At 44.6% G+C, this 144,179-nt stretch overlaps 1 protein-coding gene across 5 annotated transcripts; it reads left to right on the plus strand.

The window, feature by feature from the left end:
* The first annotated feature begins 752 nt into the window (after positions 1–752).
* LOC112253250 (dynamin-like 120 kDa protein, mitochondrial) lies at positions 753–81,279 on the plus strand. 5 transcript variants are annotated; one of them, XM_042322956.1, is made up of 29 exons: positions 753–960; positions 1,670–1,988; positions 7,697–7,793; positions 8,464–8,580; positions 9,141–9,182; positions 10,590–10,678; positions 19,162–19,215; positions 19,461–19,571; positions 19,774–19,860; positions 20,116–20,229; positions 21,034–21,114; positions 21,267–21,341; positions 21,566–21,637; positions 21,832–21,931; positions 22,121–22,251; positions 22,538–22,610; positions 24,734–24,806; positions 25,582–25,697; positions 32,194–32,258; positions 32,379–32,455; positions 33,352–33,517; positions 35,042–35,194; positions 38,054–38,162; positions 38,431–38,651; positions 44,690–44,806; positions 45,297–45,390; positions 46,032–46,142; positions 78,997–79,069; positions 79,451–81,279. In XM_042322956.1, exons 1-28 carry the CDS (start codon positions 932–934, stop codon positions 79,059–79,061), a joined length of 2,958 nt encoding a protein of 985 aa, XP_042178890.1. In that variant the 5' UTR covers positions 753–931; the 3' UTR covers positions 79,062–79,069; positions 79,451–81,279. The 5 variants fall into 5 exon arrangements, 4 of the variants coding, with proteins under 4 accessions (XP_042178890.1, XP_042178893.1, XP_042178891.1 ...); XM_042322959.1 differs by having other exon boundaries at positions 38,458–38,651; XM_042322957.1 differs by having other exon boundaries at positions 19,461–19,565.
* Positions 81,280–144,179: the final 62,900 nt, after the last annotated feature.

Genomic DNA, 144,179 nt, shown 5'->3' on the forward strand with positions numbered 1-144,179 from the left:
TGCGAGGAGGAGGCAATTGAGATTCTCCCATGTTATCCACATGTTGGGGGTATTATTTAATGGTAAAAGCACAATTTTTTTTAAATTTAGCTTATTTAGTGTTCAACAGATCATTGTAAAAATCAGACGAATCAAATAAAATTATATTTGTCACATGCGCCAGGTGAAATGCTAACCCTTATTAACCAACAATGCAGTTTAAGAAAATATAGTTAAGAAAATATTTACAAAAAAATTAAATAATAATAATGAGGCTATATACAGGGTGTACCGGTACCGAGTCAATGTGCGGCGGTATAGGTTAGTCGAGGTAATTTGTACATGTAGGTAGGGGTAAAGTGACTATACATAGATACTAAACAGCGAGAAGCAGGAGTGTAGAGAGCAAAGCAGCAATGACTCATCATAATTGTACAACGTTGAATAGTTCATTTTGACATTGTGCATTATTAGACCATCCACACCACAGATAATGAGTAGTAGTGGATGTGTGCAGTTTGTTATGCCCTCAAGCATTTGAGTGGGTTAATTACACAGTTTTGTGAGGTCTACAGCGTCCATGGTAGAAAAATTAAGACAACATTGTATTTTTAGTCTGATTAGGCTACAGTGTGGAAATTCTTACTATATATTTTTTTCAATCATAATTTATCCATTTGATTTAGCTATATGTTGAGAAATTAGAGAACATTACTATTGACGTGACTGAGATACCGTGTAGGAACTTGAAGCACCATAGACTGTTTTGTCAGTGCTGATTTTGAGGTTGGACTCGTTTCCAGCAAGCAGACATGTCATTCCGATTTCATGCTGTGTCCTTTTTAGTTAGCAAGTTATTAACCAATGTGTACCCTCTGTAAAAATGATTTGAATTGTACGTGAGCGCGAATTTATAACACATTTTCATTTACCCGTTGTTGGTAATAGCATTATGTTACGAGTTGGAAGCGCAGTGGCCTGGTAAGTAGGGTAACAATATTTTCGGCTAACTAGATAAATAGATAGCTACTGTTAGATAGCGAGCTGGCTATCTGGGCATTGAGGACGGTGTTTCTCGCTGTGCTATATAGAGATAACTAGCTAGCAATGTTGACCACAATGCTAGCTAGATAATTTATGCATCATTCATTGATTGACTTAATAGCAATAGCTAGTTGATGACAATGCTGTACTTCTCCTAATTACATGACTGTCTTGCTAACGTTAGCTTAGTTAAGTTGCTTGTTGCCTAGAGGCTGGCTACGAAAAGGTTGTTATTACGCTTGATGTTCAAGAAGGTAACGATAACAGTTAGTTAGCTAGACATCAGCTTGGTGTTAAACAAATTGGAATCACTGATATCAAGTGGCCAGCTCGATTGTGTGTGTGTTAGGTAATTATCTGCGAAACAAAAGGTTGACATTGTAAGTTAACGTTGCATTTTAGCTATTAAAAAAAAGCAACGTTACTGTATTTAGCCAGGCAGATGTGCAGCTACTGTAGCTAACTAACGTTACTTGTACACCATTCAATCAACACTATCATGCCGTTGTTGTTCATCATGTTGTACTGTACAGTATACGATCAATCGTTCTACTCATCACACCTGATGTCTGCAGAAGGTACAGTGTTAATGTTACTTGTGGGTCTAAATTCCTGACACGTTTTCTCCATGTCTCTGTCCTCTCAGCATGGCCTGCAGAAACCTGGTCTCCCCCAACATGGGGGTGAGGTTCAGGATGCCCTTACAGAAGCTGCACCCTCTGTCTCGTGCCATCTACCACCGGTACAACGCCAGTGTCACCCCCCCGCACCGCTTGGCAGCCCGCCACTTCACCTCCATGTCCCGGCTGCCCATGCAGCCCCCCAAGCCTCCCCCGGGTGGTCACGGTGGCTGGCGCTACCAGCAACACCGCAACTTTTGGATGTTCCGCCTGGCCTCCAGGCTGCTGAAGCTCCGGTACATTTTGCTGGGCTCAGCAGTGGGAGGCGGGTATACCGCTAAGAAGGTACAGTACATTTGAGGTAGAGGAGAGAGAGTTGAATGGTAATGGCCAGTTTCCCAGACACGTATAGCCGGAGCCAGGTTACTGCCCCATAATGTTGTTCGAAAGAAGCTGTTTTACTTGTCTGTTAGACTTAAGACACATGATACAAGTGCATCTCTCATCTAAATACCAGTTGGCGCTCTGATCTCTAATTGGCTGGACCTGCTTGGTGAGCGTAACAAACACATAGGTGGTTTACTGCCGTTCACACTGTGCTTAAGCAATATTGGCTTTGAGTGCTGCTTTTCTAATCCTAATGTACGAGTCACCCTACTTACCTCCACTCCCAGTGGAACAGAGGTGACTTACTCTACATTTGATTGGCGCTCTGCTAGGGTATGTGTTTATGCCAGACTGCCAGCACAGATAAGATTCCCTTACGAGCTCTCAAAACCCTTTCACTATATGGACTATATTTACACATGATTGTGTTGAAGTTGATCTTGTATAAAGGCTAGATGTGTCTAGACTAGAGGTCGACGATTATGATTTTTTTCAATGCTGATTATTGGAGGACCAAAAAAGTTGATACCGATTTAACATATTTATTTTTTATTTTTTATAATAATTACAATTACAACAACACTGAATAAACACTTATTTTAACTTAATATAATACATCAATAAAATCCTTTTAGCCTCATATAAATAATGAAACATGTTCAATTTGGTTTAAATAATGCAAAAACAAAGTGTTGGAGATGAAAGTAAAAGTGCAATATGTGCCATGTAAGAAAGCTAACGTTTCAGTTCCTTGCTCAGAACATGAGAACATATGAAAGTTGGTGGTTCCTTTTAACATGAGTCTTCAATATTCCAAGGTAAGAGGTTTTAGGTTGTAGTTTATATAGTATTTATCGGACTATTTCCCTCTATACCATTTGTATTTCATATACCTTTGATTATTGGATGTTCTTATAGGCATTATAGTATTGCCAGTGTAACAGTATAGCTTCCGACCCTCTCCTCGCCCCTACCCGGGCTCGAACCAGGAACACATCGACAACAGCCACCCTCGAAGCATCGTTACTCCAAGTCTCAGAGCGAGTTACGTTTGAAACGCTATTAGCGCACACCCAGCTAACTAGCTAGCCATTTCACATCGGTTACACCAGCCATTAGGCTGATAAGCTTGAAGTCATATACAGTACTGTGCTTGCGAAGAGCTGCTGGCAAAACGCACAACAGTGCTGTTTCAATGAATGATTACGAGCCTGCTGCTGCTCAGTCAGACTGCTTTATCAAATCGGATTTAATTATAACATAATAACACACAGAAATACGAGCCTTTGGTCATTAATATGGTCGAATCCGGAAACTATCATTTCGAAAACAAAACGTTTATTATTTCAGTGAAATACGGAACCATTCGGTATTTTATCTAACAGGTGGCATCCATAAGTCTAAATATTCTTGTTACATTGCACAACCTTCAATGTTATGTCATAATTACGTAAAATTCTGGCAAATTAGTTCGCAATTAGCCAGGCAACCCTGACTCTGCGTGCAATGAACGCAAGAGAAGTGACACAATTTCACCTGGTTAATATTGCCCGCTAACCTGGATTAGTAGTTATAACTAGTGATTATGATTGATTGATTGTTTTTTATAAGATAAGTTTAATGCTAGCTAGCAACTTACCTTGGCTTCTACTGCATTCACGTAACAGGCAGGCACCTCGTGGAGTGCAATGGTTAGAACATTGGACTAGTTAACTGTAAGGTTGCAAGATTGGATCCCCCGAGCTGACAAGGTGAAAATCTGTCGTTCTGCCCCTGAACAAGGCAGTTAACCCACCCTTCCTAGGCCGCCATTGGAAATAAGAATGTGTTCTTAACTGACTTGCCTAGTCAAATAAAGGTATAAAATACAAAAAATGGAAATCGGCGCCCAAAAATACAGATTTCCGATTGTTACGAAAACTTGTAATCGGCCTTAATTAAATCGGCCATTCCGATTAATCAGCCGACCTCTAGTCTAGACTCCCCTCACACCTCTGTTTTTTAGCCCAGACTCATACAACATAGAGGAAAACACAAGGGTTGTTTTACCTAAGAGTTAAGCCTTTCATGTCACTTAGAATGGGAAATACAGTGCATTTGAAAAGTATTCAGACCTCTTGACTTTTTCCACATTTTGTTCCAGCTTTATTCTAAAATGGATTTTAAAAATGTTTTCCCTCAATCTACCCACTATACCCCATAGTGATAAAGCAAAAACAGGGTTTTATGCACACTTATAAAATAAAACAAATACCTTATTTACATAAGTATTCAGACCCTTTTCTATTAGACTCGAAATTGAACTTGAGCTCAGGTGCTTCCTGTTTCCATTGATAATCCTTGATGTTTCTACAACTTGATTGTATTCAGTATTCAGACCTTTTACTCAATACTTTGTTGAAGCACCTTTGGCAGCGATTACAGCATCTAGTCTTCTTGGGCATGATGTTACAAGTTTGGCACACCTGTATTTGGGGAGTTTCTCCCATTCTCTGTAGAGCCTTTCAATCTTGTCAGGTTAGATGGGGAGCATTGCTGCACAGCTATTGTCAGGTCTCTAGAGATGTTCCATCAGGTTCAAGACCGGGCTCTGGCTGGGCCTATCAAGGACATTCAGAGACTTGTCCCGAAGCCACTCCTGCATTGTCTTGGCTGTGTGCTTCGGGTTGTTCTGTTGGAAGGTGAACTTGATCCCCAGTTTGAGGTCCTGAGTTCTCTGGAGTAGGCTTTCATCAAGGATCTCTCCGTTCGTCTTTCCCTCTATCCTGACTAGTCTCCCAGTTCCTGCCGCTGAAAAACCTCCCCACAGCATGATGCTGCCACCACCGTGTTTCACCGTAGGGATGGTGCCAGGTTTCCTCCAGATCTGACGCTTGGCATTCAGGCAATAGAGTTCAATCTTGGTGTCATCAGACAAGATAATCTTGTTTCTCATGGTCTGAGAGTCCTTTAGGTGCCTTTTGGCAAACTCCAAGAGAGCTGTCATGTGCCCTTTACTGAGGAGTGATTTCCGCCTGGCCACTCTATAATGAAGGCCTGATTGGTTGAGTGCTGCAGAGATTGTGCTTCTGGAAGGTTCTCTGATCTCCACAGAGGAACTCTGGAGCTCTGTCGGAGTGACTAATGGGTTCTTGGTCACCTCCCTGACCAAGGTCCTTCTCCCCTGATTGCTCAGCTGGTCGGGCGGCCAAGTCTAGAAAGAGTCTTGGTGGTTCCAAACTTCTTCCATTTAAGATTGATGGAGGCCACTGTTCTTTGGAACCTTCAATGCTGCAGACATTTTTTGGTACCCTTCCCCAGATCTGTGCCTTAACACAATCCTGCCTCAGAGCTCTATGGACAATTCCTTCGACCTCATGGCTTGGTTTTTGCACAGAAATGCACTGTCAACTGTGGGACCTTATACAGACAGGTGTGTGCATTTCCAAATCATGTCCAGTCACTTGAATTTTGCACAGGTGCACTCAAATCAAGTTGTAGAAACATCTCAAGGATGATCAATGGAAACAGGATGCACCTGAGCTCAATTTCAAGTCTCATAGAAAAGGGTCTGAATACTTATGTAAATAAGGTATTTCTGTTTTATTTTATAAAAATGTTTAAAAACATGTTTTTACTTTGTCATTATGGGGTATTGTGTGTAGATTGATGATGTATTTAATCAATTTTAGAATAAGCCTGTAACGTAACAAAATGTGGGAAAAAGGATGGGGTCTGAATTAGAGGTCGACCGATTAATCGGAATGGCCTATTAATCAGGGCCGATTTCAAGTTTTCATAACAATCGGAAATCGGTATTTTTGGGTGCTGATTTTGCCGATTTAAAAAAAAAAGTATATATATTTTATACCTTTCTTTAACTAGGCAAGTCGGTTAAGAACACATTCTTATTTTCAATGACGGCCTAGGAACGGTGGGTTAACTGCCTTGTTCAGGGGCAGAACGACAGGGGCAGAACCTTGTCAGCTCGGGGGATGCAATCTTTCAACCTTACAGTTAACTAGTCCAACGCTCTAACCACCTGATTACATTGCACTCCACGAGGAGCCTGCCTGTTGAGCGAATACAGTAGAAGCCAAGGTAAGGTGCTAGCTAGCTTTAAACTTCACTTATAAAAAACAATCAATCAATCATAATCACTAGTTATAACTACACAGGGTTGATGATATTACTAGTTTATCTAGCGTGTCCTGCGTTGCATATTATCAATGCAACGCTGGGGGATGATTTTAACAAAAGCGCATTAGTGAAAAATGCACAATCGTTGGACGACTGTACCTAACCATAAACACCAATGACTTTTTAAAAATCAATACACAGAATGATATATTTTTAAACCTGCATATTTAGCTAAAAGAAATCCAGGTTAGCAGGCAATATTAAACTAGGGAAATTGTGTCACTTCTCTTGTGTTCATTGCACGCAGAGTCAGGGTATATGCAACAGTTTGGGCAGCCTGGCTCGTTGCGAACTTATTTGCCAGTATTTTACGTAATTATGACATAACATTGAAGGTTGTGCAATGTAACAGGAATATTTAGATTTAGGGATGCCCCCCGTGAGATGAAATACTGAACGATTCCATATTTCACTGAAATAATAAACTTTTTGTTTTTGAAATGATAGTTTCTGGATTCGACCATATTAATGACCCAAGGCTCGTATTTCTGTGTGTTATGTTATAATTAAGTCTATGATTTGATAGAGCAGTCTGACTGAGCGATGGTAGGCAGCAGCAGGCTCGTAAGCATTCATTCAAACAGCACTTTTGTGCATTTTTCCAGCAGCTCTTCGCAAGCACAGCGCTGTTTATGACTTCAAGCCTATCAGCCTAATGGCTGGTGTAACCGATGTGAAATGGCTAGCTAGTTAGCGGGGTGTGCGCTAATAGCGTTTCAAACGTCACTCGCTCTGAGACTTGGAGTAGTTGTTCCCCTTGCTCTGCAAGGGCCGCGGCTTTTGTGGAGCGATGGGTAACGATGCTTCGAAGGTGGCTGTTGTCGATGTGTTCCTGGTCGGGCCCAGGTAGGGGCGAGGAGAGGAACGGAAGCTATACTGTTACACTGGCAATACTATAGTGCCTATAAGAACATCCAATAGTCAAAGGTATATGAAATACAAATGGTATAGAGAGAAATAGTCCTATAAATACTATATTAACTACAACCTAAAACCTCTTACCTTGGAATATTGAAGTCTCATGTTAAAAGGAACCACCAACTTTCATATGTTCTCATGTTCTGAGCAAGGAACTCAATCGTTAGCTTTTTTACATGGCACATATTGCACTTTTACTTCTCTAACACTTTGTTTTTGCATTATTTAAACCAAATTGAACATGCTTCATTATTTATTTGAGGCTAAATATATGTTTGATGTATTAAGTAAAAATAAGTGTTCATTCAGTATTGTTGTAATTGTCATTATTACAAATAAATAAATAAAAATCGGTTGATTAATTGGTATTGGCTTTTTTTGGTCCTCCAATAATCGGTATCGGCGTTGAAAAATCATAATCGGTCGACCTCTAGTCTGAATACTTAACAAATGCACTCTATGTCCTATTATTGTACCCTAACCCATCCCTTGAAATATTGTTGTTGTTAATCTTTAACTGAGTTGACCATGTATGTGATTGAAATGCCACGTCTCTTCTGTTCTTCCAGACCTATGAGGAGTGGAAGGATATGCTGCCTGATATGGATGAATACAATTGGGTAATACCTGATTTCTTCTGGGAGATGAGTAAACAAATTGACCTAGGTGAGATTTGTTTCTGGATCAAATGGGGCTTAGGTGGCAGTAGGTGTGTCGGTCGACTGGAACATTTAGTGGCCCTCCTTTCTACTCATTTGTCCATGGCTTATGCCATGTTCTTATGCTGAGTGACTAAAACATAACTAAATCAGTGGGGGCCTCGTGCTATCACAGAAAAAACTCCTGAATGCATCATTTCTGGAGTTTTAGATTCTCCTTGACTGTCTAGCTTTATTTTGGTGATTGTTAACTCTCAAAGATGTTATTAAAAAATATATAGATCCATTGTCTTTTTTGGGGGGTACTTTCTGTCTGTTTCACTTTACACTTAAAATGTTTTTCAATGCCCCTGAAATATTTGGATTTGTTTTACTGTTTGGATTTAGGTGGGTCGAAGAAACACATATGCAAAAAAAACAAACATGAAATGACTCGTTAGAAGCCTGTGAACCTAAAATTCGTATATAGATTTACCACTGTTAAATAACTTGTCATGTTAGTTTAATTCCTGTTAATCAGTGTAGTGTGTGTGTGGTTAATCTGACGTGAATTGTATGTAGTATTTGGGCTGAGCCAGTGCTGTCTTTCTGTTAAGGCTGCTCAGTTTGTTTCATTTGATTCTCATGTTCAAAGGATAAACTCCACCTACCCTATCGCAATTCTCTTCTGCACACAGATAAACTAACCAAAATGCTGCCTGAGTTAGTGGAGATTGCCAAGTTTCTACCAGAGTTACCCGATTTAGATAAGATAGGAGAGAACTTCACCTTTCTCAAGAGCATCCTCTTCACCGGTGAGTACAGTCTTATCAGATTAAGAAATAGATAGCCGTTTTGGAGGCTGTGTCAGATAAAGCAGTTACTTAACTCTTTTTGGTCAGGATTGTATATATTTTTTTGAACAAGTGGCAAAAGTTATGAATAAACATCTTGAGCTTTGTGAACCTAGAATAGCAATTGCAGCTGCTTCAAGTGGTAGAAACATTTCTGTCATTGGTAATCTAAATTTGAAGTGGGCTTCTTTTGTCGATTCATACCTGCATTAGCTAGCAATCTACCTTCATACTTTCCAGCAAAAAAAACATTTAGATTTTCGCTAACGTACTGTCAGTTGCAATCACTTCTAACTTTCCTGATGAGCTATTCTGCATTATTAGTAGTATCACAATAACGTGCCCAGATTGCACACGTAGCCAATGGTATCTGACTCTGGACTTGCAGGATGCAGCCATGACATCAGGCTCACAGCAGGGCCTTGACCCTGCAGTGACCCTTGACCCTGCTCCCACCCCTTTGCTTCAGTCTTTTGATTTGTTTTGTGTTCTTTCCTTCTCCCCCTCTGCGTTCTTCACAGGTGTTGGTAGTAAAGGAGCTTCTGGTCAGCGTTTTTTGTTAGGTGTGTATCCTCTACACTCCGTCCTGGTGCTGTTTGAATACCCAACATTGGCGTGTGTGTGCGGCAGCACCCTGTTTAGTGCTTTGGAGCCACAGATGTTGTCCAGTGCTCTTAGATGGGGACCTCCAAACCCAACACGATTGGCTTCTAGACTACCAACTCGTTGTCTTTATCCGATGATGCTGCTGTTTCAGACACCCATGACAAATTATTGATGGGAGGATTTGTTTTTTTGGGTGGAGAGAATGCTTAGATTGACATAGTCTTTAATTGATGTACAGGATATATTCTTACATCATATTGTTCATATCAGATTGAAATTTTTTCACAGTCTTATATAATCAAATTCCTCTAAAAACACTTTCTCTGAACCAACGTTGACCACTGAATAGGATGTATTTGGAATGAATTGGATGTGATGCTGTCGATCTTGTGGTCCACAGTGGTTTCAACAACAGATCCACTGCATCCTCTCCTTCTCCTTTGGGTTTGGGTTTCATCTGACTGTGGCTTTTGTCTGTCCTACTTGTGTGTTATTTCCTCCTTTTGATTTCCAAGTTCCTCCTACTTTCTCCCTGGCTTGCCTGGCCTCTGGTCTCTCTCCCCCTCTACTTACATGATGGGAGGATAGTCCTCGTCTTGGAGGGCTCTCCTTGTCTGCTGGTAGCTGATGCTTCTCAAATATTTGGAAAATACATCTGTCTATGATAGATGGAAACATCTTGAAGTCCATCCATACCTCTTCTTTGACTTGCTAAAATAATAGGTGTATTCCTGGTTTGTGTCGCAAGTGGCGCCCTATTCCCTATGTAGTGCACTATTTTTGACCAAGGCCCCATATGGATCTGGTCAAAATTAGGGCACTATATAGGAAATGTAGGGAATAGGGTGCCATTTGGGACACAGTACTGTAGTTGTGAGGCTTGTTATTGACAGGTCTTTCATTGGCTGGATGAAGGATTGTTCCATGATGTTCTGAAGGGAAGTATATAAATATGTACCAAGTGAATGTTTGCTGCTGGTCCAGCTGGCTCTGTAGCACCTCGCAACTCCAAGCTGTGTTATACAGGAGAGAAACGTCTTTCATAACAGCACTGTGTAAGGGTTTGCCAATTAATGAATGATTTCATTGTCATTATTTTATAGTACCATATCAGACATAACTGGTCAGAGAGCCAATGAAAAGCACAAGCTCCCAAATGTTATTGTGAGCAATATTTTCCAAACCTTTGAGATTCCATCATGCGGGTTCTGACCTGGGGCATAGATGGTAGATAGAGTCCTCTCTAATGTTGGGCATGCCAATACTTTTCACTCATTACTGCTTTTTGCTAATATACTATTATCGATGGTGTGTGGTGTAACCTCGTGGTTTTTCTCATGCTTTGTGCTGTTTATGTCTCCTAGCCGAAGCCCCTGGGGATTCTCCAGTGAAATCTGCCACAGATGCCACAGTCACGGCCACACCAGAGGCCAGCGGCAAGCAGTTTAGGAAGGCAAGTATGCTCTGACTAGCTCAGCCTCACTCCCTGTGGCATATACAGTGGGGCAAAAAGTATTTAGTCAGCCAAGCAAGATTTAGTCAAACAAGCAAGATTTCTGGCTCTCACTTTTTCTTTAAGAGGCTCCTCTGTCCTCCACTCGTTACCTGTATTAATGGCACCTGTTTGAACTTGTTATCAGTATAAAAGACACCTGTCCACAACCTCAAACAGTCACACTCCAAATTCCACTATGGCCAAGACCAAAGAGCTGTCAAAGGACACCAGAAACAAAATTGTAGACCTGCACCAGGCTGGGAAGTGAGAATCTGCAATAGGTAAGCAGCTTGGTTTGAAGAAATCAACTGTGGGAGCAATTATTAGGAAATGGAAGACATACAAGACCACTGATAATCTCCCTCGATCTGGGGCTCCACACAAGATCTCACCCCGTGGGGTCAAAATGATCACAAGAACGGTGAGCAAAAATCCCAGAACCACACGGGGGACCTAGTGAATGACCTGCAGAGAGCTGGGACCAAAGTAACAAAGCCTACCATCAGTAACACACTACGCCGCCAGGGACTCAAATCCTGCAGTGCCAGACGTGTCCCCCTGCTTAAGCCAGTACATGTCCAGGCCCGTCTGAAGTTTGCTAGAGAGCATTTGGATGATCCAGAAGAAGATTGGGAGAATGTCATATGGTCAGATGAAACCAAAATATAATATTTTGGTAAAAACTCAACTCGTCGTGTTTGGAGGACAAAGAATGCTGAGTTGCATCCAAAGAACACCATACCTACTGTGAAGCATGGGGGTGGAAACATCATGCTTTGGGGCTGTTTTTCTGCAAAGGGACCAGGACGACTGATCCGTGTAAAGGAAAGAATGAATGGGGCCATGTATCGTGAGATTTTGAGTGAAAACCTCCTTCCATCAGCAAGGGCATTGAAGATGAAACGTGGCTGGGTCTTTCAGCATGACAATGATCCCAAACACACTGCCTGGGCAACGAAGGAGTGGCTTCGTAAGAAGCATTTCAAGGTCCTGGAGTGGCCTAGCCAGTCTCCAGATCTCAACCCCATAGAAAATCTTTGGAGGGAGTTGAAAGTCCGTGTTGCCCAGCAACAGCCCCAAAACATCACTGCTCTAGAGGAGATCTGCATGGAGGAATGGGCCAAAATACCAGCAACAGTGTGTGAAAACCTTGTGAAGACTTACAGAAAACATTTGACCTCTGTCATTGCCAACAAAGGGTATATAACAAAGTATTGAGAAACTTTTGTTATTGACCAAATACTTATTTTCCACCATAATTTGCAAATAAATTCATTAAAAAATCCTACAATGTGATTTTCTGGATTTTCTTTTCTCATTTTGTCTGTCATAGTTGAAGTGTACCTATGATGAAAATTACAGGCTTGTCTCATCTTTTTAAGTGGGAGAACTTGCACAATTGGTGGCTGACTAAATACTTTTTTGCCCCACTGTAGCTCACCCTCATCAGCAGACTACTGCTTTTTGAAGTTGGCAGTTTGGCTCAATGGAAATGCCATTTCAGTTCCAGTCAATTTGGAAAATTAAGTGAAATTCAGGTCTTGGATTCAAACTCCTTGAGGTAAAGGGTTATTTTTTAAATCATGAACTGAATTTCACATCATTTTGGGATTGACCACAGTCTTGGCTGATTGCCTATACAGTGCATTCGGAAAGTATTCAGACCCCTTGACTTTTTGTTATGTTACAGCCTTATTCTAAAATTGATTTTTTAAAAAATGTTTCCCTACACACTACCCCATAATGACAAAGCAAAAACAGTTTTTTAGGCATTTTTGCAAATGTATTAAATAAATAAAAAACACTCCTTATTTACTTAAGTATTCAGACCCTTTGCTACGAGACTTGAAATTGAATTCAGGTGAGTCTTCTTTTCATTGAGCAATCTTGATGTTTCTACAACTTGATTGGAGTTCACCTGTGGTAAATTCAATTGGTTGGATATGATTTGGCACACCTGTCTATATAAGGTGTCACAGTTGACATTGCATGTCAGAGCAAAAACCAATTGAATTGTCCTTAGAGATAGGATTGTGTCGAGGCACAGATCTGGGGAAGGGTACCAAAACATTTCTGCAGCATTGAAGGTTCCAAAGAAAACAGTGGCCTCCATCATTCTTAAATAGAAGAAGACACTTCCTAGAGCTGGCCGCCCAGCCAAACAGCAATCAGGGGAGAAGAGCCTTGGTCAGGGAAGTGACCAAGAACCCGGGAGGTGACAGAGCTCCAGAGTTCCTCTGTGGAGATGGGAGAACCTTCCAGAAGGACAGCCATCTCTGCAGCATTCCACCAATCAGGCCTTTATGGTAGAGTGGCCAGACGGAAGCCACTCCTCAGTAAAGGGCACATGACTGCCCGCTTGGGGTTTGCCAAAAGGAACCTAAAGGACTCTCAGACCATGAGAAACAAGGTACTCTGGTCTGATGAAACCAAGATTGAACTCTTTGGCCTCAATACCAAGTGTCACATCTGGAGGAAACCTGGCACCATCCTTACGGTGAAGCATGGTGGTGGCAGCATCATGCTGTGGGAATGTTTTTTTTATCTGCAGGGACCGGGAGAATAGTCAAGATCAAGGGAAAAGTGAACGGAGCAAAGTACAGAGAGATTCTTGATGAAAACCTGCTCTAGAGTGCTCAGGACCTCAGACTGGGGCTCAAGTTCAACTTCCAACAGGACAATGACCTGAAGCACACAGCCAAGACAACGCAGGAGTAGCTTCGGGACCAGTCTCCGAATGTCCTTGAGTGGCCCAGCCAGAGCCCGGACTTGAACCCAATCGAACATCTCTGGAGAGACCTGAACATAGCTGTGCAGCAACGCTCCCCATCCAACCTGACATGGCTTGAGAGTATCTGCAGAGAAGAATAGGAGAAACTCCCCAAATACAGGTGTGCCAAACTTGTAGCGTCATATCCAAGAAGACTTGATTCTGTAATCGCTGCCAAAGGTGCTTCAACAAAGTACTGGGTAAAGGATAATTATGGGGTATTGTGTGTAGATTGATGAGGGTGAAAAAACAATGTAATCCATTTTAGAATAAGGCTGTAGGTAATAATATAGAAAAAGTTAAGGGGTCGGAATACTTTCTGAATGCACTGTACGTAATGGTTTTTCATATATGCTATAGGGTGTCTACCCACTCTGCCAGAGTGGGTGAAAACGCACTTTGGTGATGATATTTTACTTCCTTGTGCTATAAAATAGATTTTACAAAGACACATAATTTGTGTTCTGAATCATTCAGTTGTATCTTTCTCTAACATTTGAATTAACAGTAGATCCAAAAAGTTGGATTTCGTAACTTAATACATCCGATAATAAATACCGAGCTCTGTTGAGTGGTTCAGCTTTCTTGCAGCTACTTTTGAGGATTTTACCTGTAGTTGTGGTCGTCTTCAAAGCTGTTTCTGCAGTTTGCAAAAAGCTCATTTGGCGTTTTTGTTTTAACTAGGCAAATCGGTTAAGAACTAATTCTTATTTACAATGGCGGCTTACAACGGCCAAACCCGGATGACGCTGGGCCAATTTTGCGCCGCCCTATGGCACTCCCAATCACGGCCAGTTGTGATACAGCGTGGATTCGAACCAGGGTGTCTGTAGTGACGCCTCTAGCACTGAGATGTCGTGCCTTAGACCGCTGTGCCACTCGGGTTCGTGCAACACGAGGTGAATTAAATGTAAAAGGAAAATGAAAAGCTTGTACATTCGATGCTCTGTTGACATTTCAGAGATACGCATGTTTTTGTGAGAAATCTTTGAAAAATAACAGGAATTTCACATTTTAATATGAAAAGTGTTTACTAAAATATGAAAATACTACATGTCATGTCTCAAAATCGATATCTATATTGTTTTATGACCTACGGATTCGAGAATAAAGATGACGAGTTCAACGGGAAAGTGAGCCTGTCAGGTAGCCTTTATTCTTGATCAGAATCCAGTTTAGCTGACTCAACACACTGCCATTTTCCTTCTGTTGACCACTTTTTCTCTCTGGTCTCCATTGATTTAGTCACCCTAATTCTGGCCATCCTAGAGGGGTAAAAACTCCAATAACTTAACAGATTATAATAGAGACATGAGGTTTGGACCATTTGGTTTTCATCGACATTTGTACTCTGTAGGACCGAGTTTCATTCTACTGTGCCAGTCTTTCTCTTGTGCATTTGTATGCTGTCGGTAATATTCTTCTTTCTTGTGTTAGAACGATCCATGTATAATTTTTTGAAAGTTCAGTGCTTGACCTTACATTCTGTAACTTCATCGGTAGAATATAGGCTACTGCTATACGTACATATGAGGATATTTGCCGTTGCTTTTTCATCTCATGCTTCTCCATGTGTTTGTTTTTTCCAGAAGCCTTGTGCTGCATTCATGACATAATGCTCTTTAGCTTCTGAACCATGACACTGTTTTGCATCCATTTCTGCTCTGTTCTCTTCTCAGTTCATCCATTTTGTGTTGTTCCTCTCCTCTCAAGGGCTCTTACACGGTTGTCTCCATGTTCAGTGGAGTAGTCCTGCTTTTTTAATGTTGTTTTACACTTTTCAACCTTTCACCTCACTGTTGAACTTTAAGAGGAACTTGTTTGTCTTAAGCAGTGGTCCCAAACATGGAAAAACATTATCATAGATCAACTTGATTCCTGAGTTGGGGTAAATGTTGTCTCAACTCAGCCAATGTTTATTTGTATTTTAAATGAATGAGTTTGATATAGAATTTATATTAATTACCTGAATGGACTGAGATAAAACATATGGACCCCAACCCTGCTTCAGACATGTTTGGAAAGTCTCTCAATATAAACAGTTGCCCCAGTTTTGGGATGTACTGTTCATTGGGCAGCTGAAACCAAGGGAGAGGGATGAGTTGAGGATCATTGGACTGTGGCTTTGCTCATCTTCCCCTGGGCTTCAGCAAGCTTCCTGCTCCATCCCCGACAGATCACTCATTCCCTGCTAGGGGTTGCAACATTCTGTTACTCTAACTTTTCCAATTTTCCCAGGTTTTCCCAGAAATGGTGGTTGGAAGATTCACAGATTTCCTGCTTATTCCCTTCTGGTTCCGTCAAATCTTCCAACTGGGATTTCTGAAAAACCTAGGGATGTTAATAATGTTGCTGGAATTTTAAAACCCTCCGCCCTGTGTAGCTAGCTTCGTTTATCATCAGGCTGATTTTAGCAGATCATTTAATTGTATGATACTGACCATCGTCCCACAATTTTTACGGTGATTATATTAATTTTTTTTAATATCAGCAATTATTTTAGTAGTTTATCCGAAATTCAATAATGTCTCCACATCTACATTATCCCAAAACCTGTTGAATATTAAGACCGTTTTCCAGAGTGTTCATGTGTCATATTTTCATTGCATCGAATAGCATGATCATTGTGTAAGTTGGTAGGCATCACTATTTTTTTTATTTTTTTATTTTACCTTTATTTAACTAGGCAGTTAAGTCAGTTAAGAACAAATTCTTATTTTCAATGACTGCCTAGGAACAGTGGGTTTAACTGCCTTGTTCAGGGGCAGAAAGACAGGGTGTGTACCCTGTCAGCTCGGGGGTTTGAACTTGCAACCTTCCGGTTACTAGTCCAACGCTCTAACCACTAGGCTACCCTGCCGCCCCATAAAAGCCATAGCAGTGGACACTATGGAAGACTGCTAAGAAACTGTACAGAATCTTACCCACTTGTGCCACTGGCTGCGAGACACTGGTTGTGGTATCTGTTGCCTCTTCCGCTTTCAGTCTCCTGACTGTTCTGGAGTCTGTGACAGAGAAAGCCTGACTGTTGGGTACTGCTGATGGTGGCAAGATATAGTCCTAGACATGGATTCAGTGACAGAATTTTGACCATAGAGGTCCTATGATGATGACCCTGTGGGCATAGCTTGGGCATAGACAACCCGAAGCCTGGTTGGTTGGGTAGGTGTGTTGCTTGAATGACGGGTACAGTACGTTGTGTTGACGGCTGTGTTGCTCCTGCCTCTCTCTCACTGTGACGTCCCTCAGGGTCTGCTCGACGAGCTCTTTCTCATACAGCAGCAGATCCAGCAGGCTGAGGAGGAGGTCAGGCAGGCCTCCACAGCCAATAACGCACAGCCAAGCCCAGAGCCCGCCCACAGCCCACCCCTGCGCCTGTCTCCACCGCCGCCTCCACCTCTGAGCCTGCCGCCGCGCCAGATACCCGAGCCAATCCCAGCCAGCTCCCCGAGCCCCAGCCCCCCTCGGCAGAAAGGCAAGGTGAAGGTCCTACCCCCCGCCCCACACCAACACCCAGCACTCACCTGTAGAAGCCCCCGTCTGAACGTAAATGGTAGAACCGCACCCAAAGCCACCCACCCTCCCCAAGAAGGACAAACCCCTGCCGTTCAAATTCAGACTAATGGAAATTTGCCCGGGTAATCCTATAAGTGTACTGTTTATGAAATTGGTGGATGGAATTGCTATGGTCATATGTCGTTTGGATTGGTAGCATTGAGCAAGCCTAGAACTCTTTTTTTTAGCTCACTTATGAAAAGTGGACAAGAAGGCACTGTCGTGTACTGTATTCAACCTCTGGTCGTTGTTGATTTCTCCCAGTCTTTTTATAGCCAAGGCTATATGCTACTAACAACAGATCGTATTGTGTAGTGCTAGTTTCCAGTCGCTGAATACAATGCAATGATAAGTAGCAATTATTTAATTAACCACATCTTTTGTGTCACTTTGCCCAAAATGTTCTTGTCAGTTTATTTGATTCTGGGCTAGCTGTTTTTGTATTATTAAGGTAGTCCACATATGCTAGTTAGCCTACATTGTGTTAGCTACATAGCACACATTGCCATCTCGCTTCATTCAGCCTGCCCAAACATAGTACCCTGCCATCTCCCTCAAACTTCCTCTTAGTTTGAACGAAGGATTGAAGGAATTATCATCCATCCTTATGGTATCCGTCAGGGCAGTGTGCCGTGACACACTATTTTGTGTTCCACTGGTGGAATGGCATGTCTGATGCATGGCAATCTCAGAATCCGCTCATGCCAGTTCAGTACCACAGTAACATAGCCCTGGCTCCCTCTCTCATGTAAACCGCTGGACCAAGACCAAACGCTCCTCCCGTAACACTCCACTAACCTACACTGCATGGAGTGGAGTGATACACAGCACACCATGCAGCAGGGAACTTATGGAATAACTCTGGATATCAGCTATACAGTGAAATCTAATTGAATTATAGTCCTAGATCAGGACTAGATCAGATCAGGGACGGGACTGGATCAGGATCGGGACTAGATCAGATCAGGGACGGGACTGGATCAGATCAGGGACGGGACTAAGGTCAGGGACGGGACTAGATCAGATTAGGACAGGACTAGATCAGGACTAGATCATGATATAGGAATCAATACTAGATCTTTCTTCTTAGTTCCGTAATCAGAATGCTGTTATCCCGGCATTGCAATTTGCAAGTAGTTAGCACAATCACCTTAGCTGCAGTCCCTGTCTTTCGTCTGTGTGTACAGTATGTACAGTACCAGTCAAAAGTTTGGACACACATACTCATTCCAGGGTTTTTCTTTATTTGTACTATTTTCTACATTGTAGAATAGTAGTGACGACGTCAAAACTATGAAATAACACATGGAATCATGTAGTAACCAAAAAAGTGTTAAACAAAATATATTTCCCTTTTGAGATTCTTCAAATAGCCACCCTTTGCCTTGATGACAGCTTTGCACAAAGGGTGGCTATTTGAAGAATACAGAATATGAAATATATATTTTGATTTAACACTTTTTGTTGGTTACTACATGATTCCATGTGTTATTTCATGATTTTGACGTCGTCACTACTATTCTACAATGTAGAACCCTTGAATGAGTAGGTGAGTAGCTGTTGACTTGTACTGTATGTGTGTGTACTGTATGTGTGTTTTGAATCTCCTGTCCCTCCTTGCCGTCCCTATCCATCCACTCATTGGTGCTCGGTCTCCCTCTGTCTGGTTTGTGATCTCTTTCTCTCAATAATGCAGTGCAGGTGTGGAACTGTTCATTATTGGAGGCTGCCGAAGCCATGTGAATCATCATGGAGTAATAACCTGGATAATGATCTCTTTGATTGATGATTGCAATAATTCAGCTGTCTTTTCCAGGGTTGGATTTGACTTGTGCCTGTGTGATTTTCTTTTTTTTTTGCACTGTGATTCACCTGTAATACAGATTAACACCAAACAAATGACTACAACCTGGAATGGAATCAGTTGTCCCCCTTTTGTTGCCTTGACTTGTCTTTCCTCCACTGTGGTGCCCGCTGATCTCTGTCATGTGCACGTTGGCTGTCTGTCATGATGCTAGTTGTCTCAGCGGGTTTGGACTGGATCACAATGTCCCAGACTTGTGAGAGCGAGGTTTAATAAACCTGCTCGCTCTGTGACTGATCTGTGTGTCTCTAGTCTTCAGACAAGGAGAAGGTGGACCAGCTTCAAGAGGAACTGCTCCGAACTCAGGTACAGCACAATATGGTCCGTATCCTTCCATGTCCAAGTGGAACACATTTACACAGTAAAAACCCATTTTAATTTGGTCAAGGGACCGAATGGTCCATCCCTTTCCTCCAGTAGATTCCTCATATTATACCACATTGACGTTGTAAAGTCAGGTTAGAAAATATCAGTTTTACTTTGATAAATCGACTGAATTAAAGAGAATTTGTTGTTAAAGATGAAGTCTTCTGTCTCTCTGTTGTCCTCAGGTGAAGTACCAGCGCATGCTGGAGAGACTGGAGAGGGAGAACAAGGACCTGAGGAAAGTGGTGCTGCAGAAAGATGAGAAGGGCATCCACCAGAGGAAAGTCAAGGTGAGTGTGAGTCACGCACACAGACACACGTACACACACAGACACACGTACACACACAGACACACGTACACACCAGGGTTGTGCATGCGAGTAAAGTTCATCAAGAAATTTGTTTTGAAACATTATTTTATAGTCTCTGCAGTAAAAATACTAATTCTCCCATCAGGCATTACTCTTAAGTGTTCTTCCATCTGTATTCCTTCTCCAGAAGTCTCTAATTGACATGTACTCTGAGGTCCTGGACATCCTCTCAGACTTCGACTCTAACTACAACACCCAGGACCATCTACCCAGGGTAAGGAACAACAAGTGGCTCATGGCTTTCTGGAAATGCAATCAAATTATGGAGACGTTATTGTGAGCCTTTTGTGTACTGTATACTGTACTGCCAGAAATACATTGTTTCCTGTTGGAAAGGCATTGTTGTAAAATGGTAGGTCTCTATCTATCACACCTATGTCATCTAATCCCTCCCCTCTACCACCTCATTAATCTGTCCCCTCAATCTCTCCTCTCTCTACTCTCTACTCTACTCTCTCCTCTACTCTAGGTGGTGGTGGTGGGAGACCAGAGTGCAGGGAAGACCAGTGTGTTGGAGATGATCGCCCAGGCTAGGATCTTCCCCCGGGGCTCTGGAGAAATGATGACCCGCTCTCCTGTCAAGGTATAGGAAGTCATTTACTAGACTACCTCAGCCCCTCAAGACACCTACCTTCCTCCGCTGTAGCTGTAAAGATATCAAAGATGTATAGAAGTCAGCGTTTTACCTTTGGTATTTGGTATTTTATTAGGATCCCCATTAGCTGTTGCAAAATCAGCAGCTACTCTTCCTGTGGTCCAACACAAAACATGACAATACAGAACATTAATAGACAAGAAAAGCTCAAGGACAGAACTACATACATTTGACGCAGAAGTGTTGATTTATATATATTTATATATTTTACAATTTAGTCATTTAGCAGACGCTCTTATCCAGAGCGACTTACTTGAGCAATTAGAGTGAAGTGCCTTGCTCAAGGGCATAGACAGATATTTCACCTAGTCGGCTCGGGGATTCGAACCAGTGACTTTTCGGGTTACTGACCCAACGCTCTTAACCGCTAGGCTACCTGCCGACCCAATTTATGTTCTTATTTTAAAGGGGCAATCTGGGATTTGGCACATCCATTTTTGGATTTGATATATAGCCATTATTCTTGAAGAAAATAGCTTATTAAGTGGCGGGATGACCGCTTTGTTTGTCCAGACTTGTCTTACTACTGTGGCTCTGCCTTGGTGGATTTCTTCTGTTGGTCTGCACTGTTTCATATGGGACGTTGTAGTCCACAGTTTGAGTGGTGGAATGAGGCCTGTGTGGTCTGGCTGGATGGGCAGCGTTACTAGCATTGTGCTTTTGGACTGGGGACTTTGAATGTTTAAAAAAAATATATATTGCATTTTGCCACCTGCTTCTCTCCTCTACTAGGTGACGCTGAGCGAGGGACCTCACCACGTGGCCATGTTCAAGGACAGCAGTCGAGAGTTTGACCTGGGAAAAGAGGAGGACGTAAGTTTAACCCAGCATAGAAGAGTGAGGCGTTCTCTCTCCCACCATGGAATCAGCCTTTCATCAGGGTTTTCATTGGGGTTCATTCACACCACTTCACTTGCTGATTGGTTCATTCATATCGTGAACCATTGATCCTCTCCTCCCTGCAGCTGGCTGCCCTGAGACATGAGATTGAGCTGAGGATGAGGAAGAGTGTCAAGGAGGGACAGACAGTCAGCCCTGAGGTGAGGACAGAACTCCCTATTCTCCACATCTTCTGCCTTCTGCCTGCATCCCCAATGTTGACTGGAGTGGTCAAAAGTAGTGCACTAGACTAGGGAATAGGGTGCTATTTGGGTGTCTACCAGCTATATAATGAAAGCTCACTAGTACTCAGCGTTGTACCAGCTCTGTGTCGATCCCTGACTGTTTGTAGTGCTAAATGTTTTTCCTTTCTCCTGTGTGACAGACGATCTCTCTGAGTGTCAAAGGACCAGGCATCCAGAGGATGGTGCTAGTAGACCTACCAGGAGTTATCAGTGTGAGTACTTCACTCACTCACTCACTCACTCACTCACTCACTCACTCACTCACTCACTCACTCACTCACTCACTCACTCACTCACTCACTCACTCACTCACTCACTCACGCACATGCAGAAACACACACACACGCGTGTATGAAAACAGTGACCATACAGTGGTAGGAGCAGTGATGGTGTGTGTTCCTCTCAGACTGTGACTGCAGGCATGGCAGCAGACACCAAGGAGACCATCTTCAGCATCAGTAAGAACTACATGCAGAACCCCAACGCCATCATCCTCTGTATCCAGGGTGAGTCAACACTGCAGTCACCTTCCTCTGACCAAACAGAACATCATGGAGCTCCTCTCCCTCTTTACTCCCTCGCCTCCACTTTGATCCTCTGTTCGCTTCGGTCTCCTGCTTCTGTGTCCTCTTGTCTCTTCTCCTTTCCTCTTCCTGACCTGCTGTTTTCTCACCCTTCATCTCTCTGATCCTCAGATGGGTCAGTGGATGCAGAGCGCAGCATTGTCACAGACCTGGTCAGTCAGATGGACCCGCAGGGGAAGAGGACCATCTTTGTCCTGACCAAAGTCGACCTAGCAGAGAAGAACCTGGCCAGCCCTAACCGGGTGAGATATAAACTCGCACACCCGCCATGACACATGCATCACACACGTTCAAGACGTTTTGCAACGGGAAGCTCAAATGACAACCGTGGTCAAGGTAATCCCAATGAGCATGGACGATATACATTTGACAAGTTAAAATGGTCTGAGAACTATTATATCCCTCCGGGGTAGCCTTTCATTAGTTGTAAAAGCTGAATGGTACACTCAAACAGTCACGAGCTACAGACTGAATGAAATCTAAAGCCTTCTCATCTGGGATTTTATTCATGTGTTTTTCTCCCTACAGATTCAACAGATTGTGGAAGGAAAGTTGTTCCCTATGAAAGCCTTGGGTTACTTTGCTGTGGTGACCGGGAAAGGTACGATGCATTCCCCTTTCAAGTCCTACCCATCAGATCTTATTTAAATCAAATTAGGCTACACATGTAACTCAAATCTATACGTTTCTAAGGAAGCATAAAACAACAGAACTATCTTAAACGCATCTAAAAAGACAGGACTGTTCACATCAACATGTTCTGTTGTTTTTATGCTTCCTTAGAAAAGTAAAGACTTGAGGTACGTGTGTAGCCTACGAGAGAACGCATGGCTGGCGTTGAGAATGTGTGTGTGTTGTGTATCGATGTCAAACATTTTAACAAAAAGGTTTGTAATTTGAGTATATACCGCTTCAAAAAAAATACTCTTCAACCAAAGCAACTGTTGAAGGTCAACATCGTTAACAACATGATTTAGAAATACGCAAGGAGTACCGGGAGGGAAGACCAGAAAGAATCTGAATCTGGCTTACAGCATGAGCCTAAGCTGATTAAACAACAAAATAGACCGTATATTGTTTAAGCTTCACGAAACAGCTGAATAGAGAAGTTGACTGTCTGCAAGTGACCCTAAAAAAATAATCTATGTAGACAGAGACGAACTTAAGCGAGAGATTGAAAGAAAAGCCAAACAATTCCAGGAGAACTTAGACTTGGATATAAGGCACCTAGTGAGAAGAGGCAATGTGGAAGCCAAAATGCCCAGCGCAAACCCACCCACTAAATTCAACCCTGAAGTGTCCATCATTCTAGCAGCCCGACCGTTTGAAGAGGGAGAGGATGTGATGGAGAGAGCGAGGGTACTTCTGATCCAGTGTGACCCCGGAGCTAGTAGTTGCAGAGTGGATGCGGGCAAGGGGCCAGGGCCAGGCTGGAACTACACTCTGTCCAGGACAAAGTGGCTGTCCTTTGGCAGAAACAAAAGCTGAAGAGTTACTTAAGGTTCAAGGATCACCAAAGTCTCAGACGGAACGACTCATTGATCTGAGATCCCAACCAGCAAGAACTTCTACATCACTGGGAGTTGTTGACCGATACAACAGCTTTTTATCTGGACCTGATGCTGGTAGTAGGGTCCGGGAGAACCGGAGGACTGAGACTCAACTGCCCAGCCATTAAGTGCAGACCAGTTTATTCTGGTTCAGTGGATCGTTAATGGTTACCAGTTTACTCTGGTTACTCTACTCTGAATCTAGTTGATGATTCCCTGCCTTCCTGTATAAAGCGAGGAGATGTACTCTGGCCCACTTTATCTGCACTATATATTAATGATTTAGCTGGTGGAGGTCTGGTGATGTAATTATGTGCACGAGCACAAAACACCACATCTGTCATTTTTGTCATGTCTGTGTCTGCCGTGTCAGTCATTTTTACATGGCAGGAGAGTAACAATTCCAGCCAGAATAACCAAAATAACTCCAAAGTCCTCTGACAATACGAGTCACGTGCGTAACAGGTGCTGCGCTGTTTGAGCAAGAAAACAAGAAGTGCTGTGCATATATAGTATTTCATATGAATGACCTACATTTATCAACTTTCACAGTGAATACTTTTGTTTAGAGGCTTTTGTTTTGTGCCGATGAATGGAAGTTGAAAAGGGCCAAAAGAGTTTAATTCCATGTGCAATCGTCCCTAGGCCTATTTTAATGAAACTCTGGCTGTAAATATAAGCAGTAGATCGCAGGGCATCCCTGATTTTTCCCTCTAAGCTAAACTTTTTGGAGATTGAAAAAGTTCACTTTCTCATCTATAAACACATCTCAAGTGCAGGTGCTCTGTCCAGCGGCTCAAAATAGCAGAACAGAGGGCATTTTCATAAGGACAGACAGTTTAAATATTACTGGGACACCTACACATGTGGCAGCCAAGCACGAGTTATCAGTGTTGCTTATTATTGTCTAGACTTGTTGAGGTATCTTCACGCCTAAAATAAAAACCTCCAGGCTTCCATTATAAGAAAAAAAAAATATATATATATATATATATATATAAATGAGAAAAGGAATTCCAGGGGCCAGTTTGGAAAGCCTCTTCCTGTGTGAATGGTTCTCTGGAATAACGGACATGCTGGGGTAATAATAACATAACCAAAGTTCTATAGTCATACTTGTCCCGTGGTCAGGCCTTAGACTCACATCGGTGATTCATTGTCCCCTCTTCTTTAGGCAGTGCCGGGGAAAGCATTGACTCCATCAAAGACTACGAAGAGGACTTCTTCCAGAACTCCAGACTACTCAGGTGGGTGTCCTGACTCCCTGCCATCTAGACTACTCAGGTGGGTGTCCTGACTCCCTGCCATCTAGACTACTCAGGTGGGTGTCCTGACTCCCTGCCATCTAGACTACTCAGGTGGGTGTCCTGACTCCCTGCCATCTAGACTACTCAGGTGGGTGTCCTGACTCCCTGCCATCTAGACTACTCAGGTGGGTGTCCTGACTCCCTGCCATCTAGACTACTCAGGTGGGTGTCCTGACTCCCTGCCATCTAGACTACTCAGGTGGGTGTCCTGACTCCCTGCCATCTAGACTACTCAGGTGGGTGTCCTGACTCCCTGCCATCTAGACTACTCAGGTGGGTGTCCTGACTCCCTGCCATCTAGACTACTCAGGTGGGTGTCCTGACTCCCTGCCATCTAGACTACTCAGGTGGGTGTCCTGACTCCCTGCCATCTAGACTACTCAGGTGGGTGTCCTGACTCCCTGCCAACTAGACTACTCAGGTGGGTGTCCTGACTCCCTGCCAACTAGACTACTCAGGTGGGTGTCCTCACTCCCTGCCAACTAGACTACTCAGGTGGGTGTCCTCACTCCCTGCCAACTAGACTACTCAGGTGGGTGTCCTCACTCCCTACCATCCACATTTCCATCTGATTTGGTTTAGAAAATGAATTGCCAGTCAATTCATTCATTTGGTGAAAGGCTATGGTTTTCAATTATATAATTTTTCTAATTGAATAGAAATGGAACTGCGGTGGAGCACGTTAACCTGACCGGTGTCCTTCTGTCCACCCCAGAGACGGCATGCTGAAGGCCCACCAGGTGACTACTAAGAACCTGAGTCTGGCCGTTTCCGACTGCTTCTGGAAGATGGTCAGGGAGTCAGTGGAGCAGCAGGCCGACGCCTTCAAAGGTAACCAGGCGGGTGAGGGCCCCAAAATAGTCCTCTGATGCGTGAACCCCAAAGGCTTATTGATTTAACCGACGTAGACACACAAGGGGCATCAAGAGTTAACCAACCCTGTGAGCCCGTTGGTGCATCATATTTCTCTACTTTAACAGGGAAGTGTGATATGTTGGAAGCTTGTGCAGCAGAGCGTTGTAAACAAAAAGGGAGAAATTAAGTGATCTACAGGAATTTAGAGGTCCAGTCGACCTTTTGACAATATTAAACCTGCCACTTCTGATAAAGAGAGGCCTGATAATTTATTTTATTTTACCTTTATTTAACTTGGCAGGTCAGTTAAGAACAAATTCTTATTTTCAATGACGGCCTAGAAACAGTGGGTTAACTGCCTGTTCAGGGGCAGAATGACAGATTTGTACCTTGCAACCTTCCGGTTACTAGTCCAACGCTCTAACCACTAGGCTACCCTGCCGCCCCATGAGACACTGCATCCAAGGGTCTTAGAGAAGTGGCTGCTGCATTCTGATCAATGTTGTCACCACAATGAAGAGCTGGCAGGAAGGTTGCCTGTACATCCTGTTTCCTGCTGTTTGTGGAGAGTCAGGAACTACTTCTATTTAAGAGGCCTACTTTAAATCTTAACAAGTTCATCTGTATGTTTAAAAAATAAAAATAAAAAAACGGTCACATTTTTGTCAATCCAAAATCCCAGATATTTATAGGTGGGAACCTGCTCGATGAGAGAACCATCCACTGCATAAATATGTAAACCATCTGAGATATTTCTAAGAGACTTAGAAAAGATACATTTCATTTTTCCCGCATTAAGTACCCATTTTAAATCAACTGCTTTCTACACAGCAACAAAATCAAGTTGGGGCTTTAACATGGCCTCGTCAGCAGCAGTAAGGGGCTCTAACATCGCCTCGTCAGCAGTAAGGGGTTCTAACATGGCCTCGTCAGCATTAAGGGGCTCTAACTTGGCCCCGTCAGCAGCAGTAAGGGGCTCTAACATGGCCTCATCAGCAGTAAGGGGCTCTAACATGTCCTCGTCAGCAGTAAGGGGCTCTAACATGGCCTCGTCAGCAGCAGTAAGGGGCTCTAACATGGCCTCGTCAGCAGCAGTAAGGGGCTCTAACATGGCCTCGTCAGCAGCAGTAAGGGGCTTTAACATGGCCTCGTCAGCAGTAAGGGGCTCTAACATGGCCTCGTCAGCAGCAGTAAGGGGCTCTAACATGGCCTCGTCAGCAGTAAGGGGCTCTAACATGGCCTCATCAGCAGTAAGGGGCTCTAACATGGCCTCGTCAGCAGCAGTAAGGGGATCTAACATGGCCTCGTCAGCAGCAGTAAGGTTGCTCTAACATGGCCTCGTCAGCAGTAAGGGGCTCTAACATGGCCTCGTCAGCAGTAAGGGGCTCTAACATGGCCTCGTCAGCAGCAGTAAGGGGCTCTAACATGGCCTCGTCAGCAGTAAGGGGCTCTAACATGGCCTCGTCAGCAGTAAGGGGCTCTAACATGGCCTCGTCAGCAGTAAGGGGCTCTAACATGGCCTCGTCAGCAGTAAGGGGCTCTAACATGGCCTCGTCAGCAGTAAGGGGCTCTAACATGGCCTCGTCAGCAGCAGTAAGGGGCTCTAACATGGCCTCGTCAGCAGCAGTAAGGGGCTCTAACATGGCCTCGTCAGCAGCAGTAAGGGGCTCTAACATGGCCTCATCAGCAGTAAGGGGCTCTAACATGGCCTCGTCAGCAGTAAGGGGCTCTAACATGGCCTCGTCAGCAGCAGTAAGGGGATCTAACATGGCCTCGTCAGCAGCAGTAAGGTTGCTCTAACATGGCCTCGTCAGCAGTAAGGGGCTCTAACATGGCCTCGTCAGCAGTAAGGGGCTCTAACATGGCCTCGTCAGCAGCAGTAAGGGGCTCTAACATGGCCTCGTCAGCAGTAAGGGGCTCTAACATGGCCTCGTCAGCAGTAAGGGGCTCTAACATGGCCTCGTCAGCAGCAGTAAGGGGCTCTAACATGGCCTCGTCAGCAGCAAGGGGCTCTAACATGGCCTCGTCAGCAGTAAGGGGCTCTAACATGGCCTCGTCAGCAGTAAGGGGCTCTAACATGGCCTCGTCAGCAGTAAGGGGCTCTAACATGGCCCGGTCAGCAGTAAGGGGCTCTAACATGGCCTCGTCAGCAGTAAGGGGCTCTAACATGGCCTCGTCAGCAGTAAGGGGCTCTAACATGGCCTCGTCAGCAGTAAGGGGCTCTAACATGGCCTCGTCAGCAGTAAGGGGCTCTAACATGGCCTCGTCAGCAGTAAGGGGCTCTAACATGGCCTCGTCAGCAGCAGTAAGGGGCTCTAACATGGCCTCGTCAGCAGCAGTAAGGGGTTCTAACATGGCCTCGTCAGCAGTAAGGGGCTCTAACATGGCCTCGTCAGCAGTAAGGGGCTCTAACATGGCCTCGTCAGCAGTAAGGGGCTCTAACATGGCCTCGTCAGCAGCAGTAAGGGGCTCTAACATGGCCTCGTCAGCAGCAGTAAGGGGTTCTAACGTGGCCCGGTCAGCGGCTGTAAGGGGTTCTAACATGGCCTCGTCAGCAGTAAGGGGCTCTAACATGGCCTCGTCAGCAGTAAGGGGTCCTAACATGGCCTCGTCAGCAGCAGTAAGGGGTCCTAACATGGCCTCGTCGTCAGCAGCAGTAATTGGCTCTAACATGGCCTCGTCAGCAGCAGTAAGGGGTTCTAACATGGCCTCGTCAGCAGTAAGGGGTCCTAACATGGCCTCGTCAGCAGCAGTAAGGGGTCCTAACATGGCCTCGTCAGCAGCAGTAAGGGGTTCTAACATGGCCTCGTCAGCAGTAAGGGGCTCTAACATGGCCTCGTCAGCAGTAAGGGGCTTTAACATGGCCTCGTCAGCAGTAAGGGGCTCTAACATGGCCTCGTCAGCAGCAGTAAGGGGCTCTAACATGGCCTCGTCAGCAGCAGTAAGGGGCTCTAACATGGCCTCGTCAGCAGTAAGGGGCTCTAACATGGCCTCGTCAGCAGTAAGGGGCTCTAACATGGCCTCGTCAGCAGCAGTAAGGGGATCTAACATGGCCTCGTCAGCAGCAGTAAGGTTGCTCTAACATGGCCTCGTCAGCAGTAAGGGGCTCTAACATGGCCTCGTCAGCAGTAAGGGGCTCTAACATGGCCTCGTCAGCAGTAAGGGGCTCTAACATGGCCTCGTCAGCAGCAGTAAGGGGCTCTAACATGGCCTCGTCAGCAGCAGTAAGGGGTCCTAACATGGCCTCGTCAGCAGCAGTAAGGGGTCCTAACATGGCCTCGTCAGCAGCAGTAAGGGGTCCTAACATGGCCTCGTCAGCAGCAGTAAGGGGCTCTAACATGGCCTCGTCAGCAGCAGTAAGGGGTTCTAACATGGCCTCGTCAGCAGTAAGGGGTCCTAACATGGCCTCGTCAGCAGCAGTAAGGGGTCCTAACATGGCCTCGTCAGCAGCAGTAAGGGGCTCTAACATGGCCTCGTCAGCAGCAGTAAGGGGCTCTAACATGGCCTCGTCAGCAGCAGTAAGGGGTTCTAACATGGCCTCGTCAGCAGTAAGGGGTCCTAACATGGCCTCGTCAGCAGCAGTAAGGGGTCCTAACATGGCCTCGTCAGCAGCAGTAAGGGGCTCTAACATGGCCTCGTCAGCAGCAGTAAGGGGTTCTAACATGGCCTCGTCAGCAGTAAGGGGTCCTAACATGGCCTCGTCAGCAGCAGTAAGGGGTCCTAACATGGCCTCGTCAGCAGCAGTAAGGGGTTCTAACATGGCCTCGTCAGCAGTAAGGGGTCCTAACGTGGCCTCGTCAGCAGCAGTAAGGGGTCCTAACGTGGCCTCGTCAGCAGCAGTAAGGGGCTCTAACGTGGCCTCGTCAGCGGCAGTAAGGGGCTCTAACGTGGCCCGGTCAGCGGCAGTAAGGGGCTCTAACGTGGCCCGGCCAGCGGCAAGGGGCTCTAACGTGGCCCGGCCAGCGGCAAGGGGCTCTAACGTGGCCCGGCCAGCGGCAAGGGGCTCTAACGTGGCCCGGCCAGCGGCAAGGGGCTCTAACGTGGCCCGGCCAGCGGCAAGGGGCTCTAACGTGGCCCGGCAAGGGGCTCTAACGTGGCCCGGCCAGCGGCAGTAAGGGCTCTAACATGGCCCGGTCAGCGGCAAGGGGCTCTAACATGGCCCCGTCAGCAGTAAGGGGCTCTAACATGGCCCCGTCAGCAGTAAGGGGCTCTAACATGGCCTCGTCAGCAGTAAGGGGCTCTAACATGGCCCGGTCAGCAGTAAGGGGCTCTAACGTAGATAAGTATCATCTGCATACATGTGAATGTTACAGCTTTTTGCAGAAAGACCAATAGTATTTATATAAATAATAAAGAGGACAGATCCTGCAGGATACCTTTTATTAATACCAAGGTGACTTGGTGTAACAGTACAGACTTTACGTCCGTCCCCTCGCCCCGACCTGGGCGCAAACCAGGGACGCTCTGCACACGTTAACAGTCACCCTCGAAGCAGAGCAAGGGGAACCACTACTTCAAGGTCTCAGAGCAGGTGATGTCACCTATTGAAACGCCACTAGCGCGCACCACCGCTAACTAGCTAGCCATTTCACATCGGCTACATTGGCACCATAGAAAGCACACATTTGTGTTCTGTCTAGTTCCCAAACCACTTAGAAAGACGCCTGGTCATGGTCCATTTCAGACACCCTTTAAATGAGTAGAGGATGGTGGACAGTATAAAAGAAGCAGAGTGATTCCTGTGATCTAAGCTATTTATAAGACAAACGTAGCTTCTGAAACGGTGCTATGTTCAGGTCTAGAACCAGACTGGTGAAGAATATCAGCTGAGGTTGAAAGTTCTTAGCTGCTATACACTGGATTCGTGCTCCCGAGTGACGCTGCGGTCTAAGGCACTGCATCTCAGTGCTAGAGGCGTCACTACAGACCCTGGTTCGATCCTGGGCTGTATCACAACCGGCCGTGATCGGGAGTCACATAGATCAGCGCACAATTGGCCCAGCGCCGTCCGGGTTAGGGGATGGTTTAGCCGGGGTAGGCCGTCATTGTAAAATAAGAATTTGTTCTTAACTGACTTGCCTAGTTAAATAAAGGTAAAAATGTAAAGAAATATTGACATACTGTAGCTTACTCTAATATACATTCTGCTGTAAATATCATTCTTAGTATATTGAGTAGAAATTCACCCAGTGTATATATGTGTAGCGTTTTGATGGCTGCTAGTGCTATTTAGGTTAATTGGATTTGTTCAATATTTCTTGTTATTTAAAAAAATTATTTGCGTACTTGTTTGACATTTTACTACATTTTTAGGAGCTAGTAACATAAGCATTTCACTGCACCCGCTATAATATCTGCTAAACTGTGTATGCGATCAATAAACTTTGATTTGATGACCTAGCATGACTGAAAGGCTAGGTCATCAACCTCCTCTCCTTTCCTTCATGCTAGGTCATCAACCTCCTCTCCTTTCCTTCATGCTAGGTCATCAACCTCCTCTCCTTTCCTTCATGCTAGGTCATCAACCTCCTCTCCTTTCCTTCATGCTAGGTCATCTAGTCATCTACGTCCTCTTATAGCCAGGACTGACCACCACCACCACCGACTACTCGCTCCCCTCTTCCCCTTCCTGTTCTCGCCTGTTCTCGCAGGGTGCCTCACTTCTCCCCTTGTCTCTGCGCTGCTTCCTAGTGGCCGTTATCCACGGCAGCCGGTGGTCCTCTCTAACAGTAACATCAGGGACTAGATTTATGGCGCTGTGGTGTGTCCCCATGGATCTCCTTCCCATTGTGTGGTGTATTGATCTGCTGCACGTCAAAACCTCTCACAGGCACCGAGCCTGAGGGTGTATAGGGAGAAGTGAAGGATGATGGGAAATGTGTGGGAGAGGGGAGGTGTGTTGGGAGAGGTGAGGGATGATGGGAAATGTGGGGGAGAGGGGAACGTGTAGGGATGATGGGAGAGGGGGGGTGTAGGCTTGGATTTAGTTTCTGATTAGGAGGGTGTTCTCTAGCGAGGGATCTCAGCCACTCCTACTGCCCTGGCGTGCGTGCCAAAATAGGTTTTATTTCTCCTTTTGAACTCTCATCATCATAGCAGGTAGTAGTGAAGCTGTCCCTATACAAACTGCATGTTATCTACTGGTTAATTCATAACACCAAACAGATGAGACATTCGGACAATGAGACCGTATAACCAGCTAGCTCACCCATGCTACTATCAGGGGCTGCTTGACTCTCAACCCTGGCTTGGATCTTTAGCAATGGAGACAAAATACATAGTATTGATCCTCTCTCACTTTTTATATACCTTATATCAGTTATAATGTCTCTAATTTATACATCTAATTTAATATCTGGTTTGTTTGTTAAATAGAGTACAGATGAATTTAGACCTATAAACAGACTCACTATGAGAGAACCCCCCCCCCCAAAGGTCTGGTCCACTGACTGCCTGTCCTCTCCTTTCTCAGCGTCCCGCTTCAACCTGGAGACCGAGTGGAAGAACAACTACCCCCGTCTGAGAGAGCTGGACAGGGTATGTTCAAGTCAACAATATTGTCCTTCACTCGTCTACTGATTCTGAGATTTTTGGAGCGGCCATATTGGAGTGCCAGATTCCGCCCAATAATCACTTCTGTTTGTCTTTTCCTCCCAGAATGAACTCTTCGAAAAAGCCAAGAACGAAATCTTGGACGAAGTCATTAGCTTGAGTCAAGTGACACCGAAACACTGGTTAGTGTTTGACCTGATGTTTATCCTTTAAAGGAAGTTTGGTCCCCTGCCTCTTATGTACATCATTATTATTGATTATTATGTATCAATTTAAAAAAAAAACATGTTATAATTTTTACATGGCCAACATCAACTGAGTGTTCAATGTTTCATATTCAAAGGCCGTTAAACTAATTCTGAAATGCCTGTCTGCCAGCTATGTTGTAGAAGCTATGAATGGGTGTGGGTGGGTTTATGATAAATTAGTCTTTACAGAAGCCCATGGGGATTGAGCTCGGGTTTGTCACAGAGCCCTGTTCAGATAAAGAGCCTTGCTTAAGTTAACAAGCTGCTGGGCTTTCATGGCTATGCGGCCTAAATGGCCCCCTATATAAGGAGTAGGTCACCATTTGGGATGCAACCAATTGGGAATCTACAGTAAAGTTCAGTCTGAATAGTGAGGGTTTATTTCATTTACCTAAAGGGTAATTTTCATTCCCTTCATGAAACCTGACATGACAGATCTGGCAAAGTCAAAGGACACATCACTACCGCTTTCTGCCCTATTGCTTTCAGCTATTATGCCTGTTCAGATCAGCTGTAAATCTGGAGAGGACATAACCAAAGGAAGCAAATTGAGACTTTTTACAAATATTTTTTTGTCTTTGTGAGTTTATATTTATTTATTGAGATGGAACCGTGAAGACAGGTGAGGTTCTAGATTGCGAGTCAGAAGTGCACTGGGTTGGATTCAAGCCCATGCTGACTCTGGTGTAGGCTGTGTGCACCAGTGTTTGCGGCACTAACCGCTGAACCACACAGGTCACTACTTTAGACTTAACGTACACTCACACAGCGTCGTCTTCAAAACTGCTGTCCAAACAAGAAGCACTTGTTTTCCTATCTTAACCCTGTAGGGAGGCCATCCTAGAGAAGAAGCTGTGGGAGCGCGTGTCCATCCACGTCATCGAGAACATCTACCTGCCTGCAGCCCAGACCATGAACTCTGGTACCTTCAACACCACCGTGGACATCAAGCTCAAACAGTGGACGGACAAGCAGCTGCCTCACAAAGCATTAGAGGTAGAGTTCTGCTGCTGCCTCACAAAGCATTAGAGGTAGAGTTCTGCTGCTGCTGCCTCACAAAGCATTAGAGGTAGAGTTCTGCTGCTGCTGCCTCACAAAGCATTAGAGGTAGAGTTCTGCTGCTGCTGCCTCACAAAGCATTAGAGGTAGAGTTCTGCTGCTGCTGCCTCACAAAGCATTAGAGGTAGAGTTCTGCTGCTGCTGCCTCACAAAGCATTAGAGGTAGAGTTCTGCTGCTGCTGCCTCACAAAGCATTAGAGGTAGAGTTCTGCTGCTGCTGCCTCACAAAGCATTAGAGGTAGAGTTCTGCTGCTGCTGCCTCACAAAGCATTAGAGGTAGAGTTCTGCTGCTGCCTCACAAAGCATTAGAGGTAGAGTTCTGCTGCTGCTGCCTCACAAAGCATTAGAGGTAGAGTTCTGCTGCTGCTGCCTCACAAAGCATTAGAGGTAGAGTTCTGCTGCTGCTGCCTCACAAAGCATTAGAGGTAGAGTTCTGCTGCTGCTGCCTCACAAAGCATTAGAGGTAGAGTTCTGCTGCTGCCTCACAAAGCATTAGAGGTAGAGTTCTGCTGCTGCTGCCTCACAAAGCATTAGAGGTAGAGTTCTGCTGCTGCTGCCTCACAAAGCATTAGAGGTAGAGTTCTGCTGCTGCCTCACAAAGCATTAGAGGTAGAGTTCTGCTGCTGCTGCCTCACAAAGCATTAGAGGTAGAGTTCTGCTGCTGCTGCCTCACAAAGCATTAGAGGTAGAGTTCTGCTGCTGCCTCACAAAGCATTAGCGGTAGAGTTCTGCTGCTGCTGCCTCACAAAGCATTAGAGGTAGAGTTCTGCTGCTGCTGCCTCACAAAGCATTAGAGGTAGAGTTCTGCTGCTGCTGCCTCACAAAGCATTAGAGGTAGAGTTCTGCTGCTGCTGCCTCACAAAGCATTAGCGGTAGAGTTCTGCTGCTGCTGCCTCACAAAGCATTAGAGGTAGAGTTCTGCTGCTGCTGCCTCACAAAGCATTAGAGGTAGAGTTCTGCTGCTGCTGCCTCACAAAGCATTAGAGGTAGAGTTCTGCTGCTGCTGCCTCACAAAGCATTAGAGGTAGAGTTCTGCTGCTGCCTCACAAAGCATTAGAGGTAGAGTTCTGCTGCTGCTGCCTCACAAAGCATTAGAGGTAGAGTTCTGCTGCTGCTGCCTCACAAAGCATTAGAGGTAGAGTTCTGCTGCTGCTGCCTCACAAAGCATTAGAGGTAGAGTTCTGCTGCTGCTGCCTCACAAAGCATTAGAGGTAGAGTTCTGCTGCTGCTGCCTCAATAGCTCTTTAAACCTTTTCTTGCTAACGGTGGAGATGCATGTCATAAGGAGATGTTGGTGTCAGGTCTAAGTCGAGAGATAATTTAGATCATTGAAGATTGGATTTACTGTGCCAGTCAAATGCACGTGTTCTGGTTGGTCTGACAGGAGTGGAGTATGGGTGTTGTAGTGCTGTCTGTAGCAGGCCATGGTGTCGTGTTGATACCTGGCCCTCTGTCCTCCAGGTTGCCTGGGAGACGCTGCAGGAGGAGTTTGCCCGCTTCATGGCGGAGTACAAAGGGAAGGACCAGGATGACATTTTTGACAAGCTGAAGGAGGCGGTGAAAGACGAGAGTATCAAGAGGCACAAGTGGAATGAGACAGCCATGGACAGCCTGGTACACTTACTTACACACACACACCAGGGTTTCTTCTGGATCAAAAAGGAGCCCTTGCTGGTGGGCGTGGCAATGGGTGGAGTGAATTTTCGAGAACATTTTAGAGGCTCCCATCTGTGTAGAGAAATAGTACAATTTAAGACCATTTCCTGCAATTCTACACGTTTCTCCATGGAGCTGACATACATTTTGGCAGTTTTATGCATTTTGCCATGGCCAATGCAGTGTTGCTCAAACATAATAACAATCAGTCATGCTTAAATTCATTGTTTTTCACATTTTTGATTCTCCCTGAATGTCTAGCTTGTTAGTTCTCAAAGATTATATTATAACAAAAATATATGCCAGATTTTCAGTAGTTTAAATTCACACTGAAAGCATTTTTCAATCCCAAAATGTATAAATACAAAAATGATGGATGTACACTACATGACCTAAAGTGTTGTGGACACCTACTTGTCAAACATCTCATTCCAAATTCATGGGCATTAATATGGAGTTGGTCCCCTCCCTTTGCTGCTATAACAGCCTCTACTCTTCTGGGAAGGCTTTCCACTAGATGTTGGAACATTGCTGCGGGGACCTGCTTCCATTCAGCCACGAGCATTAGTGAGGTCGGGCACTGATGTTGAGCAATTAGGCCTGGCTTGCAGTCAGCATTCCACTTCATCCCAAAGGCTTTCGTTGAGGTCAAGGCTCTGTGCAGGCCAGTCAAGTTCTTCACCACCGATCTCGACAACACATTTTGGTATGAACCTCACTTTGTGCACAGCGGCATTGTCATGCTGAAACAGGAAAGGACCTTCCTCAAACTGTTGCCACAAAGTTGGAAGCACAAAATCGTCTAGAAGTTAATTGTATGCTGTAGAATTAAGATTTCCCTTCACTGGAACTAAAGGGCCTTGCCAGAACCATAGAAAATGGGCCCAGACCATTATTAATCCTCCACCAAACTTTACATTTGGCACTATGCATTGGTGCAGGGAGCATTCTCTTGGCATCCGCCAAAACCAGATTCGTCCACCGAACTGCCAGATGGCGAAGCGTGATTAATCACTCCAGAGAACGTCTTTCCATTGCTGCAGAGTTCAAATGGGCGAGCTTTACACCACTCCAGCCGACGCTTGGCATTGCGCATGGTGATTTTAGGCTTGTGTGTGGCTGCTCGGCCATGGAAACCCATTTTATGAAGCTCCCGACAAACAGTTATTGTGCTGATTTTGCTACCAGAGGCAGTTTGGAACTCGGTAGTGAGTGTTGCTACCAAGGTCAGAACATTTTTTATGCACTTCAGCACTTTGAGGTCCCGTTCTGTTAGCTTACGGCTGAGCCGTTGTTTCTCCTCGATGTTTCCACTTCTCAATAACAGCACTTGCAGTTGACTGGGGAAGATCTAGCAGGGCAGAACGTTGACCAACTGACTAGTTGGAAAGGTGGCATTCTATGACGTTGTCACATTGGATGTCACTGAGCTCTTCAGTAAGGCCATTCTACTGCCAATGTTTGTCTATGGAGAATGCATGGCTGTGTGCTTGATTCTATACACCTGTCAGAAATGGGTGTGGCTGAAATAGCCAAATCAACTCATTTGAAGGGGTGTCCACGTATATGTGTATACAGTGCATTCGTGAAGTATTGGTTTTTCCGCTGACATGCACTGTCAACTGTGGGACCTTATAAAGACAGGTGTGTGCCTTTCCAAATCATGTTCAATCAATTGAATTTACCACAGGTAGACTGCAATCAAGTTGTAGGAACAGCTCAAGAATGATCAATTTAAACATGTTTCATCAGACCAGAGGACAGATTTCCACCAGTCTAATGTCCCTTGCTTGTGTTTCTTGGTGTCCTTTAGTAGTGGTTTCTTTGCAGCAATTCGACCATGAAGGCCTGATCTACACAGTCTCCTCTGAACAGCTGATGTTGAGATCTGTTGAGTGTCTGTTACTTGAACCCTGTGAAGCATTTATTTGGGCTACAATTTCTGAGTCTGGTAACTATAATGAACTTATCCTCTGCAGCAGAGGTAACTCTGAGTCTTCCATTCCTGTGGTGGTCCTCGAGAGCCAGTTTCATCGTAGAGCTTGATGGTTTTTGCGACTGTACTTGAAGAAACTTTCAAAGTTCTTGAAATGTTCCGTATTGACTGATCTTCATGTCTTAAAGTAATGATGGACTGTCATTTCTCTTTGCTTATTTGAGCTGTTCTTGCTATAATATGGACTTGGTCTTTTACCAAATAGGCTATCTTCTGTATACCCCCCCTACCTTGTCACAACACAACTGATTGATTGGCTCAAATGCATTAAGAAGGAATTAAATTCCACAAATGAACTTTTAACAAGGTACACCTGTTAATTGAAATGCATTCCAAGTGACTACCTCATGAAGCTGGTTAAGAGAATGCCAAGAGTGTGCCAAGCTGTCATCAAGGCAAAGGGTGGCTACTTTGAAGAATCTCAACTAGAAAATATATTTTGATTTTGTTTAACACTTTCCATGTGTTATTTCATAGGTTTTTTTATTATTCTACAATGTAGAAAATAGTAAAAAATAAAGACCCTTGAATGAGTAGGTGTGTCCTAACTTTTGACTGATACTGTATATATATTTTTTTACACTGTTGGGCGACCGGAAAACCCCAAGATTTAAAAAATCCCTGCACACACACACACACACACACACATGCCCGTGTACACACATTCATGCGCCTGTACAGACATGCGTACGTTTACAAAAACACACACACACTTTGTCATATTCAACCACATATACAGCAGGCAAACATTAGTATGCATTGATTTCCTGTCTTGCCATGCCTTGTGGGTAATGTAGTTTCTCCTCTCTGTGTGTTGTCAGAGGGTGATCCAGCACAATACTCTGGAGGACCGCTCCATCACAGACAAGCCCCAGTGGGACGCAGCCATCCAGTTCATGGAGGAGACCCTGCAGGCACGCCTCAAAGACAGTGGGTTATACACCCCCACCATGACTTCTCCCCTCTTCTGTCACATGCTTTATTTACTTCACCTGCTTTCTGGGTTATGGTCGGATATGTCAGATATTCAAATATTTCTCCCCCTCCTATTTCTGCTCTGTCTCTCTTACTACCACTATCTCTGTCTTTCTTGCCATCTTCTCTTCTCACTCCCCTTCATCACTCTCTCTCTCTGTCTCTCTCTCTGTCTCTCTCTCTGTCTCTGTCTCTCTGTCGCTCTCTCTCTCTCTCTCTCTAGCTGACTCTGTGATAAATGACATGGCAGGTCCTTACTGGAAACAACGCTGGATGAGCTGGACGAGCCGCTCGCCCGAACAGCACATCTGCAACGAAACCAAAAAGGAGCTGGAGCGCCTGCTAAAACTCCATGAGGACCACACAGCCTACCTGGCCAACGACGAGGTCACCACCGTCCGCAAGAACCTGGAGGGTCGAGGGGTGGAGGTGGACCCTGTCCTGGTAAGAACCTGGAGGGCTGAGGGGTGGAGGCAGACCCTGTCCTGGTGAGAACCTGGAGGGATTGAGGTGGACCCTGTCCTGGTGAGAACCTGGAGGGTCGAGGGGTGGAGGTAGACCCTGTCCTGGTGAGAACCTGGAGGGTCGTGGGGTGGAGGTGGACCCTGTCCTGGTGAGAACCTGGAGGGGTGGAGGTGGACCCTGTCCTGGTGAGAACCTGGAGGGGTGGAGGTGGACCCTGTCCTGGTGAGAACCTGGAACCGTGTGTACATTTCTTACTAAATTCTAGCATACGTGGAGATATATACGCATGTTTGCATTGATAAATTAGAGCCATATATTGGTGTGACTGTGAGCCAGTGCTACAGCCCGGCCTCCGTTCATCTGTTTATGGTGAACATCCATAACATCCTCATGAGATGTTGGAACTGGGCCGTGAAAGTTCCTAAAAGAAAAGCCCAAATTTGATCACATTTCTGTAGCGGTGTGGGTATAATGTTGCTGTGACGTTTCCACACTAAAAATGCATGCCACCTAGTGGAGTGCCAAACACTGGCCACGCCTTCTATTTGTCGTGTAGTGGGAATAATTGAAACCAGTTATGTCAGAAATGGAGAGACGTCCTACAATTCTGATTTAGGCCTACAGTGTGTAATAAAAGTACAAGAAACATGAGGCGACATGCTGCTATGTAATCTCCTTACGAACGGTAAATGTAGTTGTTTTATCATTAGGCCTTAAGTTTTTAATGTTTTTATTAGCCCACCATTATTATAATTCCCGTGCATAAAACACCTCCCATTTCCCCCAAACAAACTATGAGCCAATTTGCTTGCAATGAAGTTGATCAACCTTCTAAAAGTTGTGTGTACGCATGGTTTGAGATTTGCATGAAGACACACACACACACTTTCCCATCAAGTTGAAAATGGATAAATACCAACCTTTGCAGGTAGACAGGCGCACGCAACATTTATATTTTTTTGTGCTCACGCACCTTTGATAAATGAGGCACCTGGAGGGGGCGATCACAGTAACATCTCTCTTTCTCTCTCTCTATACCTCTCTCTACACCTCTACGTCTCTCTTTGTAACATAACCACACCTGTAGGGTCAAGATACAGTATAGGGGGCATGCCCTCTAAGAAGTTGTTGTATCTTAATCTATGTATTCTGTGTTTTGACACTTTCTATCAGACGGGGGATGGGCATTTGACATTTGTTTTGACTGTTCGAGTAATCACAATTTTTTTAAAGAATATATGCCTGTATATGCCAACAGTGCGCAATGCCTAATTCATCATAACTGTGACCGATAACAAATCTTAAATGCCCTTAAATATATTCAGTCAATAAAAAACAATTGCAATTTTATTTTTTATTTTATTTAACTAGGCAAGTCAGTTAAGAACAAATTCTTATTTTCAATGATGGCCTAGGAACAGTGGGTTAACTGCTTGTTCAGGGGCAGAACAACAGATTTGTACCTTGTCAGCTCGGGGGTTTGAACTTGCAACCTTCCGGTTACTAGTCCAAAGCTCTAACCACTAGGCTACCCTGCCACCCCATATTAATGTATTGAAACCGTAATATCAACTGGTTATAGGCACTAACCTCAGCGCAGTGGTGTGTCCTCAGTTCTATTAGACGAGGGCTGTTCTCTCATCTCCTCACTTCTATTAGACGAGGGCTGTTCTCTCGTCTCCTCACTTCCATTAGACGAGGGCTGTTCTCTCGTCTCCTCACTTCTATTAGACGAGGGCTGTTCTCTCGTCTCCTCACTTCTATTAGACGAGGGCTGTTCTCTCGTCTCCTCACTTCTATTAGACGAGGGCTGTTCTCTCGTCTCCTCACTTCCATTAGACGAGGGCTGTTCTCTCGTCTCCTCACTTCCATTAGACGAGGGCTGTTCTCTCATCTCCTCACTTCCATTAGACGAGGGCTGTTCTCTCGTCTCCTCACTTCTATTAGACGAGGGCTGTTCTCTCGTCTCCTCACTTCTATTAGACGAGGGCTGTTCTCTCGTCTCCTCACTTCCATTAGACGAGGGCTGTTCTCTCGTCTCCTCACTTCCATTAGACGAGGGCTGTTCTCTCGTCTCCTCACTTCCATTAGACGAGGGCTGTTCTCTCGTCTCCTCACTTCCATTAGACGAGGGCTGTTCTCTCGTCTCCTCACTTCCATTAGACGAGGGCTGTTCTCTCGTCTCCTCACTTCTATTAGACGAGGGCTGTTCTCTCGTCTCCTCACTTCTATTAGACGAGGGCTGTTCTCTCGTCTCCTCACTTCTATTAGACGAGGGCTGTTCTCTCGTCTCCTCACTTCGATTAGACGAGGGCTGTTCTCTCGTCTCCTCACTTCGATTAGACGAGGGCTGTTCTCTCGTCTCCTCACTTCGATTAGACGAGGGCTGTTCTCTCGTCTCCTCACTTCGATTAGACGAGGGCTGTTCTCGTCTCCTCACTTCGATTAGACGAGGGCTGTTCTCGTCTCCTCACTTCGATTAGACGAGGGCTGTTCTCGTCTCCTCACTTCTATTAGACGAGGGCTGTTCTCTCGTCTCCTCACTTCGATTAGACGAGGGCTGTTCTCTCGTCCCCTCACTTCGATTAGACGAGGGCTGTTCTCTCGTCCCCTCACTTCCATTAGACGAGGGCTGTTCTCTCGTCCCCTCACTTCCATTAGACGAGGGCTGTTCTCTCGTCCCCTCACTTCCATTAGACGAGGGCTGTTCTCTCGTCCCCTCACTTCGATTAGACGAGGGCTGTTCTCTCGTCCCCTCACTTCCATTAGACGAGGGCTGTTCTCTCGTCCCCTCACTTCCATTAGACGAGGGCTGTTCTCTCGTCCCCTCACTTCTATTAGACGAGGGCTGTTCTCTCGCCTCCTCACTTCTATTAGACGAGGGCTGTTCTCTCGCCTCCTCACTTCTATTAGGCGAGGGCTGTTCTCTCGTCTCCTCACTTCCATTAGACGAGGGCTGTTCTCTCGTCCCCTCACTTCCATTAGACGAGGGCTGTTCTCTCGCCTCCTCACTTCCATTAGACGAGGGCTGTTCTCTCGTCTCCTCACTTCCATTAGACGAGGGCTGTTCTCTCGCCTCCTCACTTCTATTAGACGAGGGCTGTTCTCTCGTCCCCTCACTTCTATTAGACGAGGGCTGTTCTCTCGTCTCCTCACTTCCATTAGACGAGGGCTGTTCTCTCACTTCCATTAGACGAGGGCTGTTCTCTCGTCCCCTCACTTCCATTAGACGAGGGCTGTTCTCTCGTCTCCTCACTTCGATTAGACGAGGGCTGTTCTCGTCTCCTCACTTCGATTAGACGAGGGCTGTTCTCGTCTCCTCACTTCGATTAGACGAGGGCTGTTCTCGTCTCCTCACTTCTATTAGACGAGGGCTGTTCTCTCGTCTCCTCACTTCGATTAGACGAGGGCTGTTCTCTCGTCCCCTCACTTCGATTAGACGAGGGCTGTTCTCTCGTCCCCTCACTTCCATTAGACGAGGGCTGTTCTCTCGTCCCCTCACTTCCATTAGACGAGGGCTGTTCTCTCGTCCCCTCACTTCGATTAGACGAGGGCTGTTCTCTCGTCCCCTCACTTCCATTAGACGAGGGCTGTTCTCTCGTCCCCTCACTTCCATTAGACGAGGGCTGTTCTCTCGTCCCCTCACTTCTATTAGACGAGGGCTGTTCTCTCGCCTCCTCACTTCTATTAGACGAGGGCTGTTCTCTCGCCTCCTCACTTCTATTAGACGAGGGCTGTTCTCTCGTCTCCTCACTTCCATTAGACGAGGGCTGTTCTCTCGTCCCCTCACTTCCATTAGACGAGGGCTGTTCTCTCGCCTCCTCACTTCTATTAGACGAGGGCTGTTCTCTCGTCTCCTCACTTCCATTAGACGAGGGCTGTTCTCTCGCCTCCTCACTTCTATTAGACGAGGGCTGTTCTCTCGTCCCCTCACTTCTATTAGACGAGGGCTGTTCTCTCGTCTCCTCACTTCCATTAGACGAGGGCTGTTCTCTCACTTCCATTAGACGAGGGCTGTTCTCTCGTCCCCTCACTTCCATTAGACGAGGGCTGTTCTCTCGTCCCCTCACTTCCATTAGACGAGGGCTGTTCTCTCGCCTCCTCACTTCTATTAGACGAGGGCTGTTCTCTCGTCTCCTCACTTCCATTAGACGAGGGCTGTTCTCTCGCCTCCTCACTTCTATTAGACGAGGGCTGTTCTCTCGTCTCCTCACTTCTATTAGACGAGGGCTGTTCTCTCGTCTCCTCACTTCCATTAGACGAGGGCTGTTCTCTCGCCTCCTCACTTCTATTAGACGAGGGCTGTTCTCTCGTCTCCTCACTTCTATTAGACGAGGGCTGTTCTCTCGCCTCCTCACTTCTATTAGACGAGGGCTGTTCTCTCGTCTCCTCACTTCTATTAGACGAGGGCTGTTCTCTCGTCTCCTCACTTCTATTAGACGAGGGCTGTTCTCTCGCCTCCTCACTTCTATTAGACGAGGGCTGTTCTCTCGTCTCCTCACTTCTATTAGACGAGGGCTGTTCTCTCGTCTCCTCACTTCTATTAGACGAGGGCTGTTCTCTTGTCCCCGAACTCCGCTGCTGCCTCGTTGTTCTCAACACCAATATTCTGGTTAACTTCTCTATTATCCACTTAGCAACATGGTTGAGGAAAAGTCGCCAATTCAATAATACAAATGTTATTAGTGTTCTTACGTAATATAACCTCATACAATTTCAGTAGCACATGTCTTAGAGTGATGGACTGTGCCATCCTCACGGCCTCCACAATGGTTGAGTCCACTCAGACTAGTACCAATCAGACAAGTATCTTGTACACCATTTTTGGGGGGGTCTATTGCTATTCTAAAGAATTCTAAAGAAACCATTCAATAGACCAGTCGACTAAATGGGGTCAGGGGCCCTACAGTCAAGACACCTATTTTATAGCAACAAAAAAAACATGATGTAATTTTTCCAAATAAGAAAAGTTGCCATTGCGAAGTGGTGCCTCTCTGGGAGAGTTATTCTCTGTGACCATTTGAAACAGGGCTTAGTTTGGCTCTTTTGAAAGACCAATTGTTTTTCAGGGTTACAAACCAAAATCTGTCGTCTTTTTGCTAATGGCCTGCAGACATTTGAATAGATATTATTTTGCGTGCTCTTTGTCATTTTCTAAATGTATCAACAGTTCTACATTGAACACTGGCTGCATGGTGATGAATTACGGCCACTACATCTATTTGATGAGTAGGCCATAGCTTAATGACTGATGAAAATATGCTCTTTGTCTTCATCAAAGTGTGTTTCCATATGTTCAGTGTGGAACCTGTATGTTTAGTGGGGTTATAGCCTAGGTGAACCTATTCTAAATGGTGCTAGCAGTTCGTAAAGTAGCCTTAGCGGAAAATAGACGAGAAGCAATTATTCCCAAACTGCAGCTTGTTGTTTGAACACACTTCCGTACTTCAGTTAACCAGTCCATTTTGAATTAGTGATTAAACTGTTGTCCTTTGGCATGGAATGTAGCTTGTGTATCCCGTCAGTCAGAGGTTTTTTTTATGCCCACCTTGTAGGCCTAACTGGAGCTTGTGTGCAAACTCGGCACGCGTGTGCAGAGGGAGCGGTCGGAACGCAATTGAATGAGTGAAACATGGAGGGGAAATGGAATTTAGGGAGAAGAACTGTGATGCTTGCCTTGTTTTTTTGTGCCCCGGCAAATGAACGTTGTGTTCAAGACACATTCCACCAATTACTTTTACTGTATTTGAAAACAATGTGATCTTTAGTTAAATATGGATTTTTGACATTGTCTGTTTTGAGGACTCATACCTATTCTTACTTCAGACAGTAATGTAATCGGAGAGGGAGACCAGCAGGCGTGGGAAAGGTGGACGCGGGTATTGAACCCCGTCTCCGTTGGGGTTGTATATGTGACGTGCCAGGAAGAGTTACCTCTCGACCACAGCTCTGCATGTCTTTTGCCTATAAATTTCCTCTCTCACTCCGGTTCCCTCTTTTACTTCCTGTATTTCTAGATCAAGGACACGTGGCACCAGCTGTACCGACGTCACTTCCTGCAGAAGGCGCTGCATCACTGTAACCTGTGTAGACGAGGCTTCTACTACTACCAGAGACAATTTGTTGACTCGGAGGTAAGGGTCCTAGGCTCTTTGGTAAGCTGCCAGAGTTAGCTGATTTCAGAGGGATGTAGGTTTGGGCGTAGGTTTTCAGAGGGACGTAGGTTTGGACGTAGGTTTTCAGAGGGACGTAGGTTTTCAGAGGGACGTAGGTTTTCAGAGGGACGTAGGTTTTCAGAGGGACGTGGGTTTTCAGAGGGACGTAGGTTTTCAGAGGGACGTAGGTTTTCAGAGGGACGTAGGTTTGGACGTAGGTTTGCAAAATTCCAGTAACTTTCCCAACGTTCTCTGTAATTCCAGAAATCCCGGTTGGAAGATTCCTGGAAAGATTTTTGGAATATCTTGGAAATCTGGGAAAGATATTGGAATTTTGTAACCCTTTGTGGACTGTAGTAAGTTGTCCATCTACACAACATCCTGTTGTCTCTGACTGTTGCATGTAACTTAATAATATAATACATGCCCTGTCTCAGTGCATGACTATCATGTTTCTCTCTCACCACAGCTGGAGTGCAATGATGTAGTCCTGTTCTGGAGGATTCAGAGGATGCTGCTCATCACAGCCAACACACTCAGACAGCAGCTCATCAACACAGAGGGTAGGCTGGGACTAGATCTGGGGCTGTGTTACAGGGCTGTATAGGCCCCTGTCTGGAGGCCTGTCTTGTCTTGTCTGGAGGCCTGTCTTGTCTGGAGGCCTGTCTTGTCTGGAGGCTTGTCTTGTCTGGAGGCCTGTCTTGTCTGGAGGCCTGTCTTGTCTTGTCTGGAGGCCTGTCTTGTCTTGTCTGGAGGCCTGCCTTGTCTTGTCTGGAGGCCTGCCTTGTCTTGTCTGTCTGGAGGCCTGCCTTGTCTTGTCTGTCTGGAGGCCTGCCTTGTCTTGTCTGTCTGGAGGCCTGCCTTGTCTTGTCTGTCTGGAGGCCTGCCTTGTCTTGTCTGTCTGGAGGCCTTGCCTTGTCTTGTCTGTCTGGAGGCCTGCCTTGTCTTGTCTGTCTGGAGGCCTGCCCTGTCTTGTCTGTCTGGAGGCCTGCCCTGTCTTGTCTGTCTGGAGGCCTGCCCTGTCTTGTCTGTCTGGAGGCCTGCCCTGTCTTGTCTGTCTGGAGGCCTGCCCTGTCTTGTCTGTCTGGAGGCCTGCCCTGTCTTGTCTGTCTGGAGGCCTGTGTTCCCTTTATCTTTGATGTCTGACATTTTGTCTCTGGGTGTGTGTGTGTGTGGGGTTGTGTGTTTGCATTTGCACACTCAGTCCGGCGCCTGGAAAAGAACGTGAAGGAGGTGCTGGAGGACTTTGGTGAGGACAACGAGAGGAAGGTCCACCTCATCACCGGACGCAGAGTACAGCTGGCAGAAGACCTTAGTGAGTCACCTAAACACACACACACACACACACACACACACACACACACTGGGTACACACACACTGGGTACACACACACACACTGGCTACACAGCCACACACTGGGTGTATACACACAGACTACATTACACCAATTTGGGTTTAGCCAGAATGGTATCGTTACAGTCACATTTGTGCTGGTCCCTCCTGCTTATACGAGGGGGTGTGATATATGGCCAATATACCACGGCAAAGGGCTGTTCTTGGGCACGACGCATTGCTGAGTGCCTGGATACAACCCTTAGCCGTGGTACCTCCCCAAAGCCTTAAACACGGGCACCCTCATAGATATCATCCTAACCAACTTGCCCTCTAAATACACCTCTGCTGTCTTCAACCAAGATCTCAGCGATCACTGCCTCATTGCCTGCATCCGTAATGGGTCAGCGGTCAAACGACCTCCACTCATCACTGTAAAACGCTCCCTGAAACACTTCAGCGAGTAGGCCTTTCTAATCGACCTGGCCGGGGTATCCTGGAAGGATATTGATCTCATCCCGTCAGTAGAGGATGCCTGGATATTTTTTTAAATGCCTTCCTAACCATCTTAAATAAACATGCCCCATTCAAGAAATTTAGAACCAGGAACAGATATAGCCCTTGGTTCTCCCCAGACCTGACTGCCCTTAACCAACACAAAAACATCCTATGGCGTTCTGCATTAGCATCGAACAGCCCCGTGATATGCAGCTGTTCAGGGAAGCTAGAAACCATTATACACAGGCAGTTAGAAAAGCCAAGGCTAGCTTTTTCAAGCAGAAATTTGCTTCCTGCAACACTAACTCAAAAAAGTTCTGGGACACTGTAAAGTCCATGGAGAATAAGAACACCTCCTCCCAGCTGCCCACTGCACTGAAGATAGGAAACACTGTCACCACTGATAAATCCACCATAATTGAGAATTTCAATAAGCATTTTTCTACGGCTGGCTATGCTTTCCACCTGGCTACTCCTACCCCGGTCAACAGCACTGCACCCCCAACAGCAACTCGCCCAAGCCTTCCCCATTTCTCCTTCTCCCAAATCCGTTCAGCTGATGTTCTGAAAGAGCTGCAAAATCTGGACCCCTACAAATCAGCTGGGCTAGACAATCTAGACCCTTTCTTTCTAAAATTATCTGCTGAAATTGTTGCCACCCCTATTACTAGCCTGTTCAACCTCTCTTTCGTGTCTTCTGAGATTCCCAAAGATTGGAAAGCAGCTGCGGCATCCCCCTCTTCAAAGGGGGGGACACTCTTGACCCAAACTGCTACAGACCTGTATCTATCCTACCATGCCTTTCTAAGGTCTTCGAAAGCCAAGTCAACAAACAGATTACCGACCATTTCGAATCTCACCATACCTTCTCTGCTATGCAATCTGGTTTCAGAGCTGGTCATGGGTGTACGTACCTCAGCCACGCTCAAGGTCCTAAACAATATCTTAACCGCCATCGATAAGAAACATTACTGTGCAGCCGTATTCATTGATCTGGCCAAGGCTTTCGACTCTGTCAATCACCACATCCTCATCGGCAGACTCGACAGCCTTGGTTTCTCAAATGATTGCCTCGCCTGGTTCACCACCTACTTCTCTGATAGAGTTCAGTGTGTCAAATCGGAGGGTCTGCTGTCCGGACCTCTGGCAGTCTCTATGGGGGTGCCACAGTGTTCAATTCTTGGACCGACTCTCTTCTCTGTATACATCAATGATGTCGCTCTTGCTGCTGGTGAGTCTCTGATCGACCTCTACGCAGACGACACCATTCTGTATACTTCTGGCCCTTCTTTGGACACTGTGTTAACAACCCTCCAGGCAAGCTTCAATGCCATACAACTCTCCTTCCGTGGCCTCCAATTGCTCTTAAATACAAGTAAAACTAAATGCATGCTCTTCAACTGATCGCTACCTGCACCTACCCGCCTGTCCAACATCACTACTCTGGACAGCTCTGACTTATTTTATTTATTTATTTTACCTTTTATTTTACTAGGCAAGTCAGTTAAGAACACATTCTTATTTTCAATGACGGCCTAGTGGGTTAACTGCCTGTTCAGGGGCAGAACGACAGATTTGTACCTTGTCAGCTCGGGGATTCGAACTTGCAACCTTTCGGTTACTAGTCCAACACTCTAACCACTAGGCTACCCTGCCGCCCCAGAATACGTGGAAACTGACCATCCTACCAATCCTCGACTTTGACGATGTCATTTACAAAATAGCCTCCAATACCCTACTCAACAAATTGGATGCAGTCTATCACAGTGCAATCCGTTTTGTCACCAAAGCCCCATATACTACCCACCATTGCGACCTGTACGCTCTCGTTGGCTGGCCCTCGCTTCATTCTTGTCGCCAAACCCACTGGCTCCATGTCATCTACAAGACCCTGCTAGGTAAAGTCCCCCCTTATCTCAGCTCGCTGGTCACCATAGCATCTCCCACCTGTAGCACACGCTCCAGCAGGTATATCTCTCTAGTCACCCCCAAAACCAATTCTTTCTTTGGCCGCCTCTCCTTCCAGTTCTCTGCTGCCAATGACTGGAACGAACTACAAAAATCTCTGAAACTGGAAACACTTCTCCCTCACTAGCTTTAAGCACCAACTGTCAGAGCAGCTCACAGATTACTGCACCTGTACATAGCCCACCTATAATTTAGCCCAAACAACTACCTCTTTCCCAACTGTATTTTTTTGCTCCTTTGCACCCCATTATTTTTATTTCTACTTTGCACATTCTTCCATTGCAAAATTGCCATTCCAGTGTTTTACTTGCTATATTGTATTTACTTTGCCACCATGGCCTTTTTTACCTTTACCTCCCTTCTCACCTCATTTGCTCACATTGTATATAGACTTGTTTATACTGTATTATTGACTGTATGTTTGTTTTACTCCATGTGTAACTCTGTGTCGTTGTATCTGTCGAACTGCTTTGCTTTATCTTGGCCAGGTCGCAATTGTAAATGAGAACTTGTTCTCAACTTGCCTACCTGGTTAAATAAAGGTGAAATTAAAAATAAAAAAATATTGGCCATATATCACAAACCCCCGAGGTGCCTTACTGCTATTATAAACTGGTTGCCAACGTAATTAGAGCATTATGAAGAAATGTTTTGTCGTATCTGGCTTTCAGCCAATCAGCATTCAGGGTATGAACCGCCCAGTTTATAATAGTGAATAGATTACTACCTATATTATGGAAAATCATTTATATCATAGTGATAATATGAGGAGCAACAGACTTTTTTGCAGATAAATGAATGTGATTGAATCGGCTGTGAGTTTTCTTTGATTTGATGGCACTGTAAATTGTGTGTTTAGTGCAATATACCTGACACCACTAGATGGCAGTGGTGTTTTTATCTCTGTATTTATTATGAATCCCAAGGCAGCAACTACCCTTCCTGTGGTCCAGCTAAATTAAGGCAGTTCTACATGTAAAAAAAACACAAAAAAACATTCACAACAGATTTCACAACATATTAAGTGTGTTCCCTCAGGTCCCTACTCCACTACCACATATCTACAACACACAATGTGTATTGTGTGTTTGTATCCATGTGTTTGTGTTGCTTCACAGTCCCCACTGCTCCATAAGATGTATTTTTTATCTGGAGTTTTTTGTATCTAATTTTACTGCTTACATGAGTAAGTTGATGTGGAGTACAGGTCCATGTAGGCAGTGGCAGTTCTAGGTTGTATGACTCCCAGGGTGAACCCCCCCCATTCTGCACTAACTGTCATTTTTCGGAACACCTGTAAATAATCATGACATTTTAAAAACATATACAAAAAACAAGATTCATAAATATCAAATATAATTAACAAAGACAAATTGAAACAAATTGTAGTATATAAATACAAATAGAAAAGAGAATTTAATTATTACCCTATTGCAAACAAAAAACACAAATAAAACTAAATTGCACAAATCCTCTATGACACAAATATACAAATAGAATAACACACTTGTAAAGAATAGAACCTGATTATTACACTACTGAATTTCAAACAGGAAACACACAAACTAAATTACACCTCTAATTGCATTTGTTCTGTACAAAGTTAGAGGTGCGCTATATGATAGATTCCCCCGCTCCCCCTACCTCGGGCTTCCAGTGTGGAGACCTGAGGTCAACCTACCCCCTACCTTGGGCTTCCAGTGTGGAGACCTGAGGTCAACCTACCCCCCCTACCTTGGGCTTCCAGTGGGGAGACCTGAAGTCAACCTACCCCCTACCTTGGGCTTCCAGTGGGGAGACCTGAGGTCAACCTACCCCCGCCCCCTCCTCATCTCGTACTTCTGAGTGGGAGACCTTCCCAGAAAGTAGCCTACTTAGCTCACAAACTAGAATCGGGGCGCCCACTCAGACAAGGTGAATATACCTACAGTCCCACACGGTGACATGATATCATTGATGTGATGTGCAAATGAGCGATAGAAAACCTATCGTACAAATGTCAACATTCTGAATATTGTATATCTTTTATTTATTTATTTTGTGCGGGTGCCCCGTGCCACCCCCGGCAAGATGCCGCTCATCTAGGCCATACCTAAATCCGCCACAGCATGTAGTCATGGTTACCATGAAGAAGAGGTGAAGTCGTCACTCATTGGACAGTGTCGAGTGGATCTCTCCTGTTTCTGTTACTGCTACAGATTGACAGCTGCTCAGAAGGAGGGTGTCTGCTTTTTCATTTTTATTTATTTAAACTTTATTTAACTAGGCAAGTCAGTTAAGAACAAATTCTTATTTACAGTGACTGCCTAAGAAAAGGCAAAAGGCTGGCTGACCACTGTGTAGCGTATTTACCTAAAGCCTATACAGTGAGGGGGGAAAATTATTTGATCCCCTGCTGATTTTGTACGTTTGCCCACTGACACAAATGATCAGTCTATAATTTTAATGGTAGGCTTATTTGAACAGTAAGAGACAGAATAACAACAAAAAATTAATGAGGGAAAAAAGTATTTGACCCCCTCTTAATCAAAGATTTCTGGCTCCCAGGTGTCTTTTATACAAGTAACGAGCTGAGATTAGGAGCACACTCTTAAAGGGAGTGCTCCTAATCTCAGTGTGTTACCTGTATAAAAGACACCTGTCCACAGAAGCAATCAATCAATCAGATTCCAAACTTTCCACCATGGCCAAGACCAAAGAGCTCTCCAAGGATGTCAGGGACAAGATTGTAGACCTACACAAGGCTGGAATGGGCTACAAGACCATCGCCAAGCAGCTTGGTGAGAAGGTGACAACAGTTGGTGCGATTGTTCGCAAATGGAAGAAACACAAAATAATTGTCAATCTCCCTCGGCCTGGGGCTCCATGCAAGATCTCACCTCGTGGAGTTGCAATGATCATGAGAACGGTGAGGAATCAGCCCAGAACTACATGGGAGGATCTTGTCAATGATCTCAAGGCAGCTGGGACCATAGTCACCAAGAAAACAATTGGTAACACACTACGCTGTGAAGGACTGAAATCCTGCAGCGCCCGCAAGGTCCCCCTGCTCAAGAAAGCACATATACATGCCCGTCTGAAGTTTGCCAACGAACATCTGAATGATTCAGAGGACAACTGGGTGAAAATGTTGTGGTCAGATGAGACCAAAATTGAGTTCTTTGGCATCATCGCTGTGTTTGGAGGAGGAGGAATGCTGCCTATGACCCCAAGAACACCATCCCCACCGTCAAACATGGAGGTGAAAACATTATGCTTTGGGGGTGTTTTTCTGCTAAGGGGACAGGACAACTTCACCGCATCAAAGGGACGATAGACGGGGCCATGTACCATCAAATCTTGGGTGAGAACCTCCTTCCCTCAGCCAGGGCATTGAAAATGGGTCGTGGATGGATATTCCAGCATGACAATGACCCAAAACACACAGCCAAGGCAACAAAGGAGTGGCTCAAGAAGAAGCACATTAAGGTCCTGGAGTGGCCTAGCCGGTCTCCAGACCTTAATCCCATAGAAAATCTGTGGAGGGAGCTGAAGGTTCGAGTTGCCAAACGTCAGCCTCAAAACCTTAATGACTCATAGAAGATATGCAAAGAGGAGTGGGACAAAATCCCTCCTGAGATGTGTGCAAATCTGGTGGCCAACTACAAGAAACCTCTGACCTCTGATTGACAACAAGGGTTTTGCAACTAAGTCATGTTTTGCAGAGGGGTCAAATACTTATTTCCTTAATTAAAATGCAAATCAATTTATTACATTTTTGACGTGGGTTTTTCAGGATTTTTTGTTGTTGTTATTCTGTCTCACTGTTCAAATAAACCTACCATTAAAATTATAGACTGATCATTTCTTTGTCAGTGGTCAAACGTACAAAATCAGCAGGGGAACAAATACTTTTTTCCCTCACTGTACATATGCCTTCCATTGGGAAAGACACACATTCTCTCCTTCGAGAAACATGTTCTTTTTCTTGATCCTCTTCTCTCTTTTTGCTCTTTTCACGCTGTCTCTCTCTCTCTCGCTCTTTCCATGCTGTCTCTCGCTCTTTCCATGCTGTCTCTCTCTCTCTCGCTCTTTCCATGCTGTCTCTCTCTCTCGCTCTTTCCATGCTGTCTCTCTCTCTCTCGCTCTTTCCATGCTGTCTCTCTCTCTCTCGCTCTTTCCATGCTGTCTCTCTCTCTCTCGCTCTTTCCATGCTGTCTCTCTCTCTCTCGCTCTTTCCATGCTGTCTCTCTCTCTCTCTCGCTCTTTCCATGCTGTCTCTCTCTCTCTCGCTCTTTCCATGCTGTCTCTCTCTCTCTCTCTCGCTCTTTCCATGCTGTCTCTCTCTCTCTCTCGCTCTTTCCATGCTGTCTCTCTCTCTCGCTCTTTCCATGCTGTCTCTCTCTCTCTCTCGCTCTTTCCATGCTGTCTCTCTCTCTCTCTCTCTCGCTCTTTCCATGCTGTCTCTCTCTCTCTCTCGCTCTTTCCATGCTGTCTCTCTCTCTCTCTCTCGCTCTTTCCATGCTGTCTCTCTCTCTCTCTCTCGCTCTTTCCATGCTGTCTCTCTCTCTCTCGCTCTTTCCATGCTGTCTCTCTCTCTCTCTCTCGCTCTTTCCATGCTGTCTCTCTCTCTCTCTCGCTCTTTCCATGCTGTCTCTCTCTCTCTCTCGCTCTTTCCATGCTGTCTCTCTCTCTCTCTCGCTCTTTCCATGCTGTCTCTCTCTCTCTCTCGCTCTTTCCATGCTGTCTCTCTCTCTCTCGCTCTTTCCATGCTGTCTCTCTCTCTCTCTCGCTCTTTCCATGCTGTCTCTCTCTCTCTCTCGCTCTTTCCATGCTGTCTCTCTCTCTCTCTCGCTCTTTCCATGCTGTCTCTCTCTCTCTCTCGCTCTTTCCATGCTGTCTCTCTCTCTCTCTCGCTCTTTCCATGCTGTCTCTCTCGCTCTTTCCATGCTGTCTCTCTCTCTCTCTCGCTCTTTCCATGCTGTCTCTCTCGCTCTTTCCATGCTGTCTCTCTCTCTCTCTCGCTCTTTCCATGCTGTCTCTCTCTCTCGCTCTTTCCATGCTGTCCCTCTCTTTACTCGCTCGCTCTCTCTCGCTCTTTCCTCGCTCTCTCGCTCTTTCCTCGCTCTCTCACTCTCGCACTTTCCTCGCTCTTTCCACGCTCTCTCGCTCTTTCCTCGCTCTCTCGCTCTTTCCACGCTCTCTCTCGCTCTTTCCACGCTCTCTCTCGCTCTTTCCACGCTCTCTCTCGCTCTTTCCACGCTGTCTCTCGCTCTTTCCACGCTGTCTGTCTCTCCATGAGGCTTGAGACTTCACTTGCTTCTCTCAGGAGAGGAGGTGGAAAGAGAGGAAGGGAGAGTGTCAGGCAGCAGTAGCTAACAGTATGCTGCCTGCCACCTGTCATGTCCACCCTCCCAGCCCTGCTCCCTGGTAAGAAGCCCTACTGATTAAACACAGCAATTTGTGGAGCGGCCGGGTGGATTGCCGACAAGCCCAGACTAGCTCGCACTCTCACACACACGAGCCACACACCACCTGCCCGCCCTCTCGCACCCCGCCCGCCCTCTCGCACAACGCCCGCCCGTCCTCCCTCTCGCACACCACCCGCCTGTCCTCTCGTACACTGCCCGCACGCCCTCTCACACTCCGATAACAGAGGAAGCACATTTTTTGTGCTGCCACCTCAATTAGCACATGATCATGTGGCAGGTGACACATTGCTTCTTCAATGTCTTGACAACGTGACTGCTGACATTTAGGAACTGTATCAACAGTGGGCTAATGAAATAAATACCAAAATATATTTTTTGAATGGTATTTTCCTATAAGTGTGCATTAGTGAAAAGCAGCACCAGAGTCCTGCTGCCAGGCCCTTGTTGTCTTGGTCACACACACACACACACACACACACACACACATACACAGTGTTAGACAAATAAGGGTGCTGGGCTCTCTCAAAACCAATCAGGGCACCCTTATGAGTCACAAGTCAATGTTTAGTCAATTTGAACCCTAGACACACACACACCCTCACACTAACACTAGACTGTTGTTATTTCCCCCTAAGTTTGGTGAAGGTGTCTGCATTGCTAAAGCCTTCCACCTGCAGCTATTGATGTTGTTTTGTAGAGGAGCTAATGTTTCACTCCTACCTGGGTGCCAGCTAGGTAGACAGGTATTCAGGTGTTTCCTTAAACATACACATCTCTCTCTCTCACTGTGTGCCACCTCGCCGCCAAAGAAGAGGAGACTCTGGGATGCTGGCCTTCTAGGCAGAGTTGCAAAGAAAAAAGCCATATCTCATACTGTCCAAAAAAATGAAAGATTAAGATGGGCAAAAGAACACAGACACTGGACAGAGGAACTCTGCCTAGAAGGCCAGCATCCCGGAGTTCCCTCTTCACTGTTGAAGTTGTGACTGGTGTTTTGCGGGTACTATTTAATGAAGCTGCTAACTAAACACTGTATTTTTCCTGTTGCTCAGTTGTGCACCGGGGCCTCCCACTCCTGTTTCTATTCTGGTTAGAGCCAGTTTGCTCTGTTCTGTGAAGGGAGTAGTACACAGCGTTGTACGAGATCTTCAGTTTCGTTCCAATTTCTCGCATGGAATAGCATTCATTTCTCAGAACAAGAATAGATTGACGAGTTTCAGAAGAAAGGTCTTTGTTTCTGGCATTTTGAGCCTGTAATCGATCCCACAAGTGCTGATGCTCCAGATACTCAACTAGTCTAAAGAAGGTTTTATTGCATCTTTAATCAGAACAACAGTTTTCAGCTGTGCTAACATCACTGTAAAAAGGGTTTTCTAATGATCAATTAGCCTTTTAAAATGATAAACTTGGATTAGCTAACATAATGTGCCATTGGAACACAGGAGTGATGGTTGCTGGCCTCTATACGCCTATGTAGATATTCCATAAAAATCTGCCGTTTCCAGCTACAATAGCCATTTACAACATTAACAATGTCTACACTGTAATTCTGATCAATTTGTTATTTTAATGGACAAAAAATAAGGACATTTCTAAGTGACCCCAAACTTTTGAACAGTAGTGTATATATTTTTATGGCCCACTAGACACCTGTCTTATTCGCGCCCATCTTACTAAACTAATTGCTTGCGGTGGTTCGGGGATGGCACAGTCCAAGAAGAAGGGGAATGTGGCTTCACAATGCACTTCTCTCTCCAGAATGCGGGCTCTCCCGCCCATTTATGCACATTCATTGTTTTATATCTTCATTGTGTGAATTATTTGCATTTGATTGCTAGTCTATCCATTCCCCATTACATGTATCACCAGTAGTACATTTTAGAGGTCGACCTATTCATCGGAATGGCCGATTTTTATTTAGGGCCGATTTCAAGTTTTCATAACAATCAGTAATCGGCATTTTTGGACACCGATCATTGCCGATTATATTGTACTCCACGAGGAGACTGCGTGGCAGGCTGACTACCTGTTATGCGAGTGCAGCAAGGAGTGCACCAAGGTAAGGTGCTAGCCTGCATTAACCGGATCTTATGAAAAACAATCCACCTTAACATAATCACTAGTGAACTACACATGGTTGATGATATTACTATATCTAGCTTGTCCTGCGTTGCATATAATCGATGCGGTGCCTGTTAATTTATCATTGAATCACAGCTAACTTCGCCAAACGGGTGATTTAACAAGCGCATTCGCAAAAAAAGCACTGTCGTTGCACCAATGTGTACCTAACCATAAACATCAACGCCTTTCTTAAAATCAATACACAAGTATATATTTTTAAACCTGCATATTTAGTTAATATTGCCTGCTAACAGGAATTTCTTTTAACTAGGGAAATTGTGTCATTTCTCTTGCATTCTGTGCATCATAGTCAGGGTATATGCAGCAGTTTGGTCCGCCTGGCTCGTTGCGAACTGTGTGAAGCCTATTTGTTCCTAACAAAGACAGCCAACTTCGCCAAACAGGAGATGATTTAACAAAAGCGCATTTGCGAAAAAAGCACAATCGTTTTACGAATGTACCTAACCATAAACATCAATGCCTTTCTTAAAATCAATACACAGAAGTATATTTTCTTAAACGTGCATATTTAGTTAAAAGAAATCTAGGTTAGCAGGCAATATTAAACTAGGGAAATTGTGTCACTTCTCTTGCGTCCATTGCACGCAGAGTCAGGGTATATGCAACAGTTTGGGCCGCCTGGCTCGTTGCGAACTTATTTGCCAGGATTTTATGTCATTTTGACATAACATTGAAGGTTGTGCAATGTAACAGCAATATTTAGACTTATGGATGCCACCCTTAAGATGAAATACCGAATGATTCCATATTTCACTGAAAGAATAAATGTTTTGTTTTCGAAATGATAGTTTCCGGATTTAACCATGTTAATGGCCTATGGCTCATATTTCTGTGTGTTAATATATTATAATTAAATCTATGATTTGATAGAGCAGTCCGACTGAGCAGTGGTAGGCAGCAGCAGGCTCGTAAGCATTCATTCAAACAGAACTGTCTTGCATTTGCCAGCAGCTCTTTGCTGTGCCTCAAGCATTGCGCTGTTTATGACTTCAAGCCTATCAACTCCCGAGATTAGGCTGGCAATACTAAAGTACCTATTAGAACATCCAATAGTCAAAGGTATATGAAATACAAATGGTATAGAGAGAAATAGTCCTATAATAACTACAACCTAAAACTTCTTACCTGGGAATATTGAAGACTCATGTCAAAAGGAACCACCAGCTTTCATATGTTCTGAGCAAGGAACTTAAACCTTAGCTTTTTTTACATGGCACATATTGCACTTTTACTTTCTTCTCCAACACTTATTATTTAAACCAAATGTAACATGTTTCATTATTTATTTGAGACAAAATTGATTTTATTTTTGCATTATTTTAAGTTAAGTGTTCATTCAGTGTTCTAATTGTCATTATTACAAATATATATTTAAAAATCAGCCGATTTAATCGGTATCGGCTTTTTTGGTTCTCCAATAATCGGTATCGGCATGAAAAATCATAATCGGTCGACCTCTAGTACATTTACCATTCATTCCTATTTCTAATCTGTAATGTTTGTTTGGTTAGGTTAAAGTCTTATTGCATTCAATATAATATTATTCTAGTCTTTTACCATTCTCACTGTCGGAGTGGGCAACCTATGCTACACTTGTGAGAAACAAGTTTTGGTTTATATCATTCCTTTTACGAGTTTAGTTTAGTAATTTAGTAATTGTCTTTTGTTTGGAGCGCTCCTGTCAATGTTAGGTAATCACGCGCATAGAATTAGGCCTAGAGGCTACCTGGCCTGCGCTCAACTGTAGGCATATAAATGTGCCCATTTGGGGATCTTATTACTATGTATGATTGGCTTAACACACCACTACTAATGAGCTGTGGGGCTTCTCAAAATAGTGTTTTCTTCACCTCAAACAGCAAGGAAACATCTGTTTTTTTATATCCATTGAGAATAACAAAAGTTCCTCGATGTATTTGAAAAATAATTCAATCTCTCTCCCTTTTTGATAACCACTAAGCGTGAACAATAGTTTGTCAAATGTGTTTGAAATATCTTTCCATTTCTCCCTTTTTATAACCACTAAGCGTGAAAAGGGAAAAATGCCAGTGGAAACATAATTTCTTCTTATCCCTTGTGCAAATAGCTTACAGCTGTCTGTCCTGAGCTCACTGGTGCAGGAAACTCCGAGGGTCCAGAATATTTCATACAGTGTTGCAAGCATGAGCTTCTGGATGGACACATTAGTTGGTAGTTCATTAAATGTTTCAAGTTTGGCAATGCATGGCTTGTCTGCAACAATGTGATTTATATGATATTTATTTTTATCAGGGTATTTTCTACCTGCAGGCTGCAATGTTTTTATTTGTTCACTTTATAGGCTATTTTTACATATAGTTGGCAATAGAAGATACTTTTTAGGTTTGTCATTTACATTTGGATCGAATTTTGATTAACCACATGACAATGATTTTGACATATGAAATGAAACTGTTCCACGGAAATGTGCAAATGAAAACCATAACTGGCATGCAGATTGGTAGAAAATGCTAAGATAAATTGGCATTCCACATGAGGATTTTGCAGACTCTTGTAGCCTATTACCGGCAACTTCAGGAGAGTAACTGCATAATCTGGGAAAGCCAGTTGGAGGAGGATGGTCGGGACAGGTGATTATTATATATATTTTTTTCCCTTCTTCTGGTTATTTTGATCTCTGGCTCCCTCGAGTCAATTGTGTCATATTTCATCAGACAAGCTCAATGGATATATAGTTGATTTTTATTAAAATACATAGGGTGTGTCTGTCTATACATGGACAATAGACTTAAAAATGATTACGAATCGATTGGTCGAAAGGACAGATGACTTTCAGTCGACCATGATTTTGCTTGGTCGACTGCTGTCTCCAAGGGGAGACACAACACACAGTCAGAAGACTAAGTGTGGAAGTCCAACTATGGACTCCATCTCCAACTAGAACGTTTTGAGCTCTCGCTGAAAGTTATTCCAAAGATTTTTTATAACCTAACCAAGATAGACCACAGCCTGTCGTTTTTATATCTGAAATATCGGTCTCATTGTTCAATATGTGGTTATGCTCTTGTAATTTCTCCTCTCCATCAAGTCTCAACTACTGGTCTGCGATCCAAATGCAGTCCCCATGCAAAATGAGTTTGAGACACCAGATCTAGTCTGTGAACCCAACATGAATCATCTGATGATGATTGTTAACCATCTATGATGTTAACGTTTCATGTTATTCAATGCTTTTTCCTGGTAAATAGTCAATACCGAGCTATTGTGTGTGTGATGGAGATAGACTTGTGACATGGTACAAACAAAAGTCGTGTGATGTAGGGAGCAGCTGGGAAATTAGGTTAAACTCTGACGTAAGCATGTCCCATCTCGCACACCTGTGTGCTGTTTCGCCCTCCCCTGCAAGACTCAACAGGAGATTCCACCAGTTTAGCCGTGCTGGGTGGGGAGGTGTGTGTGTGTGTGTGTGTGTGTGTGTGTGTGTGTGTGTAAAACTGAACACGGTGGTACTTGAAATCCCCTCCGATCTGTTTTTACACGCTCCTCTTCTGTGGAGGCGAGATGACGGCCCCTCGTAAAGGTATTCGGTCAGGACTCAGCCCCAGGAGTCTGGTAGTTACTGGATGGAAGGGAAACGCTAGCTCTTTCTTTCTCTCGCTCTATTACTCACTCTCTAGCTCTCTCTTTCTATCTCTCATTGAGGGAGGGAACGTGTATAACAGTACTCACACACACACACACAGGCAGACAGGAAGACAGGCAGGCAGGCGGAGGAGTCCTTTTTATATACACGGCGTGTGTATACAGACGCATGCGCCCGCCAGCATGGCCACACACTCACACCAGACTAGAGCCTCTTCACCTTTGACCCCAGGTCTTTTTGAGCTGTTCCTGTGAGCTTAGTGCTGGTATTGTTTGCATGCATGCGTGCTGTGTAAAGACCACAGTAGCACTCTTGGTAGTCTGTACCTGTTCCCCTTCCTCTCTCACGCAGTCCTCCATCTCACTTCTTCTCCCTCCATATCTTTCATCGCTATTTTTGTTTCTCCCCCCTCCTTTTCTTTGAGCAGTTCTTCCTCTGTTTTTCCCACCCTCTCGCCAACACAGGACTGTTTATACCCCTCCCTGACTGCCAGGGGAGGAAACAGCTTCCGCCATTCCTACAGCTGGATCAGAGGCCCTCCATTCCTCCTCCTCCTCTGCTCTCCACACCCCTGGCCAGCCAGCCGCTCCCAGTCCCAGTTACAACCCCCTGCCTTCACCTCTCTCTTTTCCTCCCCCCTCCCCTTTTTCTCTGAGACTGGGAACCGGGGCTGTCCACGCTCCCTCCGACACCTGGTGTTTTAGTGACCCACTCCGTTCTCTACACACATCCTGCTCCACCACATGTGTTTGACAGCCCTGCAGCAACAGTCTCTGGGTGGGTGTAAATCTGTCCTCACTGGGCCTGAGTGTGTGGATGGGAGAGAGGTGTGTTCTGGGAGACTGTTCAGTCTGTCAGACACCCAGCCAGAAGGAAAAGGGCTAGGCTGTTGGCCCTGCCTTTCCCAGGACCGGCCTCATTACTCTCATCTTGCCTCGTCTTTTCCAAGATCACTGAAGGCAACAGGTGAAAGCAATAATGTTAAAAGTAACCAATCAAGTCCTTTCATTTATCCATGATAATGAAGTAAAGAGCAAAGGAAGCTATTTTTAAACTATTGGGACACAACCTTACCTGTCACCTATCTACTGCTGACCCCATTTAGTCGATTGTTTGGTTGATAGGCTGTTGGTGGACTGAGTTTTTTTTTTTTTCGAACCGTGGAAAATACATTTTTTATATATGGCACACAAGACACCTGTCTGACTCACGCCTTTCTGAGTGGACTAATCAATTGCAGAGGCCGCTGGGATGGCACACCAGTATCATCAGTAGTACATTTGCCGTTAATTCCCATAATTTCTAATCTTCTATGTTTGTTTGGTACAAACCTAGGCTACACTAAACAAAAGTTTGTTGTTTATTTTATCCCATGTATGGGTTGTAAATGTATTAATTGTCTTTTGTTTGGAGCGCTCCTGTCAATCTTGAGAAAGGAAGTGCACCTGATTACTTGAAGAAGTAGGCCTAGGTTACCTGGCCTGCGCGCAAATATAGTCCTACTGTTCCCATCTGGGGATCTGATAGTATTTCTGATTGTCTTAACTCACCATCACTGTGGAGCTTCTCAAAGTTATTTTTTCTTCGCCTCAAACACAAACTAAAGTCATTTTTTATTTTTACGTCCAAGCCTTTCAAAAAAAAAAAAAGTTTTTTAAAAATGTACTCATCAATCTACACACAGTACCCCATAATAACAAGGTTTTTAGAAAACAGGTTTTTAGAAATGTTTACAAATATGTTAAACAAAAAACAAATACCTTATTTACAGTATTCAGACCATTTGCTATGAGACTCGAAATTGAGCTCAGGTACATCCTGTTTCCATTGATAGTCATTGAGATGTTTCTACAACTTGATTGGTGTCCACCTGTGGTAAATTCAATTGATTGGACTTGATTTTGAAAGGCACACACCTGTCTATATAAGGTCCCACTGCTGACAGTGCATGTCAGAGCAAAAACCAAGCCATGAGATCGAAGGAATTGTCCTTAGAGAGCCAAGACAGGATTGTGTCGAGGCAGATCTAGGGAAGGGTACCAAAACATTTCTGCAGCATTGAAGGTCTCCAAGAACACAGTGACTTCCAACATTCTTAAATGGAAGAAGTTTGGAACCACCAAGACTCTTCCTAGAGCTGGCCGCACGGCCAAACTGAGCAATCAGGGGGAAAAGGGCCTTGGTCAGGGAGGTGCCCAAGAACCCGATGATCACTGTGACAGAGCTCCAGAGTTCCTCTGTGGAGATGGGAGAACCTTCCAGAAGTACAACGATTTCTGCAGCAATCCACCAATCAGGCCTTTATGGTAGAGTGGCCAGACGGAAGCTACTCCTCAGTAAAAGGCATATGACAGCCCGCTTGGAGTTTTCCAAAAGGCACCTAAAGGACTCTCTAACTCTTGGCCTGAAAGCCAAGCGCCACGTCTGGAGGAAACCTGGCACCGTCCCTACGGTGAAGCGTGGTGGCAGCATCATGCTGTGGGGATGTTTTTCAGTGGCAGGAACTAGGAGACTAGCTAGGATCGAGGGGAAAAATGAACTGAGCAAAGTCTAGACAGATCTTTGATCAAAACTTGCTCCAGAGCACTCGGGACCTCAGACTGGGGCAACGGTTCACCTTCCAATAGGACAACGACCCAAAGCACACAGCCAAGACAACGCATGAGTGGCTTCAGACAACTCTCAATGTCCTTGAGTGGCCCAGCCAGAGCCCGGACTTGAACCTGATCGAACATCTCTGGAGAGACCTGAAAATGAATGTGTGCAAGCTTGTAGTGTCATACCCAGGAAGACTTGGGGCAGTAATCGCTGCCAAAAGTGCTTTAACAAAGTACTGTGTAAAGTGGCTGAATACTTAGTTGAAGTCGGATGTTTACTTACACTTAGGTTGGAGTCATTAAAACTCATTTTTCAATCACTCCATACATTTCTTGTTAACAAACTATAGTTTTGGCAAGTCGATTAGGACATCTACTTTGCATGACACGTAATTTTCCAACAATTGTTTACAGACAGATTATTTAACTTATAATTCACTATCACAATTCCAGTGGGTCAGAAGTTTACATGCACTAAGTTGACTGTGCCTTTAAACAGCTTGGAAAATTCCAGATAATGATGTCATAATGATAATGATGTCATGGTTCCTGATAGGCTAATTGACATTTAAGTCAATTGGAGGTGTACCTGTGGATGTTTTTCAAGGCCTACCTTCAAACTCAGTGCCTCTTTGCTTCACATCATGGGGAAATCAGCCAAGACCTCAGAGAAAGAATTGCAGGCCGCCACAAGTCTGGTTCATCCTTGGGAACAATTTCCAAATGCCTGAAGGTACCACGTTCATCTGTTCAAACAATAGTACGCAAGTATAAACACCATGGGACCACACAGCCGTCATACCACTCAGGAAGGAGATGTGTTCTGTCTCCTAGAGATGAACGTACTTTGGTGCGAAAAGTGCAAATCAATCCCAGAACAACAGCAAAAAACCTTGTGAAGATGCTGGAGAAAACAGGTGCAAAGTATCTATCCACAGCAAAACGAGTCCTATATTGACATAACCCGAAAGGCCACTCAGCAAGGAAGAAGCCACTGCTCCAAAACCGCCGTGATAAAGCCAGACTACGGTTTGCAACTGCACATGGGGACAAAGATTGTACTTTTTGGAGAAATGTCCTGATGAAACCGCAATAGAACTGTTTGGCCATAATGACCATCACGATGTTTGGAGGAAAAAGGGGAGCAATTCACAAAATAGATGGCATCATGAGGAGGGGAAATTATGTGGATATATTGAAGCAACATCTCAAGACATCAGTCCTGAAGTTAAAGCTTGGTCGCAAATGGGTCTTCCAAATGGAAAATGAACCCAAGCATACTTACAAAGTTGTGGCAAAATGGCTTAAGGACAACAAAGTCAAGGTATTGGAGTGGCCATCACAAAGCCCTGACTTCAATCATATCGAACATTTGTGGGCAGAACTGAAAAAGCATGTGCGAGCAAGGAGGCCTACAAACCTGACTCAATTACACCAGCTCTGTCAGGAGGAATGGGCCAAAATTCACCCAACTTATTGTGGGAAGCTTGTGGAAGGCTACCCAAAACGTTTGAATCAAGTTAAACAATTTAAAGGCAATGCTACCAAATACTAATTGAGTGTATGTAAACTTCTGACCCAGTGGGAATCTGTTGAAAGAAATAAAAGCTGAAATAACGCATTCTCTCTTCTATTATTCTGACATTTCACTTAAAATCATTTGCAAAAATGTCTAAACCTGTTGTTTTGCTTTGTCATTATGGGGTATTGTTGTAGATTGATGAGGGGGAAAAAACAATTTAATACATTTTAGAATAAGGCTGTAATGTATCAAAACGTGGAAAAAGTCGAGGTCTAAATTCTTTCCGAATGCACTGTAGTTTTTCATTTGTTTAGAAGCACACAATGACTAGAGACCGGAGTCTTGTGAGTCACTCACGGGTGCAGCACGCACCAGGTGATCTAGTTACAGTATGGAATTCACAACTAAATGTTTTCCAGCTAGAGATCTTAACTAATAAATTAACTGTATAAAATGTGCTAAATTGCTCTGCAGTTGGTGCATTTGCTTTGCTAATTTAGTAGCTGTGTAGCTAAGTGGTTAGCTTCTTTTAAAATCAAGCTTTGCCTGGTAACAGCAGAGAATCCCCCTTGGATCAAGAGTCTTGCTGTCTATTTGTTTGAGTGAGCAGCTAACTGTGACTAGCATGTTGTAGTTACTTGTATAATTCATGTGCTGGGGATGTCTGTCCTGCAAATAAATAGTTTAAGCCAGAGACTGTATAACATTTTTGCAGTGTGCTCATTAGCATTTAGTTAGCATTCTCTGAGATTTTACATGTACTTGTTAGCATTGATAACCTTTTGGATTACAGAGGCAGTGGGTGTTGGAAATAGCGCCCACCTTGTGTTCTGTGCTGTTATTATGAATATCCTGGGATGGCACATGGTCGGTATGACCATATGACAATCTGGACCCGCCCAAGCCTAGTTTCCTATATAGAGGAATAGGATGCCATTTGAGACCAAATCCACAGGCTTAGAGCTCAATCAATCAATCAATCAATCAATCAAATGTATTTATAAATCCCATTTTACATCAGCCGATGTCACAAAGTGCTGTACAGAAACCCAGCCTAAAACCCCTAAACAGAAAGCAATGCAGATGTAGAAGCACGGTGGCTAGGAAAAACACCCTAGAAAGGCCAAAACCTAGGAAGAAATCTAGAGAGGAACCAGGCTCTGAGGGGTGGCCAGTCCTCTTCTGTCTGTGCCTGGTGGAGATTATAACAGAACATGGCCAAGATGTTCAAATGTTCATAGATGACCAACAGGGTCAAATAATAATAATAACAGTGGTTGTTGAGTGTGCCACAGGAGTACCTCAGGAGCACCTCAGGAGTAAATGTCAGTTGGCTTTTCATAGCCAACCATTGAGTTAGAGACAGCAGGTGCAGTAGAGAGAGAGTCGAAAACAGCAGGTCCGGGACAAGGTAGCACGTCCGGTGAACAGGCCAGGGTTCCATAGCCGCAGGCAGAACAGTTGAAACTGGAGCAGAAGCACGACCAGGTAGACTGGGGACAGCAAAGAGTCATCAGGCCAGTTAGTCCTGAGGGGAGGGAGGAGGAACACACAAAAGACAGGAGAAATACTCCAGATATAACAGCCCCCCCCCGACACAAACTATTGCAACCTAATGACTGGAGGCTGAGACAGGTGTCGGGAGACATTGTGGCCCCGTCTGACTATACCCCCAAACAGGCAGAATATAACCCCACCCACTTTGCCAAAGCACAGTCCCCACACCACTAGAGGGATATCTTCAACCACCAACCTACAACCCTGAGACAAGGCTGAGTATAGCCCACGAAGATCTCCCCCACGGCACGAACCCGAGGGTGGCGCCAAACCTCAACCCACTCAAGTGAAGCACCCCTCCTAGGGACGGCATGGAAGAGCACCAGTAAGCCAGTGACTCAGCCCCTGTAATAGGGTTAGAGGCAGAGAATCCCAGTGGAAAGAGGGGAACCGGCCAGGCAGAGACAGCAAGGGCGGTTCGTTGCTCCAGAGCCTTTCCATTCACCTTCACACTCCTGGGCCAGACTACACTCCATCATATGACCCACTGAAGAGATGAGTCTTCAGTAAAGACTTAAAGGTTGAGACCGAGTCTGCGTCTCTCACATGGGTAGGCAGACCATTCCATAAAAATTGAGCTCTATAGGAGAAAGTCCTGCCTCCAGCTGTTTGCTAAGAAATTCTGGGGACAATAAGGAGGCCTGCGTCTTGTGACCGTAGCGTACGCGTAGGTATGTCCTTCAGGACCAAATCAGAAAGATGGGTAAGAGCAAGCCCATATAATGCATTGTAGGTTAGCAGTAAAACCTTAAAATCAGCCCTAGCCTTAACACGAAGCCAGTGTAGAGAAGCTAACACTGGTGTACCATTACTGTTCACACACGAGGCTCCTGCTAGCTGTCCATCGCTCAGATAACCTGGACGAGGTTTTAGGACAACCATACACTTCCTCCTTTACATTACTCTTCACACACGAGGCTCCTGCTAGCTGTCCATCGCTCAGATAACCTGGATGAGGTTTTAGGACAACCATACACTTCCTCCTTTACATTACTCTTCACACACGAGCCTCCTGCTAGCTGTCCATCGCTCAGATAACCTGGATGAGGTTTTAGGACCACCATACACTTCCTCCTTTACATTACTGTTCACACACGAGGCTCCTGCTAGCTGTCCATCGCTCAGATAACCTGGACGAGGTTTTAGGACAACCATACACTTCCTCCTTTACATTGTGAAAATGGAGCAGGGCTGTTTTTAAGAGCTCTCTCTCTTGGTCTCTTCTGTTTCTCCGGTCAGGTTCAGCTTTTGAACAGATGATGTTTCCCAGTAGGTGGGTTGCCAGGGCAACTCTTAGCTAATATGTAGATGATTTGTCATGTTTATTGCTGAATGGTTAAAGTTGGCTGGTCTTCTAATTGTGTATTAGATATTTCATCCAGACTTTTCCCTGTCTCCCGCTGTCCTAGATAAAGGCACATATCAGTTTTCAGATAGTTTGAATGTACGTTTCACTCTATCGTGTCATTAGGGAATTTTAGTTTGTGGTTTGCTGCTCCTGCACAATGGGATGTGTGTGTGGGCTCAGCACCAGCTAGAGGCCCGTATTTACCTGAGGGTGTTTAAGTGTTGGGTGTTCTTCTGGGGGGCTGGTGTGCAGAGAATGATGTGTCGGTCGGCATCGGCCGTGCAATCTCTGTGGTTTGTGAGGTTGTTTGGGATCAGCGCTGTGCCTAATGGGATGTAGTGACATGCAGGCTTTAGGGTATGTCCCGAGTCGGACCGCCAGATTCATCCTTGTCTGATAGAAGACATGGAGACTGAGACAGGTGTGGCTTTACCAGAGTGGGACCCTGGTTTGCCTTGGAATTGACATCACCGGTGATTCACGTCAGTCTGTCTATGTCTGTCCCTGTATGTTTGCATGCCTGTCTATGTGCATGATTGTTTGTTTGCGTATCTGTCTGTTTGCCTGCCTGTGTGTTTGCCTGCCTGTGTGTTTGCCTGCCTGTGTGTTTGCCTGCCTGTGTGTTTGCCTGTCTGTGTGTTTGCCTGTGTGTGTGTGTGTTTGCCTGTGTGTGTGTGTGTTTGCCTGCCTGTGTGTTTGCCTGCCTGTGTGTTTGCCTGCCTGTGTGTTTGCCTGCCTGTGTGTTTGCCTGCCTGTGTGTTTGCCTGCCTGTGTGTTTGCCTGCCTGTGTGTTTGCCTGCCTGTGTGTTTGCCTGTCTGTGTGTTTGCCTGTGTGTGTGTGTGTTTGCCTGCCTGCCTGCCTGCCTGCCTATGTGCGTGGCTGCGGCGTGCACACCCGGAGTTCATCAGTGGAAAGTCCACTCACCTGTGGCTCTGAGGGATTATGACAGCGACTTCATTTTAAACACTCTGTCATCCCGAGGCCGACGTTACCCATAAGGTTGATTGTCCAGGCTACTTAACTGGCTCTCTGTGGTTTACCATGACTTACTACAACCCCCCCCCAAAATCAACTCACAATTTACATAGACATTTTCTGAATTTACAACTTGAGTATCTTGCACAGCTTTAACTGTATAAAGACGTCATTACTTGTCAGTGAAGTCGCCCCCCCTCAAAACAAAATGTTGTATTGGCTCGTTTTTCGTAAGTCTCTCTCTGGTTAGGCTGGTTAGGCCTACTCCTCTCCTCTCTCTGGTTAGGCCTACTCCTCTCCTCTCTCTGGTTAGGCCTACTCCTCTCCTCTCTCTGGTTAGGCCTACTCCTCTCCTCTCTCTGGTTAGGCCTACTCCTCTCCTCTCTCTGGTTAGGCCTACTCCTCTCCTCTCTCTGGTTAGGCCTACTCCTCTTCTCTCTCTGGTTAGGCCTACTCCTCTCCTCTCTCTGGTTAGGCCCAGGAGACTACACAACACATCCTGCCCAGGAGACTACACAACACCTGGCATAACTACCCAGGAGACTACACAACACCTGGCATAACTACCCAGGGGACTACACAACACCTGGCGTAACTACCCAGGGGACTACACAACACCTGGCGTAACTACCCAGGGGACTACACAACACCTGGCGTAACTACCCAGGGGACTACACAACACCTGGCGTAACTACCCAGGGGACTACACAACACCTGACGCTTTTACGTGTTGTTTTCCCCACTCTGCTTTTTTGTTTGGTCTGGTCCATGTGACCCCAGGTTGAACCTGTTCAGTCCCAGGGCTCGACTTCTTGGTTCTGTTCTCCTCATGCATCTGGTTTCTAGATAAGCCCCCCAGAGCCAGCTGTGATTCATGGCTTTGCCACTGACGGGCGTTTTGCCCACAAGATCCTCGGTTTCTGCATCTGCCTCCCCTGCCTTTTTATAGCATGTTAACATACGGATTCAGAGACAAATCCAGTGACAAGGCCATGCCTCCTCTTCTGTTTTTTTACTTTAAGAGATGGCTTTTCAGTTGGGACAGGATCATGCAGACGTACAAGGATCCCGTCTCGACTGTAACCTTGCCGGTGACAGAAGTTGAATGTAAAAATGTGTTTCTGAATCATGACAGTTTGGTACGGGAGCCTCGTCCTGACCAGGCGCTGAACTCAGTCCTGTCTTCAGAGTTGGCCGTTTGTCTTGGCACCAAATGTTAGCCACTGAAACTCTTCCGTTGACACTTTTTATAACACAGTCTCCCATTTCTAACGGTTGCCTCTCTCCTTTCACATCAAACTCCAGAGAGGAGCATCCTCAATATTTAAAGAGATTAAGGTCTCTCTCTCACAGCGTGCTGTACGACCCTCTCTCACAGCGTGCCCTACGACGCTCTCTCACAGCGTGCCCTACGACCCTCTCTCACAGCGTGCCCTACGACCCTCTCTCACAGCGTGCCCTACAACCCTCTCTCACAGCGTGTCCTACGACCCTCTCTCACAGCGTGCCCTACGACCCTCTCTCACAGCGTGTCCTACGACCCTCTCTCACAGCGTGCCCTACGACCCTCTCTCACAGCGTGCCCTACGACCCTCTCTCACAGCGTGCCCTACGACCCTCTCTCACAGCGTGCCCTACGACCCTCTCTCACAGCGTGCCCTACGACCCTCTCTCACAGCGTGCCATACGACCCTCTCTCACAGCGTGCCATACGACCCTCTCTCACAGCGTGCCATACGACCCTCTCTCACAGCGTGCCATACGACCCTCTCTCACCTTCTTTCTACTCTCTTTCCATCTGTATGGAGCGGTTGTTCGACCACGGCCACACTGTTTCACAGTCTAATTACAGGTCAATTAAAAGCTTTTCCCTCAGTCCCTTCTGCAGTTCCTGCTCTGTCCACTGAAGGCTTTACAGCCTTACGGCGCAGATGAGTGGGAGTGAAAGAGACCTATCATTTCCTGTGGAGATCAGCCGAAAGAGGGATCTGAAATAAGGGATTTCAGAGGATTATGGGAATATTCATGACCAGATAAAAGGGAGGGCAGCTGAATGGCAGTGTCTTGGGGCTCATCTCTTAGGTAAACAGGAGCCTAAATTGAGTTTTTCGATCCCTCTGAGGCAACAGGCAGCGAACAACGACTGTCCACTTTGTGTGTTGCGTTTCCGCGCGTCCTGAAAGAAAAGCTGTTTATGTCCCTTGTCGTCTTGTGGGACAAACAGATGGCAGAGGAGAAATCAATCTGTTTCGCACCATCACTAACCAGAATATTAGATTTTTTTTGTGCATCCCCTCGATTTTCCCTTCATGATGACAGGGGCATAATTTTAACTCTGTTGTAAATGAATGGCATTAAATGAATGGCGTAACATTTTGTCTATCAAATTCTGATCTAAATGGCGGGAGATGTAAAATGTACTTCAGTTAAGGTTCGTTCAACGTGTGTCGTCTCCTCCGTGGTTGATCTGATGCAGTAAGTGGTCCACATCGAGCAATTTAACCACCATTTTTATTTCAGCTGGCTTTGAAATAACTGCTAGGCCTACTCTCTAGGAGTTTGGACTTAATGCTGATAGGGGGAATTTGCGGAATGATTTGGAAAATGGTAGTTGAGGATATTATTTTCTGCAATTTGCATAAAAAGAGGACCTAGATGCCCTGCTATCTATAGATACAGAAGTCCACAGGGCCTGATAAACTGGAGCCGGGCTGCATCATCGCTGGCGTAATAAACCACATTATAAATCAATTTTAAAAATTGATATTGGGAAATATTCCACAAGTATGGAAGGCTGCTTATGTGTTGCTACTCCAGAAGGTTGGGGACACTAGTGTTCTTCGTCATTACCATGCCATGTCTTGGGTTTCTTGTCTAAGTACAATGTAAATGTACAACTTCCTTTTTATCTGAGAATTATATTCTGAATGTACACTGCCTTGCAAAAGTATTCACCCCCTTGGCGTTTTTCCTATTTTCTTGCATTGCAACCTGTAATTTAAATGGATTTTTATTTGGATTTCATGGAATGGACATCAGTCAAAATTGTTGTAGTGAAATGGAAGAAGAAAAAAAACGGATAAGTGGTGCTCATTTGTATTCACCCCTTTGCTATGAAGCCCCTAAATAAGATCTGGTGCAACCAATTACCTTCAGAAGTCACATAAGTTAACTTTATTTAAGTGTCACATGATCTCAGTATCTACACCTGTTCTGAAAGGTCCCAGAGTCTGCAACATCACTAAGCAATGGGCACCACCAAGCAAGCAGCACCATGAAGACCAAGGAGCTCTCCAAACAGGTCAGGGACAAAGTTGTGGAGAAGTACAGATCAGGGTTGGGTTATAAAAAAATATCCTAAACTTTGAACATCCCACGGAGCACCATTAAATCCATTATTAAAACATGGAAAGAATATGGCACCACAACAAACCTGCCAAGAGAGGGCCGCCCACCAAAACTCACAGACCAGGCAATGAGGGCATTAATCAGAGAGGCAACAAAGAGACCAAAGATAAACCTGAAGGAGCTGCAAAGCTCCACAGTGGAGATTGGAGTATCTGTCCATAGGGCCACTTTAAGCCGTACACTCCACAGAGCTGGGCTTTACGGAAGAGTGGCCAGAAAAAAAGCCATTGCTTAAAGAAAAAAATAAGCTAACACCTTTGGTGTTCGCCAAAAGGCATGTGGGAGGCTCCCCAAACATATGGAAGAAGCTACTCTGTTTAAACTAGACTAAAATTGAGCTTTTTGGCCACCAAGGAAAATGCTACAGTTGAAGTTTACATACACCTTAGCCAAATATATTTAAACTCAGTTTTTCACAATTCCTGACATTTAATCATAGTAAAAATCCCCTGTTTTAGGTCAGTTAGGATCACCACTTTATTGTAAGAATGTGAAATGTCAGAATAATAGTTTTTAGTGATTTATTTCAGCTTTTATTTCTTTCATCAAATTCCCAGTGGGTCAGAAGTTTACATACATGGGCTTTAAATGGTTTAATTTGGGTGAAACGTTTTGGCTAGCCTTCCACAAGCTTCCCACAATAAGTTGGGTGAATTTTGGCCCATTCCTCTTGACAGAGCTGGTGTAACTGAGTCAGGTTTGTAGGCCTCCTTGGTGTCACACGCTTTTTCAGTTCTGCCCACAAATGTTCTATAGGATTGAGGTCAGGGCTTTGTGATGGCCACTCCAAGACCTTGACTTTTTGTCCTTAACCTCTCTGGGATATGTGGGACGGTAGCGTCCCACCTCGCCAACAGCCAGTGAAAGTGCAGGGCGCCAAATTCAAAACAACAGAAATCTCATAATTAAAATTCCTCAAGCATACAAGTATTTTACACCATTTTAAATATAAAATTCACGGTTCATCCAGCCACAGTGTCTGATTTAAAAAATGCTTTACAGCGAAAGCACCACAAACAATTATGTTAGGTCACCACCAACTCACAAAAAAACACAGCCATTTTTCCAGCCAAGGAGAGGAGTCACAAGAAGCACAAATAGAGATTAAAATGAATCACTAACCTTTGATGGTCTTCATCAGATGACACTCATAGGACTTCATGTTACACAATACATGTATGTTTTGTTCGATAAAGTGCATATTTATATAAAAAAATCTGTTTACATTGGCGCGTTACGTTCAGTAGTTATAAAACATGCAGTGATTGTGCAGAGTGCCACATCTATTTACAGAAATACTCATTATAAATGTTGATGAAAATAGTGTTATACATGGAATTAGAGATATACTTCTCCTTAATTCAACCGCTGTGTCAGATTTTTTTTAAACTTGACGGAAAAGGCAAACCATGCAATAATCTGAGTTCAGCGTACAGACAACAAAGCAGCCAAAAATATATCCGCCATATTGGGTAGTCAACATTAGTCATAAATAGCATTATAAATATTCACTTAACTTTTGATCTTCATCATAATGCACTCCCAGGAATCACAGTTCCACATAAATGTTTGTTTTGTTCGATAATGTCCATTTATGTCCAAATAGCTTCTTTTGTTAGGGCGTTTAGTAAACAAATCCAAAACTGTGTTCAGAAAAGTTAAAAAAGTTCCGTTACAGCCCGTAGAAACTTGTCAAACTAAGTATAGAATCAGTCTTTAGGATTTTTTAAAATCATAAATCTTCAATAATGTTCTAACTGGAGAATTCCAATGTCTGTAGAAAAGCAATGGAACGAGAGCTAACTCTCTCGTGACCGTGCCTCAGAGCCTGTGGCACTCTGCCAGACACCTGACTCATTCCTCTCTCATTCGGTCACACTCACAGTAGAAGCCTGAAACAACATTCTAAAGACTGTTGGCATCTAGTGGAAGCCTTAAGAAGTGCAACATAACCAATAATCCACTGTATCGACAATAGGGGCTAAACTACGAGCTTCAGATTTCCCACTTCCTGGTTGGATTTTTCTCAGGTTTTTGCCTACCACTTACAGACATCATTCAAACAGTTTTAGAAACGTCAGTGTTTTCTATCCAATACTACTAATAATATGCATATATTAGCATCTGGGACAGAGTAGCAGGCAGTTTACTCTGGGCACCTTATTCATCCAAGCTACTTAATACTGCCCCCGTCACCAAGAAGTTAAGCCATTTGCCACAACATTGGAAGTATGCTTGGTGTCATTGTCCATTTGGAAGACCCATTTGTGACCAAGCTTTAAATGATGTCTTGAGATGTTGCTTCAATATATCCACATAATTTTCCTTCCTCATGGTGCCATCTATTTTGTGAAGTGCACCAGTCCCTCTTGTAGCAAAGCACCCCCAAAACATGATGCTGAAACCCCCGTGCTTCACGGTTGGGATGGTGTTCTTCGGCTTGCAAGCATCCCCCTTTTCCTCCAAATATAACGATGGTCATTATGGCCAAACAGTTCTAGTTTTGTTCATCAGACAAGAGGACATTATTCTCAGAAGTACGATCTTTGTCCCCATGTGCAGTTGCAAACCGTATTCTGGCTTTATTATGGCGGTTTTGGAGCAGTGGCTTCTTCCTTGCTGAACAACCTTTCTGGTTATGTCGATATAGGACTCGTTTTACTATGAATATAGATACTTTTGTACCTGTTTCCTCCAGCATCTTCACAAGGTCCTTTGCTGCTGTTCTGGGATTGATTTGCACTTTTCGCAACAAAGCACGTTGAGCTCTAGGAGACAGAATGCGTCTCCTTCCTGAGTGGTATGACGGCTGCGTGGTCCCATGGTGTTTATACTTGCGTACTGTTGTTTGTACAGATGAACATGGTACCTTAAGGCGTTTTGGAAATGGCACCCAAGGATGAACAAAGACTTGTGAAGGTCTACAATTTTTTCTCTGAGGTTTTGGCTGATTTCTTTTGATTTTCCCATGATGTCAAACAGAGGCACTGAGTTTGAAGGTAGGCCTTGAAATACATCCACAGGTACACCTCCAATTGATTCGAATGATGTCAATTAGCCTATCAGAAGCTTCTAATGCCATGACATCATTTTATGTCATTTTCCCAAGCTGTTTAAAGGCACAGTCAACTTCGTGTATATGTAAACCTCTGACCCACTGGAATTGTGATACAGTGAAATAATCTGTCTGTAAACAATTGTTGGAAAAATTACTTGTGTCATGCACAAAGTAGATGTCCTATCCGACTTGCCAAAACTATAGTTTAACAAGAAATTTGTGGAGTGAATGAAAAGCGAGTTTTCTCCCCAATTTCGTGGTATCCAATTGTTAGCTACTATCTTGTCTCATCGCTACAACTCCCATACGGGCTCGGGAGAGACGAAGGTTGAAAGTCATGCGTCCTCCGATACACAACCCAACCAAGCCGCACTGCTTCTTAACACAGCGCGCAACGTGCACCTGGCAACCTTGGTTAGCGCGCACTGCGCCCGGCCCGCCACAGGAGTCGCTGGTGCTTGATGAGACAAGGATATCCCTACTGGCCAAACCCTCCCTAACCCGGACGACACTAGGCCAATTGTGCGTTGCCCCACGGACCTCCCAGTCGCAGCCGGTTACGACAGAGCCTGGGCGCGAACCCAGAGTCTCTGGTGGCACAGCTGGCGCTGCAGTACAGCGCCCTTAACCACTGCGCCACCCGGGAGGCCTGAAAGGTGAGTTTTAATGACTCCAACCTAAGTGTATGTAAACTTCCGACTTCAACTGTATGTCTGGCGCAAACCCAACACCCCTCATCATCCCGGGAACACCATCGCCACAGTGACGCGTGGTGGCAGCATCGTTCTGTGGGGATGTTTTTCATCAGCAAAGACTTGGAAACTGTTCAGAATTGAAGGAATGATGGATGCCACTAAATACAGGGAAATTCTTGAGGGAAACCAGTTTCTGTCTTCCAGAGATTTGATACTGGGACAGAGGTTCACCTTCCAGCATGACAATGACCCTAAGCATACTGCTAAAGCAACCCTCAAGTGGTTTAAGGGTTAACATTTAAATCTCTTGGGATGGCCTAGTCAAAGCCCAGACCTCAACCCAATTGAGAATCTGTTCTATGACTTAGATTGCTGTACACCAGCGGAACCCATCCGACTTGAAGGAGCTGGAGCAGTTTTGCCTTGAATGGGCAAGATCCCAGTGGCTAGATGTGCCAAGCTTATAGAGACATACCCCAAGAGACTTGCAGCTGTAATTGCCACAAAAGGTGGCTCTACAAGGTATTGACTTTGGGGGGGATGAATAGTTTTGCACGTTTGTTAGTTTTTTTGTCTTATTTCTTGTTTCACGATTAAAAAGATTTTGCATCTTCAAAGTGGTAGGCATGTTGTGTAAATCAAATGATACAAATCCCCCAAAAATCTATTTTAATTCCAGGTTGTAAGGCAACAAAATAGGAAAAATGTCAAGGAGGTGAATACTTTTGCAAGCCACTATACATCAATCAGGGTTTAGACCAGGGCGCAGTACTGTTACTGTAACCACAATAGTTGTAAATTATATTGTCAATGCTTTAGATGCCTAAATGAATTGTGCTGCCTCATTTTGTTGACTTGTCAAAGGCTTTTGACACCATTTGATCATTCTGTTTTATTGAGTAAGTTGTCCTCAGTAGGCCTGAGCACTGATGCCTGTATGTGGTTTCGGAACTATCTCTGTAATATAACTCTATTGTGACAGAGGGGGGTCAAATCTGAATTCCTTGATGTGCATAAAGGGATACCCCAGGGTTCGATTCAGGGGCCACTATTGTTTACGCTGTATATAAATAACATTGGAAATACTGTTATTTAAAAAAAAATATATATATATGTATATATAAATGTTTATGCTGACAAACAGTGTTGTACTCTGTTGCACCATTTGTAAACCAAGCCTTTTCACATATGCAGTGTGATTTCCATGCGCTGCAGAAGTCACACTTGGATCTTTAGTTAGTTCTTAATGCAAACAAAACAAAATACATGCTATAGGTCCCATAACTTAGACATATTTGACATTTTAAATTACTTGCCTGAACGGAACACATTGAATGAGTTCCCTCTTCTAAATAATTGGAATGTGCCTCGATGATATATTGGGGTTTAAAACGCACGTTTCTGAGCTGGTTAGGAAATTGAAGATCAAGATGTGATTAACTGTTGTTTTGCCAATAAAAAGGAAGTTGTCCAGGCCACTTATGTCTGTTTTAGATTCCGGGGATATTATCTATATGCATGCAGCAGCTTCCACACTTAAACCACTCAATGCTGTTTTCCATTGTGCCCTTGGATTCATTACTGCTGATCGTTTTAGAACTCACCATTTTGTATTGTATCAGAAAGTGGGTTGGGCCTCTATCTAAGAAGAGAGCAGCGTTCTCTTTGGTTTATTTACAAAGCACTCCTGCAGAGACTTCCCATGTATCTGAGAACACTGGTCAAGGTCACAACAACAGCGTACGGTACAAGAGCACAACATTGTGTAGTGCTAGAGGTTCCAAGGTTTTTATGCTCCATAGATGTGAAATGTGTTGCGGGGGAAGCTCAGGCTTGAATACCTGTTGCCCTTTAGAGAATGTATAATTAGTGGGGAATGCTCTAAGTGAAGATTGGGTTTGTTTTGTGATTGAGTATTGTATTATGTTGATGTTTGTATGCAGGGCTGATTTTGAAAAGACTGTTAAAATAAAGGTTCATAAAAAAAAGAAATGAACTGTACACAGTAGCTCTTCTATAAGTGGCACATCTAGGCTCCGCTGAGCTTTGAAGGCGAGCCAGGGGTTTTCCCTTGGCTTGTTTTGATATGACAGAGATGTCCCTCCCTCCTCCTTCATGGGTCTGGGACAGATAGATGTTGCTATTGACTCCATTTGAGTTATGTTTTGCGTTCGGTGCCCGACCCACTCTCCTTCCCCCTGTATGTGTGTTCCTTAACTTCTTTTGCGCCCTTGTGGTTGGGTAGAGAGTTCTAGAGTGGAGCTCCAGCCGGGTTAGGTTTCAGCTCCAACGCACCTGCCGTGATCGTGTCACCGTGCCCTATTTCCCAGCCCTAATGCCACCAGTACGTGTTGGAATCTCCCCATGTGCCTCTGTGTTAAAGTATCAAAGACTGGGGGAATTTATTTTTGTGTGTGTGTGTGTGTCGAGAGAGGGAGGAGGGGAAAGGTGTTTTTCTACCACTCTTCTGCTGTTTTTCATGGCTTAGATGTGTGTGTTGGTCATAGTGATTTCTCAGCACTTTTAGTGTCATGTTTCAGGACTCTGAGGTGTGTGTGTGTGTGTGTGTGTACTTAAAGACTGCCGTGTGACTTTCATCTTTCAGAAAGGGATACATCTACACCCGTGCCCCCCACCAAAGGGTCTTGTACCAGACCCTCTCTTTAGGATAAGGTTACCCTCTAAATGCAGCTCCCATCGTCGTGTTGTAATGGACACTTAAAGGAGTACTTCACTTTTTTACATCTTGATGTGTTAGATAATGTTTTTTTGTGTCATAATGTTTTTTGTTAACATGCTCACATGCCTCTGACTTCCATTGACTGTTAGCTTGTGGTGGCTAAGATTAGCTGAAGTGGCTGTTTTTTAAAGAACTCAACCATGGATTACAGTTCCTCTTGGCCCATAGACTACTTTCAGGGTGAAGAACCATCTAACGTCAAGCTGTGACCTACTCCTTTTTAAAACACTGTTGGTCTGCTAAACCGCTATGATTTATCGAGCCGTAGAAATCAAGGAGTCTTCTGGTTTTGAAGCTTTCAGACCTTTGTGTCTTAAGTTTTTTGTTTTGTTGTCAAAAGCATTTGAAGATTCTCTTCTGATAATATCTCTCCTCAGAGTTTTGTTTGTGCTTGGGGCAGCTCCAGTTGGATTAGTCTACTGGAATAGAGTGAGACGGAGAGACGGGGCAGCTGGCACTGCTAGTCCCCTATAGGCCTCTTTTTTTCTCATTTGCTAAGACTTACTCTTGCCATTTGTTTATTCAGCGATTTTAAAGACTCTTTGTAACTGCAGCCCATCGTGTGGCAGTACATGTTGTACGGACGGATTTCTCCTCAGAACGCCATCTCGGACAAAAGGACCCCAACGGCGGGACGCAGTGACTCAACTTTTCTTCAGTGGGTTTTCCCTTTCATGTGGAATAATGTTATGGTATCTCCCATCCATTAGCTAGACATGTGCCTGGAGGGACATACCATGTCATGTTTTTTTTTTTTTTTTTTTTGGGGGGTCTTTGATGTGGTGTGGGTGTGTGAGGTATGGTATGGTCAACAACTTCCCTCTTCAATAGAATGCTTCACCTAAGTGGTAGTTTTATTTAGGTTTGACGGATGTCAGTGGGGACTGTCTGCTGATTAGCTGACACAAGAGGTGGCAGAACAATGGCCCGTGACACGTCTGCTATTCTGCTAGTGAATACATACAGAATGTCAGGTCATTGGTTTCACACTCATTCTAAGAAAGTATGCCACAGGATATTTCTTGTGTATATATTTCTTGTGTGCTGGTAGTTGGAAGGCCACGGTCACAACAGGAGGATGTAGAGTCTGAGAAACGTCAAGTAGTCTTGGGTCTCTCAGGTGGAAACACAATAGAATAGGCCTGTTTAGCCAACTCAACCAACTTGCATGACAACAGTGCTTTCCTGGGTTGTACTGTATCAATTGAGGCATCTTGGATGCTCTCCATATCTACTGTTTTTGTTTTGCAAAGACTCAACTAACCCCCATCCTCTCTTTCCTCCTCTGCAGAGAAGGTCCGTGAGATTCAGGAGAAACTTGAAGCCTTCATAGAAGCTCTTCACGAGGAGAAGTAGAGCACCAGGTATCTGCCTGTCAAGCATCTCACATGCTGCAGTACATAGACTATTAGTGAGCAGTGTTGTACAGAAATGTCTATGTGTAAGCATTTCACTGTGTACACCTGTTTTATTCGGCACATCCGACAAATACGATATGATTAGAATTTGATTTGAATACATATATACACATACATATACACTACCGTTTCAGCCATTTCCAGCTACAATGGTAATTTACAACATTAACAATGTCTACACTGTATTTCTGAACAATTTTATGTTATTTTAATGGACAAAAAATTTGATTTTCTTTCAAAAACAAGGACATTTCTAAGTCACTCCAAACTTTTGAGTGTGTGTGATATAGATATACAGTAATTCATCTCACCATTTCTCCTTGGCAGAAACCAATGGATCACAGAAGCATTGTACTGATCAAAGAAGACTAATTCCTCCCTCTGTAAATGACTGACCCCCCCCCAGTGACGCCCAACTGTTGCTCCTAGTTTTTTTTCTGCAAGTGGAGTTTATCGGATGGAGCCCTTAACACTGAGGAGGATCAGGTTATCAATGTTGCTGAGCAGATAGCACTTCCTCTGCTCAGAGTGGGCACCATGCTTTATAGGCCCATGATGAGTACACCAGACATGTCCTCTTCACACAGGAATCCAACAACTGTCTCCGGGCTTTTTTGCTCTGCATTTTTGGCAGAGAAGACGAAGAGAGAAGGGGGGAGGACAAGATTGAAGTTACACACCTCGTGACTGACTGACGGATCGACCTCATGTCGTCTTCCTCTCTCTCATTGCTCCCTTGTTTCTAATAAATGAGGCGGTTGTGAAGGTTTTCTCTCTCACTGCCAACTTCCTTTGTTTGGGAATGTCTTTAATCGGCTTGAGCACCTGTCAGAAGTTGTGTCCCAAATTGCACTGGTCAAAAGTAGTGCACTGTGGAGGGAGTAGGATGCCATTTGGGACGTAACCAGAATGTCTGCAGGTGACCAGGTGAGTCAGGTGGTGTGTGATGAAGGGTGACGGGAACCACCCTCCTCTCTGTAGATTGACTAGCTGTAAATTAACGCAAGGGGTTGAATTAACGCCTGTTGGGTTGAAGCCATTCTCCTGCCTATTGTTAACACTTGTTCCACTTAGGACTTAATGTGAATTCATTTCAGTTATCCCAGCGGCTAGCTTTAAGCCAGCTCTACACGTGCGTCACTAACCGTACAGGTACAGACCTCAGTTATTAACCCTCACTTGCACAACAGTCAACCTCCATCCTCCTAAAACTAGAATATATGAACAGTGGATAGAATATTCCACACTAGTTGTAACAAAGATAATATAATATAGATTGGATTTCTTATTTCAGGCAAGCAGAGTTAATTTGAGAGTTATGTTTGCTATTGATAGGCAGCGCGCAATGCCCCACTATGTACCACTCTCTGCCCTACTGTGTGTGCACCTCATCATCACAAGGGTTTATATTATGGCATTTAATTTCACTGTTGGACGAAACGGCCTCTACTATCTTTGTTCTGGGTGAAGATCCAGTGTTGGACTAGAATCTAGTTCAACCTGCAGTGGATGGAACCACATTGTCCAATCACGTTGGGGGAAAGATGCTAGTTGTATTCAAACGTGGTGACAGAGCTGCACAGGCATCTTTGGGTTCTTGGTACATTCATTCCTTTCACTTTTTCTGCTTCTTCATGCTCCTCTGCCTCTGGGCAGGTCACACTGTCTGACTTGCTGGTCTCTACTGGTCTCTCCTGAGGGACCTTTTTCTCTCTCTGCTCTACTCCATCCATCCATGTTTTCTTTATTTTTGATCCTCTCTCTTGCTCCTCTCTCAAGCCCTCTATCTTCATTACTTTCCGTCTCCTATTTCACCCCCCCACTCTTTGTTCCCGGCTCTAAAGAGTGGAATGAAATGGTGACTGGACTTAACCCCGGTCCTTCATATGTGTATATGGGTTAATACCGTACATGGTGTACATGTAAAGTTAATACCAATCATGAATCCGTTATTGCTTCTGGGATGAATGTCAGAGTGTGATGCTCTTGTAACAAGATATCCATCGGTTGGTTCAACACCTACAGTTCTCTTTGATGTTATAGAATGTAATGTTTGCATGGTATACCCCATCAGATGTGCTTTATTTATTACAAATTTGATTGTTTAAGAAAGTGAAAGTAAAATTGATGTTAATAAAAATGTAATTTTCCAAGAAGTTGTTTCCGTGTTATGTCGATGACGTTTGTCTTTTAAAATGTTTTCTTATTTCACCTTTATTTAACCAGGTAGGCCAGTTGAGAACAAGTTCTCATTTACAACTGCTACCTGGCCAAGATAAAGCAAAGCAGTGCGACACAAACAACACAGAGTTACACATGGAATAAACAAACGTACAGTCAATAACACAATAGAACAATCTGTATACAGTGTGTGCAAATGAAGTAAGGAGGTAAGGCAATAAATAGGCCAATAGTGGCGGCGTAATTACAATTTAGCAATTAACACGAGTTAATTAACACTGTGCAGATGAGTATTTGCAAGTATAAATACTGGTGTGCAAAAGAGCGGGAAAAAAATATGAGGATGAGGTAGGTAGTTGGTTGGATGGGCTATTTACAGATGGACTATGTACAGCTGCAGTGGTCGATAAGCTGCTCCTACAGCTGACTTTAACGTTGGTGAGGGAGACATAAGTCTCCAACTAGAGCCAACTCCTTCCCCTCACCTCCCCCCCTCCCTCCCCTCACCCCTCCCTCCCTTCACACGCACCCCTCCCTCCCCTCACATGCACCTCCCCCCCCTCCCTTCCCTCCCCCACCCCTCCCCCCCAAGTCACAGAGGTCATTTTGGGCAGTTTGGGTTGTGTTAGCACCCTCCACACACACAAGTGACCCTCCACACACACTGTTCACACACACACTATTCACACACACACATCTCGCATCCTCTCCCCCACTGTTCTCAGATTCTGGGTGAGCTATAAATTATGATAAGTTCCTACAGTTGATGACTGTATTGTAAGAGCAGTGCACGCGTGTGAATACTGAGGTGGTGGGTGTGTGTGTGTGTGTGTGTGTGTGTGTGTGTGTGTGTGTGTGTGTATGTGCATGCTTTTTTGTGTGTGCATGTGTGTGTGTGATAATTTCATGTTGCCATGGAAAAACACATCACCACACAAACTCTTAAAGTAAGAGGAGAAAACGTGGCCCGGGCCTTGTCGTGGATGTGGTAGTGGGTTAGTATGGATAGGATTATGACTGGCATTCATGGCAACCTAGGGTACAGCAGGTTAGATCTGGGCTCCGCTAGCTCATTCTTTAGGTCAGGGGTGGGCAACTCCAGTCCTCCAGGGCCTGATTTGGCGTCACACTTTTTCTCCATCCTTAGCAAACACAGCTGATTAATCAAATTGCATTCTAGACTGTGACACCTGTCAGGCCCTCAAGGACTGGAATTGCCCACCCCTGCTTTAGGTAAACAGCTCTGGTGGAGTGGCCTAGTGGTGGTGGGGGGTTAGGTTGCCACGTCCAGTCTGGGTTGCCAGGCCTAGTGGTGGCAGTGGGTTAGGTTGCCAAGTCCAGTCTGGGTTGCCAGGCCTAGTAGTGGCGGTGGGTTAGGTTGCCAAGTCCAGTCTGGGTTGCCATGCCTAGTGGTGGCAGTGGGTTAGGTTGCCAAGTCCAGTCTGGGTTGCCAGGCCTAGTAGTGGCAGTGGGTTAGGTTGCCAAGTCCAGTCTGGGTTGCCAGGCCTAGTAGTGGCAGTGGGTTAGGTTGCCAAGTCCAGTCTGGGTTGCCAGGCCTAGTTGTGGCAGTGGGTTAGGTTGCCAAGTCCAGTCTGGGTTGCCAGGCCTAGTAGTGGCAGTGGGTTAGGTTGCCAAGTCCAGTCTGGGTTGCCAGGCCTAGTAGTGGCAGTGGGTTAGGTTGCCAAGTCCAGTCTGGGTTGCCAGGCCTAGTAGTGGCAGTGGGTTAGGTTGCCAAGTCCAGTCTGGGTTGCCAGGCCTAGTAGTGGCAGTGGGTTAGGTTGCCAAGTCCAGTCTGGGTTGCCTGGATAGAAGTGTATCTATGTCCACAGTGGTGGAAGGGAGGGAAGCTGATTCCTCGCGGTAGAGTTGCTTTGACAGGAGGCCAACACTAAGGGCCCTCTTTTACTCGCTAAGTAGCATAGTGTGGCCACAGCAAAAAGGGGTCTGACGACATTACTTGACTGGCCAGAATGGTATCTTAGCTCTAAAACCTCAGGCCAACAGAATGACGGGCTCCTAGCTATCCGAAGGGTTTCCTGACCAGCTTCTGTAACCTGGCAGCGTTGACATGGGCTTTTGCCTCGTTGAAGTGACAGCTCGGCTGGTAAAGTGATCAATGCCAAACAGTCTTTTTGTGTCCTTTTAGGAAATGCTGAGCTGATTTAGATGGACCTGCTACTCTATATTAGCTTTGTATTCTAACTGGACTAGCGTGTTGTGTGTGTTTACCAGGAACTGTCATGCATAAGACCTAGACAACGGCATATCAGAGCTGTATGTGTCTTGAGAATTCTTCTACTTATTTCCCTCGGTTTGTGAATATCACTTTTCTGCATTTAGAATGTCTTTCTGTTGGTTAGTGTACGTTTATGAATATGACTTCTGTGCATATTTTTTATAGTTACGAATCTACAATACTCACTTTATTCCCCTCCGTTTCTGTGAAACTGTAAATGTCGTTTGAGAATGATTATTTATATCATTATTAATATCTGTTGTGTTTGACAAATCCATGTCACTAACTGTGAATAATGTTGAACGTTGTTTTTGTCAGCCTTCCTAGAGCATTGAACTGGAATGTCTGTCTTACTTGGTCAAGGCGACAGAAGCAGCAAGAAAGCTATGTATCCACATACACACAGACAGTTCAAGAAAGCTATGTATCCACATACACACAGACAGCTCAAGAAAGTGTTTATCCACATACACAGACAGCTCTCAGACAGACCCATTTAAATTGGTCAAATACAAACAGGGTTGCAACCCTGTTTACCAAAATTACCAAGTTTTTGTGAAAACCTCTTTAGAGAATCCCTGACTATTACCTTCTGATTCTGGTAATCTTCCAATTGGGATTTCTGGACAACCTAGGAATTTTGGGGAAGTTACCAGAATTCTGCAATCCTACAGACAAATAAATATCAGATCTGATCCAATGTTGGATTAGAGCGTTTTGTGGAGACAATAAGGTCATGTCTCTCACGGAGTCAGAGGTGTGGACTCGTGCTGAACTGGCCCGTACTCCTGTGGGAACAAGTGTGTGTGGAAATGCTGAATCACATTCCATCTGGACCCCTGTGGCACATTTCTTTCTCTCTTTCTCTTCCATCTCTCCCTATAATTCTGACATTATCTTTCTCTCTCTCTCTACTTCTCTCTCCCTCCTTCTTTCTCCCTCTATCTTGGTCCTGTTTGCTCACCTGCCTGGCTGTCAGTTCCCTCTAAAAGGTCCAACTCCTGCCCTCTGCCACCTCACCAGCCTACACACGCCCCTTCTTAGACAAGGGCATCCTGGCGCGTCCTCAAATATTGGGGCAGTGTCTTGGGGAGGCTGCTACCCTGCCTGTTGCGGTTGACAGTAGCTAGCCAAGAGCTTTGTCCCTATTTTCCAGCAAGGGTACATGGCCCCTTCGCCCCTCCAAGCGAGGGTAAACAAAGTGTGTGTGTCCATGTGTGTGTGTACACCCTTTGTGTGTGTGTGTGTATCCCTTATATCACTGATGTGGTGCTCAGAAATGTTTGCTCTGACAATACAGAGCAACTGTAGTCCCTGCCTCTCCCCTCATGTCACAGACACTGGCTGGCCGAGAGCTGAGAGGAGGCCCTTTATCTCAGAGACGTGGATCTTCCTTTAAGAAGAGGAAGGTAAATAATGCCAGGGCTTTAGTAGGTGTATAATGTGGTCTCGGTGCATGGGCTGACTGGGACTGTGTAAACAGACCTGTCCTCTGACCAGAGGGATGCAGCACGTTCCTGCACACTGACCAAAGAGATCTGACTGCGGAGAGATGTAAAGATCTGAAACACACACATTCTGGGCTTTCATCTGAAACACATACAATAAAAGAGAGTGAGTTTTGTCTTTGTGTCGGTTCTGTTGATTAAGGAGAATCTGTGTGACTGTCACAGTGGGATTCTCTATCTATGACTGAAAGAGAGGTTTTGATGATGAATTCATACTCAAATAGACTAACATCACATTTTTAATAAATTCAAACTTAATGCATTTTTTTTGCATTAGTCTGGTAGATTCAGCAATACAATGTTTATATCCTTCCCAAAATTGTTCTGTAGTGGTCTCACTAAAGTGAAATTAGTTTGGGCCAGACTACTGGGCACAGATTAGGGCTAGTCCTAGACTAAAATATATTTTCAAATGAGGTCCTCCATTGAAAGTGCTCCTTAGTCCAGGACTAGCCTTTATGTGACCAGGAAACAAGCCCTTAAAGTGTTACTAGCTTCCATGCCAGCAGATGGGATGGGACTCCATCATAGACCTATAGCACTTTAGCTGTGTTTACACAGGAAGCCCAATTCTGATATTTTTTCCACTTATAGGTCTTTTGCCCAATCTTTTTTTGACAACTCTTTTTCAGAGCTAATCTGAATGGTCAAAAGACCAATTTATGAAGAAAAAAAAGATCAGATCAGGACTGCCTGTGTAAACACAGCCTTTGTCACCTGGTGATTCCACATGCTGAACACTGGGCCTGGGGGCCATTGACCTGGGTGGTTAAATGCCCATAGCCTCTGAGCATTGTTAGTGGAGAATTGTTGCTGTGTGTTTGTCAGGAATGTGTATTTTCCGGACTATGTTATCATGTTGATGTTGTGGAAAGACCGTCGTGAAGTACAATAAACTCATCAATCAATCAATTGGCGCCTTGCAATTAAATCTCGGTCTCCCTTTCAACCGTGCTGGCACGTATGCACACACACACACACACACACACACACACACACACACACACACACACACACACACACACACACACACACAACTCAAACATATGGACACATTCATCATGTCTCCTACTGTCTCCAGATTAGCAGTCATCCTTTGAGAACATATCCACTGGTTTCATCACTCTGCACACCCTGACCTCCATCGCAGTGTCAAGGTGGAGACAGTAGGAGAGTTCAATAGCTTTACCTGAAGGCCTCATTTCCCCTCTCGAAACTCCTATTCCCCTCCACCTGATCTCTCAACACACACCTCTGCTCGCCCTAGTGTGCTCCACGTCCGTCAAGATACCCCCCACACACACCTGACAGGCACACCATTCTGCTGAGGTCTTCAGGGACCAATTAAGAGAGTGTTTAACTGCCTCAGTCCATCCCACCCCTACCGACCCCTACCGACCCCCCCTGACACACAATCTTTGTGCTGAATGAGAACACACAGGAGTCTCAGAGCGAGACCCCAAGCATTTCCACCCTCCATGAGCACACACACAAACACACAGAGAGATAGAGGTGAGGGGTAAGTTGGGGGCATAGGTGAATACAGTCCAGATTGGGGAGGGTCAGGACAGCTGTAGACTGGGGCTGACAGCAGCATCTCTGATACTCTGCAGACTACAGCCCATGACGATGGCGCTATATAGACTATGGTAAGACATTATTACAGGGTACATACACGTACGCATAAACACACACAGAGCGATTTGTAAAAGTGTTTAATAAAGACTATAAGCATACAGAATAATTGATTACAAACAAGTCTACTTCCCAGCCAGGAAGACAATGACTTAAGAGGCCCATAGCAGATGTAGGCCACGTAGGCCACGCTCATGTTAGTGGACAGAGAGACTTTCTTTACACAGTAAAGGCTCACTGCTGACTTTGTTTATCACAACATGCATTGTCTATCATGTACCAAATACAATGTAAATAACTTATCAATCAGCCGTGTAGTTTGAGAAATGTTATTTAGGGGAGAGGAGGGGGGGCATAGGGAAGGTAGGGGAGAGGAGGGGGGCATAGGGAAGGTAGGGGAGAGGAGGAGGGGGACTACCTGAAGGAAACGAGGAACAATCAGTCAGTATGAAGCTACCGTTTCGGGTGGGTAAATTCTGTCGTAATGCTGAGGATGACGCTTTGTATTTATTGAGATTTAGATTTACACTACCATTCAAAAGTTTGCGGTCACTTAGAAATATAAAGCTTTTTTTTTTGTCCATTAAAATTACATTAAATTGATCAGAAATTTGTGCTGATTAAAGGCATTATAAAACTGGCCTTCTTTAGGCTAGTTGATTGTGGTGTGTTTGTCTAGTTTGAGAAACAGACTGGAGTGGTTCTCAATCACAATCGTTGTCTCTGATTGGGAACCATATTTCACCTGGCAGCTTCATTAAATAGTACCCGCGTGTTTAGGTTTTGTTTAATAAAAACATCAATCTCCGACATCAACAGTGAAGAGGTCCTCACCTGGCAGCTTTTTGGCCTTCTAGGCAGAGTTGCAAAGAAAAAGCCATATCTCAGACAGGCCAATAAAAAAATACAAATAAAATAGGCAAAAGAACACAGACACTGGACAGAGGAACTCTGCCTAGAAGGCCAGCATCCTGGAGTCGCCTCTTCACTGTTGACGTCGAGACTGGTGTTTTGTGGGTACTATTTAATGAAGCTGCCATTTGAGGACTTGTGAGGTGTCTGTTTCTCAAACTAGACACGCTAATGTACTTGTCCTCTTGCTCGGTTGTGCACCGGGGCCTCCCACTCTTTCTATTCTGGTTAGAGTCAGTTTGCGCTGTTCTGTGAAGGGAGTAGTACACAGCGTTGTACAAGATCTTCAGGTTCTTGTCAATTTCTCGCATGGAATAGCCTTCATTTCAGAACAAGAATGACTGACGAGTTCCAGAAGAAAGTGCTTTGTTTCTGGCCATTTTGAGCCTGTAATCGAACCCACAAATGCTGATACTTCTGATACTCAACTAGTCTAAAGAAGGCCAGCTTTATTACTTCTTTAATCAGAACAACAGTTTTCAGCTGTACTAACATAATTGCAAAATGGTTTTCTAATGATCAATTAGCCTTTTAAAATAATTAACATGGATTAGCTAACACAATGTGCCATCGGAACACAGGAGTGATGGTTGCTGATAATGGGCCTCTGTACACCTATGTAGGTATTCCATTTAAAAAATCTTCCCTTTCCAGCTACAATAGTCATTTACAACATGAACAATGTCTACACTGTATTTCTGATCAATTTTATGTTATTTTAATGGACAAAAAAAAGAAGCTTTTCTTTCAAAAACAAGGTCATTTCTATGTGACCCCAAACTTTTGAACGGTGGTGAGTACCTCTTTAAAAATGTCTGCTCACCATTAACCACTTGTTTCTTACTTCTGAAATGTTGATCTGGATCGTTCCATCACTGTGTGCTATAGCTTCCGGTTCCCTGTTGGTCAGTGTATCGGGACATCAAAGCTCCCAGCTCAGTGGTTTAGACATAGGAGGATAAGACTACTGAGGCCAGACAACAAAACTAAGTCCAACCTGAAAGAGCAGAGAGGGCCCAGTAATATGGGATCATCCCTGCTGTAATACCGCCCTACCTCCCCCTACCGCCCCCACAGCCGGGCCGGTGGCCATTCTCTGACCACGTCTCCACGTCGACCCTGCTCTAACACCCCCATCCTCTCCTCCCCCCATCACCACAGAGTCCGGAGCCCTTTGCCCTGTTTCATCCTCCCATATTCTAATCTGCTGGATTAGGCCCAGGGCTGCTTTGTCTCTGGACGTGTCCAAACATGGTGGGGTGGTCAGAGGTCACGCTGGCCACTGACCTTGGTCCTTGGTGGCCCCACGGTGGTCCCCCGGTTGAGAGGGCGTCAGGGCATAGCGGGGCGATAGCAGGGACCAGGTGCCTCATAGCGGGGCCTCTCTCAGAGGCAGTTCCAGTCTGTAATCAGTTCAGAGGCTGGTCTGGGCCCGGCTGGCTTTGTCCAGTTGCCCTCTCAAAGACCTGGCGCTGAATGGGAAGGCAGGGAGCGGTCATCGATAGCTCCTCCTCGCCCGTCCACTCTGTTCTGCTCCAGTCCGCTCTGCAAAGGATGCTATCCACGGGTGCTAGTTGTTATAGCAACTATGGACATAATGTACTTATCCATCAGCAAAATATAGTTCTATATCATTCTTATGACGGAAGGTAAATCAAAATGAGTTCATATTGGATGTACAGTTTGTACAGGACATAAAGATATCCCCCAACAAATACCAGTGGTCCATCACTGTCCTTATACAGAAGCTTTTTAAGAGGTGTCCTAATTGAGTTTGCACTCTGCTATGTAAGGAGTCCCCATCTTCCTTCACTCTCCAGACATGTACTCCGTCTGTTGATACAGAACTCACATAGGGCTGATAAACGCACAGGGCCAAGTCATTTGAGCACAACCGCTAATGTCTTGAGCCTCCCTTCAGAGAGCTAGCCTAAAGACGCTAACTCTATTAGAGATGCATGTTCCACAGCGTCTGGTAATTTCATCAAGTGTCCCGTGCTAACTTAAACGTACTAATCACATTTCAGTCTAACGAATAGCAATTACTGAAGCTGCCAAGAGAGATACATTAGTCAGTGGGCAGGCAACTATAGGGACAGCCTGTTTTTGCACACATTCAACTGGGAACGTTAGGATGAAACCTACTTTTCCTGTTGACCATAACATTCTGTGTTGGAGGTTATCTTTGTGGCTGATATTTGTGGAGCACTGTTTGAGTAATAGGATATTTGGTGCTGGATTTGAAGGTGAATTAGTTTTGCTTATTGTCTGTCTGGTCAGGAGTCCTTATTACAGAGCATTGCACTTTTTATGGCTCTGTTATCTTGACTGTTGACTGCAGGTTAAAATAACCATCTTTTCAAATTGATCTGATGTCTCAGTCAATCAACAAACTTTTCTCCAAATACAGTACATCTGATGCCTTCCTGGAATGCACACACAAACGTAGATTCCTGGTAATGCTCTTCATTACCCTAATGAGATGGCATCTTCCCCTCTAAATACCACCAGAAACCCATTCCAGTAAGTTTGACCCAAAATGGCTGACGTTGCACTGAATCTGAGAAGGAAGAGTCCTACTGTAGCTCAGTGTGTCTCCTCTAATGAAGCAGACTGCCCAGCATCTTGGCTCTACGGAGGATGTGCGAGGACCCAGAAGCCTGGTCTCTGGCACTTTACAGGCTAATAGGACCTGGCAACGGAGGCTCTTTACTTTTCTCTCCGCCCACACAACCAAGAGGAGCAATTAAATGCAATTGGAGCCTGGGACTGGGGGCCCTTGGAGGCCCGGAGCCGGGCCTTTAATCATCAGGTGACCTAGTTGCCTGATAAATGGCCATGGGAAGGGAAACTGGTCGCCGGTCATTAATCTACAGTCAGAACAGGACAACTGCACACGGCCATCTTGGCATTAATTGCCCACTTATTTTAGCACGAGATGGAGATTAATGTTGCTCAGTTGATTCATAATCTGTCTCTCTGAGGTTCTCATGCAGAGAAATACACATAGGGAGGAGGAGACAGAGATGAAAGGGGGTGAGAGGGGGATGAGGAGGAGTCTAGAAGGTGCCTCTAGGGATCCAAGGCTTTCCTCATCTCAAAGTTGTGAAAATATGGGCCAGGGCACCGTGTGAGGAACGGAATCGGAATCCAGTAGAAGGCTTTTTATGGTGTCTGTGACTGTACATTTGAAACTCTTCCCTTTTCAGGTTTTCCTCATAGCCTATTGTTTATGTGGCAATACATATTGTGTTGAGAAGATTGCATAGTTTGTATCTGATGATTACTTAATGATTGGTATGTATTATGTATGTCTGTCTATTTATTCATGTATAATGTCTAACTGACCTGCACTTCTCTCTTTCTCCCCATGTCTCTGTCTGTGTTATGGGCAGTCCAATCAAGGTTAAGAATGTCTGAGGTGAGGCGTACTCAGTCTTCCAGTCGGCTGGCCGGCTGATGGATGGATGGAGGCAGCAAGGCACAGACCTGATAACAGCCGTATCTCGACAGCGGCTTCCTCCCAATGTTTGAGCCCAGTCAAACACTGTCTGTCGGCAGGGACAGATGGATGGATGGGAGAGTGATTGATGAGGGGACTGAGGGGGAAAGATGAAACCCGTCCTTGTCACACTCATCATGCAAGCCTCTTCCATCCTCTCCTACACTACCCCTCTATCCCCTCTATCGCTCTACACCCTCTATCGCTCAACACCCTCTATCCCCTCTCCCCCTTCTACCCCCTCTACCACCTCTATCCCCTCTACTGCAACTTACCCCTCTCACCCTCTACCCCCTCTATCCTCTACACCCTCTACCCCTCTCTCTCCCTCTACCTATCTTCTACCCTCTACCCTCTCCCCTTCTACCCCCTCTATCCAGTCCCCCTCTACCCTCTATCCTCTACCTCCTCTATTCTCTCCCCCTCTATCCTAAACCGCTTTACCCCTCTCACCCTCTACCCCTCTCTCTCCCTCTACCCCCTCTATCTTCTTCCCCTCTATCCCCTTCCCCTCTAACCCCTCTCCCCTCTCCCTCTATCCCTTCTCCCCCTATCTATCCCCTCTCTATCCCCTCTATATCCTCTATCCGTTTATCCTCGGTCTTCTGTACCCCTTCTACTCTATAGGATATGTTTAATTCAGAAAGGGACAATTTAGAACCTTGCGTATCTTCTACTTACACCAAAGAACCACTTCATAACCCCATACCTCAGGGCAGCCTCATCAGCCTCCTCTTCACCCTATAGACACCACAGCCCCATCCACAGCCCCATCCACAGCCCTCACCATACTTCTCTTACCAGCCCACTGAGGAGAGTATGAGGCCCCTGATCCGATGTGTCATCTGGAACAACAAACAGCCAGGGAAGATGCCCAGCCCACCACAGCTGACCCATTACACTGAGATCAGATTAGATACACACCACTGCTCTGGACGTCTGGGCTGGGATGGTTCTCCTACAGTATGTGGGTGACTGGGCCATGTGTGGATACTGGTGTAAAGAGAGACTCAAGACTCTGATGGATTGTCTGCTCATTTGTTAGTGCTGCTTGTCTTGTGGAGTTACATAGAGGTTTAAAGAAGACAATGAGTTTAAGGAGTATGACAATATCTTTTTGGGGATGTTTTGGGGACTTGAAACGTAATACTATCTAAATTGGGACTTTTATATGGATGGATTTGATCAATCGGAAGAATATGATGAATACTGGATCCATATTCTTACTTGATATGTAATTCCACCTCATTGTGATTTTTCACACATATTTCCAGTCTGGATGCAGCTGCTGTTGAGTGTGATTTTACTGCCTGAGCTCTAGAGAGCAGCTGGTGTGTGACCTGTCGTGTCCCCATCGGTCAGCACTCAGCAGTCCAGGCCCTAGTTAGCCTCTGCTGAATACAACCTGATTCCTCTACTCTCCACAGGAGCACCAGGTCAGGGTCAGAGCCCAGTGTCAACAACCCAGGAGCGGACTCCACACCAGCTCGTGCACCCCTGCTCCCTTTCCAGCGGTTCGCATGCCTAGCTTGCACCCTGCTGTGAGGAGGGCCATAGTAGCTGGTTAGCTACCACTGACAAAAGGCCCTCGGGGGCGAGTGGTCAAGACGAGGGGGGCTAGAGTGAGTGAAAGCGAGGGGATCAGGGTACACCGGTGGCTCGGGCTAATGAGGGTTGCCGGCCTGGCGGTCACTAGTCTCACATTGCCATGCCTCCAAAATCACATTTTAAGTCAGGCCTCGCTTGAATGTCTGGAGAATGTTGTATTGCAGAAACAATTTTTATGGTCCGCTAGCTCCCATTTGGTCCACTGGATGTTACGTTTCAAGAACCCTCTTTCACCCCGTTCAGCCCGTTCAGCCCGTTCAGCCCGTTCACCCCGTTCAGCCCGTTCACCCGTTCAGCCCGTTCAGCCGTTCACCCCGTTTAGCCTGTTCACCCGTTCAGCCCGTTCACCCGTTCACCCCGTTCAGCCCGTTCACCCGTTCAGCCCGTTCACCCCGTTTAGCCCGTTCAGCCCGTTCACCCGTTCAGCCCGTTCACCCTCTTTCACCCCGTTCACCCGTTCACCCTCTTTCACCCTCTTTTACCCGTTCACCCCGTTCACCCGCTTTCACCCCATTCACCCCGTTCACCTCTTTCACCTCGTTCACCCGCTTTCACCCCATTCACCCCATTCACCTCTTTCACCCCATTCACCCCTTTCACCCCATTCACCCCATTCACCCTCTTTCACCCCACCTCTTTCACCCCGTTTCGCTTTCACCCCTTTCACCCCATTCACCCCATTCACCTCTTTCACCCCATTCACCCCATTCACCCTCTTTCACCCCATTCACCCCATTCACCCCATTCACCCCATTCACCCCATTCACCTCTTTCACCCCATTCACCCCATTCACCCTCTTTCACCCCATTCACCCCCTTTCACCCCATTCACCCCATTCACCCCATTCACCCTCTTTCACCCCATTCACCCCATTCACCCCCTTTCACCCCATTCACCCCATTCACCTCTTTCACCCCGTTCACCCTCTTTCACCCCATTCACCCCTTTCACCCCGTTCACCCTCTTTCACCCCATTCACCCCATTCACCCCATTCACCCCATTCACCTCTTTCACCCCATTCACCCCATTCACCTCTTTCACCCCATTCACCCCATTCACCTCTTTCACCCCATTCACCCTCTTTCGCCCCATTCACCCCATTCACCTCTTTCAGCCCGTTCAGCCCGTTAAGTATGACGTATTATGTTCGTCACTGTTTTCAGACCGGGAAGGACATATTTTGCAGAGAATTGTTCTGTATGCTAGTTTGCAATATTGCAGAAAATGTAAGAAAACGGAATTCTGTTTTGTCAGAAGTTGATGCCTTATACACAAAATCGACATAGAGTACCAGTCAAAAGTTTGGACAGACCTTCTCATTCCAGGGTTTTTCTTTATTTTTACTATTTTCTACTTTGAAGAATAATAGTGAAGACATCAAAACTATGAAATAACACACATGGAATCATGTAGTAACCAAAAAAGTCTTAAACAAATGAAAATATATTTTGGATTTTAGATTCTTCAAAGTATTTTTGTCTTAATGACAGATTTGCACACTCTTGGCATTCTCTCAACCAGCTTCATGAGGTAGTCACCTGGAATGCATTTCAAATAACAGGTGTGCCTTGTTAAAACTTCTTATGGCTGGGGGGCAGCATTGAGTAGCTTGGATGAATAAGGTGCCCAGAGTAAACTGCCTGCTACTCAGGCCCAGAAGCTAAGATATGCATATTATTAGTAGATTTGGATAGAAAACACTGAAGTTTCTAAAAAAATCCAACCAGGAAGTGGGAAATCTGAAGTTTGTAGGTTTTCAAGTCTTTGCCTATCCAATATACAGTGTAATATTTGGTCCGATTGCACTTCCTATGGCTTCCGCGAGATGTCAACAGTCTTTAGAACCTTGATTCAGGCTTCTACTGTGAAGGGGGAGTGAATAAGAGCTGTTTGACTAAGGGGTCTGGCAGAATGCCATGAGCTAAGTCTCGTGCGTGGCCATGAGCATGAGCTCTGTTCCTTTTCATTTCTAAAGACAAAGGAATTGTCCGGTTGGAATATTTTTGAAGATGTATGATAATAATATCCTAAAGATTGATTCTATACATCGTTTGACATGTTTCTACAAACTGTAATGAAACTGTCGTCTGAACTAAGTGCCTGCGCCTTGTGAATTTGGATTTGTGAATTAAACGCGCAAACACAAAAGAGGTATTTGGACATAAATTATGGACTTTATTGAACAAAACAAATATTTATTGTGGAAATGGGATTCCTGGGAGTGCATTCCGATAAAGATCATCAAAGGTAAGTGAATATTTATAATGCTATTTCTGGCTCCACAACATGGCGGGTATCTGTATGGCTTGTTTTAGTCTCTGAGCACTCAGATTATTCAATCTGGACCCTTTCTTTCTAAAATTATCTGCCGAAATTGTTGCCACCCCTATTACTAGCCTGTTCAACCTCTCTTTCGTGTCGTCTGAGATTCCCAAAGATTGGAAAGCAGCTGCGGTCATCCCCCTCTTCAAAGGGGGGGACACTCTTGACCCAAACTGCTACAGACCTATATCTATCCTACCGTGCCTTTCTAAGGTCTTCGAAAGCCAAGTCAACAAACAGATTACTGACCATTTCGAATCTCACCATACCTTCTCTGCTATGCAATCTGGTTTCAGAGCTGGTCATGGGTGCACCTCAGCCACGCTCAAGGTCCTAAACGATATCTTAACCGCCATCAATAAGAAACATTACTGTGCAGCCGTATTCATTGATCTGGCCAAGGCTCTCGACTCAGTCAATCACCACATCCTCATCGGCAGACTCGACAGCCTTGGTTTCTCAAATGATTGCCTCGCCTGGTTCACCAACTACTTCTCTGATAGAGTTCAGTGTGTCAAATCGGAGGGTCTGCTGTCCGGACCTCTGGCAGTCTCTATGGGGGTGCCACAGGGTTCAATTCTTGGACCGACTCTCTTCTCTGTATACATCAATGAGGTCGCTCTTGCTGCTGGTGAGTCTCTGATCCACCTCTACGCAGACGACACCATTCTGTATACTTCCGGCCCTTCTTTGGACACTGTGTTAACAACCCTCCAGGCAAGCTTCAATGCCATACAACTCTCCTTCCGTGGCCTCCAATTGCTCTTAAATACAAGTAAAACTAAATGCATGCTCTTCAACCGATCGCTACCTGCACCTACCCGCCTGTCCAACATCACTACTCTGGACGGCTCTGACTTAGAATACGTGGACAACTACAAATACTTAGGTGTCTGGTTAGACTGTAAACTCTCCTTCCAGACCCATATCAAACATCTCCAATCCAAAGTTAAATCTAGAATTGGCTTCCTATTTCGCAACAAAGCATCCTTCACTCATGCTGCCAAACATACCCTTGTAAAACTGACCATCCTACCAATCCTCGACTTTGGCGATGTCATTTACAAAATAGCCTCCAATACCCTACTCAACAAATTGGATGCAGTCTATCACAGTGCAATCCGTTTTGTCACCAAAGCCCCATATACTACCCACCATTGCGACCTGTACGCTCTCGTTGGCTGGCCCTCGCTTCATACTCGTCGCCAAACCCACTGGCTCCATGTAATCTACAAGACCCTGCTAGGTAAAGTCCCACCTTATCTCAGCTCGCTGGTCACCATAGCATCTCCCATCTGTAGCACACGCTCCAGCAGGTATATCTCTCTAGTCACCCCCAAAACCAATTCTTTCTTTGGCCGCCTCTCCTTCCAGTTCTCTGCTGCCAAAGACTGGAACGAACTACAAAAATCTCTGAAACTGGAAACACTTATCTCCCTCACTAGCTTTAAGCACCAACTGTCAGAGCAGCTCACAGATTACTGCACCTGTACATAGCCCACCTATAATTTAGCCCAAACAACTACCTCTTTCCCAACTGTATTTAATTTTTATTTATTTATTTATTTTGCTCCTTTGCACCCCATTATTTTTATTTCTACTTTGCACATTCTTCCATTGCAAAACTACCATTCCAGTGTTTTACTTGCTATATTGTATTTACTTTGCCACCATGGCCTTTTTTGCCTTCACCTCCCTTCTCACCTCATTTGCTCACATTGTATATAGAATTGTTTATACTGTATTATTGACTGTATGTTTGTTTTACTCCATGTGTAACTCTGTGTCGTTGTATCTGTCGAACTGCTTTGCTTTATCTTGGCCAGGTCGCAATTGTAAATGAGAACTTGTTCTCAACTTGCCTACCTGGTTAAATAAAGGTAAAATAAATAAAATTCCATGGTGTGCTTTCTCTGTAAAGCTTTTTTGAAATCTGACACAGCGGTTGCATTAAGGAGAAGTATATCTTTAAAGTTAATTTGTCAAATTTCTTCCCTTCTTAATGCGTTTGAGCCAATCAGTTGTGTTGTGACAAGGTAGTGGTGGTATACAGAAGATGGCCCTATTTGGTAAAAGACCAAACCCATATTATGGCAAGAACAGCTCAAATAAGCAAAGAGAAACAACAGTTCATCATTACTTTAAGACATGAAGGTCAGTCAATGTGGAACATTTCAAAAATGTGTAAAGTTTCTTCAAGTGCAGTCGCAAAAACCACCAAGTGCAGTGATATGCTATCTCATCTGGTTTGTGGTTAGGTGACTATCATTTGTTTTTTCAACAGGACAATTACCCAACACACCTTCAGGGTGTTTAAGGGCTATTTTACCAAGAAGGAGAGTGATGGAGTGCTGCTTCAGATGACCTGGCCTCCACAATCACACGATCTCAACCCAGTTGAGATGGTTTGGGATGAGTTGGACCGCAGAGTGAAGGAAAAGCAACCAACAAGTGCTCAGCACATGTGGGAACTCCTTCAAGACTGTTGGAAAAGCGTTCCTCGTGAAGCTGATTGAGAGAATGCCAAGAATGTGGAATGCTGTCAACAAGGAAAGGGATGGTTACTTTGAAGAATCTAAAATCTAAAATATATTTTGATTTGTTTAACACTTTTTTGGTTACGACATGATTCCATATGTGTTATTTCATAGTTTTGATGTCTTCTTATTCTACAATGTAGAAAATATTAAACATAAAGAAAAACCCTTGAATGTGTAGGTGTGTCCAAACTTTTGACTGGTACTGCACATCAACATATTTTGATGGGGTTTGAAGCTGAGATTTCCCGGTCATTCTGACGCACTGTTGCAACAACGACACTTATCAAGTCAGCGCTATTGGAGTTCCGCCAAAGAAAGGCATTTGATTGGTTTGACGTGTTGCGAGCCGTCACTGATTTACACCGTGTCATCCCCCCTATATAGCTATTTTTCTGCCATGTAATTCCCCAGGCTTCCTGTTTTAGGGAAACCTGGTCCTTGACGAGGCTAGGCTAGACTAGGCGGACAAAATAATGCAGGGCCCATCAATGGTTGAGCACACAGGCACATAATAATGTTTTTGCAGGGGCCTTTCTGGGGGCCAATCCAGCACTCTCAGGGCCCATCTGGACTGAATAAGCTGTCCTGAGATGCTATTGAGAACATCAGTTTTCATTTAATGTGTCTTTAGAAGGCCCTCTCTGTGTTCGTACAGAGTAGTGCCATACAGATGGCTGTTGGAATCTGCATGAATAACAAATGCTTCAGATTGGAGATAGTTTTGTATCCTCTGGTCATGGTTGTTTCAGGGAGTCTCTGTCTTGAGGATTGTGGTAACTGGCATCGACCGAAATACTACATACAGGGCCTTCAGAAAGTATTCATACCCCTTGACTTATTCCATATTTTGTTGTGTTACAGCCTGAATTAAAAATAGATCAAATATGAACAAAAGTCTCACTCAGCTACACACAAATAATGATGAAGTGAAAACATATTTCTATATATTTTTTGAAATGTATTGACAATTAAATACAAAAATATCTAATTTACACAAGTATTCACACCCCTGAGTCAATACAGAAACACCCGATGGCAGTGATTGCAGCTGCGAGTCTCTCTGGGTAAGTCTCGAAGAGATTTGCATACCTGGATTTTACAATATTTTCACATTTATTATTTTTTAAGTTCTTTAAGCTCTGTCAAGTTGGTTAATGATCATTGTTAGACAGACTATTTCAAGTCTTGCCATAGATGTTCAAGCCAATTTAAGTCAAAAATGTAACTAGGCCACTCAGAAACATTCAATGTCTTCTTGGTAAGCAACTCCAGTGCATTTTGTCCTTGTGTTTTAGGTTATTGTCTTGCTGAAAAGTGAATTTAACTCCCAGTGTCTGTTGGAAAGCAGACTGAACCATGTTTTCCTCTAGAATTTAGCTCAATTCTGTTTCTTTTTATACAACACACAAAAAAAACTCCCTAATCCTTGCTGATGACAAGCATACCCATAACATGATGCCGTCACCACCTTGCTTGAAAATATGAAGAGTGGTACTCAATGATGTGTTGTTGGATTTGCCCCAAATATAACACTTTCAATTCTGGACATAAAGTTAATTTATTTTCCAAATGTTTTGCAGTTTTATTTTAGTGTCTTATCGCAAACAGGATTTATGTTTTGGAATATTTATTTTTATTCTTTACAGGCTTCCTTCTTTTCACTATGTCGTTTATTGTGGAGTAACTACAACGTTGTAAATCCATTCACAGTTTCCTTACTTTCCGGCAACGAAGTTAGGAAGGATACCTGCATTTTTGTAGTGACTGGGTGTATTGACACACCATCAAAGTCAAATGAATAATTTCACCATGCTCAAATGGATATTCAATGTCTGTATTTTTATTTTTACCCATCTACCAATAGGTGCCCTTCTTTGCGAGGTGTTGGAAAACCTTCCTGGTCTTTGTGGTTGAATCTTTGTTTGAAATTCAAACCTTACGCACCACTGCACTTTGTATACCAGGGTTGGCTGGCCTTCTCTAGTCACTCGTAGGCTCAGTCACTGGTATACTTTTATTTACAAAGCCATTTTGGGTTTACTACCTTTATATTTGTGCATTTTTATTGTTCAGAAATGTGGCGGGTACTCTCTTCGTTCGCTGGACTTTATCCTGCTAACTGTTCCAAATATCCAAACACCATAGTCTTGGAACACCTTACAAAATACATTTAAACTGGAAGAACTTGTCCCGATTGGTGTTTTTAAATCACTGATGAAGGATTTTGAGGCTGATTCCCTGACCTGTCAATGTTTTTGATTTGCTGTTTTATACTCTTGTGAATTCACTGGTTCTACTAGATTACTTGTAGTTTTTCATGTTGTCTGTCTGTAATTTTTTTGTAATGACTTGGTGCTGCCTATCTTGGCCAGGGCGCTCTTGAAAAAGAGATTTTAATCTCAATGAGCCCTTCCTGGTTAAATAAAATAAAAACAAAGGGGTTGAATTCTTAGTGACTCAAGACATTTCACCATTTCATTTTTTATGAATTTGTAAAAATGTCTGAAAACATAGTTCCACTTTGACATTATGGGGTATTGTGTCTGTAGGTCAGTGACACATCTAAATTTAATCAATTTTAAATTCAGGTTTTAACCCAATTTTGGGGGGAAAAGGTCAAGGGGTGTGAATACTTTCTGAAGGCACTGTACATTTATACCACATATAACAATAACATAAACATTTACCAATAGTCAGTATAACACGAACTAGACTCTTTGGACTATACATAAAGAAATTAACTACATAACACTGCAAAATATGATTTTGAAAGGTCAGGAATTATATTTTCACCAGCAGTTATTAAAGCAATAGAGTACCACAGTATGAGTCATAATACCCATAAAACCTAGCGGTCAAACAGAGAAATGGTTGTAATCGTTTTTCCCAGAGGGGATTTTTAGCAACACTTCATATAAGGGCTGTGTTTCGTGTTGGCAGTGGTAACGACCCATGAGAAGTGGCGGAAAAAGTTCCCAGTTGTCACACTTGAGTAAAAGTAAAGAAACATTAAAAGAAAATGACTCAAGTAAAAGTGAAAGTCACTCAGTAAATACTACTTGAGTAAAAGTATTTGGTTTTTAATATACTTAAGTATCAAAAGTAAATGTTATTGTCACGAACATCGTCAGGGAAATGACCGGACCAAGGTGCAGCGTGGTGAGCGTACATTTTCTTTTAATGTTATAAATGTTGCCAACAAAACAAGAAACAAAAAAGAAAATGACCTTGAAGCTGACTAGGTCTATACAGGCCACTAACACAGACAACTACCCACAACTAAGGTGGCAAAACAGGCTGCTTAAGTATGACTCCCAATCAGAGACAACGAATGACAGCTGCCCCTGATTGAGAACCATACCCGGCCAAAACATAGAAACAGAAAACATAGAAATAAAGAAACTAGACTGCCCACCCTAGTCACACCCTGGCCTACCCAAACTAGAGAATAAAAGCCTCTCTATGGCCAGGGCGTGACAGTTATTTATAACATATACTTACGTATCAAATGTAAAAGTTTAAATCATTTCAAATTCCTTATATTAGGTAAACCAGGCAGCACCATTTTTTATTTATTTTTATTTAAGGATAGCCAACACTCCAACACTCAGACATAATTTACATACAAAGCATTTTGTGTGTGAATTAGACAATTTTCCTGTCCTGCTAAACATTCAACATGTAACGAGTACTTTTATGTACCAGGGAAAATGTTTGGAATAAAAAGTACATTCTTTTCTTTAGGAATGTAGTGAAGTAAAAGTAAAAGTTGTCCAAAAAATATAGTAAAGTACAGATACAAAAAAAAACTACTTAAGTAGAACTTGAAAGTATTTTTACTTAATAACTCAGGCTTACCCTGACGTGACGTTTTTATAACTGTCAATCTCTCTCGGACAAGGTGACTTTTATAAATATATTCGCCTGTATTAACCCCCAACAAATTTTGAATGAACTGCAAAAATCACTGAAGCTGGAGACTCATATCTCCCTCACTAACTTTAAGCACCAGCTGTCAGAGTAGCTCACAGATCATGCACCTGTACATAGCCCATCTGTAAATAGCCCATCCAACTACCTCATCCCCATACTGTTATTTATTGTATTTATCTTGCTCCTTTGCACCCCAGTATCTCTTGCACACTCATCTTCTGCACATCTATCACTCAAGTGTTTAATTGCTATATTGTAATTATTTCGCCACTATGGCCTATTTATTGCCTTACCTCCCTTATCCTACCTCATTTCCACACACAGTATATAGACTTTTTCTATTGTATTATTGACTGTATGTTTGTTTATTCCATGTGTAATTCTGTGTTGTTGTTTGTGTCGAACTTGACCAGGTCACAGTTGTAAATGAGAACTTGTTCTCAACTAGCCTACCTGTTTAAATGAAGATTAAATAAATAAATAAATAAACATTCTAATTAGCTGCTAATGTGGTTATCATAAAGAACGACTTAATGCCATGATGATCTGGACAACACTGCAGAATCAAGGCAAAAGTAAGAATCCCTGGATTAACGATCTAATGTTAGCTAAATGTAGTAGTGAATAAATTGGCTACATTTCTTGAAATGTTTCTGTTAGCAAAAGTGCCAGATAGAGAAGACGTGCAGGAGCATGCAGAAATGTCTAGCCTTGCACGATGTCTACTTTGATGCTAATTAGCATTTTTCGAATCTGAGAGTAAATAGAGCCAAAATATATTGATAAAAGTCACCTTGTCCGTGAGAGATTTATATGGTGATCAAAACATCACGCCAGGGTAAACCTACAAGAAACACAGCCCTTATTTTAAGGATTCCTAAAATCCCCTATGGGAAAAAGGAATGGTGAAACGTCACTTTGAACCATTTCCCCGTTTGACTGCTAAGTTTTTCGGATATTATGATGCCTCCACTGTGGGGCTCTATTTCACAATCACAAATCATAAAAATGTATTTCTGCAACGAAAAAAATAACCATGTTTTTGACTTATCCAGGAAACCTTGTGAATTCTTGTCTTGTGACGCACTGACCGCAAGTTATTCCGGGTAGGAGAATATCTCCTAAAAGAAATTCATTGTAAGTTCACAGTCCCTAGAAAAGAACCACAGTCCCCTGTATAAAACCTCTCCTGGTGACTGGAGCAGAGTGACTCACGTCCCTGGTAGTGGGTGAATGAGCATCCAGTGTTTCTCACTCTGTTCCCAGTACTGGACTGGACTTGGCTGGGGTGAATGAATGGTCACTTAATGAATGAGAGAAAGAGAGGGAGCGTGGGAGCGGGGGAAGTGAGCACAGCAAACGGCAGTAGAGGAGGTCCTCAGCAGGCCCCGGCCCCAGCAGCCCAGGGACAGGATGTGGGATTGTTCTGTGACTAGGGCCTATGTGTGTTCCATGGCCCAGCATGCCATGCTGTATGGGAGAGGTCAGGCAGGAAGTGGCTGGGCATGGGCTCTGACCGCTGGGTAATGAGCGCCAGAATCTGGGGGGATTCCTGGCCTACTGGCTGGCATGCTAACAGCACGCAGCCGCCCCAACCACCCCCTCACTCTCTACGAGTAGTGTCAATGGTTCAACCCCCCCCAACACCTCCCCTGCTCATTTATAGTTTACGTCCCACCAGTCCAAACACCACGCCCAAGTATGTTAACCAGTAGGAACTTGATGAAACAGAAGAACAGCCACAGGCCTCATTGTATTGTCCACATTCCAGCTGGATCTATTATAGCCTTTAGTTGTGACCCCTGGAGAATGACCTCCCGTCACGTCCCCAACCTATACAAACACTGAACTCGCTGAAAGACTTTGAGACTTAACACTATCAGCAGGTCAGATCATAGGTCGAAAGTATATGTTGTATTGATAGACTTTGGTCAGATGATTGTTGTGATCACTGATTGAGTGGAGGAGTTGGAACCATCTGTTTCTGTCTGGAATCTGCTGGCCTGCAGGAAGCATGGGAAGAGAGCCTCCCTGTCCGCTGGTCTGCAGCTCTGCTCCTTCTACCTCCCTGTCCGTTGGCCTGCAGCTCTGCTCCTTCTACCTCCCTGTCTGTTGGCCTGCAGCTCTGCTCCTTCTACCTCCCTGTCTGTTGGCCTGCAGCTCTGCTCCTTCTACCTCCCTGTCTGTTGGCCTGCAGCTCTGCTCCTTCTACCTCCCTGTCTGTTGGCCTGCAGCTCTGCTCCTTCTACCTCCCTGTCTGTTGGCCTGCAGCTCTGCGCCTTCTAATCTGTCAGTGACAAACCACTGGGAGGGCAGAGCAGAGGCACCCAGGCTTGAGAGTGTGTGTGTGCTGCACGGTGTGTGTGTGGTGTGTGTGTGTGTGTGTGTGTAGAACAGTGTGTGTGCAGCACTGTGTGTGTATTTCTGTATCAGTCTCTGCCTGTATCAGGCAGATTGCTCTCTTCCCATGCCTCCTGCCTTTGCAGGTGTTCTACTTGTTAAGGGCTGACATTGTGTGTGTGCGCGTGTCTGTGTGTGTGCTTCTCTGACAGGGTGCAGGCGAGTCGGTGTCAGACAGCAGGCTAATAAAGGCTAATTCATGGGGCCGGTCTTTAAAGACCCCCCCACCATACAGCCACCAGCCAGGTTCCCAGGATACCTCCAGCCAGGTTCCCAGGATGCCTCCAGCCAGGTTCCCAGGATGCCTCCAGCCAGGTTCCCAGGATGCCTCCAGCCAGGTTCCCAGGATACCTCCAGCCAGGTTCCCAGGATGCCTCCAGCCAGCCCAAGCCAACCCCCAGCCCCAGCCAACCCCACTCCAGACACAACCCAACATACAGAGGGGAAGGAAAGAGACATAGCCCAAACAGCCAAACAGAGAGACAGAGACAGTCGGAGACAGTCGGAGACAGTCAGACACAGAGACAGAGAAACAGACAAACTGAGAGACAGTCAGACACAGAGACAGTCAGACACAGAGACAGTCAGACACAGAGACTGAAAAACAGACAGACTGAGAGACAGACAGACCCAGAAACAGTCAAACACAGAGACAGTCAGACACAGAGACAGTCAGACACAGAGACAGTCAGACACAGAGACTGAAAAACAGACAGACTGAGAGACAGACAGACAGGGAGAGACAGAACATATGTGATAAATGTCTCATAACTGTGTCTTGAGCCCGACTGGTAATGAGGAAAGGTAAGGGCACAGACAGGAGAGACTGAGGTGAGACTTGTACCCCCTGTTGCCGGTGTGATCCATAGTTGGGAGAGTTGCCACTCGACCAGACTCAAACACTGAATTGCCCTTTTCAATGGTAAATACTGTTAATGTTCAACATAAGTATCCTATACTAGACAAAAATACAAACACACAGTTTTATGAGCTGAAATAAAATATCCCAGAAATGTTCCATATGCAAAAAAAATGTATTTCTCTCAAATGTTGAGCACAAATTTGTTACATCCCTGTTAGTGAGCATTTCTCCTTTGCCAAGATAATCCATCCACCTGACAGGTGTGGCATATCAAGAAGCTGATTAAACAGCATGATCATTACACAGGTGCACCTTGTGCTGGGGACAATAAAAGACCACTCTAAAATAGGCGGTTTTGTGACACAACACAATGCCACAGATGTCTCAAGTTTTGAGGGAGCGTGCAATTGGCATGCTGACTGCAGGAATGTCCACCAGAGCTGTTGCCAAATAATTGAATGTTTATTTCTCTACCATAAGCCGCCTCCAACGTCATTTTAGAGAATTTGACAGTACGTCCAACCGGCCTCACAACTGCAGGCCACGTGTATGTTGTCGTTTGTGTGAGCGGTTTACTGATGTCAGCGTTGTGAACAGAGTGCCCCATGGTGGGTTGTGCCACTCAGGGCTCCCGAGTGGCGCAGCGGTCTAAGGCACTGTATTTCAGTGCTAGAGGCGTCACTACAGACCCTGGTTCAATATCACAACCGGCCGTGATTGGGAGTCCCATAGGGCGGTACACAATTGGCCCAGCATCGGCCGGGGTAGGCCGTCATTGTAAATAAGAATTTGTTCTTAACTGACTTGCCTAGTTAAATAAATAAATAAAAATGGTGTGGGTATGGGCAGGCATAAACTATGGACAACAAACACAATGAAATTTTATCAATGGAAATTTGAATGCACAAAGTTACTGTGACGCGATGATGAGGCCGATTGTCGTGCCATTCAGCCGCCGTCATCACCTTGTGTTTCAGCATGATCATTTTTTAAATTTAACCTTTAGTTAACTAGGTAGGTCAGTTAAGAACAAATTCTTATGTTTACAACTTTCCTCCTGCATTTATTTAGCAAAGATGATAACACATAATCACTCCGGACAGACACAAGCAAAAACTCATGATATCAATGTTGCAGCAGCCTAGGCTATACATAAACATTAGAAATCTGACATGCTGTATCGGATGAAAATGAGATGATTTTTCAGTCTGATCAACTGTTAAAAATGGCCCCACTGCTCTGGGACCTGAGGTGCCACCAGTCTGACTGCTCTGGGACCTATGGTGCCACCAGGCTGACTGCTCTGGGACCTATGGTGCCACCAGTCTGACTGCTCTGGGACCTATGGTGCCACCAGGCTGACTGCTCTGGGACCTATGGTGCCACCAGGCTGACTGCTCTGGGACCTGAGGTGCCACCAGTCTGACTGCTCTGGGACCTGAGGTGCCACCAGTCTGACTGCTCTGGGACCTATGGTGCCACCAGTCTGACTGCTCTGGGACCTGAGGTGCCACCAGTCTGACTGCTCTGGGACCTATGGTGCCACCAGTCTGACTGCTCTGGGACCTGAGGTGCCACCAGTTTGACTGCTCTGGGACCTGAGGTGCCACCAGTCTGACTGCTCTGGGACCTGAGGTGCCACCAGTCTGACTGCTCTGGGACCTGAGGTGCCACCAGTCTGACTGCTCTGGGACCTATGGTGCCACCAGTCTGACTGCTCTGGGACCTGAGGTGCCACCAGTCTGACTGCTCTGGGACCTGAGGTGCCACCAGTCTGACTGCTCTGGGACCTGAGGTGCCACCAGTCTGACTGCTCTGGGACCTGAGGTGCCACCAGTCTGACTGCTCTGGGACCTGAGGTGCCACCAGTCTGACTGCTCTGGGACCTATGGTGCCACCAGTCTGACTGCTCTGGGACCTGAGGTGCCACCAGTCTGCTTGCAGTTGTCAGTTTTCATCAGGTATGTGGATGATCAGGGCTTTATTCAGGAACGTTTCTTGGGCCCCTTTAATGTGTCTAGTGGGTGAGATGCGCAATCTGTGTTTGACTTTATGAATTTTGAGATGTCTGAGTTTAAGTTCATAGAGAAACTCGTTGTCCAAACCTACGGTGGAGCAGCTGTAATGGAATGTATCTGCTATTTGTATTTACAGCTAAGTCCCCTCCTGTTCCCTGATTAAGAGGTGATGACTACTCCACTCCACTACCATTGTCAACTTTCTTCTGACATGAACTGAAGCCACGTCTCATGTGCCCTCTCATCCACCGGCACATTGAATGTTTCCCCTCCAAGCACTGTGAGTACCCCTATATATTTCTCTCATTACTGTATGTAGAGTCAATCGCATACACAATCACCTTATTAGACATCAATGATGCATGGGCTAACTCATTCTTAGCTCGTTTGTCTAACTGTGTAGTGTGTTATCTTGTAGTTTTTTTGTCTTCCCAGTCAAATCCTGCACTGGTCAAGCCACTGAACACCTCATCTCACGCCACATACCCTCATTCAATCACTGCTGTGATTACAACACGGTGTAAGTAGCCCTCTCATTCCCATTCCCCATAATATTGTACTATATAAATGTCTTTATTAAATGCTTTAGGTTAAAATAATTAGTCTTTAACGATTTTTTTAAACGCACTTTGTCGTCTCTGTCCGTTCCGTGCCTATACTGTGTGTCTCCCATCCTACTACATTTTTCAAGTCACCAGCCTCCGCTGGTGTGCAGGTGCACGCTGTGTGTGTATGTGTGCACACTGTGTGTGTATTTTTTAGGTGCAAGCACACATGTGAATGTGAAAAAATGTGTGTGTGCACGAGAATGTTTTTGGGAGGTTTGGGCTGAGCTGTGCACTGCGGGTGGGTGACATTCTCCTCCATTCCCCATCTGTGCCCTGTGACTCCTGCTGAAGGGCCTGATGAACAGCGCTTGTGGTTTATGACTGAGTTATACTGTAGATCTTCCTCTCCCCAGGCAATGGAACATAAAGCATAGTTTACCCTCTCTCAACCCCCCTATAAAAGAAACATACTGTTCTCTTACCAAGTGCATATTTCAAAGTACAGGTGATATAAGAAACTACATGTTGGGAAATAGCAGACAGCCAGCTATGTCACACACAAATAATATAATATATAAGGTAATATATTGAATGTTTTTGTTGCCATGGCAAAGTTTTTACCCCCTTTCTCCCATCAACTCTAGTCAGCATCACCCCATCAACTCTAGTCAGCATCACCCCATCAACTCTAGTCAGCATCACCCCATCAACTCTAGTCAGCATCACCCCATCAACTCTAATCTAATCAGCATCACCCCATCAACTCTAGTCAGCATCACCCCATCAACTCTAGTCAGCATCACCCCATCAACTCTACTCAGCATCACCCCATCAACTCTAGTCAGCATCACCCCATCAACTCTAGTCAGCATCACCCCATCACCCCATCAGCATCACCCCATCAACTCTAGTCAGCATCACCCCATCAACTCCAGTCAGCATCACTCCATCAACTCTAGTCAGCATCACCCCATCAACTCTAGTCAGCATCATCTCCATCAACTCTAGTCAGCATCACCCCATCAACTCTAGTCAGCATCACCCCATCAACTCTAGTCAGCATCACCCCATCAACTCTAGTCAGCATCACCCCATCAACTCTAGTCAGCATCACCCATCAACTCTAATCAGCATCACCCCATCAACTCTAGTCAGCATCACCCCATCAAATCTAGTCAGCATCACCCCATCAACTCTAGTCAGCATCACTCCATCAACTCTAGTCAGCATCACCCCATCAACTCTAGTCAGCATCACCCCATCAACTCTAGTCAGCATCACCCCATCACCCCATCAGCATCACCCCATCAACTCTAGTCAGCATCACTCCATCAACTCTAGTCAGCATCACCCCATCAACTCTAGTCAGCATCACCCCATCAACTCTAGTCAGCATCACCCCATCAACTCTAGTCAGCATCACCCATCAACTCTAGTCAGCATCACCCCATCAACTCTAATCAGCATCACCCCATCAACTCTAGTCAGCATCACTCCATCAATTCTAGTCAGCATCACCCCATCACCCCATCAGCATCACCCCATCAACTCTAGTCAGCATCACCCCATCAACTCTAGTCAGCATCACCCCATCAACTCTAGTCAGCATCACCCCATCACCCCATCAGCATCACCCCATCAACTCTAGTCAGCATCACTCCATCAACTCTAGTCAGCATCACTTGTTGTCTCTTGTTGTGTAACTGAAGAGTCCAAACTCAGGACAAGAACACCCGTCCACTCCACAGAGAAGCCTTCTGATTATTCCTGTTCACCGAATGGTTCACTTTTCCTAATGATTTGTCCAAACTTTTCTTGAGAAGCTTAAAGACCTGAGTTTGCTTTGCTCTTCACACATTATAGTTCAGTCTAAAAGAGTTGAAGGAAGGAGGGAGGAAGGACAGACAAAGAAGAAAACCTAAACACAACAATAAACAAAATCTCTACCCCCCCCGCCCCCTCCCCACCTCCTGTCTTCAGAAACGCTGTGAGGTTTTCTGGGCTCTGTCCGTCTCTGTGGAGACTTGGAAGCCTTTCTTTCCCCTCTTTTTCATCACTCGGATCCTGGTCGTCGCCCCTCCATTCACGTCTTCCCTGATTCCCTGGGGTAAAACAAAGAGCAGAGCTGAAAGGGCTCTGAGGTAAATGTATTCAGTGACACAGGCCGGATGATTCTATTCTGTGCCAGCCCTGTAACATTTGTTTTTAGGCTTGTCTGAGCGCTAGGACAGCGTGTTGGGCCCATTGTCCCACGTGCTCTCCACACTGCCCCTCAGTTAATGGTGCACTTGTCCAGGGCCCCTGGAGCAGAAATGCTCAGCCGGGCAGGCCTGGGGGGGGGGGGTTACCCGCTCTCGGAAAAGCACTCTCAAAAGTATGTTAAAGCTAGCTAGAGAGAGAGAATAGTATAACCACCACTAAACCCCCTTCCCTGCCTCCACCCTTATCCCTCCATCTCTCCATCCCTCTATCCCTCCATCCCTCTATCCCTCCACTCGTTCCACATCTGGCCTATCTATCTGCTTCTCTTTCACAAGAGGCCCCTGGAAGTTGTTTTTCTTCCTCCCTCATTCTCTACTCATCTGGGGCTAATTCACCTTGCCTTTTCCCTGCTCCTCTCCTCTCTCCAGTCTGATAAAGCAGTGCAAAGGAGGAGGCCTTTAGGAGCACAATGTTCCATTTCTTCAGAGTGTGAGAAGTGGGCTACATGAGGTTCTGAAGGGCCAGGAGTGGCTAGAAAGGGCCATGGTGAGTGCTGAGGAAGCTCCCAGGCCTGACAGTAGAGGGAGGGGGGGGGGTCTCAGGAGTCTACGGCGGAACCCATCTGATAGTCGTATGGACTGGAGGGGTTATTGAAAGGTTCTTTAAAGCAGGGATCATCAACTACATTCAGCTGTGGGTCGATTTTGTTATTGAGCGGATGGTCAGGGGGCCGGAACATAATTATAAATATTTCCACAAATTAAAATCACTTGGGGGTGATTTGCTGGTGTTTTTACAGTCTTTTATGATCTACAAAATATAAAACATATACATTTATTTAGATTTTTTGCTCAGAAAACTTTGTGGGCCAAAGAAAGTCCCCTGTGGGCTGCCAGTTGGGGAACCCTGCTTTTAAATCCCATAAGACCCCCCCAATTATTAATTTAAATACCAAGACAAAAATGTGATATTGTGTTATTTATCTGTTATGTCAGTGCAAGTTGTCCTCTGTAGTGGTCATTAGGACATAAGGTAAGTATGAAAAAATGTACATTACAGTCAATGGATGCAGTAGGTGAAAAACATAGTTGAGGCATCTGGGTGTCCACTACCGAGGACATTTCTTGATAAGCTCTAATTTAATGTGAAAAAATTATTGCACAGTCCTGACAAATCACTTAACTATTCCTGAGATTTTAACTTTGAACTTAAATATCATACTCACAAAAATGATAATTAATTAGTACACACACTTTTAATATTTCAACACAATGTGCACATTTTGACGGCAGACAATTTTTAAGAACCAGGAAGATAAAGTTGTCAAGGTCATACCCCCACACATGATATCATTGAAAATCCCATAATGTCTTCTCAAAGGGACAACAGCAATTAATACAGTGGCTTGTATGGCCTCATATACAGTTGAAGTCAGAAGTTTACATACACTTAGGTTGGAGTCATTAAAACTCGTTTTTCAACCACTCCACAAATTTCTTGTTAACAAACTATAGTTTTGGCATCTACTTTGTGCATGACACAAGTCATTTTTCCAACAATTGTTTACAGACATATTATTTCACTTATAATTCACTGTATCACAATTCCAGTGGGTCAGAAGTTTACATGCATTACATTGACTGTGTACATTGACTGTGCCTTTAAACAGCTTGGACAATTCCAGATAATGATGTCATGGTTTAGATGCTCCTGATAGGCTAATTGACATCATTTAAGTCAATTGGAGGTGTACCTGTGGATGTATTTCAAGGCCTACCTTCAAACCCAGTGCCTCTTAGCTTGACATCATGGGAAAATCAAAAGAAATCAGCCAAGACCTCAGAGAAAAAATGGTTGACCTCCACCAGTCTGGTTCATCCTTGGGAACAATTTCCAAACGCCTGAAGGTACCACGTTCATCTGTTCAAACAATAGTACACAAGTATAAACACCATGGGACCACGCAGCCGTCATACCGCTCAGGAAGGAGACGCATTCTGTCTCCTAGAGATGAACGTGCTTTGGTGCGAAAAGTGCAAATCAATCCCAGAACAACAGCAAAGGACCTTGTGACTATGCCGGAGGAAATGGGTACAAAAGTATCTATATCCACAGTAAAACGAGTCCTATATCGACATAACCTGAAAGACGCTCAGCAAGGAAGACGCCACTGCTCCATAACCGCCATATAAAAGCCAGACTACGGTTTGCAACTGCACATAGGGACAAAGATCGTACCTTTTGGAGAAATGTCCTCTGGTCTGATGAAACAAAAATAGAACTGTTTGGCCATAATGACCATTGTTATGTTTGGAGGAAAAGGGGGAGGCTTGCAAGCCGAAGAACACCATCCCAACCGTGAAGCACCGGGGTGGTAGCATCATGTTGTGTGGGTGCTTTGCTGCAGGAGGGACTGGTGCACTTCACAAAATAGATGGCACCATGAGGAAGGGAAATTATGTGGATATATTGAAGGACATCTCAAGACATCAGTCAGGAAGATTAAAGCGTGGTCGCAAATGGGCCTTCCAAATGGACAATGACCCCAAGCAAACTTCCAAAGTTGTGGCAAAAGTTGACAACAAAGTCAAGGTATTAGACTGGCCATCACAAAGCCCTGACCTCAATCCTATGGAAAATGTGTGTGCAGAACTAGAAAAAGCGTGTGCTAGCAAGAAAGCCTACAAACCTGACTCAGTTACACCAGCTCTGTCAAGAGGAATGGGCCAAAATTCACCCACCTTATTGTGGGATGTTTGTGTAAGGCTACCCGAAACCTTTGACCCAAGTTAAACAATTCTCACTAGACTTAACTAAACAGGAATTAAGTCCACCGTTTTCCACTGCAGATGTGTGTGTGTGTGTGTGCGCGAGCGTGTGTGTGTATCTGTGTGTGTGCGCATGTGCCAGTTTGAGTACTTATTTTTTTGCGCTAAGACTTCTCTGTGTGTGTGTGTGTGTGTGTGTGTGTGTGTGTGTGGGTGTGTGTGGGTGGGTGTGTGTGTGTGTAGGTCTTCTTGCTAGCACACGCTTTTCAGTTCTTCAAGCCCACTCCTCTCAGCATGTTGATTTTGACACTTAGATTTGAGGAGGAGGAAGGAAGGAATCGACCACGTCTTGCAAAAAATTAATTTATAATCTGTAGTCTCACAAAGAAGGTGGAAGCCATCACAGGGTGTTGGGCTAGCTTGCTGAGTGTGACTTTATGTCCCTGTTGCTCCTATTCAGACTGCGAGGTTGAGCGGCATAATAATGATTAAGGACATTAAAAATTTGATTCAAGTGAGGACAAGGGGGCCTTCATCTAGGAGGTGATTGTTTTGCAATTGTATTGGTCTCTTATTGGACAAATTTCTCAGGGCCCACAGAGTGACACCTCGGAGGTCTCCGTCATGTTGGGTTTGGGCTTTCATATGGATCAAACCTCTATATTGCATCACTTCAGATTGATATCACACACACACACACGCACACACACACACACACACACACACACACAAATCCAAAACGATTTGCGGTGGTGGAACTAAAACAGACAGGGTGGATGTTTGCTCTAGGAATGGTTTATGACCAGGGCAGAAATCTGAATCTCCTTAGGCGAGCATACAGTCAGTCAAAAGACTACTAGAGTTACTACTAGAGTTACTACTAGAGTTACTACTGGTGTTACTACTAGAGTTACTACTAGAGTTACTACTAGAGTTACTACTAGAGTTACTACTAGAGTTACTACTAGAGCTGCTACTAGAGTTACTACTAGAGCTACTACTAGAGCTGCTACTAGAGTTACTACTAGAGTTACTACTAGAGCTGCTACTAGAGTTACTACTAGAGTTACTACTAGAGCTGATACTAGAGCTGCTACTAGAGTTACTACTAGAGTTACTACTAGAGCTGATACTAGAGCTGCTACTAGAGCTACTGCTAGAGTTACTGCTAGAGTTACTACTAGAGTTACTGCTAGAGATTCCGCTAAGAGAGATACTACTAGAGCGTCAGGTAACCTAGCGTTTAGAGCATTGGGCCAGTAACCGAAATCTGTCGATTTGCCCATCAGCAAGGCACAACCTTAATTTGCTCAAGGGGTGCCATACTACTATAGCTGACCCTGTAAAACAACACATTTCTCTGCACCTTTTACAGTCAGTCAGTTAGTTAGTCAGTCAGACTACTACTGGGTCATACAGTCAGTTAGATAGTCAGTCAGACTACTACTGGGTCATAGTCAGTTAGTTAGTCAGTCAGACTACTACTGGGTCATACAGTCAGTTAGTTAGTCAGTCAGACTACTACTGAGTCATACAGTCAGTTAGTTAGTCAGTCAGACTACTACTGGGCCATATAGTAAGTCATACAGTCAGTCAGACTACTAATGGATCATACTGTCAGTTAGTCAGTCAGTCAGACTACTAATGGATCATACAGTTAGTCAGTCAGTCAGACTACTACTGGGTCATACAGTCAGTCAGACTACTACTGGGTCATACAGTCAGTCAGACTACTAATGAGTCATAGTGTCAGTTAGTCAGTCAGACTACTAATGGGTCATACTGTCAGTTAGTCAGTCAGTCAGTCAGACTACTACTGGGTCATACAGTCAGTCAGACTACTAATGGATCATACTGTCAGTTAGTCAGTCAGTCAGTCAGACTACTAATGGGTCATACTGTCAGTTAGTCAGTCAGTCAGACTACTAATGAATCATACAGTTAGTCAGTCAGTCAGACTACTAATGGATCATACAGTTAGTCAGTCAGTCAGACTACTAATGGATCGTGCTGTCAGTTAGTCAGTCAGTCAGACTACTAATGGATCATACTGTCAGTTAGTCAGTCAGTCAGACTACTAATGGATCGTACTGTCAGTTAGTCAGTCAGTCAGACTACTACTAGGTCAGAAGGAAAACTGCATAAAGGAAGTGACATCATTCAGTATTAGACAGGTGTGAGGACCAAACATTTGAGTTAGATAATAACAGAGAGGAAGAGGCGAAGCGAGAGGGATTACTGGGCCCAAAACCTGTCTTCTCCATCAGGTGGTGTGCTTTCATTATTTGTCTCTCCTATCGAGGAGTTTTTGTACAGAGAGTTTCGAATTTGGTTAAGAAAATAATGTATGGCTTGTTTGCTAAGTGTGGCTTATTTGATCGAATTAAAATTTCATAATTATTAGGTTGTTATGGTTGTTATGAGTGTATTGATATAAGTAGAACAGGTGACATCCTGGCAACGTTGAGAAAAGACACTTTGTGCCTGGTCGTCAATAGTTACCACAGGCACAAAGTCATGAACCCCAACCTATTTCTACAATATATCTTCTTAAAATGTGATGTTAAACCTAGACTTAACCACACTGCTAACCTTATGCCTAACCATAACCTTAAATTAAAACCAAGAAGCACATTTGAGTTTTTATGAATTTTTACACATGGCTAATTTTGACTTTGTGGATGTGTTAACTAGTGGAAACCGTTGTGCCTGTTCATCACACGCATAGCTGCCCTCTCATTGGTTAGAATGATCCTACCTGATCTTACCTCCTCCCGACACACACACACACACACACACACACACACACACACACACACACACACACACACACACACACACACACACACACACACACACACACACACAGTTACATCAGTGAGAAGCCCACCCCTGACTGCTGTATTGTCCTTGGTCTGCAGGCTGTGTAAGAGGATCCTGTATTGTCCTGCATGGCTTGGCAGGTCAAAGTGCTCTGGGGCATTGGCGCTGGTTGCATTGTGGCTGCGCTCCATTCACTAGGAGGTACAGGGCATTCCTGGGAGCTGTGAGAGGCTCCAGTCTCGTCTCAGGTGACCAGAGTTTGTACACTCAGACCAGGGTGTGTCACCACTGAAGAGCTCCACCAATAACAGCAGGACAGGAAGTGACTTTACTGGATATCTAGCCATAACAGTACTGTAGAACAGAGCCAGTGGTAATCAGAAAACAGAGGAGCGCATGGCCTGTGTTGTGAGATATGTTGAAAGTAATTATGTGTTTTCAACAGTGTACTCTTATGGTCAACAAGAGAAGACTGAAAGCATCATTTAGAGGGCTAGATGTATTCTTGCTATTCTTCAAAAGTTTCACTTACAAAGTGTAGACAAGGAGAGACGGAGGCTAGGTTTTCATTCCACCCTACCCCCAGTCCAGTTATGCCTGTTTTCACGTAGATCCCTCTCCTCCCCCGGCCGAATATCTCACATCCCTGATGGGATTCCAGAGCTTTTCCGCCACATGACAGTACTGATACAGTCTCTATACAGCGATAGTGACCGGATCCAATGCGTTGAGATACCTGACAACTATAACAGAGACTGAACATAACATTTATTGAACAAAGTCATTAACTTTTTAAATACACTACCGGTCAAAGGTTTTAGAACACCTACTCATTCAAGGGTTTTTTCTTTATTTTTACTACTTTCTACATTGTAGAATAATAGTGAAGACATCAAACTATGAAATAACACATATGGAATCACGTAGTAATTAAAAAAGTGTTAAACAAATCAAAATATATTTGAGATTCTTCAAATAGCCACCCTTTGCCTTGATGACAGCTTTGCACACTCCTGGCATTCTCTCAACCAGCTTCACCTGGAATTCTTTTCCAACAGTCTTGAAGGAGTTTCCACACATGCTGAGCACTTGTTGGATTCTTTTCCTTCACTCTGCGGTCCGACTCATCCCAAACCATCTCAATTTGGTTGAGGTTGGGTGATTGTGGAGGCCAGGTCATCTGATGCAGCACTCCATCACTATCCTTCTTGGTCAAAAAGCCCTTACACAGCCTGGAGGTGTGTTGGGTTATTATCCTGTTGAAAAACAAATTATAGTCCCACTAAACGCAAACCAGATGGGATGGCGTATCGCTGCAGAATGCTGTGGTAGCCATGCTGGTTAAGTGTGCCTTGAATTCTAAATAAATCACTGACAGTGTCACCAGAAAAGCACCCCCATAACACACGTCCTCCTCCCATGCTTTACAGGGGGAAATACACATGTGGAGCTCTTCCTTTCACCCACACTGCGTCTCACAAAGACACGGCGGTTGGAACCAAGAATCTCCCATTTGGACTCATCAGACCAGAGGAGAAATTTCCACCGGTCTAATGTCCATTTCTCATGTTTCTTGGCCCAAGCAAGTCTCTTCTTCTTGTTGGTGTCCTTTAGTAGTGGTTTCTTTGATACATGCAGTCTCCTCTGAACAGCTGATGTTGAGATCTGTTGAGTGTCTGTTACTTGAACTCTGTGAAGCATTTATTTGGGCTACAATTTCTGAGGCTGGTAACTCTAATGAACTTATCCCCTGCAGCAGAGGTAACTCTGAGTCTTCCATTCCTGTGGCGGTCCTCCTGAGAGCCAGTTTCATCGTAGAGCTTGATGGTTTTCGCGACTGCACTTGAAGAAACTTTCAAAGTTCTTAATGTTCCGTATTGACTGACCTTCATGTCTTAAAGTAATGATGGACTGTCGTTTCTTTTTGCTTATTTGAGCTGTTCTTGCCATAATATGGACTTGGTCTTTTACCAAATAGGGCCATCTTCTGTATACACCCCTACCTTGTCACAACACAACTGATTGGCTCAAATGTATCAAGAGTGTGCAAAGCTGTCATCAAGGCAAAAGGTGGCTATTTGAAAAATCTCAAATATAACATAGGTGTTCTAAAACTTTTGACAGGTAGTGTATGTGTGTAAAATGGTGTACAATACGTAATACTGTTTTGTCTTCCCTTTGTTATTTTACTTGTATGACTTTTCATAAACATTTTCACTGTTCGAACAAACATTCCTTATTATTCACTGATGCCAAAATGTTTTAGCAAAAATATTAATTATGTGAAATTCAATGTAAAATCCCCAAACAGGGCAGGGCCAGGTTAAGGTCCGCTGTGTATCGTGACCACTAGAGGGAGCTGTTGGTTCTTATTGACCACTGACATTCTGCTCATTGTGCCAGATATATACTATATATTCCAAAAGAAGCAGTTAGTTATCCTGTATTCATTGATGACATATGCCAAGTAAACTCCACACCAAAAAATGAGTTTCACTGAAGTGAGAAGATATGTTTAATTATATTTCCTAATTATATTTCCTAATTTATCACTTTGATGTCAAGACACTGGCTGGATTTAGGTTCACTATAACAACCACACATCTGTACACAATTTTATTGGTTCCATATTTTGCAATAATTCCATGTGAATAATGCTATCTGGGCAACCAGTAACTGCCTGCCAGATGTGTTCCAAGTCTGCAAGCTACAGTCTAGAGAAGAAGAACAAGAAATATCACATACTGTATTACATTATTCACTAAACATCTATTTATCTGACTATCGGTAAGTAGGTAGGTAGGGTACACCCCTTGTATGTGCTTTAGCTCATATTGGGATGGTAGCTTGAAGGGGTCCAGCTTTCGTCAAATTAATGTCAGATTTGACTTTTCGTAGCAGGTTAGAAGAATTAACGTAGCAGGTTAGGGGAATTAACGTAGCAGGTTAGGGGAATTAACGTAGCAGGTTAGGGGAATTAACGTAGCAGGTTAGGGGAATTAACGTAGCAGGTTAGGGGAATTAACGTAGCAGGTTAGGATAATTAACGTAGCAGGTTAGGAGAATTAACGTAGCAGGTTAGGATAATTAATGTAGCAGGTTAGGATAATTAACGTAGCAGGCTAGGAGAATTAATGTAGCAGGTTAGGGGAGTTAACGTAGCAGGTTAGGATAATTAATGTATCAGGTTAGGGGAGTTAACGTAGTAGATTAGGAGAATTAACATAGTAGATTAGGAGAATTAACTTCGCAGGTTAGGAGAATTAACTTCGCAGGTTAGGGGAGTTAACGTAGCAGGTTAGGGGAGTTAACGTAGCAGGTTAGGAGAATTAAGGAGGCAGGTTAGGAGAATTAACGCAGTAGTTTAGGATAATTAACGTAGCAGGTTAGGAGAATTAACGTAGCAGGTTAGGATAATTAATGTAGCAGGTTAGGATAATTAACGTAGCAGGCTAGGAGAATTAACTTCGCAGGTTAGGGGAGTTAACGTAGCAGGTTAGGAGAATTAAGGAGGCAGGTTAGGAGAATTAACGTAGCAGGTTAGGAGAATTAACGTAGCAGCTTAGGGTAAGTACGTAGCAGGTTTGGGAATTAGGTTAAGGTCAATAAAAAGGTTATGGTTAGCTAAAATGCAAATAATATCAACTTCTGAAGTCAAAATGACAAAGGGCTTGATTACTTCTAGCCATGACCTTCATATTGGGATGGGGATTAAAGTAGCCTAAATCTTTTTACAACTGGACGACGGGATGTGAAGAAATGCATTCAGCGGATGTACATACTGTACACAGGCCACAGCACTGCATCACCCGAAAAACAATGCCCAGAATAAAATGTTGACTTGAGCCACAGGTGTTATTGAAAGTAATTGCCACCGGCGACATTAAAACCACAAAAAAGGAACACACCTCTTCCCAATTGAGCTCACACAGTAAATCTGATGGAATATGCATAAGATAAGTTGTGTTGGACATTTATATAGGACCACTGAATAACCAAACACGGCAAGTAACTTGTGTATCAGACTAGTTCTGACATCTGTGATTGATCTCTTATGCATAACTCTTTAAGCTTTAATAATGCTCTATGTAGACCAGTGGAGGCTGCAGAGGGGAGGACGGCTCATAATAAAGGCTGGAACGGAGCGAATGGAATGGCATCAAACACATGGAAACCATGGAAACCATGTGTTGGATGTACGTGGTACCATTCCACTGATTCCACTCCAGCCATTACCACGAACCCGTCCTCCCCAATGAAGGTGCCAACAACCTCATGTGATGTAGATTTAAGGTCATATTTATGATCCTCTGGGTGTAATGTGATCATACCAAATAACCTACAGAATGATGTCAATTTAACTACAGTCCCTCTTACCATCTCAACACAGGGAACCGTTTTCTAGATTTACATTTTTTTTCACTGTCTTCAACACTTGTTGGTCTTCTGCAGTTTCCTATGGTCTACAAGTCATATGGCTAGCTGCTGAAAATGTATGTTAAAGTGATCTCAAAACAGAGCTGAGGTGTTTCTCCTTCCTACTGTCGTCTTGTAAGAGGTCCTTCTCCAAGTTCCATCCACGATTAGAAGGCACCTACAGTAAAGTTACTGTCCTCTCTTTTCAGAAGATCCACAAGGACCATGTTTGCTCCTGGCATTATGACATCACCACACCAGAGGCTATGGAGAGCGACAGAGGGACCGACAGACAGTTGGTCGCCCAAGGTAAACCCACAGTTACTACTGAGATGAGCAGAGGGTGTGGGGGGAGCAGGGTTGAGCTTGGTGTGTCTCTTGTCCACCCCTCCAGGCTGTTTGTTGACTCAGATGTGGTGAGTGAACAGGGTGAGGCCCTCCGTGTGGTGTGGGCCCTTCATTCTCATGGAACTTGCCTAGTCTGTCTGCCAGCCTGCCTGCACAGTACACCCAGTGGATTAGGGTAATGGTGACCTAGGGGGCGTTGTGCCGCTGGTCTACCCTGACGGGAGGTGATGGATTAGGGATTTTTGAGGGCCGCTGTCAGCCCGAAGGGCCTTGCGGGGGCCAAGGACGCACAGAGCCAGGAGGGCCACCCAATCCCCGGGCTCAGTAACGCGTTGACTAGGGATTATCATGTTTGTCGTGTTGGTTCTGGAGTAGGGTCTGGGAAGTGCCGGGGTCAGGAAGTGTGCAGTGGTCCTCTGCAGTGGTCCTCTGCTCTGGGTGGACGAGTATCCTCCAGAGAGATGGATGCGATACAGTACAGGAAGTTACATTTCAGGAAGTTATGTCAGTAGGTCTAGTGTAGGACCCTAGGTAGGGTTGTAGTGTAGGGCCCTAGGTAGGTAGGTTTGTAGTGTAGGGCCCTAGGTAGGGCTGTAGTCTAGGGCCCTAGGTAGGTAGGGTTTTAGTGCAGGGTCTTAGGTAGGTAGGGTGGCAGTGTAGGACCCGAGGTAGATAGGGTTGTAGTGTGGGGTCCTCGGAATGGTTGTAGTGTAAGGCCCTAGGTAGGTAGGGTTGTAGTGTAGGACCCTAGGTAGGGTTGTAGTGTAGGACCCTAGGTAGGGTTGTAGTGTAGGGTCCTAGGAAGGTAGGGTTGTAGTGTAGGACCCTAGGTAGGGCTGTAGTGTAGAGTCCTAGGTAGGTAGGGTTGTAGTGTAGGGTCCTAGGAAGGTAGAGTTGTAGTGTAGGACTCTAGGTAGGGTTGTAGTGTAGGGTCCTAGGAAGGTGGGGTTGTAGTGTAGGACCCTAGGTAGGGTTGTAGTATAGGGTCCTAGGAAGGTAGGGTTGTAGTGTAGGGTCCTAGGTAGGTAGGGTTGTAGTGTAGTACCCTAGGTAGGGTTGTAGTGTATGGTCCTAGGTAGGTAGGGTTGTAGTGTAGGACCCTAGGTAGGGTTGTAGTGTAGGGTATTAGGAAAGTAGTGTTGTAGTGTATGGTCCTAGGTAGGTAGGGTTGTAGTGTAGTGTCCTAGGTAGGGCTGTATTCTAGTGCCCTAGGTAGGTAGGGTGGTAGTGTAGGGTCCTAGGAAGGTAGAGTTGTAGTGTAGGACTCTAGGTAGGGTTGTAGTGTATGGTCCTAGGTAGGTAGGGTTGTAGTGTAGTACCCTAGGTAGGGTTGTAGTGTATGGTCCTAGGTAGGTAGGGTTGTAGTGTAGGACCCTAGGTAGGGTTGTAGTGTAGGGTATTAGGAAAGTAGTGTTGTAGTGTATGGTCCTAGGTAGGTAGGGTTGTAGTGTAGTGTCCTAGGTAGGGCTGTATTCTAGTGCCCTAGGTAGGTAGGGTGGTAGTGTAGGGTCCTAGGTAGGTAGGGTTGTAGTGTAGTGTCCTAGGAAGGGCTGTATTCAAGTGCCCTAGGTAGGTAGGGTTGTAGTGTAGGGTCCTAGGTAGGGCTGTAGTCTAGGGCCCTAGGTAGGTAGGGCTGTAGTCTAGGGTCCTAGGTAGGTAGGGTTGTAGTGTAGGGTCCTAGGTAGGTAGGGTTGTAGTGTAGGGTCCTAGGTAGGGTTTTAGTGTAGTGTCCTAGGTAGGGTTGTAGTGTAGGACCCTAGGTAGGGTTGTAGTGTAGGGTCCTAGGTAGGTAGGGATGTGGTGTAGGACCCTAGGTAGGGTTGTAGTGTAGGGTCCTAGGTAGGGCTGTAGTCTAGGGTCCTAGGTAGGTAGGGCTGTAGTCTAGGGTCCTAGGTATATAGGGATGTAGTGTAGGACCCTAGGTAGGGTTGTAGTGTAGGGTCCTAGGTAGGGCTGTAGTCTGGGACCCTAGATAGGGCTGTAGTCTAGGGTCCTAGGTAGGGTTGTAGTGTAGGTCCCTAGGTAGGTAGGGTTGTAGTCTAGGATCCTAGGTAGGGTGAAAGCAGAATTACTTGTAGTCAGATGAATCACGCCTAGGAATGTTGACTAGAAGACATGGGGGATTCTGGGTGTTGGTCTGGCAGTAATGGGCTGTAGGAATAACTCCATTCAAGTGAAAATGTTCAGTCATCAGTGGGCGTTGACATCCATTTAGGCGTATCTAAAGTTAGGACTCTGATCCTAGCAGCAAGCAAGAAGTTTTATTTCATATTAGAGACACCCGTCTTGGAAACCGCAGTGGCACATTTGCCTGAACCCCACTCCCAGAATGCTCTGTGTGTATTTTATGGGTTTCTTTGAAATTTGTCAAGCCCCTCCCTCAATTTTACATCTCCTAGGTTACGTCCCAAATAGTGCCCTATTCTCTATACAGTGCACTAAAATATGTTATGACCTACTCTTAGTTCAGTCAACTCACTGTATTGTGTTATAACCTACTCTTAGTTCAGTCAACTCACTGTGTTATGACCTACTCTTAGTTCAGTCAACTCACTGTGTTATGACCTACTATTAGTTCAGTCAACTCACTGTGTTGTGTTATAACCTACTCTTAGTTCAGTCAACTCACTGTGTTGTGTTATAACCTACTCTTAGTTCAGTCAATGACTATTGGGTAAACTAGTTATATATTGAAAAGGGTGGTACTAACTATATAGAATAGGGTGGTACTAACTATATAGAGAATAGGGTACTACTAACTATATAGAGAATAGGGTACTACTAACTATATAGAGAATAGGGTGCTACTAACTATTTAGAGAATAGGGTACTACTAACTATATAGAGAATAGGGTACTACTAACTATATAGAGAATAGGGTACTACTAACTATATAGAGAATAGGGTACTACTAACTATATAGAGAATAGGGTACTACTAACTATATAGAGAATAGGGTGCCATTATCTATATATTGAATAGGGTGCTAGTAACTATATAGATCAAAGGGTGCTACTAACTATATAGAGAATAGGGTGCTACTAACTATATAGATCAAAGGGTACTACTAACTATATAGAGAATAGGGTGCTACTAACTATATATTGAATAGGGAACTAGTAACTATATAGAGAATAGGGTGCCATTATCTATATATTGAATAGGGTGCTACTAACTATATAGAGACTAGGGTACTACTAACTATATAGAGAATAGGGTACTACTAACTATATAGAGAATAGGGTGCTACTAACTATATAGAGAATAGGGTGCCATTATCTATATATTGAATAGGGTGCTAGTAACTATATAGAGAATAGGGTGCCATTATCTATATTTTGAATAGTGTGCCATTAACTATATAGGAAATTGGGTGCTTCTAACTGTATAGGGAATAGGGTGCCATTACCTATATATTGAATAGGGTGTTAGTAACTATATAGAGAATAGGGTGCTACTAACTATATAGAGAATAGGGTGCTACTAACTATATAGAGAATAGGGTGCTACTAACTATATAGAGAATATGGTGCTAATAACTGTATAGAGAATAGGGCTCTACTAACTATATGGAGAATATGGCGCCTTTAACTACATAGAGAATAGGGTGACATTAACTATATGGAGAATAGGGTGCCATTATCTACATTTTGAATTGGGTGCTACTAACTATATAGATCAAAGGGTGCTACTAACTATATAGAGAATAGGGTGCCATTAACTATATATAGAATAGGGTGCCATTAACTATATAGAGAACTGGGTGCCATTAACTATATAGAGAATAGGGTTCCATTAACTGTATAGAGAACAGGGTTCCATAAACTATATAGAGAATAGGGTGTCATTAACTATATAGAGAATAGGGTTCCATTCTATATAGAGAATAGACCTTTTGCACAATGATTCAACGTCCACTTCCGCTCAACTTCCTACCCGATACATAGCTTCCAGTCCCGATCGCGTCCTGTCAGCTTGATTGTAGCCATTCTAGCCTCGATGTCGCTCGTTTTATCATTACCTCAGTATATTCATATAATCACATTTCTATAGCGTTTTTTTAATCAGTTGTAGAAAATTCTGTTTATCTGTTTAGTTGGTGATTTTTGTAATTAAATTTTTGTTTTCTGTATTTTTTTGTCTCTTTAGCTAGCAAACATTAGCTACCGGTACCTAGCTAACGTTAGTGCTAACGACGTTAATGTTATTAGTTGGTGCAGCATCTTTATTGAAAATTAGGAAATTAAGAAGATAACATTGAACCTTGTAGTGGGCTTCGACGTCTGAAGGGATCAGTACCTTTGCTATTCCAGTGGAATAATTACAGAGTCCAAGAGTTCTTCATGTCACTGATGGGAAGCATCAACTATATAGACAATTGGGTGCTACTAACTATATAGAGAATAGGGTGCTACTAACTATACAGAGAATAGGGTGTTACTAACTATATAGAGAATAGGGTACTACTAACTATACAGAGAATAGGGTACTACTAACTATATAGAGAATAGGGTACTACTAACTATATAGAGAATAGGGTACTACTAACTATACAGAGAATAGGGTGTTACTAACTATATAGAGAATAGGGTGCTACTAACTATATAGAGAATAGGGTACTACTAACTATATAGAGAATAGGGTGTTACTAACTATACAGAGAATAGGGTGTTACTAACTATATAGAGAATAGGGTGTTACTAACTATATAGAGAATAGGGTGTTACTAACTATATAGAGAATAGGGTGCTACTAACTATATAGAGAATAGGGTGCTACTAACTATATAGAGAATAGGGTGCTACTAACTATATAGAGAATAGGGTACTACTAACTATACAGAGAATAGGGTACTACTAACTATATAGAGAATAGGGTATTACTAACTATATAGAGAATAGGGTACTACTAACTATATAGAGAATAGGGTACTACTAACTATATAGAGAATAGGGTACTACTAACTATACAGAGAATAGGGTACTACTAACTATATAGAGAATAGGGTACTACTAACTATACAGAGAATAGGGTGTTACTAACTATATAGAGAATAGGGTGCTACTAACTATATAGAGAATAGGGTACTACTAACTATATAGAGAATAGGGTGCTACTAACTATATAGAGAATAGGGTGCTACTAACTATATAGAGAATAGGGTACTACTAACTATATAGAGAATAGGGTGTTACTAACTATACAGAGAATAGGGTGCTACTAACTATATAGAGAATAGGGTGCTACTAACTATATAGAGAATAGGGTACTACTAACTATATAGAGAATAGGGTACTACTAACTATATAGAGAATAGTACTAACTATATAGAGAATAGGGTACTACTAACTATACAGAGAATAGGGTGTTACTAACTATATAGAGAATAGGGTGCTACTAACTATATAGAGAATAGGGTACTACTAACTATACAGAGAATAGGGTACTACTAACTATATAGAGAATAGGGTACTACTAACTATATAGAGAATAGGGTGCTACTAACTATATAGAGAATAGGGTGTTACTAACTATATAGAGAATAGGGTGTTACTAACTATGTAGAGAATAGGGTGCTACTAACTATATAGAGAATAGGGTACTACTAACTATACAGAGAATAGGGTACTACTAACTATATAGAGAATAGGGTACTACTAACTATATAGAGAATAGGGTGCTACTAACTATATAGAGAATAGGGTACTACTAACTATATAGAGAATAGGGTGTTACTAACTATATAGAGAATAGGGTACTACTAACTATATAGAGAATAGGGTGTTACTAACTATATAGAGAATAGGGTGCTACTAACTATATAGAGAATAGGGTGTTACTAACTATATAGAGAATAGGGTGTTACTAACTATATAGAGAATAGGGTGCTACTAACTATATAGAGAATAGGGTACTACTAACTATATAGAGAATAGTACTAACTATATAGAGAATAGGGTGCTACTAACTATATAGAGAATAGGGTGCTACTAACTATATAGAGAATAGGGTACTACTAACTATACAGAGAATAGTACTAACTATATAGAGAATAGGGTGTTACTAACTATATAGAGAATAGGGTACTACTAACTATACAGAGAATAGGGTGTTACTAACTATATAGAGAATAGGGTACTACTAACTATACAGAGAATAGGGTACTACTAACTATATAGAGAATAGGGTGCTACTAACTATATAGAGAATAGGGTACTACTAACTATACAGAGAATAGGGTGTTACTAACTATATAGAGAATAGGGTACTACTAACTATATAGAGAATAGGGTTTTACTAACTATATAGAGAATAGGGTGCTACTAACTATATAGAGAATAGGGTACTACTAACTATACAGAGAATAGTACTAACTATACAGAGAATAGGTGCTACTAACTATATAGAGAATAGGGTACTACTAACTATATAGAGAATAGGGTGTTACTAACTATATAGAGAATAGGGTACTACTAACTATATAGAGAATAGGGTGTTACTAACTATATAGAGAATAGGGTGTTACTAACTATATAGAGAATAGGGTGCTACTAACTATATAGAGAATAGGGTGCTACTAACTATATAGAGAATAGGGTACTACTAACTATACAGAGAATAGTACTAACTATATAGAGAATAGGGTACTACTAACTATACAGAGAATAGGGTGTTACTAACTATATAGAGAATAGGGTTGTTACGGCTTTCTTCCGTCGAAGGAGTACGGACCAAAATGCAGCGTGGTTAGTTCGATACATGTTTAATAAATGAATAAACACGACAAAATACAAAAACAAGAAACGGAACGTGAAAACCAATACTAACTATACAGAATACAAATACTGAGACGGGAACAATACCCACAAACACACAGAGAATAGGCTACCTAACTAACTAATCAGAGAATAGAGAATACCTAACTCTGATTGAGAACCGCCTCAGGCAGCCATAGACTATACTAACATACTCAGAGAATCCCAATACCTACTAAAACCCCAATACCAAAACACAACACAAAATAAACCCATGTCACACCCTGGCCTGACCAAATAAATAATTAAACACAAAATACTAAGACCAGGGCGTGATAGGGTGCTACTAACTATATAGAGAATAGGGTGCTACTAACTATATAGAGAATAGGGTGCTACTAACTATATAGAGAATAGGGTGCTACTAACTATGTAGAGAATAGGGTGCTACTAACTATATAGAGAATAGGGTGCTACTAACTATGTAGAGAATAGGGTACTACTAACTATGTAGAGAATAGGGTGCTACTAACTATGTAGAGAATAGGGTGCTACTAACTATATAGAGAATAGGGTGCTACTAACTATATAGAGAATAGGGTGCTACTAACTATATAGAGAATAGGGTACTACTAACTATACAGAGAATAGGGTGCTACTAACTATATAGAGAATAGGGTGCTACTAACTATATAGAGAATAGGGTGCTACTAACTATATAGAGAATAGGGTGCTACTAACTATATAGAGAATAGGGTGCTACTAACTATATAGAGAATAGGGTGCCATTAACTATATAGGGAATTGGGTGCCATTAACTATACAGAGAATAGGGTGTCATTAACTATATAGAGAATAGGGTGCTACTAACTATATAGAGAATAGGGTGCTAATAACTATATAGAGAATAGGGTGCTACTAACTATATGGAGAATATGGTGCTAATAACTGTATAGAGAATAGGGCTCTACTAACTATATGGAGAATATGGTGCTAATAACTGTATAGAGAATAGGGTGCTACTAACTATGTAGAGAATAGGGTGCTACTAACTATGTAGAGAATAGGGTACTACTAACTATATAGAGAATAGGGTGCTACTAACTATGTAGAGAATAGGGTACTACTAACTATATAGAGAATAGGGTGTTACTAACTATACAGAGAATAGGGTGCCATTAACTATATAGAGAATTGGGTGCCATTAACTATATAGAGAATTGGGTGCCATTAACTATATAGAGAATAGGGTGCTACTAACTATACAGAGAATAGGGTGCCATTAACTATATAGAGAATTGGGTGCCATTTGGGACGCAGATCTATCAGATCTAGTTGAAGAACACAAAATTGTTAATTTAATATTTTTTCCGCTTGAGAAAAAGGTCAAATATACTGTACGTTGATGTTGATTATGACTTGAGGATAGTAGGATATTTAGCTTGGTGTATGTCTTTGGACACGTGTCAGGACACAGATTTGCATTGAGGACGCATTTCATTACCTGTTCAACACAAATCACTCACACTGTCGACGTCATAAAAGAGAAAGACAGAAAGATAGAGATGACCAATCATGTGTGTGTGTCTGTAAGTATCTGTGTGTGTGTCTGTACGTATCTGTGTGTGTGTCCCTAGCCATGTTCTGCTTTGACAGTTGGCATGGAGGATGCTGAGCGTCTTCACCTCACCACGCTCCGTGTGTCACAGTCTGCTGCTTACCGTGTGTCACGCATGGGCGGCTCCTCATGTGTGTGTGTGTGTGTGTGTGTGTGTGTGTGTGTGTGTGTGTGTGTGTGTGTGTATGTGTGTGTGTGTGTGTGTGTGTGTGTGTGTGTGTGTATGTGTGTGTGTGTGTGTGTGTCGTGTCCATCTGGGCTGATGGCGTTCCTGAAACACACACATAATGGCACTGTCTGCCGCGCCATCAGGCTCTCCTCCTCACAGACAGGACCACTTTCTTCTCTCTCTCTCTCTCTCTCTCTCTCTCTCTCTCTCTCTCTCTCTCTCTCTCCCTCTTTCAATATACACGTCAGGACACAGATTTGCATTGAGGATGCATTTAAGTGCCTGTTCAACACAAATAACACACTGTCAAAATCATAAAAGAGAAAGCCAATAAGAGAGAGACGACCAATCTTGTTTGTGTGACACCCCCTCTTTGTCTCTTTCTTTCTCTCTCTCTCTCCCCGTACAGGAGAGAACACCAACCATTAACTGGCAATTTGGGTCTTGTTGTCTGAATCATTGTTTTATGTAATTACTCCATGCATAGAGACAGAGAGCTCTTATAGGGTGTTTCTCAGGAAATAAAACCTAGTACCTCTCTGAGCGGGCCAGCCGAGAGAGTGACAGTCCTTCACAGACCAGGCGTCGCTCCGACCCCACTCGCACCCCCTGTAATTGCCTGTTTGCCGGGCTGCTGCTGTGTACTTTGTTCGTGGTGCTCTAGTAGCTGCAGGGTGCTGACAGGATAAGGAGCCTGAGATTTAATGCCCAACTTTCTCTCTCTCTGCTTGTCTCTCTGTCTCTTTATCTCTCTCTCAGTTGCTTTATTGCTTTATTGGCATGACGTGTTATTACTATCACTCTCCCCTCTCTCACTCTCCCCTCTCTCACTCTCCCCTCTCTCACTCTTCCCCTCTCTCACTCTCCCCTCTCTCACTCTCCCTCTCTCACTCTTCCCCTCTCTCTCTCCCCTCTCTCACTCTTCCCCTCTCTCACTCTTCTCCTCTCTCACTCTTCCCCTCTCTCACTCTTCCCCTCTCTCACTCTCCCCTCTCTCACTCTTCCCCTCTCTCACTCTCCCCTCTCTCACTCTCCCCTCTCTCACTCTTCCCCTCTCTCACTCTTCCCCTCTCTCACTCTCCCCTCTCACACTCTCCTCTCTCTCACTCTCCTCTCTCTCACTCTTCCCCTCTCTCACTCTTCCTTGCTCTCTTTCCCCCTCAGTTTCTTGCTCGATACTTTATGGTCTGGCCTTTGCTAGTTGTGGGATGCTGTGGCCCCATGTCAAGCATAGTGCTGACTTTCTACTGGAGCCATATATGAGGCATTAGGTCTGGCTTGGCTGCAGCCATTAAGGCCTGTCTCCGTCTATGGGGCCTTGTGTGTACCAGAGAGATCCTACAGTTTCAGCAGCTAGGGTTGCAAAATTCCAGAAAGGTTCCCACAATTCCCAGGTTTTCCAGAAATCCTGTTTGTAGGATTGCAGATTCCGTGAATATTCCTATGGGAATTTTGCAACCCTAGCCAGCAGCCTTATCCAGTCTCATTGTCATACCCCGATACTTTTTTGAAACACTTTTTTGGTCCACAGTATAGATGACTTGGTGTTGAACTGCTACTATATCAGTCATGAAAAGGCTATGTTTCACAATGACGTTGTGTGTGTGTGTAGGCGGTGTGTGTAGGCGGTGTGTGTGTGTGTGGGCGGTGTGTGTGTGTGGGCGGTGTGTGTGTGTGTATGTGTAGGCGGTGTGTGTGTGTGGACGGTGTGTGTGTGTGTGTAGGCGGTGTGTGTGTGTGTAGGCGGTGTGTGTTCCCCGCAATGCGTCCACTCTGTATAAAGAGGGGCAGGAGGAGGGGAGGCTGGCTCTTTAGTGACAGTAGACCCCCTCCGGACCCTCTCTGTGGGTGTAGGCGGGGGACAGTTAGGCTGTATTCTACCTTCTTTAAGACCCCCTCCAAGCCTCCACATTCAGGAGATGACTACCCGCCCAGGTGCCGTCCCTGGCCCATCTGTCTGTTCTGGCCGGGCGGAGCGGGCTGCAGGCTGGGGAGAGTCTGGGAGGGAATCCCCTCCATCTGGTTCTCCTGGAGTGGCTAATCAGAAACCACCACAACGTGAGTACTTCTGAGTGCTGACTCAGCACTATATATATATATATGTCTGTTAGACTGTCAGCTGGAGGATGGAAGGAGGGGAAGGGACAGAGGTCCCCCGGGGTTTGGGGTGGGTGAGTCGGGTTGGTGGGAGTGTGGGTGGGTGGGTGGGTGGAGTGTCTGTGTGGGTCCATGTGGAAAGGGTGTGTCTTTATGACAGGAGTAATGTGTGTGTGTGTGTGTGTGTGTGTGTGTGTGTGTGTGTGTGTGTGTGTGTGTGTGTGTGTGTGTGTGTGTGTGTGTGTGTGTGTGTGTGCGTGCGTGCGTGTAACCGATGTGAAATGGCTAGTTAGCGGTGGTACGCGCTAATAGCGTTTCAATCGGTTGTTACATGTGGGTGGTTGCTCTGGGTTTAGTAGAAGGGGAATGTTCCGTGATATGCACTCTCACTGAAATATGACCACAATCACAGACTTTAATATCAGTGGAAACGAGTGCAGCGTGAGAGCCCATGCCTTTCCCTCACTAAGATGAGTCAAGACTCCTTGGGCCAGTGTATTCAGCTGACTGTCCCTCACCCACAGTGAACCGGGAACATTCATTTATACATACTCTCAAACCTTGGAGACAGCTGGATAGTGAAAATGTTTAGACACAAACGAGCTGAACAAAACTTGCTCAGTGGACCGGTGAGAAATCACACTTCATTAATTCCTTCGGTGAGAGGACTTGGCTGGATGAATTGGCTGAACAGACACAAGCGTTGCGGCACAAGGGCTGCAGGCGTGGGAAAGGCCCGGCTCTGATAACAAGCAGTCCTCCTCCTCCTCAGCACTGCAGGCTTTGGCCCTGACCTCCATCCCCCCCCCCCCTGGCTCCCTGCTCTCTTTCCCCTCTGGAGGTGGGTGGAAGAGAGGTTTAGGTCAGCCAGGGATAGGCCCACAGCTGTTGGGGCTGGCTGGTCTGACTGTTTATTTGGGCAGGCCCAACCAAAATAAGCCCCGGCAGGCCTCACTCCTGAGGAACCTCGGCTCGCCCCTTTTTCTGTTAACAATAAGAAACAGCCCTGACAGAGGAGGGAGCTGCTCTATCCCAGGGAGAGGAATGGAATAGATGATGTATGTTTTCGTACTACATTACCTAATTTCAATCACTCATCATCATGTTCAGCGGGACTACTGTTTCCTTAACTGACTACCAGTTAATCTCTGGTGTAATAAAACCTGTTCTGTAGGTAGGTGATATGATGGACTGGATCAGACCCATTAGTAGCTGTTGATCACAACCAGTAGCTCTAATCTAATGTTTATCTACACTGAGTATACAAAACATTAGGAACATCTTCCTAATATTGAGTTGCATCCTCTTTTGCCCTCTGAACAAATCACATTTTATTGGTCACATGCACATGGTTAGCAGATGTTATTGGTCACATGCACATGGTTAGCAGATGTTATTGGTCACATGCACATGGTTAGCAGATGTTATTGGTCACATGCACATGGTTAGCAGATGTTATTGGTCACATGCACATGGTTAGCAGATGTTATTGGTCACATGCACATGGTTAGCAGATGTTATTGGTCACATGCACATGGTTAGCAGATGTTAATGCGAGTGTAGCGAAATGCTTGTGCAACTAGTTCCGACAGTGCAGTAATATCTAACAAGTAATCTAACAATTCAACAACAACTACCTTATACACACCATGTAAAGGGATGGAATAAGAATATGTACATATAAATATATGGATGAGTAATGGCCGAGCGGCATAGGCAAGATGCAATAGATGGTATAAAATACAGTATATACTTATGGGATGAGTAATGCAAGATATGTAAACATTATTAAAGTGACATTATTAAAGTGACTAGTAATCCATTTATTGAAGTGGCCAATGATTTCAAGTCAGTATGTTGGCAGCAGCCTCAATGTGTTAGTGATGGCTGTTTAACAGTCTGATGGCCTTGAGTTAAAAATGAACAGCCTCAATTCATCTGGGCGTAGACCCTACAAGGTGTCCAAAGCGTTCCACATGCATGCTGGCCCAGACTCCAAATGCTTCCCACAGTTGTGTCATGTTGGGTGTGTACCATGCACTGCCTGTCAGTCAGTCAGTGGTGTAGTTCAGTGGCCGTTGCTCAGGGAGGGGCAGCTGTCCGTCAGGCAGGCAGGGCTACTGGAGCTACACATGGCTGTTCGATCAGGGCCTATAGACGGACTGTCAGGCAGAGTAGTAAACAGTGCGAAGTTGGAAAGACCTGTTGAGGACATGGGGTCAGTCCAGTGTGTTTGAACAACACAGATGTTGTCGTATTAAGTGATGAGGATCAGGGCTACACTGGATATCAACAACATGACAAATATGGATAATGAATCACTATCAAGGTAAGAAAGAAATTACTGTCAATGTTTTCAAAAGCAGGAGATCATTGACACCAGACATGCCCCCCCCCCCCCTCCCCACCAATGTCCCCCAAACCCTCCTCCCTGCTCTGTGGCCCATCACTCCCTACTTTGACAGTGAGTGGGTGACTCCTGAGTTGGCCTGACAATGGAGAACATGTGTCTGTTTCAGAACAAGCCCTAACTTGTCTGACCCCTCATTTGGGATGCGGCCCGAAAAGCCACTGCATAAAACAAAACTATCTTGTTTTCTCAGACAGGAATTCTGTTTTCCGTGCATTTGTTCTCTTCCCGTTCTGCCTATTCCAAATAAAAGAGCCGATTCCGCCTTTTTTTTCTGCTGAGTAATGAATAGAAACACTTGTCTTTGATTCGTTAGCTGGCGTTAGAGGCGATGTACGCGGTGGTCAATTGGATTCAGATCTTTTGAATCCGTCTAATTCTTCAAGCAAGGAGAAATCTGTTATTGTCTGTGTGCGATGAGCTAGATCTGTTCTCTCTTCATAAATTCCATGTGAACATTAAATAGGAGCCCACTTCTGAAACGGCTTTGATGGACGATATGAGCAGATTAAATGTCCTTGTCTGCTTTCCAACGGCTCAATGTGGACAGATGAATCAGGACCCATGTAGGAACAACCCAACGTTTGTCTGTCGATTTAGTTTTGCCTCTCAAGGCTGCGTTGTCCCTTTCCAATGTCCATGGAAAAACAACGAGGCTATCTTACACCATGTAATGAACTCCATGTCCTTGGGTCAAACCCAGGTCAGCATTGTCCTCGGCACGGTGTGGAAACAAAGGCACAGGAGCATCTCTCTCTCTAACATTATTTTCCACAAACAGGCTTTGACATGATTTGGAATAACAGTTGTAGGCTACAGCCACTACACCTAGCAATTCAGAGCATTATGTCAGTGTAGGAAATGTTAAAGGCTCTTCTCTTCCTTTTCGCTCCCAGTTAGATGGAGCTAATATCTCCTGTCCATCTCATAGAGGACTGCAATGTTGTAATGTCATCTAGGTTTAGTATGACTCGTTCAGAATGGTGGACAGAGCTCTAAAGGCTTCAGAAGCGGGTCAATTGATTTGAGTCTGGTGGTAAAAAGTACATTTCAAGGTGTTTTAACGCTCCTGGACTGAGTCTAAAGGTATTTCCACAGTCGCAGTCTCAGTCTCTAACTTTCTAGGGGAGAGAGAGAAGGGGAAAGTGTCACAATCCCAATGATAATAACAATCAATCCATAGTTTTGACCAATCCCCGAGGTTTGTAAGACCATGGGTTTAATAATAATTAGTACAGTTTATTCACGAGAACGTTCTGAAGTCCACAATACAAAGACATCCATTTTATAGCGGCGCACATACTTCCACACAAACAGTAGGTATCATACGTACATACTTCCACACAAACAGAAGGTATCCTACGCACATACATACACACAAACAGTAGATATCATACGCACATACATACACACAAACAGTAGATATCATACGCACATACATACACACAAACAGTAGATATCATACGCACATATATACACACAAACAGTAGATATCATACGCACATACATACACACAAACAGTAGATATCATACGCACATACATACACACAAACAGTAGATATCATACGTACATACATACACACAAACAGTAGATATCATACGCACATACATACACACAAACAGTAGATATCATACGCACATACATACACACAAACAGTAGATATCATACGTACATACATACACACAAACAGTAGATATCATACGCACATACATACACACAAACAGTAGATATCATACGCACATACATACACACAAACAGTAGATATCATACGCACATACATACACACAAACAGTAGATATCATACGTACATACATACACACAAACAGTAGGTATCATACGTACATACTTCCACACAAACAGTAGATATCCTACGTACATACATACACACAAACAGTAGATATCATACGCACATACATACACACAAACAGTAGGTATCATACGTACATACATACACACAAACAGTAGATATCATACGTACATACATACACACAAACAGTAGATATCCTACGTACATACATACACACAAACAGTAGATATCATACGTACATACATACACACAAACAGTAGGTATCATACGTACATACTTCCACACAAACAGTAGATATCCTACGTACATACATACACACAAACAGTAGATATCATACGTACATACATACACACAAACAGTAGGTATCATACGTACATACTTCCACACAAACAGTAGATATCCTACGTACATACATACACACAAACAGTAGGTATCATACGTACATACTTCCACACAAACAGTAGATATCCTACGTACATACATACACACAAACAGTAGATATCATACGTACATACATACACACAAACAGTAGGTATCATACGTACATACTTCCACACAAACAGTAGATATCCTACGTACATACATACACACAAACAGTAGATATCATACGTACATACATACACACAAACAGTAGGTATCATACGTACATACTTCCACACAAACAGTAGATATCCTACGTACATACATACACACAAACAGTAGATATCATACGCACATACATATACACAAACAGTAGGTATCATACGTACATACTTCCACACAAACAGTAGATATCCTACGTACATACATACACACAAACAGTAGATATCATACGTACATACATACACACAAACAGTAGGTATCATACGTACATACATACACACAAACAGTAGGTATACATACACACAAACAGTAGATATCCATATACATACACACAAACAGTAGATATCCTACGTACATACATACACACAAACAGTAGATATCATACGTACATACATACACACAAACAGTAGATATCCTACGTACATACATACACACAAACAGTAGATATCATACGTACATACTTCCCCACAAACAGTAGATATCCTACGTACATACATACACACAAACAGTAGATATCCTACGTACATACATACACACAAACAGTAGATATCATACGTACATACATACACACAAACAGTAGATATCCTACGTACATACATACACACAAACAGTAGATATCATACGTACATACTGTATCAATACCCAGTCGACAAAGATTAGGGACCGTGAGAAGCACTCCCTGTCCTCTCCCAAATATCTCAGTGGCCCTTAGCAAAGGTCGGCACCGAATCTTGCTCAGACAGTCTGTGTTTAAGATACTATAGAGACATATTGTACAGATATATTGTTTTACCCTAATTCTGACTAAATCTACACACATCATTAATGATAATTTTATGATCGTAATCGATTTCATACAATTATATGGTTTCAGGGTGGAATATTCTAATCATTCATTTATACATATACATTCCATCAACAGAAAGGGGGAGGGATGGTGGACAGTGGTGGGCGTATGGTCAGTAAGCTCAGCTGACCTCTGGACACGGTCACAGCGTGAAGCTGCTTCTTTTTATGTCATGCAATATATATATTACAGCCATGTTCTTTGTTTTCTGACTGAGGATGTCGCCAATGTTTTTGTCCCTTCCATGCCTTACCGTTTCTATAATGGCTTGTGTGCTTTGCTAAACACTTAGGGTTGTACTGAGCTAACATGATTCGTGTGTGAGGAGGATAGGCCTACTGTTAACTGCTGTCCGTTTTTCCATCTCTTTTCAGAAATGTTTTTTAGATCTGTGGCGGATGCATGCTGGGATTAATTCATCACAGCTCTCGGAATGTTCTGCATTGTAGGCTAGATCCAACATATCATGTTGTTGAAATATGTTGACCGTACTAGTGTGTGTGTGTGTCCTTTCTCTTTTTTGAGTGTATCTCACCACACACACCTCTCATAACTCTCCTCTTGGGTTGATAATACCCCTCATCACATCTGTGGTCTCTGACAAGACCAACACGAAGTTACCCCTCATCACATCTGTGGTCTCTGACAAGACCAACACGATGTTACCCCTCATCACATCTGTGGTCTCTGACAAGACCAACACGAAGTTACCCCTCATCACATCTGTGGTCTCTGACAAGACCAACACGATGTTACCCCTCATCACATCTGTGGTCTCTGACAAGACCAACACGAAGTTACCCCTCATCACATCTGTGGTCTCTGACAAGACCAACACGAAGTTACCCCTCATCACATCTGTGGTCTCTGACAAGACCAACACGATGTTACCCTTCATCACATCTGTGGTCTCTGACAAGACCAACACGAAGTTACCCCTCATCACATCTGTGGTCTTTGACAAGACCAACACGATGTTACCCCTCATCACATCTGTGGTCTCTGACAAGACCAACATGATGTTACCCTTCATCACATCTGTGGTCTCTGACAAGACCAACACGAAGTTACCCCTCATCACATCTGTGGTCTCTGACAAGACCAACACTATGTTACCCCTCATCACATCTGTGGTCTCTGACAAGACCAACATGATGTTACCCTTCATCACATCTGTGGTCTCTGACAAGACCAACACGATGTTACCCCTCATCACATCTGTGGTCTCTGACAAGACCAACACGAAGTTACTCCTCATCACATCTGTGGTCTCTGACAAGACCAACACGATGTTACCCCTCATCACATCTGTGGTCTCTGACAAAACCAACACGATGTTACCCCTCATCACATCTGTGGTCTCTGACAAGACCAACACGATGTTACCCCTCATCACATCTGTGGTCTCTGACAAGACCAACACGATGTTACCCCTCATCACATCTGTGGTCTCTGACAAAACCAACACGATGTTACCCCTCATCACATCTGTGGTCTCTGACAAGACCAACACGATGTTACCCCTCATCACATCTGTGGTCTCTGACAAGACCAACACGATGTTACCCCTCATCACATCTGTGGTCTCTGACAAGACCAACACGATGTTACCCCTCATCACATCTGTGGTCTCTGACAAGACCAACACGATGTTACCCCTCATCACATCTGTGGTCTCTGACAAGACCAACACCATATTTAGTCATCATTGTCTTGACATTGAGCTCTAGTTAAAGCCTGGGGGTCAGATCTGTGTTCTCACAGACAAAAATCAATATGTGATGTTCTGCTGATTGAGCCGTTTACTGTCTCTACATACAGGCCTCTTAATTAGCTGGGGGCAGGGCCGTTTGGTAATGTTTCTCAAACAGACCCCATGAAGACTAGTCAACCACAGCTGTCTGTCTATGGAAAGAGATCAACCCTGTTGTCTGACAAAGGTTCTACACTGGTTAATCTGGTATTTTATGGTACCTGTATTTATTTACCAAAGTCTTGTTTTATTAAGTGCTCTCGTATTCAGAAAGGCAATGTCTCTATTCAGGGAGCTTCAGATCTGGATGGCAAACAACACTATGTCTACTTCCTTCCTCTAGTCACTGAGGGATGACTAGCACTTAGTGTCATTTGCAATTTGAAATGGAACTCCCCCTCTCCTGCTGGAAATGGAACCCCCCTCTCCTGCTGGAAATGGAACTCCCCCTCTCCTGCTGGAAATAGAACTCCCCCTCTCCTGCTGGAAATTGAACTCCCCCTCTCCTGCTGGAAATGGAACTCCCCCTCTCCTGCTGGAAATGGAACTCCCCCTCTCCTGCTGGAAATGGAACTCCCCCCTCTCCTGCTGGAAATGGAACTCCCCCCCCCTCTCCTGCTGGAAATGGAACTCCCCCTCTCCTGCTGGAAATAGAACTCCCCCTCTCCTGCTGGAAATGAACTCCCCCTCTCCTGCTGGAAATGGAACTCCCCCTCTCCTGATGGAAATGGAACTCCCCCTCTCCTGCTGGAAATGGAACTCCCCCTCTCCTGCTGGAAATGGAACTCCCCCTTCTCCTACTGGAAATGGAACTCCCCCTCTCCGCTGGAAATGGAACCCTCCCTCTCCCGCTGGAAATGGAACTCCCCCTCTCCTGCTGGAAATGGAACTCCCCCTCTCCTGCTGGAAATGGAACTCCCCCCTCTCCTGCTGGAAATGGAACTCCCCCTCTCCCGCTGGAAATGGAACTCCCCCTCTCCTGCTGGAAATGGAACTCCCCCTCTCCTGCTGGAAATGGAACTCCCCCTCTCCTGCTGGAAATGGACCCCCCTCTCCTGCTGGAAATGGAACTCCCCCCTCTCCTGCTGGAAATGGACCTCCCCATCTCCTGCTGGAAATGGAACTCCACCCTCTCCTGCTGGAAATGGAACTCCCCCTCTCCTGCTGGACTCCTGCTGGAAATGGAACTCCCCCTCTCCGCTGGAAATGGAACTCCCCATCTCCTGCTGGAAATGGAACTAACCCCCTCTCCTGCTGGAAATGGAACTCCCCCCCGTCTCCTGCTGGAAATGGAACTCCCCCTCTCCCCCCTCTCCTGCTGGAAATGGAACTCCCCCTCTCCCGCTGGAAATGGAACTCCCCCTCTCCTGCTGGAAATGGAACTCCCCCTCTCCTGCTGCAAATGGAACTCCCCTTACTCCTGCTGGAAATGGAACTCCCCCTCTCCTGCTGGAAATGGAACTCCCCCCTCTCCTGCTGGAAATGGAACTGGAACCCCCTCTCCTGCTGGAAATGGAACTCCCCCCCTTACTCCTGCTGGAAATGGAACTCCCCCTCTCCTGCTGGAAATGGAACTCCCCCTCTCCTGCTGGAAATGGAAACTCCCCCTCTCCTGCTGGAAATGGAACTCCCCCTCTCCTGCTGGAGATGGAACTCCCCCCTCTCCTGCTGGAAATGGAACTCCCCCTCTCCTGCTGGAAATGGAACTCCCCCTCTCCTGCTGGAAATGGAACTCCCCCTCTCCTGTTGGAAATGGCACCCCCCTCTCCTGCTGGAAATGGAACTCCCCCCTCTCCTGCTGGAAATGGAACCCCCCTCTCCTGCTGGAAATGGAACTCCCCCCCCCCTCTCCTGCTGGAAATGGAACTCCCCCTCTCCTGCTGGAAATGGAACTCCCCCCTCTCCTGCTGGAAATGGAACTCCCTTTACTCCTGCTGGAAATGGAACTCCCCCTCTCCTGCTGGAAATGGAACTCCCCCTCTCCTGCTCGAAATGGAACTCTCCCCTCTCCTGCTGGAAATGAAACTCCCCCTCTCCTGCTGGAAATGGCACTCCCCCTCTCCTGCTGGAAATGGAACTCCCCCTCACCTGCTGGAAATGGAACTCCCCCTCTCCTACTGGAAATGGAACTCCCCCTCTCCTGCTGGAAATGGAACTCCCCCCCTGGAAATGGAACTCCCCCTCTCCTTGAAACTACTCCTGCTGGAAATGGAACCCCCCTCTCCTGCTGGAAATGGAACTCGCCCCTCTCCTGCAGGAAATGGAACTCCCCCTCTCCTGCTGGAAATGGCACTCCCCCTCTCCTGCTGGAAATGGAACTCCCCCTCTCCTGCTGGAAATGGAACTCCCCCTCTCCTGCTGGAAATGGAACTCCCCCCTCTCCTGCTGGAAATGGAACCCCCTCTCCTGCTGGAAATGGAACTCCCCCTCTCCTGCTGGAAATGGAACTCCCCTCTCCTGCTGGAAATGGAACTCCCCCTCTCCTCCTGGAAATGGAACTCCCCCTCTCCTGCTGGAAATGGAACTCCCCCTCTCCTGCTGGAAATGGAACTCCCCCTCTCCCCCCCTCTCCTGCTGGAAATGGAACTCCCCCTCTTCTGCTGGAAATGGAACTCCCCCTCTCCTGCTGGAAATGGAACTCCCCCTCTCCCACTGGAAATGAAACTCCCCCTCTCCTGCTGGAAATGGAACTCCCCCTCTCCTGCTGGAAATGGAACCCCCTCTCCTGCTGGAAATGGAACTCCCCTCTCCTGCTGGAAATGGAACTCCCCTTACTCCTGCTGGAAATGGAACTCCCCCCCCTCTCCTGCTGGAAATGGAACTCCCCCTCTCCTGCTGGAAATGGAACTCCCCCTCTCCTGCTGGAAATGAACCCCCCTCTCCTGCTGGAAATGGCACCCCCCCCTCTCCTGCTGGAAATGGAACTCCCCCTCTCCTGCTGGAAATGGAACTCCCCCTCTCCTGCTGGAAATGGAACCCACCCTCTCCTGCTGGAAATGGAACTCCCCCTCTCCTGCTGGAAATGGAACTCCCCCTCTCCTGCTGGAAATGGAACTCCCCCTCTCCTGCTGGAAATGGAACTCCCCCTCTCCTGCTGGAAATGGAACTCCCCCTCTCCTGCTGGAAATGGAACTCCCCCTCTCCTGCTGGAAATGGAACTCCCCCTCTCCTGCTGGAAATGGAACCCACCCTCTCCTGCTGGAAATGGAACTCCCCCCTCTCCTGCTGGAAATGGAACTCCCCCTCTCCTGCTGGAAATGGAACCCACCCTCTCCTGCTGGAAATGGAACTCCCCCTCTCCTGCTGGAAATGGAACTCCCCCTCTCCCGCTGGAAATGGAACCCACCCTCTCCTGCTGGAAATGGAACTGGAACCCCCTCTCCTGCTGGAAATGGAACCCACCCTCTCCTGCTGGAAATGGAACCCCCCTCTCCTGCTGGAAATGGAACCCACCCTCTCCTGCTGGAAATGGAACTCCCCCTCTCCTGCTGGAAATGGAACCCACCCTCTCCTACTGGAAATGGAACTCCCCCTCTCCTGCTGGAAATGGAACCCCCCTCTCCTGCTGGAAATGGAACCCACCCTCTCCCGCTGGAAATGGAACCCCCTCCTGCTGGAAATGGAACTCCCCCTCTCCTGCTGGAAATGGAACTCCCCCTCTCCTGCTGGAAATGGAACTCCCCCCTCTCCTGCTGGAAATGGAACTCCCCCCTCTCCTGCTGGAATGTACACCTTAACTCTCCCTCCAGTTTGTGTCTGTCTGTCAGCGGCTTTGATGTGGTCCATGATGGGTCAACTCTGCCACATCTCTTCCATGACCCGGGAAGGCTGCCCTGGGTCAGCATACTCAATGGCTTACCCTGTCCTCCCTCATGGGAAAAAAAAACCCTAGCCCACAACAGGCTCTCTTGTGCTGGGACTCTGTGGGATCTCTGTGAAGGCATTCCCACCTGTGGCAGGCCTTGGGACGGACAAAGGGACGTGTGAAATATCAGACTGGTAAGGTCAGGCCTCAAAGAGTAGGGTAGCTGTGAATCTAATACCACCAACACAAAGGGTTCCAAAACGGTTATTTTGTTGTCCTCTGTAGGATAACCCTTTTTGGTTCCAGAGAGAACTCTTTTTGGTTTCAGAGGGAAATCTTTGGTTCCAGAGAGAACCCTTTAGGGTTCCATGTAGAACCCTCTATGGGAAAGGTCCTACATCGAACCCAAAAAGAGTCTACCTGGAGCCAAAAAGGGTTCTTCAAAGGGTTCTCTTACGGGACAGCCAAAGAACCATTTTAGATGGCACCTTTTTCTCTAAGAGTGTCTGGGCCTGGGAAGGCCTGCCTAATATGATACACATGCGACATCCTTTCTGGGCCTGGCCTGGCTTTGTGTCTCTGCTGAGTGCTGGGAGGGGAAGAGGGGGTTGAAGTGTGTGTCTGTCTGTGTAGTGTGGTAATATCTATAATTTATACAATTTATATGATGTATATAATTTATTCATCCTGAATGCTGATTGGTTAAAACCACATTCCAGCCAGTGTCTATTCCACAAGTTACCACAGACTAAATCTATGACGTTAAAATGACTGTTTACTCTGTTTCATCTAACTGTGCAGTCCACTGTCTCATCAGCCCAGGCAGGTAAATTATACACTTGATCTCCACTATTAAAAGCATCTAGACATTATCTCACATTTCTTTTAGACTAACATTTAGTTTTCAACAGCAGAGATTTGTATAAACCTTGATGTCTGTCTCTCTGACATTTGCAACATTGTTTCAATAATCAAATTTGATCTCCAGCTGTCCCATAGTAATGAACGTTTCGGGAGTTGGGACGAGACAGAAAGATAGGCAGCTTTTCTCAGCCAGGGGGTGAAGTGTGTGTCTCTGTGTGTAGTGTGGTAATATTTATCATATTTACAGTACCAGTCAAAAGTTTGGAAACACCTACTAATTTGAGATTCTTCAAATTAGCCACCATTTGCCTTGATGACAGCTTTGCACACTATTGGCATTCTCTCAACCAGCTTCATGAGGTAGTCAGCTGGAATGAATTGAGATTGTTGTCCAAATTGCCATTGATAAAATTGAATTGTGTTCGTTGTCCGTAGCTTATGCCTGTTCACAACTTTGACATCAGCAATCCGCTCGCCCACACAACGCCATACATGTGGTTGTGAGGCCGGTTGGACGTACTAACAAATTCTCTAAAATGACATTGGAGGCGGCTTATAGTAGAGAAATGAACATTCAATTCTCTGTCAACAGCTCTGGTGGACATTCCTGCAATCAGTATGCCAATTGCACGCACCCTTAACTTGAGACATCTGTGGCATTGTGTTGTGTGACAAAATGCAGGTTTCTGTGGCCTTTTATTGTCCCCACACAAGGTGCACCTGTGTAATGATCATGCTGTTTAATCAGCTTCTTGATATGTCACACCTGCCAGGTGGATGGAATATCTTGGCAAAGGAGAAATGCTCACTAACAGGGAGGTAAACAAATTTGTGCACAACATTTGATAGAAATAAGCTTTTTATGCGTGTACAAACATTTCTGGGATATTTTATTTCAGCTCATGAAACATGGGACCAACACTTTACATGTTGTGTTTATATTTTTTGTTTAGTGTAGATGTAGGATTATTCTATCACACGTTCCAATAATCAGCGCTCTGGATACTGTAGAGATACTTTTTGGCCCATCAGACGGGAGAACGGAGTACTGGCCCTTTGTAATGTAGTGCGTGCTGGTGGCAGGGAAGTCAGGCGCAGGAGAATGAACTTGGTAAAAACAGAGCTGTTTGATAAACATTCAAAAAACCTCAGAAAACCACAAACAATCTGCAACAAACAATCACTGACAAGGACATGAGGGGAAACAGAGGATTAAATATACAACATGTAATGAATGGGATTGGAACCAGGTGTGTAGGAAGACAAGACAAAACCAATGGAAAATGAAAAATGGATCAATGATGGCTAGAAGGTCGGTGACGTTGACCGCCGAACACCACCCGAACAAGGAGAGGGACTGACTTCGGCAGAAGTCGTGACAGTACCCCTCCCCTGACGCGCGGCCGACCTCGGGGACGACCCGGAGGGCGAGGCGCAGGGCGATCCGGATGGAGACGGTGGAAATCTCCCAGCATAGAAGCATTCAACACGTCCTCCACCGGAACCCAGCATCTCTCCTCCGAACCATACCCCTCCCAGTCCACGAGGTACTGAAGGCCCTCGCCCGACGTCTCAAATTCAGCA

The sequence above is a fragment of the Oncorhynchus tshawytscha genome, linkage group LG06 (genome assembly GCF_018296145.1).
Source record: "Oncorhynchus tshawytscha isolate Ot180627B linkage group LG06, Otsh_v2.0, whole genome shotgun sequence".
In the NCBI taxonomy this organism is placed as follows: domain Eukaryota; kingdom Metazoa; phylum Chordata; class Actinopteri; order Salmoniformes; family Salmonidae; genus Oncorhynchus; species Oncorhynchus tshawytscha.

What these genes read in the sequence shown, in the direction of transcription:
- LOC112253250 (XM_042322956.1), top strand. Translation starts at nt 932, where the DNA reads ATGTTACGAGTTGGAAGCGCAGTGGCCTG. An exon ending in CAGAACTCCAGACTACTCAG is followed by an intron (nt 24,807 to 25,581) that starts GTGGGTGTCCTG and finishes TGTCCACCCCAG; the next exon opens with AGACGGCATGCTGAAGGCCC. An exon ending in GCAGGCACGCCTCAAAGACA is followed by an intron (nt 38,163 to 38,430) that starts GTGGGTTATACA and finishes CTCTCTCTCTAG; the next exon opens with CTGACTCTGTGATAAATGAC.